Genomic DNA, 112,914 nt, shown 5'->3' with positions numbered 1-112,914 from the left:
CCAGTCAGTGTTCAGAATCCCACTGTGAGAGGGACGGTGAGATCCCATTTAGGGTACATATACCCCATAACAGGGGTTGGAGAGACCCCAGTCAGTGTAGATATCCCCGACAGAGGGACAGAAATACCACGGTCAGTGTACAGATATCTGATATGATGGACGGTGGGACCCCGGTCAGTATAGAGATATACCAAAAGAGGGGAATGGAGACAACCCAGTCAGTGCAGATATCCAGCTTAGAGGTGGACGGAGAGACCCCAGTCAGTTTTCAGATATCCCGAGAGAAGGATGGAGAGACATCCACAAGTGTACAGATATCCCACTGAGATAGGGATGGAGAGACCCCAGTCAGTGTACAAATATTGCCCTAAGGGGGGGAGAAATGCCATTCAGTGTGGAGATCTCCCACTGAGAGAGGTACAGATACCCCCACTCATAGAGGAAGGAAAGAGCCCGGTCAATGTACATTAATCCCCTTGAGTGTGGGGGATGGAGGGACACCAGTCAGTGTACAGAGATCCGATGAGAGGGACAGAAGGATCCCAGTCAGTGTACAGATATCTCGAGAGGGACGGAGATATCCCAGTCAGTGAACATGTATCTCCCTGAGAGAGGATGAAGAGCCATCCATTAGTGTACAGATATCCCCACGAGAGGGGGACGGAGTGACCCCAGACAGTGTAAAGATATCTCCCTAACAGATAGAGAGGGACGGACAGAGTACAGATATCCCATTAAGAGAGGGATTTAGAGACCCCTGTCAGTGTACAAATATCCCCGAGAAAGTGATGGAGAGACGCCAGTCAGTGTACAGATAACCCCCTAACAGAAAGATTGTGAAACCTGTCAGTGTACAGATATCCCACTGAGAGAGACAGGGATAGTGAGACCCCGGTCAGTGTACCGATATGCTCCTGTGAGAGAAGGATGAAGACACCTGTCAGTGTACAGATATCCCCATGAGAGGGATTGACTCTTGTCAGTGTAAAAATATCCCCCAGAGAAAAGGGCATAGAGATGCCAGTCAATGTACATTTATCCCCCCTGAGAGAGGGGGTTGGAGAGACACCAGTCGATGTAAAGAGATCCAATGAGAGGGACAGAGGGATCACGGTCAGTGTACAGATATCCCAAGAGAGGGGGATGGAGAGAACCCAGTCAGTATAGAGATCCCGAGAGAGAGGGACGGAGAGTCCCCAGTCACTGTATATTTATCCCCTGAGAAAGGTGGACGGAGGGTCACCAGTCAGTGTAGATATCCCCCTGAGGGATGGAGAAACCCCAGTCAGTGTAGATATCCCCCTGAGGGAGAGGGACGCAGAGACCCCAGTCAGGGTACATATATCCCCCTAAGAGAGGGATGGAAAGACCCCAGTCAGTGTAGAGATATCCTGAGAGAGATGAATGGACAGAACCCAGTCAGTGTACAGATATCTTGAGAGAGAGGGACAGTGAGATCCCAGTCACTGTATATTTATCCCCGAGAAAGCTGGACGGAGAGACACCAGTCAATGTACAGATATCCCGCTGTGAGATGGGGATGGAGATACCCCGGTCAGTGTACAGATAATCCCATGAGAGATAGGTATGTAGATCCCTGGTCAGTGTAGATATCCCCGAGAGAGGACAGACAGCGCGGTCAGTGTTCAGATATCCCTAGAGAGGGGGACGGAGAAAACCCGGTCAGTGTACAGATATCCGATGTGATGGCTGGTGGGACCCCAGTCAGTATATACCAAAAGAGGGGAATGGAGACAACCCGGTCAGTGCACAGATATTCCAAGATAGTTGGATGGAGGGACACCATTCACCGAAAAGATATCCACCTGAGGGAGGGAGAAACATCGGTCAGTGTAGTTATCCCATTGAGACGGATAGAGAGATCCTGGTCAGCATACATATATCTCCCTGAGAGAGGTGTTGAGAGATCCATGTCAATGTACAGATATCCCCCTGAGAGAGAAGGATGGAGAGACACCCGTCAGTCTACAGATATTCCCCCTGAAAATGGGATGGAGAGATCCCGGACAGTGTACAGATATCCCCATTGAGAGGATGAAGGAGGGAATCCAGTCAGTGCACAGATATTCCAATGAGAGAGAGAGGGATGGAAAGAACCCAGTCAGTTTTCAGATATCCCATTGGAAGAGAATGATGGAGACACACTCGTCAGTGTACTGATATCCCGCTGAGAGGTGGACGGACAGACCCCAGTCAGTTTTCTGATATCCCGAGAGAGAAGGATGAAGAGATACCCACCAGTGTACAGATATCCCTGAGATAGGGATGGAGAGACCCCAGTCAGTGTACAAATATTGCCGAGAAAGGGAGGGAGAAACGCAAGTCAGTGTGCAGAGAGGGACTAACAGACAGACCACTGTCAGTGTACAGATACTCCCCTCAGAGAAGACAGAGAGCCGGTGAAAGTACATTTATCCCCTTGAGAGAGTGTGATGGAGGGACACCAATCAGTGTACATATATCCGATGAGAGGGATGGAAGAATCCCGGTCAGTGTACAGATATCACGAGAGAGGGGGATGAGGTGAAACCAGTCAGTGTACAGATATCCCAAGAGGGACAGAGAGACCCCAGTCAGAGTACATATATTTCCCTGAGAGAGGGACAGACAGACCCCAGTCAGTGAACAGTTATCCCAAGAGAGGATTGAGACCCCTGTCAGTGTACAAATATCCCCGAGAAAGGGACGGAGAGACCCCGGTCAGTGTACAGATATCCCACTGAGAGAGAGGGACGAACAGACAGACCACTGTCAGTGTACAGATATCATACTGAGAGGACAGGAAGACCCTAATAAGGGTACAGATATCCCAAACAGAAAGACCCTGGTCAGAGTACAAATAATCCCCTGACTGAGAGAGACGGATGAAGAGACCGCAGTCAGTGTACAGATAACCCCCTGGAGAGGGATGGACCGACACAGGTCAGTGTACAGATATCCCTCTGAGAGATGAGGACGGAGGGACTCCAGTCAGTGTACAGAGATCTGATGAGAGGGGGATGGAGGGACACCAATACATATACAGATATCCCCCTGAGAGGGGGTCAGTGTTCAAATATTCCCATGAGAGAGAGGGTCAGAGAGACCCTGGTCAGTTAAAAATATTCACAATCAAATGACTTCACGCCAACAACATTCACTTGTTTAAGAAAACCTAGTTCAAACCTTTAACTTTAATTTGTGCTGTGAAAGATGTTGAGTGATTCAGCAAACAGGGAAGTAGGCGAGAACTTGGCTATGGAGCCTACAACCTCTACACAAGTGGCAGCACTGTTGCCAACGAAGCTCCCGGCCATAAATCTCTCGCTGTGCCAAAGCGAGTCAGGAGGTTGCTGCGATCCTCTCCCTGTGGCTGGAACCAAGTGGCCGGAGTTCTCGCCAACATGCCTACTGTTCAAAGAGTGGGGATGGAGGGAATTTTAAAAAACCAAAGGAGGGGGGGGCTGTGGGGGAATAATACATGGGAAACGCTTCACTGTCCCGGCTGGGGGTAGAGACGGAGGGATCCTCAGTGTCTGCATGTGACAACTCGGGATGGGCCAGACGTCTAAGGAGACCTGCAAGAGATGAGAGACAGATCAGAGGTGGACACTGGTACCACACAAAACCATGGGGGTGGGTGGTGGGTGGTGGGTGGGGTGTAGGGAAGGACCATGTGAGCAAGGGCAGAGTCAGAGGACATTGGTGGGTGGAGAGGAGTGGGAGGGGTGCGTGGACTGGGGAGGGAATGGGGTTCGTGGTAAGAAGGGGACAGTCCATTTGGGGAGGAGTCAGAGTCGGTGTCACTGATGGGGGAGGGGATCAGGTCCATGGTGGGGGGGGGGGAAATGGGGTCTGGGGTCTGTGTGTTGGGGAGGGTGAGGGAAGCGTGTGGAGAGCGTCGAGGGGTGAGGGGGTGCGGTGGATGGGGATCACGTCCTGACCTGCGGTAGCGACCCCGGTCGCGGGGACTGGGGGAGCGGCGACGTCTCCTTCGGGGCGGTGACCGACTGGGGGAACGCTGGCGCCGGCGGTCCCACTTCCTGCTGGGACGAAAAGGGGAACGTGTAGACCCAATCTCAGTCTCAACGTGACCCCTTATCCCCACTGCGTCGCTACACACCCACCGCATCCCCTCACCCTCACTGCGACCCCTCACGCCCACCGTGTCCCTTCACTGCAACTTCCCACTGTCCCCTCACCCCCACCGCGACCCCTCACGCTCACCGCATCCCTTCACTGCAACTGCCCACCGCGTCCCCTCACCCCCAATGTGACCCCTCACCACCTCCGCCTCCCCTCACCCTGACAGCCCAATACAACCCCTCACCCCCACCCTTCACCGTGACCCTTCACCTGGACCATGACCCCTCATGCCCACTGCAACTCCTCACCTCCACCATGACCCCTCATTCCACCGTGACCCCTCACTGCAACCCTTTACCCCCACCACGACCCCTCACCTCCACTGCATCCTTTCACTGCAACCACCCACCGCATCCCCTCACTGTGACTGCCCACTACAACCACTCACTCCCACTCTTCACCATGACCCCTCATGTGCTCCTTGACCCCTCACCTGCAGCACGATCCCTCACCCCCACTGCAACCTCTCTTCTCCACCGCGACCCTTCACCCCTACCGCCCACTGCAACCCCTTACCATGACCTTTGACCCCTCACCTGGACCATGACCCCTCACCCACTGCAACCTCTCATCTCTACTGTGACCCCTCACCCTCATCGCGTCCCATCACCTCCATCGCATCGCCTCTCCATGACCGCACACTGCAACCCCTCATCCTAATGAGACCCCTCACCCCCACTGCGACCCTTCACCACCCTGTCACTGGTCCCTCACCCCCCTCCATATTAACCCCCCATGCCTGGAGTGACTCCACACCTGCGCCCAATGTGCCCCTCCCCCCGCTATGACCCCTTGTCCCCTCTTTCATGCCGGGAGTGTTGTACCGCTGCCTGCCAGATTCCCAGGATCTGTGATGCCTCCGTCGCTCATCTGGAGAGTAGCTCAGGGATCGGGAGTCCCTGAGGGAGTCAGCCGGCTTCCGGGGGCTCCGGCTGCAGAAGAAGGTGGGGTTGGGGGAGGGGGGGGGGAAGAAATGGGTGTCACGTTGGGGCCAGGTATGACACCACCTGTTACTGTTCCTGCACATGCGCTGTCCAAGGGGTGTCCCCGGACTGAGAGCAACGCTTCTCTCCACTACTAAACATGTTAGATACAGGAACCAGGAAGGGCCCATGAGAAGTAGCCAGGAAGGAGCTTCAGAAAGGATTTTGGAGAGCTGGAGGGGGCCACGAGGGGGCCTTGGCATGTAGGGTGAAGGAGAACCCCAAGTCATTCGATGGGTATGTGCAGAACCGAAGAATAACGAGAATGAAGGTGGGGCCGCTAAAGGAGATCACATGTGCCTGGAGGTGAAGGGGTTGGGGAACTTCGAAACGAACAGTTTACGCCAATATTTACAAGGGAAAAGGACCTCGATCAGGTTGAGGCTGAATTTGAACAGGCCGGTGTCTGGACGTGAGGAGATGCAGGAGGATCTGCCTATAAACCTTGAGTTAATGAGTCCCTGAGGCCGGACAAAATTTTCCCCAGGCTTGGATGCCATCTACCTTGGGCTCGGGCGCCACCTACTCCAGGCTCGGGCACCACCTGCCCTGGGCTCGGGCGCCACCTACCCTAAACTGCTGTGGGAAGAGATCGCTGGGGCAGTGGTTACGATCTTTGAATCCTCTTTGGCTGCAGGGGAGGTGCCAGAGGGTTGGAGGACGGAAAATGTGGTCCCCTTGTCTGAAGCAAGTAATAGGAACCCTGGGAATTTTAGATTTTAGACAGTGAGTCAAACGTCAGTGGGGGGGGGGGGGGCAGGGAGAAACTATTGGAGAGGATTCAGAAGGACAGGATCGATGAGCATTTGGAGAAATCCCGACAACTCAAGGATAGTCAGCAAGGCTTTGTGAAGGGAAGTTTGGGCCTCACGAGTCTAATTGAGATTTTTGAGGAGGTAACAAAAAAAATTGATGAGGGTCGGGCGGTAGATGTGGTCGACGTGGATTTTAGCCAGGATTTGAAAAGGTCCCCATGAAAGACAATTACAGAAAGTCATGAGGCTTGGGATCAGTGGAACCTTGGCCGTGTGGATCAAATATTGGCTGGCAGGTAGAAAGCAGAGAGTCGCCGTGTGGGGCCGCAGGGATCTGTTCTGGGACCCCAGCACTTTGAGATTTTTATAAAGGACCTGGATGAAGAGGCGGAAGGATGGGTCAGTAAGTTTGCAGGTGACACGGTTGGAAGAGGTGTGGATGGAGCTGAAGGTTGGAGGAGGTGCGGATGCAGCTGAAGGCTGGAGGAGGTGCGGATGCAGCTGAAGGCTGGAGGAGGTGCGGATGCAGCTGAAGGCTGGAGGAGGTGCGGATGCAGCTGAAGGCTGGAGGAGGTGCGGATGCAGCTGAAGGCTGGAGGAGGTGTAGATGCAGCTGAAGGTTGGAGGAGATGCGGATGCAGCTGAAGGTTGGAGGAGGTTGGGATGGAGCTGAAGGTTGGAGAAGGTGGGGATGGAGCTGAAGGTTGGAAGAGGTGGGGATGGCGCTGAAAGTTGGAAGAGATGTTGATGGAGCTGAAGGTTGGAGGAGGTGTGGATGGAGCTGAAGGTTGGAGCAAGTGTGGATGAAGCTGAAGGTTGGAGGAAGTGGGGATGGAGCTGAAGGAGTTGTGGATGGAGCTGAAGGTTGTCGAAGGTGACAAGAGGATATCGACAGGATGCAGAGTTGGGCGGAAAAGTGGCCGATGGAGTTCAGTCCAGGTGTGAGGTGATGCATTTTGGAAGGACAAACCAGGAGGCTGAGTCCTGGGTTAAGAGTGTGGATGAACAGAGGGACTTTGGGGTCCAAATCCATACATCCCCCAAGGTCATTGCACGGACTGATAGGAGAGTTAAGAAGGCCTGTGGGACGCTGGGCTTCTTTAATCGGGGGACTGAGTTCAGGAGAGGAGAAGTCATGTTGCAACTCTACCAATCACTGGTGAGACCACACTTGGAATATTGTGTTCAGTTCTGGGCACCTCATTATAGAAAGGATGGGGAAGCTGTGGAGATTCACCAGGATGGTGCCTGGATTGGAAAACATGTCTAATGAGGCAAGGTTCGCAGAGCTGGGATTTTTTTCTTTGGAGCATAGAAGGATGAGAGGAGACTGATAAGCGTAGACGGGGTGGACGGTCAGTGCCTGTTTCCCAGGGCAGGATGAGCAAATACCAGAGGACATCTGTACAAAGTGAAGGGAGGGGAGTTCAGGGGATATGTCAGGGGAAGGTTTTTACACAGAGAGTGGTGGGGGCCTGGAACACCTGGCCAGACGTGGTAGTGGTGGGGGCCTGTATCATTGGGGGCATTTAAGGGACTCTTAGACAGACTCATGGATGGAAGGAAAACAGAGGGTTATGGGATAGGGAGGGGTGAGTACATTTTTTTAGGAATATATTGGCTGGCACAACATGGAGTGGCGAAGGGTCTGTACTGCTGTAGTTTCTATGAACGTGTGGGGCACACTGCTCGCCTTGTCCTGCGCTCCCTGGTCTGGAGAGGGGTCAGATTGACCTGCATGCCAGAAACAAGCCTGTGAGTGGGGAGACTGCATTGGGGAACTTCAGTCCTGCGCAGGGAGACTGCAACGAGGAACCCCAGTCACATGTAGAGACACGGTGTTATGGAACCCCAGTTCTGCGCAGGGAGACTGCGTTGGGGAATCCCAGTCCCATGTAGAGAGATGGCATTAAGGAACTCCAGTTCTGCGCTGGGAGACTGCGTTGGGGAACCTCAGTCCCATGTAGAGAGATAGCGTTAAGGAACCAAAGTCCTGCACAGGGAGACTGCATTGAGGAACCCCGGTTGCATGCAGCGAGATGCCATTGAGGAACCCCAGTCCTTGTGTTATGGAACCCCCAATCCCACGCAGGGAGTCCACGTAGAGGATCACCGGTCACGCGCAGAGAGACTGCGTTGGGAAACTCCAGTCCTGCACAGGTATATCGTGTTGAGTAACCACAGTACTCCCATGTCGGGGAGCGCAGACCTGCGCAAGGAGACCGCAAGGAGGAATCCTGGTCCACACAGGAAGAATGTGTTTGGGAATGCAGACCTGAGTAGGGAGAGCGCGTTGAGGAACCCTGTTCCCGCGCTGCCCCACTCACCGGTGACGAGGTGGGGAAGTGGTCCCTCTGGGACGGTCCCTCTGTCTGCGGCGAGGACGGGGCGAGGAGGAGGAGGAGGAGGAGGAGGAGGAGGTGGTGCCGGAGGAGGGTGAGGGGGATGCACTGCCCCTACCATGTCTCCCCTCCCGGCTTCGGGAATGCCGGCTCCGGGGGGGTGAGGCGCCCCTTCGCCCCATCCTGCTCCCCCTGTCCCATGTCCGGGTTGTACCTCTCCGCACCGGGGGGCTGGGGTCTCCACTGGAACACAGGGGGAGCAGGGGGTTAGTCTGTGGCTGAAAGATCCAGGTCCTCCCTTTGTCCCACTGTCCAGCCCCCTCCCTCCTGTCCTCCCCCAAACGGTGCACCCCCTTTGCCGTCCAAAACCCCTACCCTCCCATCCCCACCCCCACCCCCCTTGTCCTCCCACCCAAATGGTGCTCCCCCCTCCTTCTGCCCCAAACACCGGCACCTCGGGGTGGGGGGATGAATGCCAATGCCCTCCCTCCCCAGGTCTTGGTACTCACCGCCTCCGGCGATCACTGTCTCTGACGCCCGGTGTCCTGCTGCGCCTTGAGGCAGGCGAGCCAGTGGAGGTGGAGGAGGCAGAGGAAGAAGAGGAGGAGGGCGAGGTGGAGGGGGAGGAGGAGCCCACTCGCCTCCCTCTGGTTCCGGGCAGACGTCTGGGCGAGGCGTCCCCCCAAGCAGGTGTCCCGGGAATGGCAGGGGGAGGGGCTGAACACTTCTCTCTCGCCCGACCCACTCTCTTATCCCACCGGCTGGGCTGGGACTGGCTGTCCTCAGCCGTCTGCCGTCTGGGAGAGGGGCTCCGTCTGGGAGAGGGGCTACTCTCAGCTGTCTGTTGTCTGGGAGAGTGGGTGTGTCTGGGGGACAGGCTCCGTCTGGGAGAGGGTCTATCCTTGGTCGTCTGCCATCTGGGAGAGTGGGTCCACCTGGGAGATGGGCTGTGTCTGGGAGAGTGGGTCCGTCTGGGGGATGGGCTATCCTCAGCCATCTCTTTTCTGGGAGAGGGGCTCTGACTTGGGGAAGGGCTCCGTCTGGGAGAGGCCCTCTGGCGTCTGGGAGAGGCCCTCTGGCGTCTGGGAGAGGCCCTCTGGCGTCTGGGAGAGGCCCTCTGGCGTCTGGGAGAGGGGCTCTGGGGCCTGGGAGAGGGGCTCTGGGGCCTGGGAGAGGGGCTCTGGGGCCTGGGAGAGGGGCTCTGGGGCCTGGGAGAGGGGCTCTGGCGCCTGGGAGAGGGGCTCTGGCGCCTGGGAGAGGGGCTCTGGCGCCTGGGAGAGGGGCTCTGGCGCCTGGGAGAGGGGCTCTGGCGCCTGGGAGAGGGGCTCTGGCGCCTGGGAGAGGGGCTCTGGCGCCTGGGAGAGGGGCTCTGGCGCCTGGGAGAGGGGCTCTGGCGCATGGGAGAGGGGCTCTGGCGCCTGGGAGAGGGGCTCTGGCGCCTGGGAGAGGGGCTCTGGCGCCTGGGAGAGGGGCTCGGCCGTCTGGGAGAGGGGCTCGGCCGTCTGGGAGAGGGGCTCGGCCGTCTGGGAGAGGGGCTCTGGCGCCTGGGAGAGGGGCTCTGGCGCCTGGGAGAGGGGCTCTGGCGCCTGGGAGAGGGGCTCTGGCGCCTGGGAGAGGGGCTCTGGCGCCTGGGAGAGGGGCTCTGGCGCCTGGGAGAGGGGCTCTGGCGCCTGGGAGAGGGGCTCTGGCGCCTGGGAGAGGGGCTCTGGCGCCTGGGAGAGGGGCTCTGGCGCCTGGGAGAGGGGCTCTGGCGCCTGGGAGAGGGGCTCTGGCGCCTGGGAGAGGGGCTCTGGCGCCTGGGAGAGGGGCTCTGGCGCCTGGGAGAGGGGCTCTGGCGCCTGGGAGAGGGGCTCTGGCGCCTGGGAGAGGGGCTCTGGCGCCTGGGAGAGGGGCTCTGGCGCCTGGGAGAGGGGCTCTGGCGCCTGGGAGAGGGGCCCTGGCTTCTGGGAGAGGGGCCCTGGCGTCTGGGAGAGGGGCCCTGGCGTCTGGGAGAGGGGCCCTGGCGTCTGGGAGAGGGGCCCTGCCGTCTGGGAGAGGGGCCCTGCCGTCTGGGAGAGGGGCCCTGCCGTCTGGGAGAGGGGCCCTGCCGTCTGGGAGAGGGGCCCTGCCGTCTGGGAGAGGGGCTCTGCCGTCTGGGAGAGGGGCTCTGCCGTCTGGGAGAGGGGCTCGGCCGTCTGGGAGACGGACTCGGCCGACTGGGAGAGGGGGTCTGCCGTGTGGGAGAGGGGCTTTGCCGTATGGGAGAGGGGGTATGCCGTCTGGGAGAGGGACTTGGCCGCCTGGGAGAGGGGCTCCGTCTGGGGGAATTGCTCTGCCGTCTCGGCGAGGAATTCTGCTGTCTGGGGGACTGGCTGTGCTGCCTTATATCTGCCCTCCTGTTCTTTGGCGACAACCTTCCTCCTACGGGTGACGACCTCTCCAGCCTTGGTGACAACCTTCCTCCCCTTGACGATGAACTCTCCTGCCTTGATGATAACCTTTCACCCCTTGGCGATGACCTCTCCCGCCTAGGTGATGACCTTCCTCCCCTTGGCGATGACCTCTCCCGCCTTGGTGATGACTTCGCCCCCCTTGGCGATGACCTCTTCCATCTTGGTGATGATCTTCGTTCCCTTGGCAATGAATTTTCCTGCCGAGGTGATGACCTTCCTCCCTTTGGCGATGACCTCTCCTGTCTTGGTGATGACCTTCCACGCCTTGGTGACGACCTCTCCCGTCTCGGTGATGACCTTCCACCCCTTGGCGACAACCTTCCTCCCCTTGGCAATGACCTCTCCCGTTTTGGTGTTGACCTTCCTCCTCTTGGAGACGATCTCTCCCGTCTTGGTGATGATCTTCCTCCCCTTGGCGACGATCTCTCTTGTATTGGTGATGACCTTTCTTCTCTTGGCGATGATCTCTCTCGTCTTGGCGACACAGTTGCTTGTCTCGGCGACAATGTCTCTCGTGGCGACATGCTTGCTTGTCTCGACGATGACCTCTCACGCCTTGGTGATGATCTTCCACGCCTGGGCGATGATCTCCTGCGCCTCAGCCACATCTTATCCCGGCCTGGCGATGAACTTTCACACTTTGGAGACATCCTCTCTTGTCTTGACGACGACCTCCCACGTTTTGGCGACGAGCTCTTACCCCTTGGCGATGATCTCCCATGTAACGGTGACGCCCTCTGCCCTGGTGACCGGCTTGCCTGCCGCGAGCTGGAGCACTTGGTCCTTGGTGACGACCTCGCCCGACGAGGCGGCGTTTGGCTCCTCCGGTCAGAAGGCTGGGCCTGCGACCGCCCAGCCCTCTCACCTCTCTCCAGAGTCGATGGCACCGGCCTGGGTGGGCCACCAGGGGAGTCGGAGCTCAGGGATGGGGAGGGGTGCGAAGCTCTGGATGGGGAACGAGATTCAATGGGACCCTCTGCCCTCTTGCCCCGGGATAGGGGTGGGGATAGAGGGTGGGGACTGTGCTCAGGGGATTTCTTGGTGTGGGGGAGGGAAGGAGAAGAAGGTGGAACAGAGTGTGGCGGCGAGTGGAGGGAGTTAGAGGGAGAGGGGAGGGGAAAAGAGGAGAGAGGGGAGGGAAGGTGGAGAGAAAAAGAGGAAGAGTGCAGGAGAAACACCAGAAAAGTGAGTAATACGAGAACTTCAACTCCACTACACCCCTCCCTGCCTCTGTAACCACTCCCCCCCCCCCCCCACCACCCAGTCCCCTTTACCCCTCCTTGTGCCTGTAACCACCTGGAATCCCCTTCACCCCTCCCGGTATCTGTAACCCATTCCAGACTCCTACACCCCTCCCTGTATCTATAATTCCCTCAACCCCAACACTCCTCCCTTATCTACAACTCCCTCCAGTCCCCAACACCCCTCCCCGTCTCTGTAACCCCCTCCAGACCCCTTCACCTCTCCATGTATCTGTAATTCCCTGTCCTCTACAACCCTCCCTGTATCCATAACCCCCAATAATCCCATTCACCCCTCCCTGCATCTCTAACCCAACACAGCTCATTGAATCTGTAACCCCCTACAGTGTTCTTCACTCCTCCGTCTCTGTAACAAATACCAGTCCCTTACACCAGTCTCAGAAAACCCATCCGGTCCCTTCACCCGTTGGCGAAACCCACTCTGATCCCCTTCACCTGTCTGTGAAACACCCTCCCATCCATTCACCCGACTGCAAAAACCTCTCCGGTCCCCTTCACCCATCCGCAAAACCTCTTCTGGTCCCCTTCACCCGTCTGTGAAACCCCCTACGGTCCCCTACACCAGTCTGTGAAACACCCTCCCATCCCTTCACCTATCTGCGAAACCCCCTCTGGTCCCCTTCACTCATCTGCAAAACCCCATCAGGACCCCTGCAACCATCTGCAAAACCCCCTCCAGTCCCTTTCACCTATCTGCGAAAGCCCTTCCGGTCCCCTTCACCCGTCTGCAAAACCCCCTCTGGTCCCCTCCATCCATCTCCGAAACCCCCTCCGGTCCCTTCATTGTCTGCGTAAACCTCTCTGGTCACTCACCCGTCTGCTAAACCCCCACCGGTCCTCTTCACTCATCAGCGAAACCCGATTCGATCCCTTCACTTGTCTGTGAAACCCCCTACCGCTCCTCTTCACCTGTCCTCTTCACCTGGTCCCCTTCAACCATCTGCGAAACCCCTTCCAGCTCCCCTCACCCGTCTGCGAAACCCCTTCCAGGGTTCCCTTCACCCGTCTGCGAAACCCCCTACTGCTCCTATTCACCCGTCTGTGAAAACCCCTCCAGTCACCTTCACCCGTCTGCGAAACACCTTCAGGTCCCCTTCACCCATCTGTGAAAACCCCTCCCATCCCTTCATCTATCTGCGAAATCCCCTCCAATCCCTTCACCCATCTGCATCCCTTCACTCGTCTGTGAAACACGCTACCGCTATTCTTCACCTGACTGCGAAACCACTTCCGGTCCCCTTCACCCATTTGGGAAACCCCCTCCAGTACCCTTCACCCATCAGCGAAAAACTTTCTGGTCCCCTTCACCCGTCTAGGGAACCCCCTCCCATCCATTCACTGTCTGCAAAAACCCGTAAGGTCTCATCACCCATCTGCTAAACCCCCTTCGTCCCCATCACTTTTTAGTGAAACCCAATTCGGTCCCTTCACCCGTCTGCGAAACCCCATCTAGATCCCTTCACCTGTCTCTGAAATCCCCAACCACTCGTCTTGACCTGTCTGCAAAAACCCTTCCAGTCCCCTTCACCCGTCTGTGAAACACCCTCTGGTCACCTTCACCCATCTACATAGCCCACTTCCTTCCCTTTACTGTCTGTGAAAACCCCTATAGTCCTTTCACCCATCTGCTAAACCCCATCCAGTCCCTAATCCTGTCTGCGAAATACCATCAGGTCCCCTTCACCCGTCTGTGAAACCCCCTCCGGTCTCCGTCGCCCATCAGTGAAAACCCTCTGGTCCCTTCTCCCATCTGTGAATCCCCATCTGGATCCATTCACCTCTCTCTGAAACCCCCAAACGCTCGTCTTCACCCGTCTGCAAAAACCCTTCCAGTCCTCTTCACCCATCTGCGAAATCCCCTCAGGCCCCCTTCACGCATCTGCGAAACCCACTCCGGTCCCCTTCACCCATCAGCGAAACTCCTTCACCCATCTGTGAAAACCCCTCCGTTCCCCTTCACCCGTCTTTGAAACGCTCCCCCGGTCCCCTTCACGCGTCTGTGAAACCTACTCTGGTCCCCTTCACCCATCTGCGAAACCCCCTCTGGTCCCTTCACTCGTCTGTGAAACCCGATTCGGACCCTTCACCCATCTGCGAAACCCCATCTGAACCCCTTCACCTGTCTCTGAAACCCCCTACTGCTCCTCTTCACCCATCTGTGAAACCCCTTCCGGTCCCCTTCACCTGTCTGCTAAACCCCTTCCAGTCCCCTTCGCCCTTTCAAGGAATCCCCTCCCATCCCTTCACTGTCTGCAAAAACCCTTACGGCCCCATCACCCAGCTGCTAAACCCCCTTCGGTCCCCTTCACTTGTCAGCGAAACCCGATTCGGTCCCTTCACCCATCTCTGAAACCCCCAAATGCTCGTCTTCACCCGTCTGCAAAAACACTTCCAGTCCCCTCTACCCGTCTGCAAAAACCCCTACGGTCCTCTTCACCTGTCTGCGAAACACCCTCCGGTCCTCTTCACCCGTCTAGAAAGCCCACTTCTGTCCCTGTACTCTCTGTGAAAACCCCTATGGTCCTTTCACCCATCTGCTAAACCCCCTCCGTTCCCCTTCACCCATCTGCTAAACCCCATCTGGTCCCTGCTCCCGTCTGCGCAATACCATCAGGACCCCTTCACCCACCTGTGAAACCCACTCCGGTCTCCATCGCCTGTCAGTGAAAACCCTCTGGTCCCTTCTCCCATCTGCGAATCACCCTTCGGTCCCCACACGCATCTGCGAAACCCTCCACCGATCCCCTTCAACCGTCTGGTAAACCCCCTCCAATCCCCTTCACCTGTCTGAGAAACCCCCTCCGGTCCCCTTCACCTGTCAGTGAAACCCCTTCCGTTCCCCTTCACCTGTCTGGGAAATCCCCTCCGGTCCCCTTCACCAGTCTGTAAAACACCCTCCCGTCCCTTTGCCTATCTGTGAAACCCCCTACCGCTCCTCTTCACCCATCTGCGAAACCCCTTCTGGTCCCCTTCACCCGTATGTGAAACACCATGCAGTCCCCCTCACCCGTCTGCGAAAGCCCTTCCGCCTGTCTGTGAAACCCACTCCAGTCCCCTTCACAAGTCTGCGAAACCCCATCACCCGTCTGCTAAACCCTTCGGTCCCCTCCACTTGTCAGCGAAACCCGATTCTGTTCTTTCACCCAGCTGCGAAACCCCATGTGGATCCCTTCAGCTGCCTCTGAAACCCCCAACCACTCGTCTTCTCCTGTCTGCGAAAACCCTTCCAGTCCCCTATACCCATCTGCGAAAACCCTTCCGGACCCCTTCACCCGTCTGCAAAACACCTTCCGGTCCCCTTCACCCGTCTGCAAAACACCTTCCGTTCCACTTCATCCGTCTGCAAAACACCTTCCGGTCCACTTCATCCGTCTGCAAAACACCTTCCGGTCCACTTCATCCGTCTGCGAAACCCCTTCCGGTCCCCTTCACCCGTCTGCAAAACACCTTCCGGTCCCCTTCACCCGTCTGCAAAACACCTTCCGGTCCCCTTCACCCGTCTGCAAAACACCTTCCGGTCCCCTTCACCCATCTGCAAAACACCTTCCGGTCCCCTTCACCCATCTGCAAAACACCTTCCGGTCCCCTTCACCTGTCTGCGAAACCCCTTCCGGTCCCCTTCACCCGTCTGCAAAACACCTTCCGTTCCACTTCATCCGTCTGCAAAACACCTTCCGGTCCACTTCATCCGTCTGCAAAACACCTTCCGGTCCACTTCATCCGTCTGCGAAACCCCTTCCGGTCCCCTTCACCCGTCTGCAAAACACCTTCCGGTCCCCTTCACCCGTCTGCAAAACACCTTCCGGTCCCCTTCACCCATCTGCAAAACACCTTCCGGTCCCCTTCACCTGTCTGCGAAACCCCTTCCGGTCCCCTTCATCCGTCTGCGAAACCCCTTCCGGTCCCCTTCACCCGTCTGCAAAACACCTTCCGGTCCCCTTCACCTGTCTGCAAAACACCTTCCGGTCCCCTTCACCTGTGTGCTAAACACCTTCCGGTCCCCTTCATCCGTCTGCGAAACCCCTTCCGGTCCCCTTCACCCGTCTGCAAAACACCTTCCGGTCCCCTTCATCCGTCTGCGAAACCCCTTCCGGTCCCCTTCACCTGTCTGCAAAACCCCCTCCGGTCCCCTTCATCCGTCTGCGAAAACCCTTCCGGTCCCCTTCATCCGTCTGCGAAACCCCTTCCGGTCCCCTTCACCCGTCTGCAAAATACCTTCCGATCCCCTTCACCCGTCTGCAAAACCCCTTCCGGTCCCCTTCACCTGTCTGCGAAACACCTTCCGGTCCCCTTCAACCGTCTATGAAGCCCACTTCCATCCCTTTACTGTCTGTGAAAACCCCTATGGTCCCTTCACCCAGCTGCTAAATCCCCTCCATTCCCCTTCACACGACTGCTAAACCCCATCCGGTCCCTATACCTGTCTGCAAAATACTATCAGGACCCCTTCACCCATCTGTGAAATCCTCACCCGGTTCCCTTCACCTGTCTGCGAAACCCCCTCCCGTCCCTTCGCCCGTCTGTTAAATCCCCTCCAGTCCCCTTCACCCGTCTGCGAAACCCCATCTGCACCCCTTCACCCGTCTGTGAAACTCACTCCGGTCCCCTTCACCCATCTGTAAAACCCCTTCCGGTCCCCTTCATCTGTCTGTGAAAACCACTCACGTCCCTCACCTGTCTGCAAAAAGCCCTCCAGTTCCTTTACTCGTCTGCTAAACCCTCTCCGGTCCCCTTCACCCATCAGCGAGACCCCATCTAGTCCCTTCACCCATCTGCGAAACCCCATCTGGATCCCTTCACTCGTCTATGAAACCCCCTACCACTCCTCTTCACCCATCTGCAAAACCCCTTCCGGTCTCTGCGAAACCCCTTCCGATCCCCTTCACCAGTCTGCAAAACCCCTTCCGGTCCCCTTCACCCGTCTGCAAAACCCCTTCCAGTCCCCTTCATCCGTCTGTGAAAACCCCTCCCGTCCCTTCATCTGTCAGCTAAAACCCCTCCAGTATCTTCACCCCTCTGGAAACCCATCCAGTACCCTGCACCCCTCCCTTTCTCTGTAAGCCCCCTTTCCGATCACCTACACCCCTCTCTGCCGCTGTGCACTCCACATGGCTGGACGCTCCAGCTGTTTGGATGCTGCCCCACTCACTCTTTCCTCTGCTGCCACCCCCACACACTCACCTGCCCCCTGACCCTCACTGCTCCTTTTCCTGGGCTCCGGCTGCCAACACTGGTGGCGCTCCCTGCTCTCTCTGGGATCACCCGGCGTTCCAGGCAAGGAGATCTGGCCTCCCTGATCTCTGGCCCTTGTGTACTCCCCTTGGTGACCTGGGATTCTGTACAGGGGCTTCTGGACCTTTTGGGTAGTGTTGGGGGTAAAAACAGAATAGAAGCTAGTGAGATAAAGACAGGATGGAAGTGGTTCTAAACCCCCTTACTTTCCCCACCACTGTATGCCTCCACCACCCATCCCCCTCCACTCAAGATTTGGGAGCTGGTGCACAAGTAATTCAGATATATTTAAGGTCTTGGGAGTTTCAACATTGTGCAGGGTAGGTGGGGAACGTGACGAGAAGTAACATCTACGACCCTGAAACGTCAAAATTGTGCAGAGCGGGTTGGGAACATGATGGGAAGGAACATCCACGACCCTGACATGTCGACAGTGTGCAGAGCGGTCGGGGAACGTGAGGAGAAGGAACATCTACAACCCAGACAATTCGACAGTGTGCAGAGCTGGCGGGGAACGTGACGAGAAGGAATATCTACGAGCCTGACACATCGACAGTGTGCAGAGCAGGCAAGGAACGTGACGAGAAGAAATACCCACGACCCTGACACGTCGACAGTGTGTAGAGTGGTCGGGGAACATGACGAGAAGGAACATCTATGACCCTTATAGGTCGACAATGTGCAGAGCAGGCGCGGAACGTGATGAGAAGCAACGTTCACGACCCTGACACGTCGATAGAGTGCAGAGCGGGAGGGGAACATGATGAGAAGGAACATCCACGACAGTGACGTATCAACAGTGTGCAGAGCGGGCGGGAAACATGACAAGACATCCACGAACCTGACACCTTCGACAGTGTGCAGAGCAGGCGGGGATCAGGACAAGAAGGAACATCCACGACCCTGACACGTTGACAGTGAGCTGAGTGGGCGGGGAACGTGACGAGAAGGAACATCCACGACCCTGATACGTTGACAGTGCGCAGAGCGGGCGGGGAATGTGATGAGAAGGAACATCCACGACCCGGACATGTTGACAGTGTGCAGTGCGGGCGGGGAATGTAACGAGAAGGAACATCTACAACTGTGACACGGCAACAGTGTGCAGAGTAGGCAGGAAACGTGATGAGAAGGAGCGTCTACGATCCTGACACATCGACAGTGCGCAGAGAATCTGGTACCACTCACCGGCTCCGAGATGGGGAGGTAATTCGTGGTAAGGATGGACTTCGTAATTTACGCTGCTTCCGTGGTGGAGACCGGCTGCGGCTGCTGTGGAGGGTTGGGAGGGCTTAATATCACACATTGGGAGGGATGAACGTACCAAGAGGTTCGAGATGTTAACATCCCAGGAGGGGGAGGTGGAGGAGTTTATGTCCCAGTCAGGGAGGGGTTTATGTCCCAGTCAGGAGGGATAGCCTCACAGGAGGGGGAAGAGCTAACCTCCCAGCAGGGGGAGTGGACAGCCTCTCGGTAGCTGGATGTGATAACCTCCCCGCACGGGTAGGGTATATTCTTTCAGTAGGGGGAGTGGAGAACTCCTGGCAGGGAGAGGGGATAACCTCCGTGCAGAAGGAGGGGAAAGGCTCCAGGCAGGGGGAGGGGTCAGCCTTCTGGTAGGGGGAGGGGAGATGTTTAACGTCCAACAAGAGGCAGGTGTTTATCCCACAACGAAGGGGGGGGGGGGCGGCTTTAATGCCCTGGAATGGGGTGGAGTTACGGTGATGGGTTAGGATGACAGGGAGAGGAATGTGAGGACAGGGAGACGGGGGTAGGGGAGGGGGGAGTCAGGAGAAGGGGAGATGGAGAGGGGAAGACGGGGGAGGGTGGAGATGGGGGAGGGTGGAGACTGGGAGGGGAGATGGGGAGGGGAGACGGAGAGGGGGGTGGGTGAAGATGGGATTGGTAAATGGGGGAGATGGTAGGGGGAAATTGGGCGGAGGGGGAGATTGGGGGCTGGGTGAGGGGGAGACAGGGAAGACGGGGAAGGGGCAACGGGGGGAGACGGTGGAGGGTGGATATGGGGTGGGGAGACAGGGTGAGGGGGAGACGGCAAGACAGGGAGGGGAAATGGGAGGGGGCGACGGTGGGGAGGGGGAGATGGGGCTATTGGGGAGGATAGCTGAAAACCCCTCACCATTTCCTCTTCTCCGTCGCTTCCTTCCTATTCTTCGGGCTTCGCGACCTGGTTGGTTGGGAGGTGTATAGAGAACAATGAGTGCTGTGAGAGATAGCATCCTGGAAAAGGGCTGACTGGGCTTCCCCCTCCCAGCCCTGCCACACAGATGCTGCCCACTCTCAGAGGCTAAGAACCAAGGTTCGAACCTGAGTTAAAAGGGCCACTGTAACCTGCCTCCCCAAGCCCCCCTCTCTCCTACCCTCATGCCAACACGCCCCTCTCGACCACCATCACTCTCCACCCTCCCTAACCCCAGCAGACAAGACTCACCTATGTTTCTTCTTGCTTTTTGATTTGGACTGAGATCTATAGGATGGGGTGGTGGAAGAGAGAGAGAGGGAGAGAGGGAGAGAGAGAGAGAGAGAGAGAGAGAGAGAGAGAGTGGGGGGGGAGAGAGAGTGGGGGTGGAGGGAGAGAAGTGGAGAGAGAGAGGGGGGAGGGAGAGAGAGAGGGGAGAAAGAGAGGGGAGAGAGAGAGGGGGGAGAGAGGGGGAGGGGGAGAGAGGGGAGAGGGAGAGAGGGGGAGAGGGAGAGAGGGGGAGAGGGAGAGAGGGGGAGGGGGAGAGAGGGGGAGGGGGAGAGAGGGAGGGGGAGAGAGGGAGGGGGAGAGAGGGGGGGAGAGAGGGGGGTAGAGAGAGGGGGGAGGGGGAGAGAGGGGGAGGGGGAGAGGGGAGGGGGAGAGAGGGAGGGGGAGAGAGGGAGGGGGAGAGAGGGAGGGGGAGAGAGGGAGGGGGAGAGAGGGAGGGGGAGAGAGGGAGGGGGAGAGAGGGAGGGGGAGAGAGGGAGGGGGAGAGAGGGAGGGGGAGAGAGGGGGGAGAGGGGGGGAGAGAGAGGGGGAGAGAGAGGGGGGGGAGGGGGAGAGAGGGGGAGGGAGAGAGGGGGAGGGGGAGAGGGGGAGGGGGAGAGAGGGAGGGGGAGAGAGGGAGGGGAGAGAGGGAGGGGAGAGAGGGAGGGGGAGAGAGGGAGGGGGAGAGAGGGAGGGGGAGAGAGGGAGGGGGAGAGAGGGAGGGGGAGAGAGGGAGGGGGAGAGAGGAGGGGGAGAGAGGGAGGGGGAGAGAGGGAGGGGGAGAGAGGGAGGGGGAGAGAGAGGGGGAGAGAGAGGGGGAGAGCGGAAGGGAGAGGGGGGGGAGAGAGAGGAGGAGAGAGAGTGGAAGAAGGGGTGGGGGGGAGAAGGGGAGGGGGAGAAGGGGAGGGGGGAGAAGGGGAGGGGGAGAAGGGGAGGGGGGAGAAGGGGAGGGGGAGAAGGGGAGGGGGAGAAGGGGAGGGGGAGAAGGGGAGGGGAGAAGGGGAGGGGGAGAAGGGGAGGGGGGAGAAGGGGAGGGGGGAGAGGGGGAGGTGGAAGAGGGGGAGGGGGAAGAAGGGGAGGGGGAAGAAGGGGTGAAGAAGGGGAGGGGGAAGAAGGGGAGGGGGAAGAAGGGGAGGGGGAAGAAGGGGAGGGGGAAGAAGGGGAGGGGGAAGAAGGGGAGGGGGAAGTAGGGGATGGGAATGAGGGGAGGGGGAAGAAGGGAAGGGGGTAGAAGGGGAGGGGGAGAAGGGGAGGGGGAGAAGGGGAGGGGGAGAAGGGGAGGGGGAGAAGGGGAGGGGGAGAAGGGGAGGGGGAGAAGGGGAGGGGAGAAGGGGAGGGGGAGAAGGGGAGGGGGAGAAGGGGAGGGGGAGAAGGGGAGGGGGAGAAGGGGAGGGGGAGAAGGGGAGGGGGGAGGGGGGGGAGAAGGGGAGGGGGGAGAAGGGGAGGGGGAAGAAGGGGAGGAGGAAGGAGGGGGAGAAGGGGAGGGGGAGAAGGGGAGGGGGAGAAGGGAGGGGGAGAAGGGGAGGGGGGAGAAGGGGAGGGGGGAGAAGGGGAGGGGGGAGAAGGGGAGGGGGAAGAAGGGGAGGAGGAAGAAGGGGAGGGGGAAGAAGGGGAGGGGGGAGAAGGGGAGGGGGGAGAAGGGGAGGGGGGAGAAGGGGAGGGGGGAGAAGGGGAGGGGGGAGAAGGGAAGGGGAGAAGGGGAGGGGGGAGAAGGGGGGGAAGGGGAGGGGGGAGAAGGGGAGGGGGGAGAAGGGGAGGGGAGAAGGGGAGGGGGAGAAGGGGAGGGGGAGAAGGGGAGGGGGGAGAAGGGGAGTGGGGAGAAGGGGAGGGGGGAGAAGGGGAGGGGGAGAAGGGGAGGGGGGAGAAGGGGAGGGGGAGAAGGGGAGGGGGGAGAAGGGGAGGGGGGAGAAGGGGAGGGGGGAGTAGGGGGGAAGGGGAGGGGGTAGAAGGGGAGGGGGGAGAGGGGAGGGGGAGGAAGGGGAGGGGGAAGAAAGGGAGGGGGAGAAGGGGAGGGGGAAGAAGGGGAGGGGGAGAAGGGGAGGGGGGAGAAGGGGAGGGGGAGGAAGGGGAGGGGGAAGAAAGGGAGGGGGAGAAGGGGAGGGGGAAGAAGGGGAGGGGGAGAAGGGGAGGGGGAGAAGGGGAGGGGGGAGAAGGGGAGGGGGAGAAGGGGAGGGGGGAGAAGGGGAGGGGGAGGAAGGGGAGGGGGAAGAAAGGGAGGGAGAGAAGGGGAGGGGGAAGAAGGGGAGGGGGAGAAGGGGAGGGGGGAGAAGGGGAGGGGGGAGAAGGGGAGGGGGGAGAAGGGGAGGGGGAGAAGGGGAGGGGGAGAAGGGGAGGGGGAGAAGGGGAGGGGGGAGAAGGGGTGGGGGGAGAAGGGGTGGGGGGAGAAGGGGAGGGGGGAGAGGGGATGGGGAAGAAGGGGAGGGGGAAGAAGGGGAGGGGAAGAAGTGGGAGGGGGGAAGAAGGGGAGGGGGAAGAAGGGGAGGGGGAAGGGGGGAGGGGGAGGGGAAAGGGGGAGGGGGAAGGGGGAAGGAGGGGAGGGGGAAGGAGGGGAGGGGGAGGGGGAGGGAGAGGAGGGGAAAGGGGGAGGGAGAGGAGGGGAAAGGGGAGGGAGAGGAGATGGGGAGGGGAGGGAGAGGAGGTGATGGGAATAGGGGAGGAGGGGGTGAAGGGAGGAGGGGGTGAAGGGAATAGGGGGAGGTGGGGAATGGTTAGGGGAGGAGAGGGGGAGAGGGAAAGAGGATGGACTTTTAACTCTTTGGGGAATGGATGACGAAGGTAATGCTGGGGGTGGGTGGGGCGACATGCTGTGAAGGAACGCCATAGGAGAGATATGCCAATGGGGGGAGAGAGTAGGTGATGGGGGTGGGTAGGGTAACGAGCAGGGAAGGAGTGCTGAGGGAGAGGGGGGCTGAGTGGGAGGGGATGAACCAAGGGGGTGGACGGCAGCGAGGGGCACTGAGTGGGAGTGGGTCGGCGATGGGGATGGTCGGAGTAATAAGTGGAGTGCCGAGGGAAAGGAGGGCTGAGGGGGAGGGGGTGCACCGTGAGGGGTGTGGGAGGGGGCCAAGGGGTGGATGGCGCCAAGGGGAGAAGGGCCCTAGAGGGAGGGAGGGGTGCACTGAGGGGAAGGGAGGTGGTGCTGAGGAAAAGGGTGATGCCAAGGGGGAGCCGAGGCAGTTGGTGGGTGCTGTGGGGTCCATTGAGGGAAAAGGTGGGCTGAGGGGGAGGGGGTGCCAAGGCAGGTGGTGGGCGCCGAGGGGGATGGTGGGCGCCGAGGGGGATGGTGGACGCCGAGGGGGATGGTGGACGCCGAGGGGGATGGTGGACGCCGAGGGGGATGGTGGACGCCGAGGGGGATGGTGGACGCCGAGGGGGATGGTGGACGCCGAGGGGGATGGTGGACGCCGAGGGGGATGGTGGACGCCGAGGGGGATGGTGGACGCCGAGGGGGATGGTGGACGCCGAGGGGGATGGTGGACGCCGAGGGGGATGGTGGACGCCGAGGGGGATGGTGGACGCCGAGGGGGATGGTGGACGCCGAGGGGGATGGTGGACGCCGAGGGGGATGGTGGACGCCGAGGGGGATGGTGGACGCCGAGGGGGATGGTGGACGCCGAGGGGGATGGTGGACGCCGAGGGGGATGGTGGACGCCGAGGGGGATGGTGGACGCCGAGGGGGATGGTGGACGCCGAGGGGGATGGTGGACGCTGAGGGCGATGGAGAGCGGTGAGGGAGAGGGACAAGTGCTAAAGTGGGGGGGGGGGCACCGAGGCTGTTGGTGAGTGTTGAAGGGTCCACCGAGGGGGAGGGGACGACGCGTGAATTACCTGCTCTTCTTCTTGGAGCGTTTCTTCTTCCTGTCCTTGCTGCGCTGGGTAGGGCTGGCAGATCTGGGGAAGGGTAGAATGGTAGCAGGGGTTACACACAGCCTCTCAACTCACTATCACGGGGATGAGTACCCAACAATCCCTCTAAACCCGTCCTATCCATGGATCTGCCCCACCTGGCCCTATCACTCTAAATCCATCCTATCCATGGATCCGTACCACTCACACTGGTCCCACTTGCCCCTATCCCTCAAAACCCGTCCCACCCATGGATCTGTCCCACCTGCACTGGTCCCACCTACCCCATCCCTCTAAACCTGTCCTATCCGTGGATCTGTCCCACCCACACTGGTCCCACCTGCCCCTATCCCTCTAAACCCATCCTATCCATGGATCCATCCCACTCACACTGGTCCCACCTGCCCCTATCCCTCTAAACCCATCCCACCCATGGATCTGTCCCACCCGCATTGGTCCCACCTCCCTCTATCCCTCTGAACCCATCCAACCTATGGATCTGTCCCACCCACACTGGTTCCATCTGCCTTTATCCCTCTACAACCCTCCAATCCTTGGATTGGTCCCACCCACACAGTATCGGGGATTTGTTCTGGGTAGATGGGGCAGTGTAACTGCGGTAACGGGGATTTGATCTGGGTACACCGGGCGGTGTTATCAGGGTAACTGGGACTTCTTCTGGGTACACCAACAGTGATACTAGGGTTACCAGGCGGTGCAACTGGGATATCGGGGAATTATTCTGGGTACACCGGCAGCGTTACTGGGGTAACGGGGATTTGATCTAGGTACACCAGGCAGTGTTACCAAAGTAACAGAAAATTGTTCTGGGTACACCGGTCAGTGTTACAAGGATTTGTTTTGGGTACACCGGGCAGTGTTATCGGGGTAACAGAAATTTCTTCTGGGTACACCAGGGATTGTTAACGGGGTAACCGGGATTTGTTCTGGGTACATAGGGCAGTGTTACCGGGGTAATTTTGACTTGTTCTGGGTATACTGGGGCCGTGTTACTGGGGTATCAGAGATTTATTCTGGGAACATCGGGCAGTTTTATCAGGGTAACCGGGACTTGTTCTGGGTACACGAGCAGTGTTACCAGATAACGTAGATTTGTTCTGGGTTCATAGGGTAGTGCTACCGGGGTAACAGAAATTTCTTCTGGGCAGTGTTACTGAGGAAACAGATTCATTCTGGAAACACCAGGCAGTGTTACTGGAGAAGCGGTGATTTGTTCTGGGTACACCGGGCAGTGCTACTGGGGTAACAGAAATTTCATCTGGGTACACCGGGCATTGTTATCGGGGTAACTGGGACTTGTTCTGGGTACATCGGACAGTGTTACCAGGGTAACTTTGACTTGTTCTGGGTATACTGGGGCGGTGTTACTGGGGTAACAGAAATTTCATCTGGGTACACCGGGCATTGTTATCGGGGTAACTGGGACTTGTTCTGGGGACATCGGACAGTGTTATCGGGGTAACTTTGACTTGTTCTGGATATACTTGGGCGGTGTTACCGGGGTAACATTGATTTGTTCTGGGTACACGAGCAGTGTTACCAGGGTAACAGTGATTTGTTATGGGTACACCGAGCAGTGATACCAGGGTAACGTTGATTTGATCTGGGTACATAGAGCAGTGTTACCAGGGTAACAGAAATTTCTTATGGGCAGTTTTGCTGAGGTAACAGAATTGTTCTGGGAACACCGGGGCAGTGTTACCGGGGTAACAGGAATTTGTTCTGGGTACACCGTACAGTGTTATCAGAGTAACGGTGATTGTTCTGGGTGCTACGGCATTGTTACTGGGGTAATGGGGATTTGGTCTGGGTACACCAGGTAGTGTTACTGGGGTAACGGGGATTTGCTCTGGGTACGCCAGACAGTGTTACCAGGGTAACAGAGATTTATTCTGGGTGCACCATCAGTGTTGCTGGGGTAACGGGGATTTATTCTGGGTACACCGGACAGTATTATCAGGATAACTGTGACTTGTTCTGGGTGCACCAGCAGCGTTGCTGGTTTAACGGGGATTTGTTCTGGGTATACCGGCAGTGTTACCGGAGTAATGGGGATTTGTTCTGGGTAGGAATATAGGAAGTAGGAACAGGAGTAGGCCAAAAATGGCCCATCGAGCCTGCTCCGCCATTCAATAAGATCATGGCTGATCTAATTTATGACCTAACTCCACCTTCCTGCCTTCTCCCCATATCCCCCAATTCCTCTATCATGTAAAAATTTTTCTAACTGAATTTTAAATATGTTTAATGAAGCAGCCTCAACCACTTCCCTGGTTAGAGAATTCCAAACATTCACTACTCCCTGGGAAAAACTATTTTTCCTCATTTCTGTCCTAAATCTACTTCCCCGAATCTTGAGACTGTGTCCTCTTGTTTTAGTTTCCCCGGCCAGCTCAAAAAAACCTTCCTACATCTATCCTATCCATACCCTTCATAATCCTATATGTTTCTATAAGATCTCCTCTCATTCTTCTGAACTCGAGCGAATACAATCCTAGACGATTTAATCTTTCATCATAAGTCAACCCCTTCATCACAGGGATCAACCAAGTAAACCACCTCTGGACCATCTCCAAAGCCAGTATATCCTTCCTCAAATATGGAGACCAGAACTGGACACAGTACTCCAGGTGCGGTCTCACCAGTACCTTATACAGTTGCAACATTACCTCCCCACTCCTGAATTCAATTCCTCTAGCGATGAAGGCCAACATTCCATTTTCCTTCTTAATAACCTGCTGCACCTGCAACCTAACTTTCTGTGATTCATGGACAAGCACTCCCAAGTCCCTCTGCACAACAGCATGCTGTAATTTTTCACCCTTTAAATAATATTCAGCTCTTTTATTTTTCTTGCCAAAGTGGATAACCTCACACTTACTAACATTGTACTCCATCTGCCAGACCTTTGCCCACTCATCCAGCTTAACTATATCCCTCTGCAGACTCTCCACATCCTCATTACAATTTGCTCTTCCACTCAATTTTGTCCCCTCCTCCAAGTCATCAATGTAAATGATAAACAGTTGTGGGCCTAACACCAACCCCTGCGGCACCCCACTTATCACTCTCTGCCAACCTGAAAAACTCCCACTTATCCCGACTCTCTGCCTCCTGTCAGACAACCAATTTTGAATCCAGGCCAATATACTTTTCCAGACTCCACTTTCCTGTAACTTACTGATAAGTCTCTTGTGCGGCACCTTATCAAACGCTTTCTGGAAATCCAAATATACAACATCAACCTGTTCCCCTCTATCCACCGCACCCATTATATCCTCAAAGAATCCTAACAAGCTTGTCAAACAAGATCTTCCCTTTCTAAAACCAAGCCCACTCATCCAGCTTAACTGGATGAACCCTTACATTCCAAAAGTTTCACTATTTCATCTTTAATGATGGCTTCAAGCATTTTTCCAACTACAGACGTCAAGCTAATTGGCAGATAATTTCCAGTCTTCTGCCTACATCCCTTCTTAAAAAGTGGTATGACATTTGCTGTCTTCCAGTCTGCCGGGACCTGCCCAGAATCCAAGGAATTTTGGTATATGACCACCAATGCATCAATTACAACTTCTGCCATTTCCTTCAGAACCCTTGGATGCATATCATCAGGACCAGGTGATTTGTCTGGCTTTAGTCCCATTAGTTTCTCCATCACTACTTCCTTTGTAACAACAGACAGTGTTACAAGGATAACAGAAATTTCTTCTGGAACACAAGGCAGTGAAATTGAGGTAACTGGGACTTGTTATGAGAACACAGGGCAGTGTTACCAAGGTAACACTGTACACCGGGCATTTTTACCAGGGTAACGGGGATTTGTTCTGGGTACACTGTAGTGTTACCGGGTGGACAGGGATTTGTTATGTGTACATCGGGCAGTGTTATTGGAGTAACTGGTACTAGTTCTGGGTTCACAGGGCAATATTACCAGGATAACAGGGATTTGTTCTGGGTACACGGGGCAGTTATACCAGGGTGACAGGTATTTGTCTGGGTACACCAGGCATTGTTACCAGGGTAACACAGATTTCTTCTGGGTACAACAGGTCATGTTACCAGGGTAGCGGTGATTTGTTCTGGATACACCGGGCAGTGTTACCAGGTCAATGGCGATTTTTTCTGGGTACACGGGCAGTTACCAGGGTAATGGGGATTTGTTCTGGATACATTGGGCAGTGTTACCGGGGTAACGGGGATTTGATCTGGGTATACCAGGCAGTTTTACCGGGGTAGCGGGGATTTGATCTGGGTATACCAGGCAGTATAACAAGGATAATTTCCTTTATCAATAAGGATGTCCTGGTGTAGGCCAGAGAATTTGGGAGTCGGTGGAGGTCTGTGGACGGATTCCCAATTGGTTTCCTCCACTGGCTTCTTCTGGTGCCAGCAAGAAACTGCACTCACCGGCCTCGGCTCCGATCCTTCTTCCTCTTCTTCTTCTTGGGCGAGGGAGACCGGGACCGGCTGGCATCCCGAATCAGGCTTGGCGATAGAAGAGGAGGGAGGTGATTGTGAATCCAGGGCTTTGCAGGAAGATGGGGCAGACAGAGCATACAAAGGGACAGACACACACTGACATTCAGAGACCCGCCCCAGCACACACTGAACACAAACACGGCATGCAGACAGACATGTACACTGAGAGAAACACACACACACACACACACACACACACACACACACACACACACGTATACCTGTATATGTGCACCTAGATGGAGATTCAGACATAAATGTGCCAACCCTCAGTCGTACACACACAAGTGCAAATACAAGCACACCCGAGCATGCAGACAGGCACGTGCACACGTGTACACAGAAGCAAGTGCAAAGTTAGGCAGGCACACAGCACACCAGCTCGCACACATGCATGCAGTTACGAAGGCATACACAAACCCGCACAGACAGACCAGCTCAGTTTGGTATCGAACTGTGCTGCCCATTCCAATGCCAGGAGTGTGATTCGAGCCCACACCAGCAGACCGCTGCCACTGCTTCAGCCATTGGGGAGGGCCAGGAGGGAGCAGGAGAAGTCCAGGCTTCATCCTCGGCCTCAAAAAGGCAGAACGATGCAATGGGAGCAGAAGAAAACAGGCCCAAGGTAGGGGCGTTGGCCCAGGCTTCCCGGGACAGGCCCTCGGTCTGTGTTTGGGCCCTGAGCAGCCCAAGGAGGTACCAGCCGACGTTGGGGAAGGGCTGGTACACTTGGGGGCCCCAGGCTCTGTCCTTAGGCCCTGAGCCAAGGAGGAGCATCACACACAGGCCCCTGGGTCAGGGCTCAGGCAGAGCAGTGACCTGAGGTTGGGTGGAAGCAGGAGAGAGGGGAAGCAGGGTCCCAGCCCGAGGACAGCAGAATATTGGAAGTGGTGGGTGGGTCCCAAGAGGGAGGGGGAAGGGAGTGCCCGGTGAGGAGGGGAGGGGAAGCGAATGATCTGGTGGGGTGGAAGGGGACGAACAAGTGGGAGGGGGGGGAGGGAGAGACCCAGAGGGGTGGGGAGGGGGAAAGGGAGCGGCCCGGTGGGGAGGGGGAAAGGGAGCGGCCCGGTGGGGAGGGGGAAAGGGAGCGGCCCGGTGGGGAGGGGGAAAGGGAGCGGCCCGGTGGGGAGGGGGAAAGGGAGCAGCCCGTGGGGAGGGGGAAAGGGAGCGGCCCGGTGGGGAGGGGGAAAGGGAGCGGCCCGGTGGGGAGGGGGAAAGGGAGCGGCCCGGTGGGGAGGGGGAAAGGGAGCGGCCCGGTGGGGAGGGGAAAGGGAGCGGCCCGGTGGGAAGGGGGAAAGGGAGCGGCCCGGTGGGGAGGGGGAAAGGGAGCGGCCCGGTGGGGAGGGGGAAAGGGAGCGGCCCGGTGGGGAGGGGGAAAGGGAGCGGCCCGGTGTGGAGGGGGAAAGGGAGCGGCCCGGTGTGGAGGGGGAAAGGGAGCGGCCCGGTGGGGAGGGGGAAAGGGAGCGGCCCGGTGGGGAGGGGGAAAGGGAGCGGCCCGGTGGGGAGGGGGAAAGGGAGCGGCCCGGTGGGGAGGGGGAAAGGGAGCGGCCCGGTGGGGAGGGGGAAAGGGAGCGGCCCGGAGGGGAGGGGGAAAGGGAGCGGCCCGGTGGGGAGGGGAACGGCCCGGCGGGGAAGGGAACGGCCCGGCGGGGAAGGGAACGGCCCGGCGGGGAAGGGAACGGCCCGGCGGGGAAGGGAACGGCCCGGCGGGGAAGGGAACGGCCCGGCGGGGAAGGGAACGGCCCGGCGGGGAAGGGAACGGCCCGGCGGGGAAGGGAACGGCCCGGCGGGGAAGGGAACGGCCCGGCGGGGAAGGGAACGGCCCGGCGGGGAAGGGAACGGCCCGGCGGGGAAGGGAACGGCCCGGCGGGGAAGGGAACGGCCCGGCGGGGAAGGGAACGGCCCGGCGGGGAAGGGAACGGCCCGGCGGGGAAGGGAACGGCCCGGCGGGGAAGGGAACGGCCCGGCGGGGAAGGGAACGGCCCGGCGGGGAAGGGAACGGCCCGGCGGGGAAGGGAACGGCCCGGCGGGGAAGGGAACGGCCCGGCGGGGAAGGGAACGGCCCGGTGGGGAAGGGAACGGCCCGGTGGGGAGGGGGGAAGGCAGCAGCCCATTGAGGAGGGGGGAAGGGAGGGACTTGGAGGGAGTTGGGAAGGTCCTGCGGAAGGGGTAAAGGGTTCCGTGAGGAGGAGAAGGGAAGGGGTCCCATGGTGAGGGGGTAAGGGATGCTGTGGGTAAAGGGGCCCCGGAGGGAGGGGGAGGAGGGAAATGGCCCCATAGGGGAGGAGCAGGAGGGAAGGGGCCCCAGGGTGGAGGGTGAGGAGGAGGATGGAAGGAGGGAGGGGGCCTTGCAGGGAGGGGGAACATGAGAGGGAGAAGCGAAAGGGTCCCTGGAGGAGAAAGGGTGCAGTGTCCCGAAAGAGGTCCCACCCACTCACCCGTACGCCTTGGGTGCCTCGCCTGGTGCCCCTGCCTCTTGACCCCGCCGCTTCGGGTCAAAGGAGCTGCCATCCACGTAGCTGTCACTGATTCCGAACGCCTCCCGCAGACGCTCGTTCTTCCGCGCACTCGCCTCCGCCAGCTGGTGGCTTTCCGTGGGCCTGTGGAGGGAAGCGTGTCAATGGGGTGAGGGGGGCACTCGTATCCCAAGGTCTCTCTGTTCTACAAGAGACCCCACCGTTCACCGAGTCGGTCCCTGTACCCCAAAATCTCTGTCCTAAAATAATCCCCACTGTTCACCATGGCAGACCCTGGACCCCGAGGTCTCTCTGTTCTACAACACTCCCCACCGTTCACCGTGGGCAGTCCCTGTACCCCGAGGTCTCTCTGTTCGACAACACTCCCCACTATTCACCGTGTTGATCACAGTGGGGTTCCTCCGCGGTGTGGTGGAGTGTGGAGATGGGGAACAGGGAACACTCACACAGACCGCTGCTTGGGATCCTCTTTGCTCTGCGTCTCGTCCTTCTCTACCAACATCTGGCGGAAGGTAGCCACTTTCTTCTGAATCTCCTCGCCGGAGTACCTATAAGAACAGATAGAAGCCGGGGAGGTATCAGAGGGAGGTGTCAGGGAGAGAAGGGGGAGGTGTCATGGGGAACGGGAGAGTCGGGGGAGGGGAGAGTCGGGGGAGGGAAGAGACGTCGGGGGAGGGAAGAGACGTCGGGGGAGGGAAGAGACGTCGGGGGAGGGAAGAGACGTCGGGGAGGGAAGAGACGTCGGGGGAGGGAAGAGACGTCGGGGGAGGGAAGAGACGTCGGGGGAGGGAAGAGACGTCGGGGGAGGGAAGAGACGTCGGGGGAGGGAAGAGACGTCGGGGGAGGGAAGAGACGTCGGGGGAGGGAAGAGACGTCGGGGGAGGGAAGAGACGTCGGGGGAGGGAAGAGACGTCGGGGGAGGGAAGAGACGTCGGGGGAGGGAAGAGACGTCGGGGGAGGGAAGAGACGTCGGGGAGGGAAGAGACGTCGGGGGAGGGAAGAGACGTCGGGGGAGGGAAGAGACGTCGGGGGAGGGAAGAGACGTCGGGGGAGGGAAGAGACGTCGGGGAGGGAAGAGACGTCGGGGGAGGGAAGAGACGTCGGGGGAGGGAAGAGACGTCGGGGGAGGGAAGAGACGTCGGGGGAGGGAAGAGACGTCGGGGGAGGGAAGAGACGTCGGGGGAGGGAAGAGACGTCGGGGAGGGGGAAGGAGGAGGGGGAAGGAGGTGGGGAAGGAGGAGGGGGAAGGAGGAGGGGGAAGGAGGAGGGGGAAGGAGGAGGGGGAAGGAGGAGGGGGAAGGAGGAGGGGGAAGGAGGAGGGAGAAAGGGAGGAGGGAGAAAGGGAGGAGGGAGAAAGGGAGGAGGGAGAAAGGGAGGAGGGAGAAAGGGAGGAGGGAGAAAGGGAGGAGGGAGAAAGGGAGGAGGGAGAAAGGGAGGAGGGAGGAGGGAGAAAGGGAGGAGGGAGAAAGGGAGGAGGGAGAAAGGGAGGAGGGAGAAAGGGAGGAGGGAGAAAGGGAGGAGGGAGAAAGGGAGGAGGGAGAAAGGGAGGAGGGAGAAAGGGAGGAGGGAGAAAGGGAGGAGGGAGAAAGGGAGGAGGGAGAAAGGGAGGAGGGAGAAAGGGAGGAGGGAGAAAGGGAGGAGGGAGAAAGGGAGGAGGGAGAAAGGGAGGAGGGAGAAAGGGAGGAGGGAGAAAGGGAGGAGGGAGAAAGGGAGGAGGGAGAAAGGGAGGAGGGAGAAAGGGAGGAGGGAGAAAGGGAGGAGGGAGAAAGGGAGGAGGGAGAAAGGGAGGAGGGAGAAAGGGAGGAGGGAGAAAGGGAGGAGGGAGAAAGGGAGGAGGGAGAAAGGGAGGAGGGAGAAAGGGAGGAGGGAGAAAGGGAGGAGGGAGAAAGGGAGGAGGGAGAAAGGGAGGAGAGAGAAAGGGAGGAGGGAGAAAGGGAGGAGGGAGAAAGGGAGGAGGGAGAAAGGGAGGAGGGAGAAAGGGAGGAGGGAGAAAGGGAGGAGGGAGAAAGGGAGGAGGGAGAAAGGGAGGAGGGAGAAAGGGAGGAGGGAGAAAGGGAGGAGGGAGAAAGGGAGGAGGGAGAAAGGGAGGAGGGAGAAAGGGAGGAGGGAGAAAGGGAGGAGGGAGAAAGGGAGGAGGGAGAAAGGGAGGAGGGAGAAAGGGAGGAGGGAAAAGGGAGGAGGGAGAAAGGCAGGAGGGAGAAAGGGAGGAAGGGGAGAAAGGGAGGAAGGGGAGAAAGGGAGGAAGGGGAGAAAGGGAGGAGGAGGAGGACAGGGAGGAGGAGGAGGACAGGGAGGAGGAGGAGGAGGAGGAGGGAGAAGTTGGAGGGAGGAGGTAGGGGAGGATGAGGAGGGGGAGGATGAGGATGAGGGGCAAGAGGAGGATGAGGAGCAAGGAGTGGATGAGGAAGGGGAGGATGTGGAGGGGGAGGATGTGGAGGGGGAGGATGTGGAGGGGGAGGGAGGAGGAACGGGGTGGGGGTGGAGGAACAGGGAAGTGTGAGGAGGAGGATGGGGAGGGGGAGAAAGGGGAGGGGGAGGAAGTGGAGGGGAGGGGAAGAAGGGGAGGGGGAGGAAGGGGAGGAGGAGGGTCGGAGGAAGGGGAGGGGGGAGAAAGCGGAGGGGGAGGAAGCGGAGGGGGGAGAAAGCGGAGAAAGGAGGAAGCGGAGAGGAAGGGGAGGGGGTGGAAGGGGAGGGAGGGAGGGGTGAGGAAGGGGAGGGGGAGGGAGGGGAGGGGGAGGAAGGGGAGGGGGGAAGAAGAGCGGGGAGGGAGGAGGAAGAGCGGGGGGCAGGAGGAAGAGCGGGGGGCAGGGGGGAGAGCGGGGGGCGGGGGGAGACCGGGGGGCAGGGGGGAGAGCGGGGGCAGGGGGGAGAGCGGGGGGCAGGGGGGAGAGCGGGGGGCAGGGGGAGGAAGAGCGGGGGCAGGGGGAGGAAGAGCGGGGGCAGGGGGTAGGAAGAGCGGGGGCAGGGGGGAGGAAGAGCGGGGGCGGGGGGAGGAAGAGCGGGGGCAGGGGGGAGGAAGAGCGGGGGTAGGGGGAGGAAGAGCGGGGGGCAGGGGGGAGGAAGAGCAGGGGCAGGGGGAGGAAGAGCAGGTGCAGGGGGAGGAAGAGCGGGGGCAGGGGGGAGGAAGAGCGGGGGCAGGGGGGAGGAAGAGCGGGGGCAGGGGGGAGGAAGAGTGGGGGCAGGGGGAGGAAGAGCGGGGGCAGGGGGGAGGAAGAGCGGGGACAGGGGGAGGAAGAGCGGAGGGCAGGGGGAGGAAGATCGGGGGCAGGGGGGAGGAAGATCGGGGGCAGGGGGGAGGAAGATCGGGGGCAGGGGGGAGGAAGATCGGGGGCAGGGGGGAGGAAGATCGGGGGCAGGGGGGAGGAAGATCGGGGGCAGGGGGGAGGAAGATCGGGGGCAGGGGGGAGGAAGATCGGGGGCAGGGGGGAGGAAGATCGGGGGCAGGGGGGAGGAAGATCGGGGGGCAGGGGGGAGGAAGATCGGGGGCAGGGGGAGGAAGATCGGGGCAGGGGGGAGGAAGATCGGGGGGCAGGGGGGAGGAAGATCGGGGGGCAGGGGGGAGGAAGATCGGGGGGGAGGAAGATCGGGGGGCAGGGGGGAGGAAGATCGGGGGGGAGGAAGATCGGGGGGCGGGGGGGAGGAAGATCGGGGGGCAGGGGGGAGGAAGATCGGGGGGCAGGGGGGAGGAAGATCGGGGGGCAGGGGGGAGGAAGATCGGGGGGCAGGGGGGAGGAAGATCGGGGGGCAGGGGGGAGGAAGATCGGGGGGCAGGGGGGAGGAAGATCGGGGGCAGGGGGGAGGAAGATCGGGGGCAGGGGGGAGGAAGATCGGGGGGCAGGGGGGAGGAAGATCGGGGGCGGGGGGAGGAAGATCGGGGGCGGGGGGAGGAAGATCGGGGCGGGGGGAGGAAGATCGGGGGAGGAAGATCGGGGGCGGGGGGAGGAAGATCGGGGGCGGGGGGAGGAAGATCGGGGGCGGGGGGAGGAAGATCGGGGGCGGGGGGAGGAAGATCGGGGGCGGGGGGAGGAAGATCGGGGGCGGGGGGAGGAAGATCGGGGGCGGGGGGAGGAAGATCGGGGGCGGGGGGAGGAAGATCGGGGGGTGGGGAGGGGTCAGGGCGGGGTCCACCAGCTCAATGCACCGCAAATTACCTCCTCACCCCCAAAACCTCCCTTCCCTCTCCTGATACATAACCTCTCCAACCCCCTCCCCTCAGGCCCTCTTCTTCCCAGACCCTCCCCTCCCCTAGACGCATCCCTCACCTTCCCTACATCAAACCCTCCCCTCCCCACCATCCTCTCTTCCCCCGACCCACCCCTCCCCTCCTCTCGACACACCCCAACGCTCCTCTCCCCACACCATCCCCTCTCTTCCCCCCGACCCACCCCTCCCCTCTCCAGACCCACAATTCCCCAACCCACCCCTCCCCAAGATGCACACCTCCCCATCCCTTGGACCCATAGCTCCCCATCCCCTGGACCCATAGCTCCCCATCCCCTGGACCCATGCTTCCCCTCCAGCAGTCCCACCCCACCCCTCCCCTCGATCAACTCCTCCCCTTCCACAGATCCACCCCTCTCCTCAATACTCCCCTCCCCAAGACCCACACCTCCCCCAAACCCACCCCTGCTCCTCCATCATGTCTTCCAGCTCGATGCACCGCAGCTCCACCCGCCTCTTGCGCTCATGCTCCAGGATCTCGCGGTTGGGTTTCTTCACCAGCCCGGCCTCGAGTCGCCGCAGATCATCCTCACTCCGGTAGTCACCCCGGTCCTTGCGGTGTCGCACTGATGACAGGTTCCGCTGCACATAGCCGTTCGTGCCACTGCCCCGGGGGGTTGGGAGCCCAATCCCGTTGTACATGGTGGTTCTGGAGGGAAGTAAAAGGGGTGGTCAGGACCAAAGAGACACATCCAACCATTCACGCCACTCACCAGGATATTCCACCCCAGAATGGGGGAGAGTGGAGAAATGGAGGGAGAGAAAAAAGAGAAAGGGAAAGGGGGAGGGGAAGGGACAGAGAGGAGGAGGGAAGGGTTAGGGAGGAGGGAAGGGTTAGGGAGGAGAGATGGGGAAGGAGAGGAGGAGGGGAAAAGGAAGGAGTGAGGGAGAGGAGGAGAGTAGGTAAGAGAGAGAGGAAGAGGAAGGAAGAAAGAGAGGAAGGGGAAGGAAGAAAGAGAGGAAGGGGAGGGAAGAGAGGAAGGGGAGGGAAGAGAGGAAGGGGAGGGAAGAGAGGAAGGGGAGGGAAGAGAGAGAGGAAGAGGAAGGAAGAGAGAGAGGAAGGGGAGGGAAGAGAGGGAGGAAGGGGAGGGAAGAGAGGGAGGAAGGGGAGGGAAGAGAGGGAGGAAGGGGAGGGAAGAGAGGAAGGGGAGGGAAGAGAGGAAGGGGAGGGAAGAGAGGAAGGGGAGGGAAGAGAGGAAGGGGAGGGAAGAGAGGAAGGGGAGGGAAGAGAGGAAGGGGAGGGAAGAGAGGAAGGGGAGGGAAGAGAGGAAGGGGAGGGAAGAGAGGAAGGGGAGGGAAGAGAGGAAGGGGAGGGAAGAGAGGAAGGGGAGGGAAGAGAGGAAGGGAGGGAGAAGGGAGGAGGGGAGGGAGGAGGGAGGAGGGGAGGAGGGAGGAGGGGAGGGGGGAGGGAGGAGGGGAGGGGGGAGGGAGGAGGGGATGGGGGAGGGATGAGGGGATGGGGGAGGGATGAGGGGATGGGGGAGGGATGAGGGGATGGGGGAGGGATGAGGGGATGGGGGAGGGATGAGGGGATGGGGGAGGGATGAGGGGATGGGGGAGGGATGAGGGAGGGATGAGGGGATGGAGGAGGGATGAGGGGATGGAGGAGGGATGAGGGGATGGAGGAGGGATGAGGGGATGGAGGAGGGATGAGGGGATGGGGAGGGATGAGGGGATGGGGAGGGATGAGGGGATGGGGGAGGGATGAGGGGATGGGGGAGGGATGAGGGGATGGGGGAGGGATGAGGGAGGGATGAGGGGATGGAGGAGGGAGGAGGGATGAGGGGATGGAGGAGGGATGAGGGGATGGAGGAGGGATGAGGGGATGGGGAGGGATGAGGGGATGGGGGAGGGATGAGGGGATGGGGGAGGGATGAGGGGATGGGGAGGGATGAGGGGGGAGGGCTCAAGGGGGAGGGCTCAAGGGGGGAGGGCTCAAGGGGGGAGGGCTCAAGGGGGGAGGGCTCAAGGGGGGAGGGCTCAAGGGGGGAGGGCTCAGGGGGGAGGGCTCAAGGGGGGAGGGCTCGGGGGGAGGGCTCAAGGGGGGAGGGCTCAAGGGGGGAGGGCTCAAGGGGGGGAGGGCTCAAGGGGGGAGGGCTCAAGAGGGGAGGGCTCAAGGGGGAGGGCTCAAGGGGGAGGGCTCAAGGGGGAGGGCTCAAGGGGGAGGGCTCAAGGGGAGAGGGCTCAAGGGGTGAGGGCTCAAGGGGAGAGGGCTCAAGGGGAGAGGGCTCAAGGGGGGAGGGGTGAAGGGGGGAGGGGTGAAGGGGGGAGGGGTGAAGGGAGGAGGAGTGAAGGGGGGAGGGTGAAGGGGGGGAGGGGTGAAGGGGGGGAGGGGTGAAGGGGGGGAGGGGTGAAGGGGGGAGGGGTGAAGGGGGAGGGGTGAAGGGGGGAGGGGTGAAGGGGGAGGGGTGAAGGGGGAGGGGTGAAGGGGAGGGGTGAAGGGGGGAGGGGTGAAGGGGGAGGGGTGAAGGGGGAGGGGTGAAGGGGGGAGGGGTGAAGGGGGAGGGGTGAAGGGGGGAGGGGTGAAGGGGGGAGGGGTGGGGGGAGGGGTGAAGGGGGGAGGGGTGAAGGGTGAAGGGGGGAGGGGTGAAGGGGGGAGGGGTGAAGGGGGAGGGGTGAAGGGGGGAGGGGTGAAGGGGGGAGGGGTGAAGGGGGAGGGGTGAAGGGGGGAGGGGTGAAGGGGGGAGGGGTGAAGGGGGAGGGGTGAAGGGGGGAGGGGTGAAGGGGGGAGGGGTGAAGGGGGGAGGGGTGAAGGGGGAGGGGTGAAGGGGGGAGGGGTGAAGGGGGGGAGGGGTGAAGGGGGGGAGGGGTGAAGGGGGAGGGGTGAAGGGGGGAGGGGTGAAGGGGGGAGGGGTGAAGGGGGAGGGGTGAAGGGGGGAGGGGTGAAGGGGGAGGGGTGAAGGGGGAGGGGTGAAGGGGGGAGGGGTGAAGGGGGGAGGGGTGAAGGGGGAGGGGTGAAGGGGGGAGGGGTGAAGGGGGGAGGGGTGAAGGGGGGAGGGGTGAAGGGGGGAGGGGTGAAGGGGGGAGGGGTGAAGGGGGGAGGGGTGAAGGGGGGAGGGGTGAAGGGGGGAGGGGTGAAGGGGGGAGGGGTGAAGGGGGAGGGGGGGGAGGGGTGAAGGGGGAGGGGTGAAGGGGGGAGGGGTGAAGTGGGAGGGGTGAAGGGGGAGGGGTGAAGGGGGAGGGGTGAAGGGGGAGGGGTGAAGGGGGGAGGGGTGAAGGGGGGGAGGGGTGAAGGGGGAGGGGTGAAGGGGGAGGGGTGAAGGGGGAGGGGTGAAGGGGGGAGGGGTGAAGGGGGAGGGGTGAAGGGGGAGGGGTGAAGGGGGAGGGGTGAAGGGGGAGGGGGGAAGGGGTGAAGGGGGGAGGGGTGAAGGGGGGAGGGGTGAAGGGGGGAGGGGTGAAGGGGGGAGGGGTGAAGGGGGGAGGGGTGAAGGGGGGAGGGGTGAAGGGGGGAGGGGTGAAGGGGGAGGGGTGAAAGGGGGAGGGGTGAAGGGGGGAGGGGTGAAGGGGGGAGGGGTGAAGGGGGGAGGGGTGAAGGGGGAGGGGTGGAGGGGTGAAGGGGGAGGGGTGAAGGGGGAGGGGTGAAGGGGGAGGGGTGAAGGGGGAGGGGTGAAGGGGGAGGGGTGAAGGGGGGAGGGGTGAAGGGGGGAGGGGTGGGTGAAGGGGGGAGGGGTGGGTGAAGGGGGGAGGGGTGGGGGAGAGGTGAAGGGGGAGGGGTGAAGGGGGAGGGGTGAAGGGGGGAGGGGTGAAGGGGGGAGGGGTGAAGGGTGGAGGGGTGAAGGGGGGAGGGGTGAAGGGGGGAGGGGTGAAGGGGGGAGGGGTGAAGGGGGGAGGGGTGAAGGGGGGAGGGGTGAAGGGGGAGGGGTGAAGGGGGGAGGGGTGAAGGGGGGAGGGGGTGAAGGGGGGTGGGGTGAAGGGGGGAGGGGTGAAGGGGGAGGGGTGAAGGGGGAGGGGTGAAGGGGAGGGGTGAAGGGGGAGGGGTGAAGGGGGAGGGGTGAAGGGGAGGGGTGGAGGGGGAGGGGTGAAGGGGGAGGGGTGGAGGGGGAGGGGTGAAGGGGGAGGGGTGAATGGGGAGGGGTGAAGGGGGAGGGGTGAAGGGGGAGGGGTGAGGGGGAGGGGTGAAGGGGAGGGGGTGAAGGGGGAGGGGTGAAGGGGGAGGGTTGAAGGGGGGAGGGGTGAAGGGGGGAGGGGTGAAGGGGGAGGGGTGAAGGGGGAGGGGGTGAAGGGGGGAGGGGTGAAGGGGGAGTGGTGAAGGGGGAGTGGTGAAGGGGGAGGGGTGAAGGGGAGGGGGGTGAAGGGGGGAGGGGTGAAGGGGGGAGGGGTGAAGGGGGGAGGGAAAAGGGAGGAGGGAAAAAGGGAGGAGGGAAAAAGGGAGGAGGGAAAAAGGGAGGAGGGAAAAAGGGAGGAGGGAAAAAGGGAGGAGGAGGGATAAAGGGAGGAGGAGGGATAAAGGGAGGAGGAGGGATAAAGGGAGGGATAAAGGGAGGAGGAGGGATAAAGGCAGGAGGAGGGATAAAGGGAGGAGGAGGGATCAAGTGAGAAGGAGGGATTAAGGGAGGAGGAGGAGGAGGGATAATGGGAGGAGGAGGAGTAGGGATAATGGGAGGAGGAGTAGGGATAATGGGAGGAGGAGGAGGCATAAAGGGAGGAGGAGGGATAAAGGGAGGGTGAGGAGGAGGAGAAGGGATAAAGATAGGGGGGTGGAGGAGGAGAAGGAGGGATAAAGGGAGGGGTGGACGAGGAGGGGAGGAAGAGGGGATGAGGAAAGATGAAAGGAGGAGGATGAGGGATGAAGGGATAGGAGGGGAGGTGGAAGGACAAAGGGAAAGGGGTGTAGGAAGGATAAAGATGAGCAGGAGGAATGAGGGAATGTGGATGAAGGGATAGGAGGGATGAGGGGAGGAGGACAGATGAAGGGAGGAGGAGGAGGGATATGGGGAGGTGGAAGGATGAAGGGAGGAGGGATATGGGGAGGTGGAAGGATGAAGGGAGGAGGGATATGGGGAGGTGGAAGGATGAAGGGAGGAGGAGGAGGGATGAGGGGTGGAGGAAGGATGGAGGAGGAGGGATGAGGGGTGGAGGAAGGATGAGGGTTGGAGGAAGGATGAAGGGAGGAGATGGAGACGACATTATAACCCCGACTTCAGCCCGACAAAGGTATAAACCAGACTTTAGGCCAGTGACGTAATAAACCTGACTTTCGCCTGGCGATGGTATAAACCTGACTTTAACCTGCCGACATTATGAACCAAACTTTAACCCGGTGACGTTATGAACCTGACTTTAACCCGGCGACGTTATAAACCAGATTATACCCAGTGAGGGTATAAACCCAAATTTAACCGGCAACGTTATAAACCTGATTTTAGCCCTGCGAGGGTATAAACCCGACATTAACCCGGCGACTTTTATAAACACGACTTTAACCCACCGATGATGAAAACCAGTCTTTAACCCAGCGAGTTATAAACCCAAATTTAACCCGGCGACTTTATAAACCCGACTTTAACCAGGTGACGTTATAAACCCAACATTAACCTGTCGACGTTATAAACCCATCTTTAACCAGGCAATGTTATAACCCGCCATGAACCCGGTGAGGGAATAAACCCGACTTTAACCCGGTGATGTAATAAATACGACTTTCAACCAGCGACGTTATAAACCTGCCTTTAACCCTGCGAAGGCATAAAGCTGACTTTAACCAGGCGACTTTATAACCCCGACTTACACCCAGCGGCATTATAAATCCAACTTTAACCCAGTCCCGGAAAAGACCAAACTTTAACCTGGTGACGTTATTAATCCGACTTTGACCCGGCGACATTATGAACCTGACTTTGACCAGGAGACATTATGAATTCAATTTTAACCCGGCGACATTATAAAGCCAACAGTAACCCAGCGAGGTTAAAAACCCGACTTTAATCGGCAAAGTTATAAACCCAACGTTAACCCGTTGACATTATAAACCTGTCATTAACCAGACTACTTTTATAAACGCGACTTTAACCCACCAATAATATAAAACCAACTTTAACCCAGCGAGTTATAAACCTGACTTTAACCCAGCAAGGCTATAAAGCCAACTTTAACCGGCAAAGCAATAAAGTCAACTTTAACCGGCAAGGCAATAAAGTCAACTTTAACCGGCAAGGCTATTAAAGCCAACTTTAACCGGCGAGGCTATAAAACCAACTTTAACCCGGGAATGTAATAAACCCGACCTTAACCCAGCGACGTTATTAACCCGAATACAACCTGGCAATGTTATGAACCTGACATTAACCCAGCGATGTAATAAACACGACATTACACCAGCGAAATTATAAACCTACCTTTAACCCACCAATATTACAAACCAAACTTTAGCCCAGCGACGTTATAAACACGACAACGTTATAAACCTGACTTTTTTTATAACATCGCCTGTTTAAAGTGGGGTTTAAACCGACATTTAAACCCACCTTTAACCCAGTGAGGGCATAAACCCGACTTGAACCAGGCGACGCTTTAAACCCAATTTACACCCGGCGACGTTATAAACCCAACATTAACCCGGTGACGTTATAAGCACAAATTTAACCCGGCGGTGTTATAAATCTGACTTTAACCCTGCGACGTAATGAACCCAACTTTCACACGGCGACGTTATAAACCCGACAAAGTTTTGAACCCGGCGAAGTTATAAAGCCGACAGTAACCCAGCAAAGTTATAAACCTGACTTTAATCGGCGAAGATATAAACCCAACGTTAACCCAGCGACATTATAAACCTGACTTTAACACGGCAACGTTATAAACCCGACTTTAACCCGGCGGCATTATAAACCTGACTTTAACACAGCGAATATAAATCCAACATTCATCCAGGGTATAAACCCAACTTTAACCCAGCGAAGTGATAAACCCAATTTTAACCCGGTGAAGTTATAAACCAGACTGTAACCCGGGAACGTTATAAACCTGCCTTTAACCCTGCGAGGGCATAACCCGACTTTAACCAGGTGTCGTTATACACCCAACATTAACCTGTCAACGTTATAAACCCGACTTTAACCAAGCGATGTTATAAACCCGCCTTTAACCCGGTGAGGGAATAAATCCGACTTTAACCTGGCGACGTTATAAACCTGACTTTAACCCAACGACGTTTTGAACCCGACTTTCACCCGGCGAAGTTATAAACCCGGCAACATTATGAACCAGACTTTTAACCGGGCGACGTTATCAACCTAACTTTAACCCGGCAAGAGTGTAAACCCGACCTGAATCAGGCGACATTATAAACCAGACTTTAACCCAGCGATGTTCTAAATCAAATTTTAATCTGATGACGTTATAAACACAACATAAACCCAGCGACGCTATAAACCCGCTTTAACCCAGTGAGGGCATAAACCCGACTTTAACCAGGTGATGTTATAAACGCGTCTATAACTGGCAAGGCTATAAACCCTACTTTAGCCCGGCAATGAAATAAACCCGACTTTAAAAACACGACAGTAACCCAGCGAAGTTATAAACCCAACTTTAATCGGCAGAGATATAAACCCGATTTTTTATAATGTCGCCTGATTCAAATGGGGTTTAAACCAACAATTAAACCTGCCTTTAATTGGGCGACATTTTAAACCCGACTTACACCCGGCGACATTATAAATGCAACATAAACCCGGCAATGTTATAAACCCGACTTTAAACAGGCAGCGTTATAAACTAGACATTAATCGGGCGATGTTATAAACCCGACTAACCAGCAAGGCTATGAAGCCAACTTTAACCCGGTGATGTAATATACACGACTTTAACACTGCGACGTTATAAACCTGACTTTAACATGGCGGAGGTATAAACACGACTTGAACCCGCTGATGATATAAACCCGATTTTAACCCGGCAACGTTATAAACTCAACTTTCAACCGGCGACATTATAAACTCAACTTTCAACCGGCGATGCTATAAACCCGACGACATTATAAACCCAAATTTAACCCAGCGAGGGTATAAACCCAAATTTAAATGGGTTTAACCCAGCAACGTTATAAACTCAAATTTAAACCGGCTACATTATAAACCTGACTTTAACCCGGCGGCGTTGTAAACCCAACTTTAACCTGGCGGCGTGATAAACCCGACTTTAACCTAGCAGCGTTATAAACTCAACTTTAACCCGGTGAAGTTACAAACCCAACTTTAACATGGCGACATTATTAACCAGACTTTAACCTGGCGGCATTATATACCCAACTTTAACACGGCGGCGTTATAAACGCGACTTTAACACAGCGATGCTATAAACCCGACTTAACCCGGTAACATTATAAACACGACTTTAACTCAGTGACGTTATAAACCAGACGTTAACCTGGCGACGTTATAAACCCAACTTTGACACGCCAACATTATGAACCTGATTTTGACCCGGTGACATTATCAACCCGACTTTAACCCGGCGACGTTATCAACCCAACAAGGGAATAAACCCGACTTGAATCAGGCAACATTATAAACCAGACTTTAACCCAGCGATGTTGTAAACCAAATTTTAAGCCGGGACGTTATAAACACAACATAAACCCAGCGACGTTATAAACCTGCTTTAACCCAGTGAGGGCATAAACCCGACTTTAACCAGGTGACTTTATAAAGGCGACTATAACCAGTGAAGCTATAAACCCGACTTTAACCCTGCGATGCAATAAACCTGACTTTAACCCAGCGACATTAAAAATACGACAGTTACCCAGCGAAGTTATAGAACTGATTTTAACCAGGTGACGTTATAAACCCAACATTAACCTGTCGACGTTATAAACCAGATTTTAACCCACTGATGATATAAACCCGACTTCTTATAACGTCGCCTGATTCAAGTGGGGTTTAAAACGGCGTTTAAATCTGCCTTTAACCGGGCAACGTTTTAAACCCGACTTACACCTGGCGACATTATAAACACAACATAAACCCGGAGACGTTATAAACCAGACAATAACCCGGCGATGTTATAAACTCAACTTTCAACCGGCGACATTATAAACTAAACTTTCAACCCACGATGCTATAAACCCGGCGACATTATAAACCCAACTTTAACCTGGCGGCGAGATAAACCCGACTTTAACCAGGAGGCATTATAAACCCAACTTTAACAAGGCGAAGTTACAAACCCGACTTTAACACAGCGACATTATTAACCAGACTTCAACCAGGCGATGTTATAAACCCGCCATGAACCCGGCGAGGGAATAAACCCAACTTTAACATGGCAATGTCATAAAACTGACTTTAACCTGGCGAAGGTATAAACCTGATTTCAACCCGGCGACGTTATAAACATGACTTTAGCCGGGCGACACTACAAACCGGACTTTAACCTGGCGACGTTATAAATCCAACTTTAACCCAGCCACAGTATAGTCCAAACTTTAACCCAGCAATGTTATAAACCAAACTTTAACCCGGCATAAACACGACATAGACATAGCGACATTATAAAACTGACTTTTTATAACGTCGCCTGATTCAAGTGGGGTTTAAACCTACGTTTAAACCCTCCTTTAAGCGGGTGATGTTTTAAAGCCAACACACCCAGCGACATTATAAACTCAACATAAACCCGTTGACGTTATCAACCCGACTTTAATCCAACAAGGGTATAAACCCGACTTGAATCAGGCAACATTATACACCAGACTTTAACCCAGCGATGTTTTAAACCAAATTTTAACCCGACGACGTTATAAACACAACATAAACCCGGCAACGTTATAAACCCGTTTTAACCCAATGAGGGCATAAACCTGACTTTAACCAGGTGACGTTATAAAGGCGACTATAACCAGCAAAGCTATAAACCCGGCGATGCAATAAACCTGACTTTAACCCGGCGACGTTAAAAACACGACAGTAACCCAGCAAAGTTATAAACCCGACTTTAATCGGCAAAGATATAAACCCGACTTTTTATAACGTCGCCTGATTCAAGTGGGGTTTAAACCCACCTTTAACGGGGCGATGTTTTAAACCCGACTTACACCCGGCAACATTATAAATACAACATTAACACAGCGAGTTATAAACCCGACTTTACCCTGGCGACGTTATAAACCAGATGTTAACCCGCCAACGTTATAAACCAGACGTTAACCCGCCAACGTTATAAATCAGACGTTAACCCAGGATGTTATAAACACAACATAAATCTGGCGACGTTATAAACTCGCTTTAACCCATTGAGGGCAGAAACCCGATTTTAACCAGTTGATGTTATAAATGCGACTTTAACCGCCGAAGCTATAAACCAGACTTTAACATGGCGACGTTATAAAGCTGACTTTCATGCAGGGAATAAACCCAACTTTAGCCCGGCGGCGTTATAAATCCGACGACGTTATAAACCCGACTTTGACCCGGCGACGTTATGACCCCAACTTTACCTTGTGAGGGCATAAACCCGACTTTAACCTGGCGATGCAATAAATCCAACTTTAACCTGGCAACGTTATAAACCCGACTTTGACCCGGTGATGTTATGATCCCAACTTTACCATGTGAGGGCATAAACCCGACTTTAACCCGGCATTGCAATAAACCCGACTTTGACCCGGCAACGTTATAAACCCGACTTTGACCCGGCAACGTTATAAACCCGACTTTGACCCGGCAACGTTATGATTCCAACTTTACCTTGTGAGGGCATAAACCTGACTTTAACCCAGCGATGCAATAAACCCGACTTTAACCAGGCAATGCAATAAATCTGATTTTAACACGGCGATGCAATAAACCCGACTTTAACCCGGCGATGCAATTAACCCGACTTTAACCCGGCAATGCAATTAACCCGACTTTAACCCGGCGATTCAATAAACCCGACTTTAACCCGGCGATGCAATAAACCCGACTTTAACCCGGCGATGCAATAAACCCGACTTTAACCCGGCGATGCAATAAACCCGACTTTAAACCGGCAATGTTATGATTCCAACTTTACCTTGTGAGGGCATAAACCCGACTTTAAACCAGCGATGCAATATACCCGACTTTAACCCGGCGATGCAATAAACCCGACTTTAAACCGGCGATGCAATAAACCCGACTTTAACCCGGCGATGCAATAAACCCGACTTTAACCCGGCGATGCAATAAACCCTACTTTAACCCAGCGATGCAATAAACACTACTTTAACCCGGCGATACAATGAAACAGACTTTAAACTGGCGATGCAATAAACCCGACGATGCAATGAACCCGACTTTAACCCGGCGATTCAATAAACCCGACTTTAACCCGGCGATTCAATGAACCCGACTTTAACCCGGCGATTCAATGAACCCGACTTTAACCCGGCGAAGCAATGAACCCGACTTTAACCCGGCGATGCAATGAACCCGACTTTAACCCGGCGATGCAATGAACCCGACTTTAACCCGGCGATGCAATGAACCCGACTTTAACCCGGCGATGCAATGAACCCGACTTTAACCCGGCGATGCAATGAACCCGACTTTAACCCGGCGATGCAATAAGCCCAGTGATGCAATGAACCCGACTTTAACCCGGCGACGCAATGAACCCGACTTTAACCCGGCGACGCAATGAACCCGACTTTAACCCGGCGACGCAATGAACCCGAATTTAACCCGGCGACGCAATGAACCCGACTTTAACCCGGCGACGCAATGAACCCGACTTGAACCCGGCGACGCAATGAACCCGACTTTAACCCGGCGACGCAATGAACCCGACTTTAACCCGGCGACGCAATGAACCCGACTTGAACCCGGCGACGCAATGAACCCGACTTGAACCCGGCGACGCAATGAACCCGACGTTAACCCGGCGACGCAATGAACCCGACGTTAACCCGGCGACGCAATGAACCCGACTTTAACCCGGCGACGCAATGAACCCGACTTTAACCCGGCGACGCAATGAACCCGACTTTAACCCGGCGACGCAATGAACCCGACTTTAACCCGGCGACGCAATGAACCCGACTTTAACCCGGCGACGCAATGAACCCGACTTTAACCCGGCGACGCAATGAACCCGACTTTAACCCGGCGACGCAATGAACCCAACTTTAACCCGGCGACGCAATGAACCCGACTTACACCTGGCGACATTATAAACACAACATAAACCCGGAGACATTATAAACCAGACAATAACCCGGCGATGTTATAAACTCAACTCTCAACCGGCGACATTATAAACTCAACTTTCAACCCACGATGCTATAAACCCGGCGACATTATAAACCCAACTTTAAACCAGTGGCGTTATAAACCCAACTTTAACCTGGCGGCGAGATAAACCCGACTTTAACCAGGAGGCATTATAAACCCAACTTTAACAAGGCGAAGTTACAAACCCGACTTTAACACAGCGACATTATTAACCAGACTTCAACCAGGCGATGTTATAAACCCGCCATGAACCCGGCGAGGGAATAAACCCAACTTTAACATGGCAATGTCATAAAACTGACTTTAACCTGGCGAAGGTATAAACCTGATTTCAACCCGGCGACGTTATAAACATGACTTTAGCCGGGCGACACTACAAACCGGACTTTAACCTGGCGACGTTATAAATCCAACTTTAACCCAGCCACAGTATAGTCCAAACTTTAACCCAGCAATGTTATAAACCAAACTTTAACCCGGCATAAACACGACATAGACATAGCGACATTATAAAACTGACTTTTTATAACGTCGCCTGATTCAAGTGGGGTTTAAACCTACGTTTAAACCCTCCTTTAAGCGGGCGATGTTTTAAAGCCAACACACCCAGCGACATTATAAACTCAACATAAACCCGTTGACGTTATCAACCCGACTTTAATCCAACAAGGGTATAAACCCGACTTGAATCAGGCAACATTATACACCAGACTTTAACCCAGCGATGTTTTAAACCAAATTTTAACCCGACGACGTTATAAACACAACATAAACCCGGCAACGTTATAAACCCGTTTTAACCCAATGAGGGCATAAACCTGACTTTAACCAGGTGACGTTATAAAGGCGACTATAACCAGCAAAGCTATAAACCCGGCGATGCAATAAACCTGACTTTAACCCGGCGACGTTAAAAACACGACAGTAACCCAGCAAAGTTATAAACCCGACTTTAATCGGCAAAGATATAAACCCGACTTTTTATAACGTCGCCTGATTCAAGTGGGGTTTAAACCCACCTTTAACGGGGCGATGTTTTAAACCCGACTTACACCCGGCAACATTATAAATACAACATTAACACAGCGAGTTATAAACCCGACTTTACCCTGGCGACGTTATAAACCAGATGTTAACCCGCCAACGTTATAAACCAGACGTTAACCCGCCAACGTTATAAATCAGACGTTAACCCGGGATGTTATAAACACAACATAAATCCGGCGACGTTATAAACTCGCTTTAACCCATTGAGGGCAGAAACCCGATTTTAACCAGTTGATGTTATAAATGCGACTTTAACCGCAGAAGCTATAAACCAGACTTTAACATGGCGACGTTATAAAGCTGACTTTCATGCAGGGAATAAACCCAACTTTAGCCCGGCGGCGTTATAAATCCGACGACGTTATAAACCCGACTTTGACCCGGCGACGTTATGACCCCAACTTTACCTTGTGAGGGCATAAACCCGACTTTAACCTGGCGATGCAATAAATCCAACTTTAACCTGGCAACGTTATAAACCCGACTTTGACCCGGTGATGTTATGATCCCAACTTTACCATGTGAGGGCATAAACCCGACTTTAACCCAGCATTGCAATAAACCCGACTTTGACCCGGCAACGTTATAAACCCGACTTTGACCCGGCAACGTTATAAACCCGACTTTGACCCGGCAACGTTATGATTCCAACTTTACCTTGTGAGGGCATAAACCTGACTTTAACCCAGCGATGCAATAAACCCGACTTTAACCAGGCAATGCAATAAATCTGATTTTAACACGGCGATGCAATAAACCCGACTTTAACCCGGCGATGCAATTAACCCGACTTTAACCCGGCAATGCAATTAACCCGACTTTAACCCGGCGATTCAATAAACCCGACTTTAACCCGGCGATGCAATAAACCCGACTTTAACCCGGCGATGCAATAAAACCGACTTTAACCCGGCGATGCAATAAACCCGACTTTAAACCGGCAATGTTATGATTCCAACTTTACCTTGTGAGGGCATAAACCCGACTTTAAACCAGCGATGCAATATACCCGACTTTAACCCGGCGATGCAATAAACCCGACTTTAAACCGGCGATGCAATAAACCCGACTTTAACCCGGCGATGCAATAAACCCGACTTTAACCCGGCGATGCAATAAACCCTACTTTAACCCAGCGATGCAATAAACACTACTTTAACCCGGCGATACAATGAAACAGACTTTAAACTGGCGATGCAATAAACCCGACGATGCAATGAACCCGACTTTAACCCGGCGATTCAATAAACCCGACTTTAACCCGGCGATTCAATGAACCCGACTTTAACCCGGCGATTCAATGAACCCGACTTTAACCCGGCGAAGCAATGAACCCGACTTTAACCCGGCGATGCAATAAACCCGACTTTAACCCGGCGATGCAATAAACCCTACTTTAACCCAGCGATGCAATAAACACTACTTTAACCCGGCGATACAATGAAACAGACTTTAAACTGGCGATGCAATAAACCCGACGATGCAATGAACCAGACTTTAACCCGGCGATTCAATGAACCCGACTTTAACCCGGCGATGCAATGAACCCGACTTTAACCCGGCGAAGCAATGAACCCGACTTTAACCCGGCGATGCAATGAACCCGACTTTAACCCGGCGATGCAATGAACCCGACTTTAACCCGGCGATGCAATGAACCCGACTTTAACCCGGCGATGCAATGAACCCGACTTTAACCCGGCGATGCAATGAACCCGACTTTAACCCGGCGATGCAATGAACCCGACTTTAACCCGGCGATGCAATGAACCCGACTTTAACCCGGCGATGCAATAAGCCCAGTGATGCAATGAACCCGACTTTAACCCGGCGACGCAATGAACCCGACTTTAACCCGGCGACGCAATGAACCCGACTTTAACACGGCGACGCAAAGAACCCGACTTTAACCCGGCGACGCAATGAACCCGAATTTAACCCGGCGACGCAATGAACCCGACTTTAACCCGGCGACGCAATGAACCCGACTTTAACCCGGCGACGCAATGAACCCGACTTTAACCCGGCGACGCAATGAACCCGACTTTAACCCGGCGACGCAATGAACCCGACTTTAACCCGGCGACGCAATGAACCCGACGTTAACCCGGCGACGCAATGAACCCGACGTTAACCCGGCGACGCAATGAACCCGACTTTAACCCGGCGACGCAATGAACCCGACTTTAACCCGGCGACGCAATGAACCCGACTTTAACCCGGCGACGCAATGAACCCGACTTTAACCCGGCGACGCAATGAACCCGACTTTAACCCGGCGACGCAATGAACCCGACTTTAACCCGGCGACGCAATGAACCCGACTTTAACCCGGCGACGCAATGAACCCGACTTTAACCCGGCGACGCAATGAACCAGACTTTAACCCGGCGACGCAATGAACCCGACTTTAACCCGGCGACGCAATGAAACCGACTTTAACCCGGCGATGCAATGAACCCGGCGATACAATGAACCCGACTTTAACCCGGCGTTGCAATGAAACCGACTTTAACCCGGCGATGCAATGAACCCGACTTTAACCCGGCGATGCAATGAACCCGACTTTAACCCGGCGATGCAATGAACCCGACTTTAACCCGGCGATGCAATGAACCCGACTATGCAATGAACCCGACTTTAACCCGGCGATGCAATGAACCCGACTATGCAATGAACCCGACTTTAACCCGGCGATGCAATGAACCCGACTTTAACCCGGCGATGCAATGAACCCGACTTTAACCCGGCGATGCAATGAACCCGACTTTAACCCGGCGATGCAATGAACCCGACTTTAACCCGGCGATGCAATGAACCCGACTTTAACCCGGCGATGCAATGAACCCGACTTTAACCCGGCGATGCAATGAACCCGACTTTAACCCGGCGATGCAATGAACCCGACTTTAACCCGGCGATGCAATAAGCCCAGTGATGCAATGAACCCGACTTTAACCCGGCGACGCAATGAACCCGACTTTAACCCGGCGACGCAATGAACCCGACTTTAACCCGGCGACGCAAAGAACCCGACTTTAACCCGGCGACGCAATGAACCCGAATTTAACCCGGCAACGCAATGAACCCGACTTTAACCCGGCGACGCAATGAACCCGACTTTAACCCGGCGACGCAATGAACCCGACTTTAACCCGGCGACGCAATGAACCCGACTTTAACCCGGCGACGCAATGAACCCGACTTTAACCCGGCGACGCAATGAACCCGACGTTAACCCGGCGACGCAATGAACCCGACGTTAACCCGGCGACGCAATGAACCCGACTTTAACCCGGCGACGCAATGAACCCGACTTTAACCCGGCGACGCAATCAACCCGACTTTAACCCGGCGACGCAATGAACCCGACTTTAACCCGGCGACGCAATGAACCCGACTTTAACCCGGCGACGCAATGAACCCGACTTTAACCCGGCGACGCAATGAACCCGACTTTAACCCGGCGACGCAATGAACCCGACTTTAACCCGGCGACGCAATGAACCAGACTTTAACCCGGCGACGCAATGAACCCGACTTTAACCCGGCGACGCAATGAAACCGACTTTAACCCGGCGATGCAATGAACCCGGCGATACAATGAACCCGACTTTAACCCGGCGTTGCAATGAAACCGACTTTAACCCGGCGATGCAATGAACCCGACTTTAACCCGGCGATGCAATGAACCCGACTTTAACCCGGCGATGCAATGAACCCGACTTTAACCCGGCGATGCAATGAACCCGACTATGCAATGAACCCGACTTTAACCCGGCGATGCAATGAACCCGACTATGCAATGAACCCGACTTTAACCCGGCGATGCAATGAACCCGACTTTAACCCGGCGATGCAATGAACCCGACTTTAACCCGGCGATGCAATGAACCCGACTTTAACCCGGCGATGCAATGAACCCGACTTTAACCCGGCGATGCAATGAACCCGACTTTAACCCGGCGATGCAATGAACCCGACTTTAACCCGACGATGCAATGAACCCGACTTTAACCCGGCGATGCAATGAACCCGACTTTAACCCGGCGATGCAATGAACCCGACTTTAACCCGGCGATGCAATGAACCCGACTTTAACCCGGCGATGCAATGAACCCGACTTTAACCCGGCGATGCAATGAACCCGACTTTAACCCGGCGATGCAATGAACCCGACTTTAACCCGGCGATGCAATGAACCCGACTTTAACCCGGCGATGCAATGAACCCGACTTTAACCCGGCGATGCAATGAACCCGACTTTAACCCGGCGATGCAATGAACCCGACTTTAACCCGGCGATGCAATGAACCCGACTTTAACCCGGCGATGCAATGAACCCGACTTTAACCCGGCGATGCAATGAACCCGACTTTAACCCGGCGATGCAATGAACCCGACTTTAACCCGGCGATGCAATGAACCCGACATTAACCCGGCGATGCAATGAACCCGAAATTAACCCGGCGATGCAATGAACCCGACTTTAACCCGGCGATGCAATGAACCCGACTTTAACCCGGCGATGCAATGAACCCGACTTTAACCCGGCGATGCAATGAACCCGACTTTTACCCGGCGATGCAATGAACCCGACTTTTACCCGGCGATGCAATGAACCCGACTTTTGCCCGGCGATGCAATTAACCCGACTTTTACCCGGCGATGCAATGAACCCGACTTTAACCCGGCGATGCAATGAACCCGACTTTTACCCGGCGATGCAATGAACCCGACTTTAACCCGGCGATGCAATGAACCCGACTTTAACCCGGCGATGCAATGAACCCGACTTTAACCCGGCGATGCAATGAACCCGACTTTTACCCGGCGATGCAATGAACCCGACTTTAACCCGGCGATGCAATGAACCCGACTTTAACCCGGCGATGCAATGAACCCGACTTTAACCCGGCGATGCAATGAACCCGACTTTAACCCGGCGATGCAATGAACCCGACTTTAACCCGGCGATGCAATGAACCCGACTTTAACCCGGCGATGCAATGAACCCGACTTTAACCCGGCGATGCAATGAACCCGACTTTAACCCGGCGATGCAATGAACCCGACTTTAACCCGGCGATGCAATGAACCCGGCAATACAATAAACCCGACTTTAACAGGGCAATGCAATGAATACAACTTTAACCCGGCGATGCAATGAACCCGACTTTAACCCGGCGATGCAATGAACCCGACTTTAACCCGGCGATGCAATGAACCCGACTTTAACCCAACGATGCAATGAACCCGACTTTAACCCGGCGATGCAATAAACCCGACTTTAACCCGGCGATGCAATGAACCCGACTTTAACCCGGCGATGCAATGAGCCCGACTTTAACCCGGCGATGCAATGAACCCGACTTTAACCCGGCGATGCAATGAACCCAACTTTAACCCAGCGATGCAATGAACATGACTTTAACCCGGCGATGCAATGAACCCGACTTTAACCCGGCGATGCAATGAACCCGACTTTAACCCGGCGATGCAATGAACACGACTTTAACGCGGCGATGCAATGAACCCGGCGATACAATAAACCCGACTTTAACCCGGCGATGCAATGAACCCGACTTTAACCCGGCGATGCAATGAACCCGACTTAACCCGGCGATGCAATGAACCCGACTTAACCCGGCGATGCAATGAACCCGACTTAACCCGGCGATGCAATGAACCCGACTTAACCCGGCGATGCAATGAACCCGACTTAACCCGGCGATGCAATGAACCCGACTTAACCCGGAGATGCAATGAACCCGACTTAACCCGGCGATGCAATGAACCCGACTTTAACCCGGCGATGCAATGAACCCGACTTTAACCCGGCGATTCAATGAACCCGACATTTACCCGGCGATGCAATGAAACCGACTTTAACCCGGCGATGCAATGAACCCGACTTTAACCCGGCGATGCAATGAACCCGACTTTAACCCGGCGATGCAATGAACCCGACTTTAACCCGGCGATGCAATGAACCCGACTTTAACCCGGCGATGCAATGAACCCGGCTTTAACCCGGCGATGCAATGAACCCGACTTTAACCCGGCGATGCAATGAACCCAACTTTAACCCAGCGATGCAATGAACCCAACTTTAACCCAGCGATGCAATGAACCCGGCGATTCAATGAACCCGACATTTACCCGGCGATGCAATGAAACCGACTTTGACCCGGCGATGCAATGAACCCGACTTTAACCCGGCGATGCAATGAACCCGACTTTAACCCGGCGATGCAATGAACCCGACTTTAACCCGGCGATGCAATGAACCCGACTTTAACCCGGCGATGCAATGAACCCGACTTTAACCCGGCGATGCAATGAACCCGACTTTAACCCGGCGATGCAATGAACCCGACTTTAACCCGGCGATGCAATAAACCCGACTTTAACCCGGCGATGCAATTAACCCGACTTTAACCCGGCGATGAAATGAACCCGACTTTAACCCGGCGATGCAATGAACCCGACTTTAACCCGGCGATGCAATGAACCCGACTTTAACCCGGCGATGCAATGAACCCAACTTTAACCCAGCGATGCAATGAACCCGGCGATTCAATGAACCCGACTTTTACCCGGCGATGCAATGAACCCGACTTTAACCCGGCGATGCAATGAACCCGACTTTAACCCGGCGATGCAATGAACCCGACTTTAACCCGGCGATGCAATGAAACCGACTTTAACCCGGCGATGCAATGAACCCGACTTTAACCCGGCGATGCAATGAACCCGACTTTAACCCGGCGATGCAATGAACCCGACTTTAACCCGGCGATGCAATGAACCCGACTTTAACCCGGCGATGCAATGAACCCGACTTTAACCCGGCGATGCAATGAACCCGACTTTAACCCGGCGATGCAATGAACCCGACTTTAACCCGGCGTTGCAATGAACCCGACTTTAACCCGGCGATGCAATGAACCCGACTTTAACCCGGCGATGCAATGAACCCGACTTTAACCCGGCGATGCAATGAACCCGACTTTAACCCGGCGATGCAATGATCCCGACTTTAACCCGGCGATGCAATGAACCCGACTTTAACCCGGCGATGCAATAAAACCGACTTTAACCCGGCGATGCAATAAACCCGACTTTAAACCGGCAATGTTATGATTCCAACTTTACCTTGTGAGGGCATAAACCCGACTTTAAACCAGCGATGCAATATACCCGACTTTAACCCGGCGATGCAATAAACCCGACTTTAAACCGGCGATGCAATAAACCCGACTTTAACCCGGCGATGCAATAAACCCGACTTTAACCCGGCGATGCAATAAACCCTACTTTAACCCAGCGATGCAATAAACACTACTTTAACCCGGCGATACAATGAAACAGACTTTAAACTGGCGATGCAATAAACCCGACGATGCAATGAACCCGACTTTAACCCGGCGATTCAATAAACCCGACTTTAACCCGGCGATTCAATGAACCCGACTTTAACCCGGCGATTCAATGAACCCGACTTTAACCCGGCGAAGCAATGAACCCGACTTTAACCCGGCGATGCAATAAACCCGACTTTAACCCGGCGATGCAATAAACCCTACTTTAACCCAGCGATGCAATAAACACTACTTTAACCCGGCGATACAATGAAACAGACTTTAAACTGGCGATGCAATAAACCCGACGATGCAATGAACCAGACTTTAACCCGGCGATTCAATGAACCCGACTTTAACCCGGCGATGCAATGAACCCGACTTTAACCCGGCGAAGCAATGAACCCGACTTTAACCCGGCGATGCAATGAACCCGACTTTAACCCGGCGATGCAATGAACCCAACTTTAACCCGGCGATGCAATGAACCCGACTTTAACCCGGCGATGCAATGAACCCGACTTTAACCCGGCGATGCAATGAACCCGACTTTAACCCGGCGATGCAATGAACCCGACTTTAACCCGGCGATGCAATGAACCCGACTTTAACCCGGCGATGCAATAAGCCCAGTGATGCAATGAACCCGACTTTAACCCGGCGACGCAATGAACCCGACTTTAACCCGGCGACGCAATGAACCCGACTTTAACCCGGCGACGCAAAGAACCCGACTTTAACCCGGCGACGCAATGAACCCGAATTTAACCCGGCGACGCAATGAACCCGACTTTAACCCGGCGACGCAATGAACCCGACTTTAACCCGGCGACGCAATGAACCCGACTTTAACCCGGCGACGCAATGAACCCGACTTTAACCCGGCGACGCAATGAACCCGACTTTAACCCGGCGACGCAATGAACCCGACGTTAACCCGGCGACGCAATGAACCCGACGTTAACCCGGCGACGCAATGAACCCGACTTTAACCCGGCGACGCAATGAACCCGACTTTAACCCGGCGACGCAATGAACCCGACTTTAACCCGGCGACGCAATGAACCCGACTTTAACCCGGCGACGCAATGAACCCGACTTTAACCCGGCGACGCAATGAACCCGACTTTAACCCGGCGACGCAATGAACCCGACTTTAACCCGGCGACGCAATGAACCCGACTTTAACCCGGCGACGCAATGAACCAGACTTTAACCCGGCGACGCAATGAACCCGACTTTAACCCGGCGACGCAATGAAACCGACTTTAACCCGGCGATGCAATGAACCCGGCGATACAATGAACCCGACTTTAACCCGGCGTTGCAATGAAACCGACTTTAACCCGGCGATGCAATGAACCCGACTTTAACCCGGCGATGCAATGAACCCGACTTTAACCCGGCGATGCAATGAACCCGACTTTAACCCGGCGATGCAATGAACCCGACTATGCAATGAACCCGACTTTAATCCGGCGATGCAATGAACCCGACTATGCAATGAACCCGACTTTAACCCGGCGATGCAATGAACCCGACTTTAACCCGGCGATGCAATGAACCCGACTTTAACCCGGCGATGCAATGAACCCGACTTTAACCCGGCGATGCAATGAACCCGACTTTAACCCGGCGATGCAATGAACCCGACTTTAACCCGGCGATGCAATGAACCCGACTTTAACCCGGCGATGCAATGAACCCGACTTTAACCCGGCGATGCAATGAACCCGACTTTAACCCGGCGATGCAATAAGCCCAGTGATGCAATGAACCCGACTTTAACCCGGCGACGCAATGAACCCGACTTTAACCCGGCGACGCAATGAACCCGACTTTAACCCGGCGACGCAAAGAACCCGACTTTAACCCGGCGACGCAATGAACCCGAATTTAACCCGGCAACGCAATGAACCCGACTTTAACCCGGCGACGCAATGAACCCGACTTTAACCCGGCGACGCAATGAACCCGACTTTAACCCGGCGACGCAATGAACCCGACTTTAACCCGGCGACGCAATGAACCCGACTTTAACCCGGCGACGCAATGAACCCGACGTTAACCCGGCGACGCAATGAACCCGACGTTAACCCGGCGACGCAATAAACCCGACTTTAACCCGGCGACGCAATGAACCCGACTTTAACCCGGCGACGCAATCAACCCGACTTTAACCCGGCGACGCAATGAACCCGACTTTAACCCGGCGACGCAATGAACCCGACTTTAACCCGGCGACGCAATGAACCCGACTTTAACCCGGCGACGCAATGAACCCGACTTTAACCCGGCGACGCAATGAACCCGACTTTAACCCGGCGACGCAATGAACCAGACTTTAACCCGGCGACGCAATGAACCCGACTTTAACCCGGCGACGCAATGAAACCGACTTTAACCCGGCGATGCAATGAACCCGACTTTAACCCGGCGATGCAATGAACCCGACTTTAACCCGGCGATGCAATGAACCCGACTTTAACCCGGCGATGCAATGAACCCGACTATGCAATGAACCCGACTTTAACCCGGCGATGCAATGAACCCGACTATGCAATGAACCCGACTTTAACCCGGCGATGCAATGAACCCGACTTTAACCCGGCGATGCAATGAACCCGACTTTAACCCGGCGATGCAATGAACCCGACTTTAACCCGGCGATGCAATGAACCCGACTTTAACCCGGCGATGCAATGAACCCGACTTTAACCTGGCGATGCAATGAACCCGACTTTAACCCGGCGATGCAATGAACCCGACTTTAACCCGGCGATGCAATGAACCCGACTTTAACCCGGCGATGCAATGAACCCGACTTTAACCCGGCGATGCAATGAACCCGACTTTAACCCGGCGATGCAATGAACCCGACTTTAACCCGGCGATGCAATGAACCCGACTTTAACCCGGCGATGCAATGAACCCGACTTTAACCCGGCGATGCAATGAACCCGACTTTAACCCGGCGATGCAATGAACCCGACTTTAACCCGGCGATGCAATGAACCCGACTTTAATCCGGCGATGCAATGAACCCGACTTTAACCCGGCGATGCAATGAACCCGACTTTAACCCGGCGATGCAATGAACCCGACTTTAACCCGGCGATGCAATGAACCCGACTTTAACCCGGCGATGCAATGAACCCGACTTTAACCCGGCGATGCAATGAACCCGACATTAACCCGGCGATGCAATGAACCCGAAATTAACCCGGCGATGCAATGAACCCGACTTTAACCCGGCGATGCAATGAACCCGACTTTAACCCGGCGATGCAATGAACCCGACTTTAACCCGGCGATGCAATGAACCCGACTTTTACCCGGCGATGCAATGAACCCGACTTTTACCCGGCGATGCAATGAACCCGACTTTTGCCCGGCGATGCAATTAACCCGACTTTTACCCGGCGATGCAATGAACCCGACTTTAACCCGGCGATGCAATGAACCCGACTTTTACCCGGCGATGCAATGAACCCGACTTTAACCCGGCGATGCAATGAACCCGACTTTAACCCGGCGATGCAATGAACCCGACTTTAACCCGGCGATGCAATGAACCCGACTTTTACCCGGCGATGCAATGAACCCGACTTTAACCCGGCGATGCAATGAACCCGACTTTAACCCGGCGATGCAATGAACCCGACTTTAACCCGGCGATGCAATGAACCCGACTTTAACCCGGCGATGCAATGAACCCGACTTTAACCCGGCGATGCAATGAACCCGACTTTAACCCGGCGATGCAATGAACCCGACTTTAACCCGGCGATGCAATGAACCCGACTTTAACCCGGCGATGCAATGAACCCGACTTTAACCCGGCGATGCAATGAACCCGGCAATACAATAAACCCGACTTTAACAGGGCAATGCAATGAATACAACTTTAACCCGGCGATGCAATGAACCCGACTTTAACCCGGCGATGCAATGAACCCGACTTTAACCCGGCGATGCAATGAACCCGACTTTAACCCGACGATGCAATGAACCCGACTTTAACCCGGCGATGCAATAAACCCGACTTTAACCCGGCGATGCAATGAACCCGACTTTAACCCGGCGATGCAATGAGCCCGACTTTAACCCGGCGATGCAATGAACCCGACTTTAACCCGGCGATGCAATGAACCCAACTTTAACCCAGCGATGCAATGAACATGACTTTAACCCGGCGATGCAATGAACCCGACTTTAACCCGGCGATGCAATGAACCCGACTTTAACCCGGCGATGCAATGAACACGACTTTAACGCGGCGATGCAATGAACCCGGCGATACAATAAACCCGACTTTAACCCGGCGATGCAATGAACCCGACTTTAACCCGGCGATGCAATGAACCCGACTTAACCCGGCGATGCAATGAACCCGACTTAACCCGGCGATGCAATGAACCCGACTTAACCCGGCGATGCAATGAACCCGACTTAACCCGGCGATGCAATGAACCCGACTTAACCCGGCGATGCAATGAACCCGACTTAACCCGGAGATGCAATGAACCCGACTTAACCCGGCGATGCAATGAACCCGACTTTAACCCGGCGATGCAATGAACCCGACTTTAACCCGGCGATTCAATGAACCCGACATTTACCCGGCGATGCAATGAAACCGACTTTAACCCGGCGATGCAATGAACCCGACTTTAACCCGGCGATGCAATGAACCCGACTTTAACCCGGCGATGCAATGAACCCGACTTTAACCCGGCGATGCAATGAACCCGACTTTAACCCGGCGATGCAATGAACCCGGCTTTAACCCGGCGATGCAATGAACCCGACTTTAACCCGGCGATGCAATGAACCCAACTTTAACCCAGCGATGCAATGAACCCAACTTTAACCCAGCGATGCAATGAACCCGGCGATTCAATGAACCCGACATTTACCCGGCGATGCAATGAAACCGACTTTGACCCGGCGATGCAATGAACCCGACTTTAACCCGGCGATGCAATGAACCCGACTTTAACCCGGCGATGCAATGAACCCGACTTTAACCCGGCGATGCAATGAACCCGACTTTAACCCGGCGATGCAATGAACCCGACTTTAACCCGGCGATGCAATGAACCCGACTTTAACCCGGCGATGCAATGAACCCGACTTTAACCCGGCGATGCAATAAACCCGACTTTAACCCGGCGATGCAATGAACCCGACTTTAACCCGGCGATGAAATGAACCCGACTTTAACCCGGCGATGCAATGAACCCGACTTTAACCCGGCGATGCAATGAACCCGACTTTAACCCGGCGATGCAATGAACCCAACTTTAACCCAGCGATGCAATGAACCCGGCGATTCAATGAACCCGACTTTTACCCGGCGATGCAATGAACCCGACTTTAACCCGGCGATGCAATGAACCCGACTTTAACCCGGCGATGCAATGAACCCGACTTTAACCCGGCGATGCAATGAAACCGACTTTAACCCGGCGATGCAATGAACCCGACTTTAACCCGGCGATGCAATGAACCCGACTTTAACCCGGCGATGCAATGAACCCGACTTTAACCCGGCGATGCAATGAACCCGACTTTAACCCGGCGATGCAATGAACCCGACTTTAACCCGGCGATGCAATGAACCCGACTTTAACCCGGCGATGCAATGAACCCGACTTTAACCCGGCGTTGCAATGAACCCGACTTTAACCCGGCGATGCAATGAACCCGACTTTAACCCGGCGATGCAATGAACCCGACTTTAACCCGGCGATGCAATGAACCCGACTTTAACCCGGCGATGCAATGAACCCGACTTTAACCCGGCGATGCAATGATCCCGACTTTAACCCGGCGATGCAATGAACCCGACTTTAACCCGGCGATGCAATGAACCCGACTTTAACCCGGCGATGCAATGAACCCGACTTTAACCCGGCGATGCAATGAACCCGACTTTAACCCGGCGATGCAATGAACCCGACTTTAACCCGGCGATGCATGAACCCGACTTTAACCCGGCGATGCAATGAACCCGACTTTAACCCGGCGATGCAATGAACCCGACTTTAACCCGGCGATGCAATGAACCCGACTTTAGCCCGGCGATGCAATGAACCCGACTTTAACCCGGCGATGCAATGAACCCGACTTTAACCCGGCGATGCAATGAACCCGACTTTAACCCGGCGATGCAATGAACCCGACTTTAACCCGGCGATGCAATGAACCCGACTTTAACCCGGCGATGCAATGAACCCGACTTTAACCCGGCGATGCAATGAACCCGACTTTAACCCGGCGATGCAATGAACCCGACTTTAACCCGGCGATGCAATGAACCCGACTTTAAACAGGCGATGCAATGAACCCGACTTTAACCCCGCGATGCAATGAACCCGACTTTAACCCGGCGATGCAATGAACCCGACTTTAACCCGGCGATGCAATGAACCCGACTTTAACCCGGCGATGCAATGAACCCGACTTTAACCCGGCGATGCAATGAACCCGACTTTAACCCGGCGATGCAATGAACCCGACTTTAACCCGGCGATGCAATGAACCCGACTTTAACCCGGCGATGCAATGAACCCGACTTTAACCCGGCGATGCAATGAACCCGACTTTAACCCGGCGATGCAATGAACCCGACTTTAACCCGGCGATGCAATGAACCCGACTTTAACCCGGCGATGCAATGAACCCGACTTTAACCCGGCGATGCAATGAACCCGACTTTAACCCGGCGATGCAATGAACCCGACTTTAACCCGGCGATGCAATGAACCCGACTTTAACCCGGCGATGCAATGAACCCGACTTTAACCCGGCGATGCAATGAACCAGACTTTAACCCGGCGATGCAATGAACACGACTTTAACGCGGCGATGCAATGAACCCGGCGATACAATAAACCCGACTTTAACCCGGCAATGCAATGAACCCGACTTTAAACCGGCGATGCAATGAACCCGACTTTAACCCGGCGATGCAATGAACCCGACTTTAACCCGGCGATGCAATGAACCCGACTTTAACCCGGCGATGCAATAAACCCGACTTTAACCCGGCTATGCAATAAACCCGACTTTAACCCGGCGATGCAATGAACCCGACTTAACCCGGCGATGCAATGAACCCGACTTTAACCCGGCGATGCAATGAACCCGACTTTAACGCGGCGATGCAATGAACCCAACATTAACCCGGCGATGCAATGAACCCGACTTTAACCCGGCGATGCAATGAACCCGACTTTAACCCGGCGATGCAATGAACTCGACTTTAACCCGGCGATGCAATGAACCCAACTTTAACCCAGCGATGCAATGAACCCAACTTTAACCCAGCGATGCAATGAACCCGGCGATTCAATGAACCCGACATTTACCCGGCGATGCAATGAAACCGACTTTAACCCGGCGATGCAATGAACCCGACTTTAACCCGGCGATGCAATGAACCCGACTTTAACCCGGCGATGCAATGAACCCGACTTTAACCCGGCGATGCAATGAACCCGACTTTAACCCGGCGATGCAATGAACCCGACTTTAACCCGGCGATGCAATGAACCCGACTTTAACCCGGCGATGCAATGAACCCGACTTTAACCCGGCGATGCAATGAACCCGACTTTAACCCGGCGATGCAATGAACCCGACTTTAACCCGGCGATGAAATGAACCCGACTTTAACCCGGCGATGCAATGAACCCGACTTTAACCCGGCGATGCAATGAACCCGACTTTAACCCGGCGATGCAATGAACCCAACTTTAACCCAGCGATGCAATGAACCCGGCGATTCAATGAACCCGACTTTTACCCGGCGATGCAATGAACCCGACTTTAACCCGGCGATGCAATGAACCCGACTTTAACCCGGCGATGCAATGAACCCGACTTTAACCCGGCGATGCAATGAACCCGACTTTAACCCGGCGATGCAATGAACCCGACTTTAACCCGGCGATGCAATGAACCCGACTTTAACCCGGCGATGCAATGAACCCGACTTTAACCCGGCGATGCAATGAACCCGACTTTAACCCGGCGATGCAATTAACCCGACTTTAACCCGGCGATGCAATGAACCCGACTTTAACCCGGCGATGCAATGAACCCGACTTTAACCCGGCGTTGCAATGAACCCGACTTTAACCCGGCGATGCAATGAACCCGACTTTAACCCGGCGATGCAATGAACCCGACTTTAACCCGGCGATGCAATGAACCCGACTTTAACCCGGCGATGCAATGAACCCGACTTTAACCCGGCGATGCAATGAACCCGACTTTAACCCGGCGATGCAATGAACCCGACTTTAACCCGGCGATGCAATGAACCCGACTTTAACCCGGCGATGCAATGAACCCGACTTTAACCCGGCGATGCAATGAACCCGACTTTAACCCGGCGATGCAATGAACCCGACTTTAACCCGGCGATGCAATGAACCCGACTTTAACCCGGCGATGCAATGAACCCGACTTTAACCCGGCGATGCAATGAACCCGACTTTAACCCGGCGATGCAATGAACCCGACTTTAACCCGGCGATGCAATGAACCCGACTTTAACCCGGCGATGCAATGAACCCGACTTTAACCCGGCGATGCAATGAACCCGACTTTAACCCGGCGATGCAATGAACCCGACTTTAACCCGGCGATGCAATGAACCCGACTTTAACCCGGCGATGCAATGAACCCGACTTTAACCCGGCGATGCAATGAACCCGACTTTAAACAGGCGATGCAATGAACCCGACTTTAACCCGGCGATGCAATGAACCCGACTTTAACCCGGCGATGCAATGAACCCGACTTTAACCCGGCGATGCAATGAACCCGACTTTAACCCGGCGATGCAATGAACCCGACTTTAACCCGGCGATGCAATGAACCCGACTTTAACCCGGCGATGCAATGAACCCGACTTTAACCCGGCGATGCAATGAACCCGACTTTAACCCGGCGATGCAATGAACCCGACTTTAACCCGGCGATGCAATGAACCCGACTTTAACCCGGCGATGCAATGAACCCGACTTTAACCCGGCGATGCAATGAACCCGACTTTAACCCGGCAATGCAATGAACCCGACTTTAACCCGGCGATGCAATGAACCCGACTTTAACCCGGCGATGCAATGAACCCGACTTTAACCCGGCGATGCAATGAACCCGACTTTAACCCGGCGATGCAATGAACCCGACTTTAACCCGGCGATGCAATGAACCCGACTTTAACCCGGCGATGCAATGAACCCGACTTTAACCCGGCGATGCAATGAACCCGACTTTAACCCGGCGATGCAATGAACCAGACTTTAACCCGGCGATGCAATGAACACGACTTTAACGCGGCGATGCAATGAACCCGGCGATACAATAAACCCGACTTTAACCCGGCAATGCAATGAACCCGACTTTAACCCGGCGATGCAATGAACCCGACTTTAACCCGGCGATGCAATGAACCCGACTTTAACCCGGCGATGCAATGAACCCGACTTTAACCCGGCGATGCAATAAACCCGACTTTAACCCGGCTATGCAATAAACCCGACTTTAACCCGGCGATGCAATGAACCCGACTTAACCCGGCGATGCAATGAACCCGACTTTAACCCGGCGATGCAATGAGCCCGACTTTAACGCGGCGATGCAATGAACCCAACATTAACCCGGCGATGCAATGAACCCAACTTTAACCCGGCGATGCAATGAACCCGACTTTAACCCGGCGATGCAATGAACCCGACTTTAACCCGGCGATGCAATGAACCCGACTTTAACCCGGCGATGCAATGAACCCGACTTTAACCCGGCGATGCAATGAACACGACTTTAACGCGGCGATGCAATGAACCCGGCGATACAATAAACCCGACTTTAACCCGGCAATGCAATGAACCCGACTTTAACCCGGCGATGCAATGAACCTGACTTTAACCCGGCGATGCAATGAACCTGACTTTAACCCGGCGATGCAATGAACCTGACTTTAACCCGGCGATGCAATGAACCCGACTTAACCCGGCGATGCAATGAACCCAACTTTAACCCGGCGATGCAATGAACCCGACTTTTACCCGGCGATGCAATGAACCCGACTTTTACCCGGCGATGCAATTAACCCGACTTTTACCCGGCGATGCAATGAACCCGACTTTAACCCGGCGATGCAATGAACCCGACTTTTACCCGGCGATGTAATGAACCCGACTTTAACCCGGCGATGCAATGAACCCGACTTTAACCCGGCGATGCAATGAACCCGACTTTAACCCGGCGATGCTATGAACCCGACTTTTACCCGGCGATGCAATGAACCCGACTTTAACCCGGCGATGCAATGAACCCGACTTTAACCCGGCGATGCAATGAACCCGACTTTAACCCGGCGATGCAATGAACTCGACTTTAACCCGGCGATGCAATGAACCCGACTTTAACCCGGCGATGCAATGAACCCGACTTTAACCCGGCGATGCAATGAACCCGACTTTAACCCGGCGATGCAATGAACCCGACTTTAACCCGGCGATGCAATGAACCCGACTTTAACCCGGCGATGCAATGAACCCGGCAATACAATAAACCCGACTTTAACAGGGCAATGAAATGAATCCAACTTTAACCCGGCGATGCAATGAACCCGACTTTAACCCGGCGATGCAATGAATCCGACTTTAACCCGGCGATGCAATGAACCCGACTTTAACCCGACGATGCAATGAACCCGACTTTAACCCGGGATGCAATGAACCCGACTTTAACCCGGCGATGCAATGAACCCGACTTTAACCCGGCGATGCAATGAGCCCGACTTTAACCCGGCGATGCAATGAACCCGACTTTAACCCGGCGATGCAATGAACCCGACTTTAACCCGGCGATGCAATGAACACGACTTTAACCCGGCGATGCAATGAACCCGACTTTAACCCGGCGATGCAATGAACCCGACTTTAACCCGGCGATGCAATGAACACGACTTTAACCCGGCGATGCAATGAACCCGGCGATACAAGGAACCCGACTTTAACCCGGCGATGCAATGAACCCGACTTTAACCCGGCGATGCAATGAACCCGACTTAACCCGGCGATGCAATGAACCCGACTTAACCCGGCGATGCAATGAACCCGACTTAACCCGGCGATGCAATGAACCCGACTTAACCCGGCGATGCAATGAACCCGACTTAACCCGGCGATGCAATGAACCCGACTTTAACCCGGCGATGCAATGAACCCGACTTTAACCCGGCGATGCAATGAACCCGACTTTAACCCGGCGATGCAATGAACCCGACTTTAACCCGGCGATGCAATGAACCCGACTTTAACCCGGCGATGCAATGAACCCGACTTTAAACCGGCGATGCAATGAACCCGACTTAACCCGGCGATGCAATGAACCCGACTTTAACCCGGCGATGCAATGAACCCGACTTTAACCCGGCGATGCAATGAACCCGACTTTAACCCGGCGATGCAATGAACCCGGCGATTCAATGAACCCGACATTTACCCGGCGATGCAATGAACCCGAGTTTAACCCGGCGATGCAATGAACCCGACTTTAACCCGGCGATGCAATGAACCCGGCGATTCAATGAACCCGACTTTTACCCGGCGATGCAATGAACCCGACTTTTACCCGGCGATGCAATGAACCCGACTTTAACCCGGCGATGCAATGAACCCGACTTTAACCCGGCGATGCAATGAACCCGACTTTAACCCGGCGATGCAATGAACCCGACTTTAACCCGGCGATGCAATGAGCCCGACTTTAACCCGGCGATGCAATGAGCCCGACTTTAACCCGGCGATGCAATGAGCCCGACTTTAACCCGGCGATGCAATGAACCCGACTTTAACCCGGCGATGCAATGAACCCGACTTTAACCCGGCGATGCAATGAACCCGACTTTAACCCGGCGATGCAATGAACCCGACTTTAACCCGGCGATGCAATGAACCCGACTTTAACCCGGCGATGCAATGAACCCGACTTTAACCCGGCGATGCAATGAACCCGACTTTAACCCGGCGATGCAATGAACCCGACTTTAACCCGGCGATGCAATGAACCCGACTTTAACCCGGCGATGCAATGAACCCGACTTTAACCCGGCGATGCAATGAACCCGACTTTAACCCGGCGATGCAATGAACCCGACTTTAACCCGGCGATGCAATGAACCCGACTTTAACCCGGCGATGCAATGAACCCGACTTTAACCCGGCGATGCAATGAACCCGACTTTAACCCGGCGATGCAATGAACCCGACTTTAACCCGGCGATGCAATGAACCCGACTTTAACCCGGCGATGCAATGAACCCGACTTTAACCCGGCGATGCAATGAACCCGACTTTAACCCGGCGATGCAATGAACCCGACTTTAACCCGGCGATGCAATGAACCCGACTTTAACCCGGCGATGCAATGAACCCGACTTTAACCCGGCGATGCAATGAACCCGACTTTAACCCGGCGATGCAATGAACCCGAATTTAACCCGGCGATGCAATGAACCCGACTTTAACCCGGCGATGCAATGAACCCGACTTTAACCCGGCGATGCAATGAACCCGACTTTAACCCGGCGATGCAATGAACCCGACTTTAACCCGGCGATGCAATGAACCCGACATTAACCCGGCGATGCAATGAACCCGACTTTAACCCGGCGATGCAATGAACCCGACTTTAACCCGGCGATGCAATGAACCCGACTTTAACCCGGCGATGAAATGAACCCGACTTTTACCCGGCGATGCAATGAACCCGACTTTTACCCGGCGATGCAATTAACCCGACTTTTACCCGGCGATGCAATGAACCCGACTTTAACCCGGCGATGCAATGAACCCGACTTTTACCCGGCGATGCAATGAACCCGACTTTAACCCGGCGATGCAATGAACCCGACTTTAACCCGGCGATGCAATGAACCCGACTTTAACCCGGCGATGCAATGAACCCGACTTTTACCCGGCGATGCAATGAACCCGACTTTAACCCGGCGATGCAATGAACCCGACTTTAACCCGGCGATGCAATGAACCCGACTTTAACCCGGCGATGCAATGAACCCGACTTTAACCCGGCGATGCAATGAACCCGACTTTAACCCGGCGATGCAATGAACCCGACTTTAACCCGGCGATGCAATGAACCCGACTTTAACCCGGCGATGCAATGAACCCGACTTTAACCCGGCGATGCAATGAACCCGACTTTAACCCGGCGATGCAATGAACCCGACTTTAACCCGGCGATGCAATGAACCCGGCAATACAATAAACCCGACTTTAACAGGGCAATGAAATGAATCCAACTTTAACCCGGCGATGCAATGAACCCGACTTTAACCCGGCGATGCAATGAATCCGACTTTAACCCGGCGATGCAATGAACCCGACTTTAACCCGACGATGCAATGAACCCGACTTTAACCCGGGATGCAATGAACCCGACTTTAACCCGGCGATGCAATGAACCCGACTTTAACCCGGCGATGCAATGAGCCCGACTTTAACCCGGCGATGCAATGAACCCGACTTTAACCCGGCGATGCAATGAACCCGACTTTAACCCGGCGATGCAATGAACACGACTTTAACCCGGCGATGCAATGAACCCGACTTTAACCCCGTGATGCAATGAACCCGACTTTAACCCGGCGATGCAATGAACACGACTTTAACCCGGCGATGCAATGAACCCGGCGATACAAGGAACCCGACTTTAACCCGGCGATGCAATGAACCCGACTTTAACCCGGCGATGCAATGAACCCGACTTAACCCGGCGATGCAATGAACCCGACTTAACCCGGCGATGCAATGAACCCGACTTAACCCGGCAATGCAATGAACCCGACTTAACCCGGCGATGCAATGAACCCGACTTAACCCGGCGATGCAATGAACCCGACTTTAACCCGGCGATGCAATGAACCCGACTTTAACCCGGCGATGCAATGAACCCGACTTTAACCCGGCGATGCAATGAACCCGACTTTAACCCGGCGATGCAATGAACCCGACTTTAACCCGGCGATGCAATGAACCCGACTTTAAACCGGCGATGCAATGAACGCGACTTAACCCGGCGATGCAATGAACCCGACTTTAACCCGGCGATGCAATGAACCCGACTTTAACCCGGCGATGCAATGAACCCGACTTTAACCCGGCGATGCAATGAACCCGGCGATTCAATGAACCCGACATTTACCCGGCGATGCAATGAACCCGAGTTTAACCCGGCGATGCAATGAACCCGACTTTAACCCGGCGATGCAATGAACCCGGCGATTCAATGAACCCGACTTTTACCCGGCGATGCAATGAACCCGACTTTTACCCGGCGATGCAATGAACCCGACTTTAACCCGGCGATGCAATGAACCCGACTTTAACCCGGCGATGCAATGAACCCGACTTTAACCCGGCGATGCAATGAACCCGACTTTAACCCGGCGATGCAATGAGCCCGACTTTAACCCGGCGATGCAATGAGCCCGACTTTAACCCGGCGATGCAATGAACCCGACTTTAACCCGGCGATGCAATGAACCCGACTTTAACCCGGCGATGCAATGAACCCGACTTTAACCCGGCGATGCAATGAACCCGACTTTAACCCGGCGATGCAATGAACCCGACTTTAACCCAGCGATGCAATGAACCCGACTTTAACCCGGCGATGCAATGAACCCGACTTTAACCCGGCGATGCAATGAACCCGACTTTAACCCGGCGATGCAATGAACCCGACTTTAACCCGGCGATGCAATGAACCCGACTTTAACCCGGCGATGCAATGAACCCGACTTTAACCCGGCGATGCAATGAACCCGACTTTAACCCGGCGATGCAATGAACCCGACTTTAACCCGGCGATGCAATGAACCCGACTTTAACCCGGCGATGCAATGAACCCGACTTTAACCCGGCGATGCAATGAACCCGACTTTAACCCGGCGATGCAATGAACCCGACTTTAACCCGGCGATGCAATGAACCCGACTTTAACCCGGCGATGCAATGAACCCGACTTTAACCCGGCGATGCAATGAACCCGACTTTAACCCGGCGATGCAATGAACCCGACTTTAACCCGGCGATGCAATGAACCCGACTTTAACCCGGCGATGCAATGAACCCGACTTTAACCCGGCGATGCAATGAACCCGACTTTAACCAGGCGATGCAATGAACCCGACTTTAACCCGGCGATGCAATGAACCCGACTTTAACCCGGCGATGCAATGAACCCGACTTTAACCCGGCGATGCAATGAACCCGACTTTAACCCGGCGATGCAATGAACCCGACTTTAACCCGGCGATGCAATGAACCCGACTTTAACCCGGCGATGCAATGAACCCGACTTTAACCCGGCGATGCAATGAACCCGACTTTAACCCGGCGATGCAATGAACACGACTTTAACCCGGCGATGCAATGAACCCGACTTTAACCCGGCGATGCAATGAACCCGACTTTAACCCGGCGATGCAATGAACACGACTTTAACCCGGCGATGCAATGAACCCGGCGATACAATAAACCCGACTTTAACCCGGCGATGCAATGAACCCGACTTTAACCCGGCGATGCAATGAACCCGACTTTAACCCGGCGATGCAATGAACCCGACTTAACCCGGCGATGCAATGAACCCGACTTAACCCGGCGATGCAATGAACCCGACTTAACCCGGCGATGCAATGAACCCGACTTAACCCGGCGATGCAATGAACCCGACTTTAACCCGGCGATGCAATGAACCCGACTTTAACCCGGCGATGCAATGAACCCGACTTTAACCCGGCGATGCAATGAACCCGACTTTAACCCGGCGATGCAATGAACCCGACTTTAACCCGGCGATGCAATGAACCCGACTTTAACCCGGCGATGCAATGAACCCGACTTTAACCCGGCGATGCAATGAACCCGACTTTAACCCGGCGATGCAATGAACCCGACTTTAACCCGGCGATGCAATGAACCCGACTTTAACCCGGCGATGCAATGAACCCGACTTTAACCCGGCGATGCAATGAACCCGACTTTAACCCGGCGATGCAATGAACCCGACTTTAACCCGGCGATGCAATGAACCCGACTTTAACCCGGCGATGCAATGAACCCGACTTTAACCCGGCGATGCAATGAACCCGACTTTAACCCGGCGATGCAATGAACCCGACTTTAACCCGGCGATGCAATGAACCCGACTTTAACCCGGCGATGCAATGAACCAGACTTTAACCCGGCGATGCAATGAACACGACTTTAACGCGGCGATGCAATGAACCCGGCGATACAATAAACCCGACTTTAACCCGGCAATGCAATGAACCCGACTTTAACCCGGCGATGCAATGAACCCGACTTTAACCCGGCGATGCAATGAACCTGACTTTAACCCGGCGATGCAATGAACCTGACTTTAACCCGGCGATGCAATGAACCCGACTTAACCCGGCGATGCAATGAACCCGACTTTAACCCGGCGATGCAATGAACCCGACTTAACCCGGCGATGCAATGAACCCGACTTTAACCCGGCGATGCAATGAACCCGACTTTAACCCGGCGATGCAATGAACCCGACTTTAACCCGGCGATGCAATGAACCCGACTTTAACCCGGCGATGCAATGAACCCGACTTTAACCCGGCGATGCAATGAACCCGACTTTAACCCGGCGATGCAATGAACCCGACTTTAACCCGGCGATGCAATGAACCCGACTTAACCCGGCGATGCAATGAACCCGACTTTAACCCGGCGATGCAATGAACCCGACTTAACCCGGCGATGCAATGAACCCGACTTAACCCGGCGATGCAATGAACCCGACTTTAACCCGGCGATGCAATGAACCCGACTTTAACCCGGCGATGCAATGAACACGACTTTAACCCGGCGATGCAATGAACACGACTTTAACCCGGCGATGCAATGAACACGACTTTAACGCGGCGATGCAATGAACCCGGCGATACAATAAACCCGACTTTAACCCGGCGATGCAATGAACCCGACTTTAACCCGGCGATGCAATGAACCCGACTTTAACCCGGCGATGCAATGAACCCGACTTTAACCCGGCGATGCAATGAACCCGACTTTAACCCGGCGATGCAATGAACCCGACTTTAACCCGGCGATGCAATGAACCCGACTTTAACCCGGCGATGCAATGAACCCGACTTTAACCCGGAGATGCAATGAACCCGACTTTAACCCGGAGATGCAATGAACCCGACTTTAACCCGGCGATGCAATGAACCCGACATTAACCCGGCGATGCAATGAACCCGACATTAACCCGGCGATGCAATGAACCCGACATTAACCCGGCGATGCAATGAACCCGACTTTAACCCGGCGATGCAATGAACCCAACTTTAACCCAGCGATGCAATGAACCCAACTTTAACCCAGCGATGCAATGAACCCGGCGATTCAATGAACCCGACTTTTACCCGGCGATGCAATGAACCCGACTTTAACCCGGCGATGCAATGAACCCGACTTTAACCCGGCGATGCAATGAACCCGACTTTAACCCGGCGATGCAATGAACCCGACTTTAACCCGGCGATGCAATGAACCCGACTTTAACCCGGCGATGCAATGAACCCGACTTTAACCCGGCGATGCAATGAACCCGACTTTAACCCGGCGATGCAATGAACCCGACTTTAACCCGGCGATGCAATGAACCCGACTTTAACCAGGCGATGCAATGAACCCGACTTTAACCCGGCGATGCAATGAACCCGACTTTAACCCGGCGATGCAATGAACCCGACTTTAACCCGGCGATGCAATGAACCCGACTTTAACCCGGCGATGCAATGAACCCGACTTTAACCCGGCGATGCAATGAACCCGACTTTAACCCGGCGATGCAATGAACCTGACTTTAACCCGGCGATGCAATGAACCCGACTTTAACCCGGCGATGCAATGAACCCGACTTTAACCCGGCGATGCAATGAACCCGACTTTAACCCGGCGATGCAATGAACCCGACTTTAACCCGGCGATGCAATGAACCCGACTTTAACCCGGCGATGCAATGAACCCGACTTTAACCCGGCGATGCAATGAACCCGACTTTAACCCGGCGATGCAATGAACACGACTTTAACCCGGCGATGCAATGAACCCGACTTTAACCCGGCGATGCAATGAACCCGACTTTAACCCGGCGATGCAATGAACACGACTTTAACGAGGCGATGCAATGAACCCGGCGATACAATAAACCCGACTTTAACCCGGCGATGCAATGAACCCGACTTTAACCCGGCGATGCAATGAACCCGACTTAACCCGGCGATGCAACGAACCCGACTTAACCCGGCGATGCAATGAACCCGACTTAACCCCGCGATGCAATGAACCCGACTTAACCCGGCGAATCAATGAACCCGACTTTAACCCGGCGATGCAATGAACCCGACTTTAACCCGGCGATGCAATGAACCCGACTTTAATCCGGCGATGCAATGAACCCGACTTTAACCCGGCGATGCAATGAACCCGACTTTAACCCGGCGATGCAATGAACCCGACTTAACCCGGCGATGCAATGAACCCGACTTTAACCCGGCGATGCAATGAACCCGACTTTAACCCGGCGAGGCAATGAACCCGACTTTAACCCGGCGATGCAATGAACCCGACTTTAACCCGGCGATGCAATGAACCCGGCGATTCAATGAACCCGACTTTTACCCGGCGATGCAATGAAACCGACTTTAACCCGGCGATGCAATGAACCCGACTTTAACCCGGCGATGCAATGAACCCGACTTTAACCCGGCGATGCAATGAACCCGACTTTAACCCGGCGATGCAATGAACCCGACTTTAACCCGGCGATGCAATGAACCCGACTTTAACCCGGCGATGCAATGAACCCGACTTTAACCCGGCGATGCAATGAACCCGACTTTAACCCGGCGATGCAATGAACCCGACTTTAACCCGGCGATGCAATGAACCCGACTTTAACCCGGCGATGCAATGAACCCGACTTTACCCCGGCGATGCAATGAACCCGACTTTAACCCGGCGATGCAATGAACCCGACTTTAACCCGGCGATGCAATGAACCCGACTTTAACCCGGCGATGCAATGAACCCGACTTTAACCCGGCGATGCAATGAACCCGACTTTAACCCGGCGATGCAATGAACCCGACTTTAACCCGGCGATGCAATGAACCCGACTTTAACCCGGCGATGCAATGAACCCGACTTTAACCCTGCGATGCAATGAACCCGACTTTAACCCGGCGATGCAATGAACCCGACTTTAACCCGGCGATGCAATGAACCCGACTTTAACCCGGCGATGCAATGAACCCGACTTTAACCCGGCGATGCAATGAACCCGACTTTAACCCGGCGATGCAATGAACCCGACTTTAACCCGGCGATGCAATGAACCCGACTTTAACCCGGCGATGCAATGAACCCGACTTTAACCCGGCGATGCAATGAACCCGACTTTAACCCGGCGATGCAATGAACCCGACTTTAACCCGGCGATGCAATGAACCCGACTTTAACCCGGCGATGCAATGAACCCGACTTTAACCCGGCGATGCAATGAACCCGACTTTAACCCGGCGATGCAATGAACCCGACTTTAACCCGGCGATGCAATGAACCCGACTTTAACCCGGCGATGCAATGAACCCGACTTTAACCCGGCGATGCAATGAACCCGACTTTAACCCGGCGATGCAATGAACCCGACTTTAACCCGGCGATGCAATGAACCCGACTTTAACCCGGCGATGCAATGAACCCGACTTTAACCCGGCGATGCAATGAACCCGACTTTAACCCGGCGATGCAATGAACCAGACTTTAACCCGGCGATGCAATGAACACGACTTTAACGCGGCGATGCAATGAACCCGGCGATGCAATGAACACGACTTTAACGCGGCGATGCAATGAACCCGGCGATACAATAAACACGACTTTAACGCGGCGATGCAATGAACCCGGCGATACAATAAACCCGACTTTAACCCGGCAATGCAATGAACCCGACTTTAACCCGGCGATGCAATGAACCCGGCGATTCAATGAACCCGACTTTTACCCGGCGATGCAATGAAACCGACTTTAACCCGGCGATGCAATGAACCCGACTTTAACCCGGCGATGCAATGAACCCGACTTTAACCCGGCGATGCAATGAACCCGACTTTAACCCGGCGATGCAATGAACCCGACTTTAACCCGGCGATGCAATGAACCCGACTTTAACCCGGCGATGCAATGAACCCGACTTTAACCCGGCGATGCAATGAACCCGACTTTAACCCGGCGATGCAATGAACCCGACTTTAACCCGGCGATGCAATGAACCCGACTTTAACCCGGCGATGCAATGAACCCGACTTTAACCCGGCGATGCAATGAACCCGACTTTAACCCGGCGATGCAATGAACCCGACTTTAACCCGGCGATGCAATGAACCCGACTTTAACCCGGCGATGCAATGAACCCGACTTTAACCCGGCGATGCAATGAACCCGACTTTAACCCGGCGATGCAATGAACCCGACTTTAACCCGGCGATGCAATGAACCCGACTTTAACCCGGCGATGCAATGAACCCGACTTTAACCCGGCGATGCAATGAACCCGACTTTAACCCGGCGATGCAATGAACCCGACTTTAACCCGGCGATGCAATGAACCCGACTTTAACCCGGCGATGCAATGAACCCGACTTTAACCCGGCGATGCAATGAACCCGACTTTAACCCGGCGATGCAATGAACCCGACTTTAACCCGGCGATGCAATGAACCCGACTTTAAACCGGCGATGCAATGAACCCGACTTTAACCCGGCGATGCAATGAACCCGACTTTAACCCGGCGATGCAATGAACCCGACTTTAACCCGGCGATGCAATGAACCCGACTTTAACCCGGCGATGCAATGAACCCGACTTTAACCCGGCGATGCAATGAACCCGACTTTAACCCGGCGATGCAATGAACCCGACTTTAACCCGGCGATGCAATGAACCCGACTTTAACCCGATGATGCAATGAACCCGACTTTTACCCGGCGATGCAATGAACCCGACTTTAACCCGGCGATGCAATGAACCCGACTTTAACCCGGCGATGCAATGAACCCGACTTTAACCCGGCGATGCAATGAACCCGACTTTAACCCGGCGATGCAATGAACCCGACTTTAACCCGGCGATGCAATGAACCCGACTTTAACCCGGCGATGCAATGAACCCGACTTTAACCCGGCGATGCAATGAACCCGACTTTAACCCGGCGATGCAATGAACCCGACTTTAACCCGGCGATGCAATGAACCCGACTTTAACCCGGCGATGCAATGAACCCGACTTTAACCCGGCGATGCAATGAACCCGACTTTAACCCGGCGATGCAATGAACACGACTTTAACGCGGCGATGCAATGAACCCGGCGATACAATAAACCCGACTTTAACCCGGCAATGCAATGAACCCGACTTTAACCCGGCGATGCAATGAACCCGACTTTAACCCGGCGATGCAATGAACCCGACTTTAACCCGGCGATGCAATGAACCCGACTTTAACCCGGCGATGCAATGAACCCGACTTTAACCCGGCGATGCAATGAACCCGACTTTAACCCGGCGATGCAATGAACCCGACTTTAACCCGGCGATGCAATGAACCCGACTTTAACCCGGCGATGCAATGAACCCGACTTTAACCCGGCGATGCAATGAACCCGGCAATACAATAAACCCGACTTTAACAGGGCAATGAAATGAATCCAACTTTAACCCGGCGATGCAATGAACCCGACTTTAACCCGGCGATGCAATGAATCCGACTTTAACCCGGCGATGCAATGAACCCGACTTTAACCCGACGATGCAATGAACCCGACTTTAACCCGGGATGCAATGAACCCGACTTTAACCCGGCGATGCAATGAACCCGACTTTAACCCGGTGATGCAATGAGCCCGACTTTAACCCGGCGATGCAATGAACCCGACTTTAACCCGGCGATGCAATGAACCCGACTTAACCCGGCGATGCAATGAACCCGACTTAACCCGGCGATGCAATGAACCCGACTTTAACCCGGCGATGCAATGAACCCGACTTTAACCCGGCGATGCAATGAACCCGACTTTAACCCGGCGATGCAATGAACCCGACTTTAACCCGGCGATGCAATGAACCCGACTTTAACCCGGCGATGCAATGAACCCGACTTTAAACCGGCGATGCAATGAACCCGACTTAACCCGGCGATGCAATGAACCCGACTTTAACCCGGCGATGCAATGAACCCGACTTTAACCCGGCGATGCAATGAACCCGACTTTAACCCGGCGATGCAATGAACTCGACTTTAACCCGGCGATGCAATGAACCCGGCGATTCAATGAACCCGACATTTACCCGGCGATGCAATGAAACCGACTTTAACCCGGCGATGCAATGAACCCGACTTTAACCCGGCGATGCAATGAACCCGACTTTAACCCGGCGATGCAATGAACCCGACTTTAACCCGGCGATGCAATGAACCCGACTTTAACCCGGCGATGCAATGAACCCGACTTTAACCCGGCGATGCAATGAACCCGACTTTAACCCGGCGATGCAATGAACCCGACTGTAACCCGGCGATGCAATGAACCCGACTTTAACCCGGCGATGCAATGAACCCGACTTTAACCCGGCGATGCAATGAACCCGGCGATTCAATGAACCCGACTTTTACCCGGCGATGCAATGAACCCGACTTTTACCCGGCGATGCAATGAACCCGACTTTAACCCGGCGATGCAATGAACCCGACTTTAACCCGGCGATGCAATGAACCCGACTTTAACCCGGCGATGCAATGAACCCGACTTTAACCCGGCGATGCAATGAGCCCGACTTTAACCCGGCGATGCAATGAGCCCGACTTTAACCCGGCGATGCAATGAACCCGACTTTAACCCGGCGATGCAATGAACCCGACTTTAACCCGGCGATGCAATGAACCCGACTTTAACCCGGCGATGCAATGAACCCGACTTTAACCCGGCGATGCAATGAACCCGACTTTAACCCGGCGATGCAATGAACCCGACTTTAACCCGGCGATGCAATGAACCCGACTTTAACCTGGCGATGCAATGAACCCGACTTTAACCCGGCGATGCAATGAACCCGACTTTAACCCGGCGATGCAATGAACCCGACTTTAACCCGGCGATGCAATGAACCCGACTTTAACCCGGCGATGCAATGAACCCGACTTTAACCCGGCGATGCAATGAACCCGACTTTAACCCGGCGATGCAATGAACCCGACTTTAACCCGGCGATGCAATGAACCCGACTTTAACCCGGCGATGCAATGAACCCGACTTTAACCCGGCGATGCAATGAACCCGACTTTAACCCGGCGATGCAATGAACCCGACTTTAACCCGGCGATGCAATGAACCCGACTTTAACCCGGCGATGCAATGAACCCGACTTTAACCCGGCGATGCAATGAACCCGACTTTAACCCGGCGATGCAATGAACCCGACTTTAACCCGGCGATGCAATGAACCCGACTTTAACCCGGCGATGCAATGAACCCGACTTTAACCCGGCGATGCAATGAACCCGACTTTAACCCGGCGATGCAATGAACCCGACTTTAACCCGGCGATGCAATGAACCCGACTTTAACCCGGCGATGCAATGAACCCGACTTTAACCCGGCGATGCAATGAACCCGACTTTAACCCGGCGATGCAATGAACCCGACTTTAACCCGGCGATGCAATGAACCCGACATTAACCCGGCGATGCAATGAACCCGACTTTAACCCGGCGATGCAATGAACCCGACTTTAACCCGGCGATGCAATGAACCCGACTTTAACCCGGCGATGAAATGAACCCGACTTTTACCCGGCGATGAAATGAACCCGACTTTTACCCGGCGATGCAATGAACCCGACTTTTACCCGGCGATGCAATTAACCCGACTTTTACCCGGCGATGCAATTAACCCGACTTTTACCCGGCGATGCAATGAACCCGACTTTAACCCGGCGATGCAATGAACCCGACTTTTACCCGGCGATGCAATGAACCCGACTTTAACCCGGCGATGCAATGAACCCGACTTTAACCCGGCGATGCAATGAACCCGACTTTAACCCGGCGATGCAATGAACCCGACTTTTACCCGGCGATGCAATGAACCCGACTTTAACCCGGCGATGCAATGAACCCGACTTTAACCCGGCGATGCAATGAACCCGACTTTAACCCGGCGATGCAATGAACCCGACTTTAACCCGGCGATGCAATGAACTCGACTTTAACCCGGCGATGCAATGAACCCGACTTTAACCCGGCGATGCAATGAACCCGACTTTAACCCGGCGATGCAATGAACCCGACTTTAACCCGGCGATGCAATGAACCCGACTTTAACCCGGCGATGCAATGAACCCGACTTTAACCCGGCGATGCAATGAACCCGGCAATACAATAAACCCGACTTTAACAGGGCAATGCAATGAACCCGACGTTAACCCGGCGATGCAATGAACCCGACTTTAACCCGGCGATGCAATGAACCCGACTTTAACCCGGCGATGCAATGAACCCGACTTTAACCCGACGATGCAATGAACCCGACTTTAACCCGGCGATGCAATGAACCCGACTTTAACCCGGCGATGCAATGAACCCGACTTTAACCCGGCGATGCAATGATCCCGACTTTAACCCGGCGATGCAATGAACCCGACTTTAACCCGGCGATGCAATGAACCCGACTTTAACCCGGCGATGCAATGAACACGACTTTAACCCGGCGATGCAATGAACTCGACTTTAACCCGGCGATGCAATGAACCCGACTTTAACCCGGCGATGCAATGAACACGACTTTAACCCGGCGATGCAATGAACCCGGCGATACAATAAACCCGACTTTAACCCGGCGATGCAATGAACCCGACTTTAACCCGGCGATGCAATGAACCCGACTTTAACCCGGCGATGCAATGAACCCGACTTAACCCGGCGATGCAATGAACCCGACTTAACCCGGCGATGCAATGAACCCGACTTAACCCGGCGATGCAATGAACCCGACTTAACCCGGCGATGCAATGAACCCGACTTAACCCGGCGATGCAATGAACCCGACTTTAACCCGGCGATGCAATGAACCCGACTTTAACCCGGCGATGCAATGAACCCGACTTTAACCCGGCGATGCAATGAACCCGACTTTAACCCGGCGATGCAATGAACCCGACTTTAACCCGGCGATGCAATGAACCCGACTTTAACCCGGCGATGCAATGAACCCGACTTTAACCCGGCGATGCAATGAACCCGACTTTAACCCGGCGATGCAATGAACCCGACTTTAACCCGGCGATGCAATGAACCCGACTTTAACCCGGCGATGCAATGAACCCGACTTTAACCCGGCGATGCAATGAACCCGACTTTAACCCGGCGATGCAATGAACCCGACTTTAACCCGGCGATGCAATGAACCCGACTTTAACCCGGCGATGCAATGAACCCGACTTTAACCCGGCGATGCAATGAACCCGACTTTAACCCGGCGATGCAATGAACCCGACTTTAACCCGGCGATGCAATGAACCCGACTTTAACCCGGCGATGCAATGAACCCGACTTTAACCCGGCGATGCAATGAACCCGACTTTAACCCGGCGATGCAATGAACCCGACTTTAACCCGGCGATGCAATGAACCCGACTTTAACCCGGCGATGCAATGAACCCGACTTTAACCCGGCGATGCAATAAACCCGACTTTAACCCGGCGATGCAATGAACCCGACTTTAACCCGGCGATGCAATGAACCCGACTTTAACCCGGCGATGCAATGAACCCGACTTTAACCCGGCGATGCAATGAACCCGACTTTAACCCGGCGATGCAATGAACCCGACTTTAACCCGGCGATGCAATGAACCCGACTTTAACCCGGCGATGCAATGAACCCGACTTTAACCCGGCGATGCAATGAACCCGACTTTAACCCGGCGATGCAATGAACCCGACTTTAACCCGGCGATGCAATGAACCCGACTTTAACCCGGCGATGCAATGAACCCGACTTTAACCCGGCGATGCAATGAACCCGACTTTAACCCGGCGATGCAATGAACCCGACTTTAACCCGGCGATGCAATGAACCAGACTTTAACCCGGCGATGCAATGAACACGACTTTAACGCGGCGATGCAATGAACCCGGCGATACAATAAACCCGACTTTAACCCGGCAATGCAATGAACCCGACTTTAACCCGGCGATGCAATGAACCCGACTTTAACCCGGCGATGCAATGAACCTGACTTTAACCCGGCGATGCAATGAACCTGACTTTAACCCGGCGATGCAATGAACCCGACTTAACCCGGCGATGCAATGAACCCGACTTTAACCCGGCGATGCAATGAACCCGACTTAACCCGGCGATGCAATGAACCCGACTTTAACCCGGCGATGCAATGAACCCGACTTTAACCCGGCGATGCAATGAACCCGACTTTAACCCGTCGATGCAATGAACCCGACTTTAACCCGGCGATGCAATGAACCCGACTTTAACCCGGCGATGCAATGAACCCGACTTTAACCCGGCGATGCAATGAACCCGACTTTAACCCGGCGATGCAATGAACCCGACTTAACCCGGCGATGCAATGAACCCGACTTTAACCCGGCGATGCAATGAACCCGACTTAACCCGGCGATGCAATGAACCCGACTTAACCCGGCGATGCAATGAACCCGACTTTAACCCGGCGATGCAATGAACCCGACTTTAACCCGGCGATGCAATGAACACGACTTTAACCCGGCGATGCAATGAACACGACTTTAACCCGGCGATGCAATGAACACGACTTTAACGCGGCGATGCAATGAACCCGGCGATACAATAAACCCGACTTTAACCCGGCGATGCAATGAACCCGACTTTAACCCGGCGATGCAATGAACCCGACTTTAACCCGGCGATGCAATGAACCCGACTTTAACCCGGCGATGCAATGAACCCGACTTTAACCCGGCGATGCAATGAACCCGACTTTAACCCGGCGATGCAATGAACCCGACTTTAACCCGGCGATGCAATGAACCCGACTTTAACCCGGAGATGCAATGAACCCGACTTTAACCCGGAGATGCAATGAACCCGACTTTAACCCGGCGATGCAATGAACCCGACATTAACCCGGCGATGCAATGAACCCGACATTAACCCGGCGATGCAATGAACCCGACATTAACCCGGCGATGCAATGAACCCGACTTTAACCCGGCGATGCAATGAACCCGACTTTAACCCGGCGATGCAATGAACCCAACTTTAACCCAGCGATGCAATGAACCCGGCGATGCAATGAACCCGACTTTTACCCGGCGATGCAATGAACCCGACTTTAACCCGGCGATGCAATGAACCCGACTTTAACCCGGCGATGCAATGAACCCGACTTTAACCCGGCGATGCAATGAACCCGACTTTAACCCGGCGATGCAATGAACCCGACTTTAACCCGGCGATGCAATGAACCCGACTTTAACCCGGCGATGCAATGAACCCGACTTTAACCCGGCGAAGCAATGAACCCGACTTTAACCCGGCGATGCAATGAACCCGACTTTAACCCGGCGATGCAATGAACCCGACTTTAACCCGGCGATGCAATGAACCCGACTTTAACCCGGCGATGCAATGAACCCGACTTTAACCCGGCGATGCAATGAACCCGACTTTAACCCGGCGATGCAATGAACACGACTTTAACCCGGCGATGCAATGAACCCGACTTTAACCCGGCGATGCAATGAACCCGACTTTAACCCGGCGATGCAATGAACACGACTTTAACGAGGCGATGCAATGAACCCGGCGATACAATAAACCCGACTTTAACCCGGCGATGCAATGAACCCGACTTTAACCCGGCGATGCAATGAACCCGACTTAACCCGGCGATGCAATGAACCCGACTTAACCCGGCGATGCAATGAACCCGACTTAACCCCGCGATGCAATGAACCCGACTTAACCCGGCGATGCAATGAACCCGACTTTAACCCGGCGATGCAATGAACCCGACTTTAACCCGGCGATGCAATGAACCCGACTTTAATCCGGCGATGCAATGAACCCGACTTTAACCCGGCGATGCAATGAACCCGACTTTAACCCGGCGATGCAATGAACCCGACTTAACCCGGCGATGCAATGAACCCGACTTTCACCCGGCGATGCAATGAACCCGACTTTAACCCGGCGAGGCAATGAACCCGACTTTAACCCGGCGATGCAATGAACCCGACTTTAACCCGGCGATGCAATGAACCCGGCGATTCAATGAACCCGACTTTTACCCGGCGATGCAATGAAACCGACTTTAACCCGGCGATGCAATGAACCCGACTTTAACCCGGCGATGCAATGAACCCGACTTTAACCCGGCGATGCAATGAACCCGACTTTAACCCGGCGATGCAATGAACCCGACTTTAACCCGGCGATGCAATGAACCCGACTTTAACCCGGCGATGCAATGAACCCGACTTTAACCCGGCGATGCAATGAACCCGACTTTAACCCGGCGATGCAATGAACCCGACTTTAACCCGGCGATGCAATGAACCCGACTTTAACCCGGCGATGCAATGAACCCGACTTTAACCCGGCGATGCAATGAACCCGACTTTAACCCGGCGATGCAATGAACCCGACTTTAACCCGGCGATGCAATGAACCCGACTTTAACCCGGCGATGCAATGAACCCGACTATAACCCGGCGATGCAATGAACCCGACTTTTACCCGGCGATGCAATGAACCCGACTTTAACCCGGCGATGCAATGAACCCGACTTTAACCCGGCGATGCAATGAACCCGACTTTAACCCGGCGATGCAATGAACCCGACTTTAACCCGGCGATGCAATGAACCCGACTTTAACCCGGCGATGCAATGAACCCGACTTTAACCCGGCGATGCAATGAACCCGACTTTAACCCGGCGATGCAATGAACCCGACTTTAACCCGGCGATGCAATGAACCCGACTTTAACCCGGCGATGCAATGAACCCGACTTTAACCCGGCGATGCAATGAACCCGACTTTAACCCGGCGATGCAATGAACCCGACTTTAACCCGGCGATGCAATGAACCCGACTTTAACCCGGCGATGCAATGAACCCGACTTTAACCCGGCGATGCAATGAACCCGACTTTAACCCGGCGATGCAATGAACCCGACTTTAACCCGGCGATGCAATGAACCCGACTTTAACCCGGCGATGCAATGAACCCGACTTTAACCCGGCGATGCAATGAACCCGACTTTAACCCGGCGATGCAATGAACCCGACTTTAACCCGGCGATGCAATGAACCCGACTTTAACCCGGCGATGCAATGAACCCGACTTTAACCCGGCGATGCAATGAACCCGACTTTAACCCGGCGATGCAATGAACCCGACTTTAACCCGGCGATGCAATGAACCCGACTTTAACCCGGCGATGCAATGAACCCGACTTTAACCCGGCGATGCAATGAACCCGACTTTAACCCGGCGATGCAATGAACCCGACTTTAACCCGGCGATGCAATGAACCCGACTTTAACCCGGCGATGCAATGAACCCGACTTTAACCCGGCGATGCAATGAACCCGACTTTAACCCGGCGATGCAATGAACCCGACTTTAACCCGGCGATGCAATGAACCCGACTTTAACCCGGCGATGCAATGAACCCGACTTTAACCCGGCGATGCAATGAACCCGACTTTAACCCGGCGATGCAATGAACCCGACTTTAACCCGGCGATGCAATGAACCCGACTTTAACCCGGCGATGCAATGAACCCGACTTTAACCCGGCGATGCAATGAACCAGACTTTAACCCGGCGATGCAATGAACACGACTTTAACGCGGCGATGCAATGAACACGACTTTAACGCGGCGATGCAATGAACCCGGCGATGCAATGAACACGACTTTAACGCGGCGATGCAATGAACACGGCGATACAATAAACCCGACTTTAACCCGGCAATGCAATGAACCCGACTTTAACCCGGCGATGCAATGAACCCGGCGATTCAATGAACCCGACTTTTACCCGGCGATGCAATGAAACCGACTTTAACCCGGCGATGCAATGAACCCGACTTTAACCCGGCGATGCAATGAACCCGACTTTAACCCGGCGATGCAATGAACCCGACTTTAACCCGGCGATGCAATGAACCCGACTTTAACCCGGCGATGCAATGAACCCGACTTTAACCCGGCGATGCAATGAACCCGACTTTAACCCGGCGATGCAATGAACCCGACTTTAACCCGGCGATGCAATGAACCCGACTTTAACCCGGCGATGCAATGAACCCGACTTTAACCCGGCGATGCAATGAACCCGACTTTAACCCGGCGATGCAATGAACCCGACTTTAACCCGGCGATGCAATGAACCCGACTTTAACCCGGCGATGCAATGAACCCGACTTTAACCCGGCGATGCAATGAACCCGACTTTAACCCGGCGATGCAATGAACCCGACTTTAACCCGGCGATGCAATGAACCCGACTTTTACCCGGCGATGCAATGAACCCGACTTTTACCCGGCGATGCAATGAACCCGACTTTAACCCGGCGATGCAATGAACCCGACTTTAACCCGGCGATGCAATGAACCCGACTTTAACCCGGCGATGCAATGAACCCGACTTTAACCCGGCGATGCAATGAACCCGACTTTAACCCGGCGATGCAATGAACCCGACTTTAACCCGGCGATGCAATGAACCCGACTTTAACCCGGCGATGCAATGAACCCGACTTTAACCCGGCGATGCAATGAACCCGACTTTAACCCGGCTATGCAATAAACCCGACTTTAACCCGGCGATGCAATGAACCCGACTTAACCCGGCGATGCAATGAACCCGACTTTAACCCGGCGATGCAATGAACCCGACTTTAACGCGGCGATGCAATGAACCCAACATTAACCCGGCGATGCAATGAACCCGACTTTAACCCGGCGATGCAATGAACCCGACTTTAACCCGGCGATGCAATGAACCCGACTTTAACCCGGCGATGCAATGAACCCGACTTTAACCCGGCGATGCAATGAACCCGACTTTAACCCGGCGATGCAATGAACACGACTTTAACGCGGCGATGCAATGAACCCGGCGATACAATAAACCCGACTTTAACCCGGCAATGCAATGAACCCGACTTTAACCCGGCGATGCAATGAACCCGACTTTAACCCGGCGATGCAATGAACCCGACTTTAACCCGGCGATGCAATGAACACGACTTTAACCCGGCGATGCAATGAACCCGACTTTAACCCGGCGATGCAATGAACCCGACTTTAACCCGGCGATGCAATGAACCCGACTTTAACCCGGCGATGCAATGAACCCGACTTTAACCCGGCGATGCAATGAACCCGACTTTAACCCGGCGATGCAATGAACCCGACTTTAACCCGGCGATGCAATGAACCCGACTTTAACCCGGCGATGCAATGAACCCGACTTTAACCCGGCGATGCAATGAACCCGACTTTAACCCGGCGATGCAATGAACCCGACTTTAACCCGGCGATGCAATGAACCCGACTTTAACCCGGCGATGCAATGAACCCGACTTTAACCCGGCGATGCAATGAACCCGACTTTAACCCGGCGATGCAATGAACACGACTTTAACGCGGCGATGCAATGAACCCGGCGATACAATAAACCCGACTTTAACCCGGCAATGCAATGAACCCGACTTTAACCCGGCGATGCAATGAACACGACTTTAACGCGGCGATGCAATGAACCCGGCGATACAATAAACCCGACTTTAACCCGGCAATGCAATGAACCCGACTTTAACCCGGCGATGCAATGAACCCGACTTTAACCCGGCGATGCAATGAACCCGACTTTAACCCGGCGATGCAATGAACCCGACTTTAACCCGGCGATGCAATGAACCCGACTTAACCCGGCGATGCAATGAACCCGACTTTAACCCGGCGATGCAATGAACCCGACTTAACCCGGCGATGCAATGAACCCGACTTTAACCCGGCGATGCAATGAACCCGACTTTAACCCGGCGATGCAATGAACCCGACTTTAACCCGGTGATGCAATGAACCCGACTTTAACCCGTCGATGCAATGAACCCGACTTTAACCCGGCGATGCAATGAACCCGACTTTAACCCAGCGATGCAATGAACCCGACTTTAACCCGGCGATGCAATGAACACGACTTTAACCCGGCGATGCAATGAACCTGACTTTAACCCGGCGATGCAATGATCCTGACTTTAACCCGGCGATGCAATGAACCTGACTTTAACCCGGCGATGCAATGAACCCGACTTAACCCGGCGATGCAATGAACCCGACTTAACCCGGCGATGCAATGAACCCGACTTAACCCGGCGATGCAATGAACCCGACTTTAACCCGGCGATGCAATGAACCCGACTTTAACCCGGCGATGCAATGAACACGACTTTAACCCGGCGATGCAATGAACACTACTTTAACGCGGCGATGCAATGAACCCGGCGATACAATAAACCCGACTTTAACCCGGCGATGCAATGAACCCGACTTTAACCCGGCGATGCAATGAACCCGACTTTAACCCGGCGATGCAACGAACCCGACTTTAACCCGGCGATGCAACGAACCCGACTTTAACCCGGCGATGCAACGAACCCGACTTTAACCCGGCGATGCAACGAACCCGACTTTAACCCGGCGATGCAACGAACCCGACTTTAACCCGGCGATGCAACGAACCCGACATTAACCCGGCGATGCAACGAACCCGACATTAACCCGGCGATGCAACGAACCCGACTTTAACCCGGCGATGCAACGAACCCGACTTGAACCCGGCGATGCAACGAACCCAACTTGAACCCAGCGATGCAATGAACCCGGCGATTCAATGAACCCGACTTTTACCCGGCGATGCAATGAACCCGACTTTAACCCGGCGATGCAATGAACCCGACTTTAACCCGGCGATGCAATGAACCCGACTTTAACCCGGCGATGCAATGAACCCGACTTTAACCCGGCGATGCAATGAACCCGACTTTAACCCGGCGATGCAATGAACCCGACTTTAACCCGGCGATGCAATGAACCCGACTTTAACCCGGCGATGCAATGAACCCGACTTTAACCCGGCGATGCAATGAACCCGACTTTAACCCGGCGATGCAATGAACCCGACTATGCAATGAACCCGACTTTAACCCGGCGATGCAATGAACCCGACTTTAACCCGGCGATGCAATGAACCCGACTTTAACCCGGCGATGCAATGAACCCGACTTTAACCCGGCGATGCAATGAACCCGACTTTAACCCGGCGATGCAATGAACCCGACTTTAACCCGGCGATGCAATGAACCCGACTATGCAATGAACCCGACTTTAACCCGGCGATGCAATGAACCCGACTTTAACCCGGCGATGCAATGAACCCGACTTTAACCCGGCGATGCAATGAACCCGACTTTAACCCGGCGATGCAATGAACCCGACTTTAACCCGGCGATGCAATGAACCCGACTTTAACCCGGCGATGCAATGAACCCGACTTTAACCCGGCGATGCAATGAACCCGACTTTAACCCGGCGATGCAATGAACCCGACTTTAACCCGGCGATGCAATGAACCCGACTTTAACCCGGCGATGCAATGAACCCGACTTTAACCCGGCGATGCAATGAACCCGACTTTAACCCGGCGATGCAATGAACCCGACTTTAACCCGGCGATGCAATGAACCCGACTTTAACCCGGCGATGCAATGAACCCGACTTTAACCCGGCGATGCAATGAACCCGACTTTAACCCGGCGATGCAATGAACCCGACTTTAACCCGGCGATGCAATGAACCCGACTTTAACCCGGCGATGCAATGAACCCGACTTTAACCCGGCGATGCAATGAACCCGACTTTAACCCGGCGATTCAATAAATCCGACTTTAACCCGACGATGCATTGAACCCGACTTTAACCCGGCGAAGTTATAAAGCCGACTTTAGCCAGGTGACATTATAAATCCAACATTAACCCGGCAACGTTATGAACCCGACTTTAACCCTGCGACGTGAAGGGGGGAGGGAGTGGAAGAACGGGGGCAGTGGAGAGGGGAGGGAGTGGAAAGGTCGGGGGGGGGGAATGGCGGTGACGGGGGAAGTGGAGGGGGAAGTGGCGAGGCGGAGGGGGAAATTGAGGGGAGGGAGGGAGTGGCGGGGTGGGAGTCAACTCCCCCCTCCCTCCAGCAGGGCTCGGCCACGGTCCCTTCACTGGCTTGGCTGTCACCCTGGGCCTCCCTCCCTCCCTCCCTCAGCCCCGTCCCGAATGGAGACCGAGGCATGGCCCTCCCGCTCGCCACTGACCCGCTCGCCCAGCTCGTCAACGGGGACAGGGCAACGGCGCTCGGCCCTTGGTCTGTCCCGTTCTCTCGCTGCCGCTCTTCACTGCGACACTAACATGGAGGACGCCTCTCTCCGTCTCCTCTCAGCGGGCTGCCCGTCGGGAGTTGTAGTTCTGGCACCAACCCTGACTCAGGTACAGCGCGTCCCTTCAGACTACGTATCCCGCCAGCCCCCTGCGCTGGCCTGCGCCAGCGCGTTCTGGAGCACGCCGGGAAATAGCGTAGCATCGGACAGCGGACCTGGACACTATGGTTCCCATGAAGCCCCGCGACGGCGCCTGCTCCCCAGTGCAGTGGGGAGAGGCTGCAGTCCACTGCCCCAACCCAGCTGCGCCTGCGCACATCTGCAGTGGCGGGCTTGAGATGCCGGTGGGTTGCAACGACCAGCAGAGCCCCCACCGGCCGCGCTTCCACACGGACGATTTTTTTTCCTGCCGGCGCATGCGCTCTCAGCATGACGGGAGATTATAGGTCGGCGCTCTCCCAGCCAAGCAGCAGGATGCGAAGGTTGAGGCATATCGACCTACAACTCCCGGAACGCACCGGGGCCAGCTCAAAGGCTCGCGGAAAAAGTAGTTCCACTCGTGTCTCCAAACACAGAGGTTGTGCCTGGGCTGACTCATCGGCCCCTTTAGTCTGCGCTGCCCTATTGACCACAGGCCTGCACAGCCCTCTGTCCACCTCTCCCATCCAGAGACTTCCCACCTGTTTGGCAGGTCAGCACTGGAGGGGCAGAAGCTCTGTGATGGTGGAGTTCCGTGCCTTGCCTCTTTGAGCTGGTTCTCAGCACCGTTTCTGAGGGCACCCCTCCATTGCAACCGATCTTGAGCCAGGTCCTCCCATGACCCTTCAGGCCCCTGTACAGGGAGGGCATCCTTTGCACCACTGTTGCCTGCCTCCTCGTTTTCGGATATCACTGGACAGTTGGCCGTACACGATGTCCCCGGGCAGGCTTCCATCAGGCCTTCTGGCAGCACGAATTGCCCGGCACACCTGGACAGTTGGCCATACACGATGACCCTGGGCAGGTTTCCGTCAAGCCTTCTGACAACACAAACTGCCCGGCGCAGTTGAGCTGGCATCACCAAGGTTTAAACTGCTGGCATTTGAGTTTGAGAAAGGACCTCAGTATTGGAGACCTTGTCTGGCCAGGTGATCTTCATCAGAGAACATAAGAGACTCTGATACAGACATCACATTGTGAGAGATGAGTAAAACTAATATGAAAGATGAGGAAACTAGTATGGATATATGTGTAATGAATAAAGCCAGTATGAATAGGATGCGGATAGACTTTAGAATGTGGGAAGTAGAGTTAGTCTGAATAAGATAAGGGTCTTCTAACCTTTTAGACAGAATCAGCAAGTTCCGCATATAAGAAGTTACTAAGCCCTGAGAGTCGGGAAGGTGTGAATAAGGACAATGACATGATGGGACACCGACAGGATACCCCCTGGTCCTCCAAGTTCACAGAAACAGCACGTAGGCAGACAGGATTGCCTAATGCCAAACTCATCCAGGAGGCAGAAGAAGGTAAGGGGGAGGGTACTTCTATACTGAAATAAACTGTATAAAAGTTGGGTGAGTCCCAGTGTATGTGTGCATTCCCAGGGTAAGGGGAAGCACCCAACTTTGCATTGTTGTGTAATAAATGTTCTTTGTTTTCAATTTTTGTGTCGAGCAAATTCTGTGAAGGTACTTCTGTTTCTCACAAATGGGGGCTCGTCCGGGATCCCACTCCCTCCACTGACAGAGTGCCCGACGACGGGGGTAGGTGCACCCCGGCTGATTCAGCTGGACTCACGGACGGCGGGTGACTGGTCAGTGGATGAAGCGAGTGATATCCAAGAAGAGGCATTGAGAACAAACGATGGGAGGATGTTAAGGAAGCGCGCTAGGAATAGCTACTGGATCCCGGTAAGAGGAATTTTACTTACCTGTTAGTATGGGAGGTGTGAGTAGCAAGGGAAATAGTCCTAAGAAAGGACGGGACAATCAGATAACTAAGCAAAGTCCATTAGGATTAATGGTATCTGATTGGGGAGTGGGGAGAACCCGTGGGAAAGACAGACAGACCATGGTCAGGTATTGCTGTCTGGAATGGGTTAAAAAAAACCCGATTAAAGGGAATTCGGTATATTGGCCAAAGTTCGGATCCGATGAGGACTGGATGTGTCAGGCATTGAACATCTGGCTCTATCAAAATCAAAGAGATAATCTTGAGAGCAGGGAATATGCAGCCTAGCCTGCTGGCTCAGTGGATCGGTTCATCAACTGGTTTTGAATGAAAAGGAATGCAAGGACAAGAAGGATGAGGAACCTTTTGTCCCTGAAACACAAGGATGGGATGTGTTACATTCCCTTCCTTCATCTTATACTCCTCCTATGCCGGCTCCTATCTTTCCCCTCTCTCCTATGCTACCCTTCTTCACCTTCCCCTCCTCCCCCACAGCTAAAGAAAGGAGAAGAAAGTAGGGGTGGTATGATGACCTGTTCACAAAGGACTAGATTACCACCTCAATTGACAAGAGAGGGAGGAGACTTTGATTCAAAACAGTGTGAGGCCCTGCGGGAGGGAAGGGCAGAACCCTTTGATTCATTTCCCGGAGAGCAGGAATCTAGAGATTATAAAGGAGAGGATAAGCCAGAAATTATCTGGATGAGACCTTTATGGGAAGTTCCCATGGGAGAAAGGAAAGGCTAAGATTTTGATGCAGGCAGTCAAAGAAGTCGTGGAGGGACAACAAGGAAAGGGTAGGGGCTGTGTGCCAGCTCCTGGACATTGGGAGGAGCTCCGGGAGTGGGAGAGTAGAGACCAGAGCAGGGGCAAGGGTAGAGGGGAATTCCGGGGACGACGACCGTTCCCGGGACCTCGTGGTAATCCCGGTAGGAATTGGGAAACAGGAGCATTAGTTTGCTACCATTGTAAAAATGAGGGACATTTTAAGAGAGAATGCCCAATGCGAGCCAGTAGGAATGTTAAGGCAAAAAAGGAGGTGTTGATTAGCACAGGAGAGGATGGCCAGACAAGAACAAAGAGAATCCTGACAGAGACTGTCAGAAACAAAGAGAATGGAATCAGTAAGAAGCTAAGACAGAAGTAGGTGTTGAGTAGAACAGAAGAATATGGCCAGATGAGAACAAAGAAATAATTAGAAATATCTGGGGTATGAATTGATTTCTGATTATAACAACAGGATATTCTGACCTTGAGGATTAAGATGGGAGCTCTACACCCCAGATAACTGCAGAGCAGGAAATTACTTGTGATAAATCTTATGGAAGAAATCTAGCAAAGAAAGCCAACTTTTGTTCTGTATAATAATGAAATCTAGCAAAGGAAGCCAACTTTTGTTCTGTATGATAAGATTGAGCTATATAAACTGTAGAGACTGAACAGTAGAGGTCAATCTTGGGGAATAGCTCACTGTGCAGGTGACCTATGAACTAACGACTGAACCAGATCTCTGTTAAGCTTTATTCTTGTGCAGTGTAATAAACTGATTGTTGAACCGAATACCTTCTCCTATCACTTCATTTAACGAACACGCTGGACTCAGACGACACATAGACTAAATTAAGAGTAGGGTAAAGCCAGAGTCCGACAGATGGAAGCAGATTATGAATAGGGGAGGGTCACGGTTCTCAGTCAATACACACCGTGGGGCTGCACAGAGAACCATTGGTAAATTTAAGCAAAGAACCCCACAGTGACAAGATGACCTTTTTAGTAGATTCTGGGGCAGCCCGGTCTAGTATTTTACAACCACCCGAGGGTGTTAAGATAGAGGGGACAGTGATGATTTCGGTAGTAGGAGGAAGAGATTTTACGGTCCCTGTATCAAGGGATGTAAGAAATCAAATGGGAGAGAAGATAGTAACGGAGGACATTTTACTAGTTCCCCAAGCTGGAGTTTGTTTGTTAGGACGAGATTTACAGGACCAATTGGCTATTGTCGGACTCTGGCTTTACCTTACTCTTAACTTAGTCTATGTGTGGTCTGAGTCCAGCGTGTTCTTTGAATGAAGTGATAGGAGAAGGTATTCGGTTCAACAGTCAATTTATTACACAGCACAACAATAAAACTTAACAGAGCTCTGGGTCAATCGTTAGTTCATAGGTCACCTGCACAGTGAGCTACTCCCCAAGACTGACCCCTATTGTCCAGTTGGCTCAGTTTATATAGATCAACCTTATCATACAGAACAAAAGTTGGCTTCCTTTGCTAGATTTCATTATCATACAGAACAAAAGTTGTCTTCCTTTGCTAGATCTTTTTGCATAAGGGTTATCACAAGTCATCTCCTGTTTTGCAGATATCTGGGGTGTAGCACTCCCATCTTAATCCTCCAGGCCTGACTATCCTGTTGTGTTGATCAGAAATTAATTCATCCCCAGATATTTCTAATCACCATTCTGTTCCTGTCTGGCCAATTTCTGCTGTTCTCTTTAACACCTCCTCATGCCTTAATCTTCCTCCTAGACTGGTTGTCCATTCCCTTTGTTTCTTGCAGGCCATTCTTTGTTCTGGTCTGGCCTGTGTCTCCTGTGCTACTCACCACCTCCTCAGTTTGAGCATTCCTCCTAAATCATTTTATGCATTTCCTCTCCCTGTAGTTTGGGAGCAGACAATTTTGCTCAGCCAACTTTGCTCCATGCTGTGATTGCCACTTAATCACATTCCTCTTTTCCCCTGAACCATGCAGTAAATATACACTTATTAATTAATCATTTATTTCATAATGTTTTAACCCCTAGATTCCAACACTATCGGCACCAGACGACAGGAATCAGGTATCGGGGTTCAATTGTATGTATTAACTGAGGAGGATCGGGAACTAATAAATCCTGGAGTATGGGCAAAAAGAAGCAATAGAGGAGTGTTAGATATTCCTCCCCTGCAAGTTACTTTAAAAGATCCTGAGCAAGTAATTAGACGAAAGCAGTATCCAATTCCGATGGCTGGCCGAAAGGGGCTGCACCCAGTAATTGACCAGTTGGTGAAAGATGATATACTCAAACCTTGTATACCATCAAACCCCTATCCCTGAGGCGAACGACCAGTACATATCCAAATATTTAAAGGGACTTTCTGCCTCTCTATACGAATTAAAACGGAAGGGTTTATTAGCTCAAAACCCACCCCTGGAGCATCCTATTCATTTTATTAAATCTGGTGATTGGGTATATGTAAAAGCATGGCAAGATCACCAACTAAAACCTGTCTGGGACGGCCCCTATTGTGTTCTTTTGATTACAGACACTGCAGTGCGAACGAAAGAAAAGGGGTGGACTCACATAGAATGAATTAAACAAGCTGCTGATCCACGGATTAAAGACATTGATAATCTACCCTCCACCTGGCGTGCAGTCCTTCATCCTTCTGATCTGAAAGTTACACTACGCCGGGAAAAAGTGCTGTAATGTTGTTTTTATCATTTGCTGTTTTGTGTACTTGTTGGTTCCCAATTTTGGGGAAATCACCAAATTGCTCACAATGTTTTAAGTCCTCCTGGAATAGGGGCAGCAGAGGTGACAATTATTTACCTTTAGAATGCTAATGTAGAATCCCAACATGGACCAGGGAAACACAACGACCCTAGGGGAGTAGATTTGATTTGTATTTCGGCCTCTACAGGTATTAAAAAAAGGAGTTTTAAAGAGATAGCACAAAGAAGATGGTGGGACAATGACAGACAGAATGTTAGTCAGGATTGTACAGAGATAGAGTGAATACATATGCTAATGTTCACAGACAGGCTGCAACTCACAGGTTAAGTGACAAGAAACACCCCTCCCCAACTTGGTCTCCTGTAAATCATCCTTTGGGTCACACAGACATTCAGAATGTTAATAACTACCACTGTAAGGGGAGTTCCAGCTGTAAACGATGTAAGCTGCTCCAGAACACCACAGTTGCTTGGCATTTAAATCGTTTAATCAGACTCCAGCCTTGGAGATCATCACCCCGAACAGTGATGGCCCTGAATTTATGGGCTGAAGAAAGACGACAGATACGAGCCACAGTTCAACAAAACCGCCTGGCTCTCGATTACCCGTTGGCTGCTGAAGGCAGCGTTTGTGAAAGACTGGTTAATGACAATGCTCACAACAGTCAGACGGTTAAAGACGCTTCTTTTTTTTATTTTTTTATTTTTCACACTATAAACCATATTGATCAAGATACATATGTGAGAGATGAGAAAAACTGATATTGCAATATGAACATGAAGAAATGAAGAAAATAAAATTGATACATAAGTATATGAATGAAGCCAGTACAAACAACATGAGACATGGATATTAGAAGGCACGAAGCTGACACTGTCTGAATAAGATAAGAATCTCCTAGAGAATCAGCAAGTTCACTAACTGAAGGAGATAAGGACAGACAATTGATGATAGAAGTAGAGTTAGTCTGAACGAGATAAGGGTCTCCAAGCCCCAGATAGAATGAGCAAGGCTTGCATAAATAATTAGAAAACAGACAGTATTAGCTAGTTCTACATATATAATTAGTAAGCCTTACACAGATTTATCAAGTTATGTATATTAAACTAGTAAACCCTAGACAGGATTAGCGAACTCTGCATATGAAGAGACTGTAGCTCTGAGAGGTGTGAATGGGGACAAGGGCAAGGTTGTGAATAAGGACAATGAGGATAATGACATGAAAAGACACCGACAGGATACCCCCTGGTCCTCCAAGTGCACAGAAACAGCACGTAGGCAGACAGGATTGCCTAATGCCAAACCTCTCCAGCAGGAGGCAGAAGAATGTAAGGGGGGGGGGGGGGGTTATTCCTATACTGAGATAAACTGTATAAAAGTTGGGTGAGCCCCAGTGTATGTGTGTATTCCCAGGGTAAGGGGAAGCACCCAACTTTGCATTGTTGTATAATAAATATTCTTTGTTCTCAATTTTTGTCTTGAGGAATTTCTTTAAAGGTAATTCTGTTTCTAACACATACATTTTCCTTCTTAAATATATAAAGTGTTGTTTCCTCCTCCCCTCCCTCCCTCCCTCATCTCCCCTCCCATTTATTTAAAGTTCAGAATATAAGATACATTAAACCCGTCAAACAATGTCACTCAATAAAAATAAACAAGAAATTCCACAGAGTCAGTTCTTTTCATTTTCTTCTCCTTCTGTCATTTTAGGTGGTAGATGTCCACGGTAGGTTTTCTCTATTGTGTTTCATGTACGGCTCCCATATTTGTTCAAATATTGTAATGTTATTTCTTAAATTATATGTTATTTTTTCTAATGGAATACATTTATTCATTTCTATATACCACTGTTGTATTCTCAAGTTATCTTCTAATTTCCAGTTGACATAATACATTTTTTTGCTACAGCTAGGGCTATCATAACAAATCTTTTTTGTGCTCCATTCAAATCGAGTCCAAATTCTTTGTTTTTTATATTACTTAGGAGGAAGATCTCTGGGTTTTTTGGTATATTGCTTTTTGTGATTTTATTTAGTATCTCATTTAGATCTTCCCAAAATTTTTCCACTTTCTCACATGTCCAAATTGCATGAACTGTTGTTCCCATTTCCTTTTTACAGCGAGAACATCTGTCAGATACTGTTGGGTTCCATTTATTTAACTTTTGAGGTGTAATGTATAGCCTGTGTATTCAGTTATATTGTATCATACGTAACCTCGTATTTATTGTATTTCCCATAGTTCCTGAGCATAACTTCTCACATGTTTCATTCTTTATGTTTAGATCTTGTTCCCATTTTTGTTTAGTTTTACTATTTGTTTCCTCGTTCACCTTTTCTTGAAGTTTAATATACATGTTTGTTATAAATTTTTTGATTATCATTGTGTCTGTAATCACATATTCAAAATTACTTCCTTCTGGTAACCTCAGACTGTTTCCCAATTTATCCTTCAAGTAGGATTTCAGTTGGTAGTATGCCAACATTGTATCATAAGTTATATTATATTTATCCTTCAATTGTTCAAAGGATAATAGTTTATTTCCCGAAAAAAAATTTCTATTCTTTTGATCCCTTTTTTCTCCCATTCTCTAAAGGAAAGGTTATCTATTGTAAAAGGGATTAGCTAATTTTGCGTCAGTATTAGTTTTGGTAGTTGGTAATTTGTTTTATTCCTTTCTACATGAATCTTCTTCCACATGTTGAGCAGATGATGCAATACCGGAGAATTCCTACGTTGTACCAATTTTTCATCCCATTTATATAATATATGTTCGGGTATCTTCTCCCCTATTTTATCTAGTTCTAATCTAGTCCAATCTGGCTTTTCCCTTGTTTGATAAAAATCTGATAGGTATCTTAATTGTGCGGCTCTATAATAATTTTTAAAGTTTGGTAGTTGTAAGCCTCCTTGTTTATACCATTCTGTTAATTTATCTAGTGCTATCCTCGGTTTCCCCCCTTTCCATAAAAATTTCCTTATTATTTTCTTTAACTCCTTGAAAAATTTCTCTGTTAAGCGTATTGGTAATGTATGAAATAGGTATTGTATCCTTGGGAAAATGTTCATTTTAATACAGTTTATCCTTCCTATCTGTATTAGTGGTAAATCTTTCCAATGGTCTAAGTTGTCTTGTAATTTTTTCATTAGTGGATAATAATTGAGTTTATATAGATGGCCGAGGTTTTTATTTATTTGTATACCTAGATATCCCATTGCTTGTGTTTGCCATCTGAATGGTGATTCTTTCTTAAATTTTGAGAAATCCGCATTATTCATTTTGCATTGCTTCACTTTTATTTGTATTAATCTTGTACCCCAACACTTCTCCATATTCCTTCAATTTCCTATGTAATTCTTTTATTGATAATTCTGGTTCTGCTAAGTTTATAACGTCATCTGCAAACAGACTGATTTTATATTCCTTGTCTTTTATTTTTATCCCTTTTATTTTATTTTCTGTTCTTATCAGTTCTGCTAATGGTTCTATGGCTAATGCGAACAATAAAGGAGATAGTGGGCATCCCTGCCTTGTTGATCTGCTTAAGTTAAATTGTTTTGATATATATCCATTTACTGTCACTTTTGCCAATGGCCCCTTATATAATGCTTTAATCCAATTAATGTATTTCTCTGGTAAGCTGAATTTTTGTAGTACTTTGAATAAATAATTCCATTCTACTCTGTCAAAGGTCTTCTCTGCGTCTAAAGCAACCGCTACTGTTGGAGTTTTATTTCCTTCTACTGCATGAATTAAGTTAATAAATTTACAGATATTGTCTGTTGTTCGTCTTTTTTTAATAAATCCAGTTTGGTCTAGATTTACTATTTTTGGTACATAGTCGGCCAATCTGTTTGCTAATAGTTTAGCTATTATCTTATAATCTGTGTTAAGTAAAGATATTGGTCTATATGATGCTGGTGTAAGTGGATCTTTCCCTGTCTTTGGTATTACTGTAATTATTGCTCTTTTGCATGAATCTGGTAAGCTTTGTGTTTTATCAATCTGGTTGATTACTTCCAGAAGGGGAGGAATTAATAAATCTTTAAATGTTTTAAAGAATTCTATTGGGAATCCATCCTCTCCTGGTGTTTTATTGTTCGGTAGTTTTTTTATTATCTCCTATATTTCTTCTATTTCAAATGGTTTTGTCAATTTATTTTGTTCCTCTGTAATTTTGGTAGTTCAATTTTAGTTAAAAATTCATCTGTTTTATCTTCTTTCCCTTCGTTTTCAGTTTGATATAGTTGTTCGTAGAATTCTCTGAAGTTTTCGTTGGGTTATATGTGATTTGCTTGTCTTTTTTCCTTGATGCCAATACCATTCTCTTAGTTTGTTCTGTCTTAAGCTGCCACGCTAGAATTTGTGCGTTTTTTCTCCTAGTTCATAATATTTCTGTTTTGTCTTCATTATGTTCTTCTCCACCTTATATGTTTGTAGTGTTTCATATTTGATTTTTTTATCTGCCAATTCTCTTCTTTTAGTTGTGTCTTCCTTCATTGCTAATTCTTTTTCTATATTTGCTATTTCCCTTTCCAACTGTTCTGTTTCCTGGTTGTAGTCCTTCTTCATCTTAGTTACATAACTTATTATTTGCCCTCTGATGAATGCTTTCATTGCATCCCATAGTATAAACTTATCTTTCACTGATTCCGTATTTATTTCAAAGTACATTTTAATTTGTCGTTCAATTAATTCTCTAAAATCCTGCCTTTTAAGTTGCATGGAGTTTAATCTCCATCTATACATTCATGGTGGGATGTCCTCTAACTATTGTCAATAACAGGGGTGATTGGTCCGATAATAGTCTAGCTTTATATTCCGTTTTCCTAACTCTCTCTTGCAATGTGAGCTGATAACAGGAATAGGTCTATTCCTGAGTATGTTTTATGTCTGCCCGAATAATATGAATATTCCTTTTCCTTTGGGTGTTGTTTCCTCCATATATCCAAAAGTTGCATTTCTTGCATCGATTTAATTATAAATTTGGTTACTTTGTTCTTTCTATTAATTTTTTTTTCAGTTTTATCCATGTTTGAATCCAAATTAAGATTGAAATCCCCTCCTATTAGTGTGTTCCCTTGCGTGTCTGCTATCTTCAAAAAGAAATCTTGCATAAATTTTTGATCTTCTTCATTAGGTGAATATACATTGAGTAAATTCCAAAACTCTGAATATATCTGACATTTTATCATTACATATCTCCCTGCTGGATCTATTATTTCCTCTTCTATTTTGATTGGTATATTATTATATAGCTACTCCTCTAGCTTTTGAATTATATGATGCTGCTGTTACATGTCCTATCCAATCTCTCTTTAATTTCTTGTGTTCAGTTAAGTGTGTCACTTGTATGAATGCTATATCAATTTTTTCTTTTTTCAGTAAATTTAATAGTTTCTTCCTTTTGATTTGGTTATGTATTCCATTAATATTTAAAGTCATATAGTTCAACATAGCCATTTCATACTTTGTTTATCTTTCCTTTCCGTTTTCTCATCATCACCTTTCCTTCTTATCCATTTCTGCTTTCTTTTTTTGAACACATTATAAGACAACATTTCTAAAACATAAAATATTTCCATTATTCTCCTATCTAAAATTCCTTTAACCCCACTATCCCCTCCCCTTCCTGAGTTGCCCTTTGTCCCTTGTCGGGCAACCACATCTCCCCTCTCCATTTGGATTTGCGAAATCACTCACAAGCGTCAACTAATTTCGCAGTGACCGTAATTCTTCCCCACCCAGCCCCCCCAGAAGATTTTAATCTTCATATATAACAAAGGTCACTCTCTTAATTCCCTCCTTACTTCCTTTCTTCCCTTACTTTCCCTTCTTAGTTCTTATCTATACTCTATTTTTTTAAAATATACATAAACACATATATATATATATATATACATACCCATATACACACATACATATAGTTTGTGGTCATTTTTGTTCTCGTTACATGTCTTCATTTCTCTGTCTGTTTTGTAGTTGTTCTACAAATCTTCATGCTTCCTCCGGATCCAAGAATACTCTGTTTTGCTGCCCTGGAATAACTATTTTAAGTACCGCTGGATACTTTAGCATAAATTTATATCCTTTTTTCCATAGGATCGTTTTTGCTGCATTAAACTCCTTCCTCTTTTCAGGAGTTCAAAACTTATGTCTGGATAGAAAAAAATTTTTTGACCTTTGTATTCCAGTGGTTTTTTGTCTTCTCTTATTTTCCTCATTGCTTTCTCAAATATATTTTCTCTTGTTGTATATCTGAGGAATTTTACTAGAATGGATCTTGGTTTTTGTTGTGGTTTTGGTTTAGGGGCTAATGTTCTGTGTGCCCTTTCTATTTCCATTTCTTCCTGTAATTCTGGTCTTCCTAGGACCCTGGGGATCCATTCTTTTATAAATTCTCTCATATTCTTCATCTTCCTTAAGGCCCACTATCTTTATATTGTTTCTTCTATTATAATTTTCCATTATATCTATCTTCTGAGCTAACAGCTCTTGTGTCTCTTTGACTTTTTTTATTAGATTCTTCTAATTTCTTTTTTAAGTCATCTACTTCCATTTCTATGGCTGTTTCTCGTTCTTCCACCTTGTCCACTCTTTTTCCTATATCTGACATAATCATCTCTAATCTATTCATTTTTTCTTTTGTACTTTTTACTCTTCTTTTTATTTCACTGAATTCTTGTGATTGCCATTCTTTTATTGATTCCATGTATTCTTTAAAAAAAATATATCCATGTTCTTGCCCTTCCCTTCTTCCATTTCTCTGTGTTCTTCCTCTTCTTCTTCTGAGTCCACTCCAGGATCTGTGTCCTTTACCTCTGTCTCTTCTGGTTTTCTTGTTGGGTTGTTTGTTTTATCTTGTTGAGTATTTTTGGTCTTATTTTTACTAGAAGTGTCTTGCTGCTGGTCTTCTTCCTCTGGGTTGGTCATCTGTTGTTTCTTTGATTTCTTTTTACTCTCTTCTTTCTTGTTCTCGTTATTTTCTGTGTTCTCCTCTTGCTGCTTTGTTGTGGTTGTCAATTTCAGCTGTGGAGATCGACTCCTCAGCTGGTCCCCCCTTCAGTCAGTGTTTTTTTTGTCTTGCGTGGTTGTGCACTTTTGTTTGGCTCCGTGAGCCATTTTTGTAGTCCCGAGTTCGGGGCTTCAACTGACCTCAGGGAGCGGGCTTCTCTCTCCACGGCGGGCCTCCTCAGACAGGTAAGACCTTCACCTTCTTCTTCCGACGTCTTTTCTTCTTCTCTTCTTCCCGTTGCTTTTGGTTTTTCTTTCTTCGCTGCCATTTTCTCCACACCTTTATTTTCACTTTATTTTAGTTTTTGTGTTTGTGCCTTTGTTTTTTCTGTTTTTTTAAAAACTTTTCTGGAGAGGGCTGGAGTTCCCCGACTGGCCACTACTCCATCACGTGACTCCTCTCCCTTAAAGACACTTCTTCAGGAGTTCGAAAATCTTCCCATGCCCAGGTTCAGACTTGGCAACCTTGGTCAAGTGTGGGATGGACTAGACTTTTTATTGGTAACTGGAGTCTGATACCCACAGCCCTTATAGCAGCTGGACTCGCTATTCTGGCCATTATGGTGCTCCCCTGCCTAAAGACTTATGTGCAGTATTTAATTCAACGGTCCCCTCATCAGATCACTATAACCCAAAGGATGTATGTTTCCCAAATTCTGTCTGATGATGCTGAGACTGCAGTTTGGTTACTGACTCGCTGGTAAAAAGACCAAGTTTACAAGTAATACATTCCAGTTGAGAATTCATGAAGCGTAGCTAAAAGAAAAGTGAGGATTGTGAGAGATGAGTAAAATATGAAAATATGAAAGTTGAGGAAACTAGTATGGATATATGTGTCATGAATAAAGCCAGTATGAATAGGATAAGGATAGTTATTAGAATGTGGGAAGTAGAGTTAGTCTGAATAAGGGTCTTCTAGCCTTAGAGAGAGTCAGCAAGTTCCACATATGTAATTAATAAGCCTTAGACAGAATTAGCAAGTTCTGCATATAAGAAGTTAGTAGCCCTGAGAGTCGGGAAGGTGTGAATAAGGACAATGACGATGGGACACCGACAGGATACCCCCTGGTCCTCCAAGTTCACAGAAACAGCACGTAGGCAGACAGGATTGCCTAATGCCAAACTCATCCAGGAGGCAGAAGAAGGTAAGGGGGAGGGTACTTCTATACTGAAATAAACTGTATAAAAGTTGGGTGAGCCCCAGGGTAAGGGGAAGCACCCAACTTTGCACTGTTATATAATAAATGTTCTTTCTTCTCAATTTTTGTCTCGAGCAAATTCTGTGAAGGTACTTCTGTTTCTCACAACATCTCACAAACATATTAGCAAGGCTGGTATGACAATGGCCCTGTACACCTCCAAGGTACACCACATTTCAAACAGATTATATATTATTTTATTTCATTATATTTTTTTAAAATCCTGTCGGTGCTGAGCAAAAGGAAGTGTAAAATGCTCATTCCGTCCGATAGGCTACAACTCATCCTTGGGCAAGGTAGAGGACCTTATTAGCCTTGCAATCAGGTCATGTGAAGTCATGGGCTGCAGATGGTGGATGGTTTTTACAAGCAGATTCTGCAGATTGGAATTTATGGTTTGTGGTGGAAGACTGTATTGCAGTCATTGTACTGGTCAGCCCAACTCCAACACTGTTATTCCTCCTCTTCCAGAATTCCTAATAAAGGTGGTATCACCCAACCCCCTCCCTCAGTCCTGCCTTGGAATCAGGCCAACAGCATGCAAGATATGACTAAGCTTATAGTGATTAAAGCCTGTTAATCTGGCCTGTCGGCTCTAATTGATAGCGCTACATGGTTATAAAAGTGAAAATGCTGGGCAGATGACTCTGAGGATGAAGGGCAGTGGGAAACCACCAGTATTTCAGTCCCCTTGTACCATTATGAACTCAATATTGACCTTGGTCTCAGCTCAAAGAGGGAGCTTTCACTGAAGGAGAGCAGGGGAGGCAGCAGGTAAAATTCGGAGGGTCAGAGATTGTGGTGGATGGAGAGATTTGATTGCACGCACCAAACGGCAAAGCATCTGAAGCTGTTTGGCCAAAAAAACACAAAGACAGAATTCTTATCAGATGATCTCATGAGTCGACACTTCAACCTTTATAACAAATCAATGCTTATAAAAGTAACTCAGGAAGAGTGCACACAGTATTTGAAAATTTACTTTCAAATCAGAAATTGAGAATCGAATCTTTTCTAAGTTTAAACATGGCATCACGTAGACACTGAGCGTGATAAGATGGCGTAACATCCCTCCATCTGAGCAATAACACCCACCGAGCCGTAATAGAAATGCATGTAAATCAGATGCCATTAAACCACTCTCTCCAACGATACCAAACAAGGGAGTTAGAGGATTAGACTTAAAATGTACTTTAAAAAGTGTAGAGTAAGTTTAAAATACTTCAATCCACGACATCTCAAGAGTCGGACATGTTCAAAACATATGAATTAGTTAAATATTGTAGCAGCTGCTACACCCACAGAAACACACAACACAGTGGGGTTTCCAGAAGAACTGCTTATTTGAATTTTGTGCATGCCCCTTTAAGGCCAATGAGAGTTCCGCCCTGCACGGCGGTGAAATCACCACATGGCCTGTGGCGCGAGGGATGGCCTAATCCACGAGGCAATCAGCGGCACCAACTTCTGCAGCTGCCCCACCAGCGCGGCAGTACAAACAGGGCCGGTTCGCTCACAGATGTGCGCCACCACACAATCCCCCACAGAACCGGCTTACGCATCTCACCGCTTGGGCGGCCAAGCCCTTCTTTTAGGTTGTGCCATCCTCATGGGTTGGGCTAAGTCCACGTGTGCCGGCTTCAGTTGGTTGACCATGAATAACTCCTCCCTGCCCCCAATGTCCAGGGTAAAAGTCTTTCCCGATTGCTGGAGGATCTTGTATGGGCCTTCGTACAGACACTGCAGGGGGGTCAGATGCAGGTCACGCCGGACGAGCATGAACTCCACTGAGGCCAGCTTCTTGGGGACGTTCGCCGGGTGTCTGCTGTGGTGGGTTGGTGGTAGGGGTGCCAGCGAGGTACCGGTGGAAATGTTCTATGATTCTGTTCGCCTGGGGATGACAAGCCGTGCTGTGGTGGAGTTTGATCCCCAAGCAGTTTGCCAGTTGTGCCCAGAAGGTGGAGGTGAACTGGGCTCCCCTGTCGCTGGTCATGTAGATTGGAACGCTGAAACAGGCGACCCAGTTAGCGAGCAGGGGTCTGGTGCAGGACTCGAAGGAAGTATCCCTGATGGGAATGACTTCTGGCCATCTCGTCGTCCGGTTGTCCACAATCAGGAGGTAGCGGGTGTCAATGTGGATATGGTCAAACCTCCTGGCCGGTGGGTCGAATTGCTGTATTGGGGCTCTGACATGGTGCTGAACTTTGGATGCTTGACAATACATGCAGATCCCCGCCATCTGGGCCACTTGTTTCTTTAACCTGTGCCAGACGAAACGTTCCGCCACCATGCGCACTGTCGTCTTGACTGAGGGATGAGCCAAATTGTGAACCATCCGGAACGCTTCCTGCCTCCACTGTGGGGGGACTACCGGTCGTGGCGAGACGACTGAGACATCGCACAGGACCGTGTCATGGCTGCCCAGAAGCTTTCGGTCCTCAAGGCGGTGATGGCGGTTCAGAGGGCCTGTATCTCTTCGTCATCCCTCTGGGCCTGAGCTAATTGGGCGTAGTTGAGGACAGGGGTCAAGTTGTGGATGGCTGATCTGGAAAGCGTGTCGTCAATGACATTATCCTTACTTGCCTGGTGTCAGATGTCAGTGGTGAACTCCGAAATGTAGGAAATGTGTCATTCCTGGCATGCCGACCAGGTGTCTTTAGCCATGGCGAGGGCCTGAGTGAGGGACTTGTAGTCTGTGAAAGTGGTGAACAGCCTGCCCTCCAGGAAGTAGCAGAAGTGCCTGTTCAAGAGGTACAAGGCCAGGAGTTCCCTGTCGAACGCACTGTACTTCAGCTCGGGTGGTCAGAGGTGCCAGCTGAAGAACATCAGCGGGCGCCACTGCCCGTCGACTTCTTGCTCAAGGACGCCCCCGATGGCCATGGTGATGCATCCACCGAGAGTGCTGTGTGGATGTCAGGTCAGGGATGTTCCAGTAGGGTGGCGCCTGCGCCAAGGCTGTCTCTGCCTCTTTTGACCAGTCGAGCATCGTTAGTAGAGATCAGGGCTAACAGTGGGCACATTACGCGTGCGGCCCCTAGGATGAAACGGTGGTAGAAGCTAACCATCCCGGTGAACTCCTGCAGGCCTTTGAGGGTGTCTGGCCTGGGGAACTGTTGTATGGCCTTGTCCTTGTCTTGCGACGGTGCTACTCCATCCACAGTGTAAGTATGGCCCAGGAACTGTAGCAATTCCTTCCCAAACTGACATTTGGCCGCCGTTTTTGCTGATTGAGTCAGCCATATGAATAACAACAGCGGGCGGGAATGTCCTTGCATATGAATGCCCTTCTTTCCCAGTCTGTTTCTGCTGAGTTAGCTGGACAGCTTGACCAACACCATTTTAGGGCTGTTGGTCTGATGCTGACCCAGCTTCTATCCCTGCCGGTTTGTTGTCCTGGGAGTCGCTTTAGCGATCTCTGTCCACGTCTGCTGCCGTGCCATGTGCCAGTCCGATCAGCGCAATTGTGGGCCCCCACTTGATACCCCCCTCCCCAACCACAGAACCGGCGTTAGTCTATAGTGTTTATAGGTATAGTCCCCAAAGTATTTTGTGGTCTGGCTCTGCGTCAAGGTGTTGATGTCTCCACAGGTTCTGCTGGGTCTGTGTGGGCAGGCTTGAGTCTATCTGTAGTGTATACCTTTGGTTTACCACCGAAGTCCAGCTTGAAGGTGTCTCCGTTGTTCCAGACGACTTGAAAGGGACCTTTGTACGGCTTCTGCAGTGGTGAACGGTGGGGTCCTATGCATACAAACACGTACTCACAGTCCTTGAGTTCTTTGGAGATGTTGGACTTGGCTTGTCCGTGTCTGGAGGGTGGGATCGGAGCCAGGTTACCGACCTTTTCGCACAGCCTGTTAAGGAAGGTGATCGTCTCCTCCTGCTGTTCTCTAGCCTGTAGAATGAAATCCACCGGAACTGTGAATGGGGCTCCGTAGATAAGTTCAGCAGAGGATGCGTGGAGGTCTTTCGGCACTGTTCGGATGCCCAGTAGTGCCCATGGTAGCTCGTCCACCCAGTTGGAGCCTTTGAGTCTGGTCTTAAGGAAGGTCTTGAGGTGCCTGTGGAAACGGTCCACCATGCTTGCAGGTGGTATACCATCGTTTGGTGTAGGTTATGGAAATGGTGGAAGACTTGCCTGCGCCACTGCTGGGGAACCACTGGTCACGGGGTGCCCATGGAGACATCACACAGGATGGTGCCCTCACCATGAGGAGTCGGGAGGTCCTGGAACCGCAGGCCCATGATAGCAGTCCTGAAGGCCCATCTCTCCTCATCGGACGTCTGGTCCTGGGCAAGCTGGTTGAAGTCTAGGCCGGGCGTCAGCACGCAAATGGCCAGTCATGAGAGTGCGTTGGCGACCACATTGTTTTTCCCCACCTTGTGCCGAATGTCGGTGGTGAACTCAGACACGAAGGAGAGGTGACGCTGTTGGCAGGCCGACCAGGGATCTCTTGCCATAGTAAGCACCTGAATGAGGGGTTTGTGGTCAGTAAAAATAGTGAAAGGCCTCCCCTCCAAGAAATAGTGGAAATGACCACCAAGTACATGCCCAGCAACTCATGATTGAAAGCACTGTACTTGCGCTCTGACTGGTGAAGAAGTCGGCTAAAGAATACTAGTGGTTTCCACTGTGTGTTCACCTGCTGCTCCAGGACGGCGCTGATGGCCGTGGCAGAGGCATCGACGGAGAGCGCCATATGCAGGTCGGTGCGTGGATGGACGAGCAGGGTAGCCTTCACGTGGGCGTCTATCATGGCTTCGAATGTCCTGCTGGCCTCTGGAGTCCAGGTGAGTGTCTTGTCTTTGGCCACAATGAGGACAAAGATTGGTTGCATGTTGCGCACAGCGCCTGGAATGAAGCGTTTATAGAAATTGACCATACCCGCAAACTCCTGTAGCCCCACGAGACTGTCCGGGTGTGGGAACTCCCTGATTTCACTGACCTTCATAGCGGCAGGTGTGGCTCCTTCGGCCATGATGGTATGGCCCAGGAACTGCATGGATCCTTTCCCGAATTGGCACTTGGCCGGATTGATCGTTAGAGCCAAGTTGGCCAGTCAGGAGAAGAGGGTGCGCAGGTGAGACTTGTGTTGTGCCCGGTCTCTGCTGGCGACAAGGATGTTGTCCAGGTAAATGAATACGAAATTCAAATCCCTGCCCACTGTGTCCATAAGGTGCTGGAAGGTCTAGGCGGCGTTCTTGAGCCAGAACGCCATGTGTAGGAACTTGAACAAGCTGAAGGGTGTGATGATGGCTGTTTTGGGTATGTCCTTGGGGTGCACCTGGATTTGGTGATACCCGCGCACCAGACTGACCTTGGAGAATACCCTTGCGCCATGCAGGTTGGCTGTAAAGTCCAGGATGTGAGGGATCGGGTAACGGTCAGGTATCGTCGCGTCATTAAGCCGTCTATAATCTCCACCGGAGGCTTTCGGGACCAGTTGGAGTGGTGAGGCCCAAGGACTGTTGGAGCTTCGAATGATCCCAAGCTCCTGCAGATGCGAGAACTCTTCCTTCACTCTCTGGAGCAACCAGACGGGTTGAGTTCAGTGAGCAAAAACTGATTTATTGCAGGGTGCCTGGCTGGTCTTACACTCCCAGCCCGGACCTGGCTGAGAACCGCACTGGGGGCCCCAATATCACCGGGGCATCACGTGGGTCCCCAAGCGCGGGCTTTTGAACTCAGTGCCGAGGTCGGAAGGAAACCCCTGACAGCGCCATTTTGACCGGCTGCCCCGCCGCATGTGTAACAAGCAGGGCCGGATCGCCTGCTTAATGGTATACCGCCACATCCTGAACTATTTAACCTTTCCCTGTAACTCAGTTCCTCAAGTCCAGGCAAATCCCAGTAAATCTTCTCTGCGCTCTTTCTATCTTATTGATATTTTTCCTGTAGTCCGGAGACCAAATTTGGCCTCACCAACATCTTATACAACTTTTCCACTCCTGTACTCAATACTACAAAGGCCAATATGCCAAAAGCTCTTACAACCATCTCTACCTGACAGTACATAAAGGAAGGGAAACAAACAGAAGGGTCATGGAACATATGGAGATTAAGGAGGAGGAGGTGCTTGCAGCCTTACAGTGAATAAAAGTGGATAAATCACCTAGGCCGGATATGGTCTTCCCTCAGATCTTGAGAGAGACGATTGGGGGGAGATAAATAAGAGAGGTCATAGTTTTAAGCTGAAAAATTTAAGGGGAACATTAGGGGAAAGTACTTCACTCAGAGAGGGGTGGGAGTGTGGAATGAGTTGCCATCTGATGAGGTGGGTGCAGGCTCGATCATGTGTTTCAACAATAAATTGGATAGATACATGGATGGGAGAAGCCTGGAGGGTTATGGAATGGGAGTAGGTCAGTGGGACTAAGGAGATGATGGTTCAGCACAGATTAGAGAGGCCAAACAGCCTGTTTTCTCCACTGAAATTGTCTATGGTTCTACCTCACCTTCACAAACACCTTCACCTCTCATGCCGCCTGCAAACCAAAACTCCCCTGCACACACACGGTCAGATGGCAAGATGGCAGCTCTGGTCCCTGTTGGAAACTGGACGCAGACTTCCTGGTCAATGCTGATGAGCTTCCGTCAGCGCCTCCCCTTCTCCCCGGCCAACTCCGAGGACCTGGCCAACTGGGGTGGGTGGCGCAGTTCCTGGTCGAAGGGAGCGGACGTCCATAGGGCCCTCTTCTTGCAGAACTTTGATCAAACAGGTGAGGGGCATCCAAAAGGAGGAATTGCTGATGCTGGTCAGTGCAGTCCACCATTCATATTCCCACAGCATCCAGACTGGTGTGACCATCGAAGGGACTGGTGGAAGTCCTGTTCAGTAAAGTCTTTGCTATGAAGTGCACAAAGATGTTGACTACTGCAAATGAACTGATGCATAAGGATTTCATCCACTGGGGCCTTGGCTTCTAAATTATATTCAAGTTTTGTTTTGGAAGTGAAACACAAAAGTCCGCATTTGTCATCCGATTTTACAAGTGCGGCCCTGTAATGGAAGATTCTAACCTGTTTTTTTTTAATTTGCTGCTCTTGGTTTTGCAAGGCTGAGAACCTGCTTGTGTTTTAGAATCAGCAGACATAAGCTAAATTCCACCGAGGGGCCAGAGATGCTGTTATCTGAAGAAAGGACATCTGTGTACCAAGAACATTTAATCTTCCTGCTTGTTTTGATCACAGACTGTCAGAGGCCTAGCCTTGATGCAAAATAAATCATTGTATTCAAAGTGATAAGCTGAAAATTATGTTATTCGTTAATAGCCTAGCATGCTAGCTTGCTTGTGCTGGGAATAGGTGCTTGGGTAAGCAGTTTTTTGGGTAATATAAGCCATGGTCCCGCTGCTGAAGAGAGAGACTCTCCGAGGGGTGGGAACACCCCTTGTCAAGAAGAAAGAACAGGAGGAGTCACGTGATCGAGTAGTGGCCGGTCGGGGAACTCCAGCACTCTCCGGAAAAGTTTTAAGAAAACACAGAAAACACAAAGGCACAAACACAAAAATTTAAATAAAGTGAAAGTAAAGGTGGGAAGAAAATGGCAGCGAACAAAGAAAAGTCGAAAGCAACGGGAAGAAGAGAAGAAGTAAAGACATCAGAAGAAGAAGGTGAAGGCATTACCTGTCTGAGGAGGACCGCTGTGGAGAGAGAAGCCCGCTCCCTCAGGTCAGTCGAAGTCCCGAGCTCGGGACTACAAAAATGGCTCACGGAGCCAAGCAAAAGTGCGCAACCGCGCATGCGCAAGACAAAAAAAAACTGACGGGAGGGGGGACCAGCTGAGGAGTCGATCTCCACAGCTGAGAATGACAGCCACAGCACAGCAGCAAGAAGAGAACATAGAAAACAACGAGAAAAAGAAAGAAGAGAGTAAAAAGAAATCAAGGAAACAACAGATGACCAACCCAGAGGAAGAAGAAGAAGAACACAGAAAAATGGAAGAAGAAGGGAAAGGCAAGACAATGGATATATTTTTTTTTAAAGAATATATGGAATCAGTAAAAGAATGGCAATCACAGGAATTTAGTGAAATAAAAAGAAGAATTAAAAGTACAGATGAAAAAATGAATAGATTACAGATGGTCATGTCAGATATAGGAAAAAGAGTGGACAAGGTGGAAGAATGAGAAACAGCTGTAGAAATGGAAGTAGATGACTTAAAAGAGAAATTAGAAGAATCTAATAAAAAAGTTAAAGAGACACAAGAGCTGTTAGCTCAGAAGATAGATATAATGGAAAATTATAATAGAAGAAATAATATAAAGATAGTAGGCCTTAAGAAAGATGAAGAAGGCAAGAATATGAGAGAATTTATAAAAGACTGGATCTCCAGGGTCCTAGGAAAACCAGAATTACAGGAAGAAATGGAAATAGAAAGGGCACATAGAACATTAGCCCCTAAACCACAGCCACAACAAATACCAAGATCCATTTTAGTAAAATTCCTAAGATATACAACGAGAGAAAATATATTGGAGAAAGCAATGAAGAAAATAAGAGAAGAAAGCAATGAAGAAAATAAGCCACTGGAATACAAAGGTCAAAAAAATTTTTTCTATCCAGACATAAGTTTTGAACTCCTGAAGAAGAGAAAGGAGTTTAATACAGCAAAAGCGATCCTATGGAAAAAAGGATATAAATTTATGCTAAAGTACCCAGCGGTACTTAAAATAGTTATTCCAGGGCAGCAAAACAGACTATTCTCGGATCCGGAGGAAGCACGAAAATTTGCAGAACAACTACAAGACAGACAGAGAGATGAAGACATGTAACGAGAGCAAAAATGACCACGAACTATATGTATGTGTGTATATGGGTATATATATATACCCATATATGTGTGTACATTAGTGTATGCGTATTTTTTTTTATATATATTTTATTTTTCACACCATAAATCACGTTAGCCATGATATACACTTTTTCTTTTTCACACATATACAGTGTCTTTTTCTCCCCCCCCCTCCCTCCTCCCAAGCCACCCCCCCCCCCACCCCCCCTCTCATCCATTTTAGGTATACAATCTAGGTTGCATTAAGCCAGTCAGACAATGTTGTCATTCAACAAAAATACACCAGAAATTCAACTGAGTCCATTCTTTTCTTTTCTTCTCCTTCCATCAACTTAGGTAATGTTTGTTCCCGGTAGGTTTTCGCTATTGTATTTAATGTAAGGCTCCCATACTTGTTCGAATATTTCAATGTTATTTCTTAAACTATATGTTATTTTTTCTAATGGAATACATTTATTCATTTCTATATACCATTGTTGTATTTTCAAATTATCTTCCAATTTCCAGGTTGACATAATACATTTTTTTGCTACGGCTAGGGCTATCTTAAC

At 52.9% G+C, this 112,914-nt stretch overlaps 1 protein-coding gene across 7 annotated transcripts; it reads right to left on the bottom strand.

Annotated features, from left to right (window-relative positions):
* Positions 1-3,161: 3,161 nt before the first annotated feature.
* Positions 3,162-90,011, bottom strand: srrm2 (serine/arginine repetitive matrix 2). Of its 7 annotated transcripts, none has more exons than XM_069927105.1 (15): positions 89,868-90,011; positions 35,067-35,312; positions 30,889-30,990; positions 30,404-30,565; positions 27,894-27,971; positions 23,445-23,507; positions 19,602-19,637; positions 19,290-19,337; positions 18,341-18,424; positions 17,102-17,276; positions 8,736-11,695; positions 8,212-8,469; positions 4,971-5,078; positions 3,945-4,046; positions 3,162-3,578 (listed from the first exon to the last, which is right to left on the bottom strand). In XM_069927105.1, the coding sequence occupies exons 2-15, from the start codon at positions 35,303-35,305 to the stop codon at positions 3,569-3,571; spliced, it is 4,425 nt and encodes a 1,474-aa protein (XP_069783206.1). In that variant the 5' UTR covers positions 35,306-35,312; positions 89,868-90,011; the 3' UTR covers positions 3,162-3,568. The 7 variants fall into 7 exon arrangements, 5 of the variants coding, with proteins under 5 accessions (XP_069783206.1, XP_069783207.1, XP_069783208.1 ...); XM_069927106.1 differs by having other exon boundaries at positions 3,945-4,043; XM_069927107.1 differs by having other exon boundaries at positions 18,341-18,421.
* Positions 90,012-112,914: the final 22,903 nt, after the last annotated feature.

This window comes from Narcine bancroftii, chromosome 3, assembly GCF_036971445.1.
Source record: "Narcine bancroftii isolate sNarBan1 chromosome 3, sNarBan1.hap1, whole genome shotgun sequence".
Taxonomy (NCBI): Eukaryota; Metazoa; Chordata; class Chondrichthyes; order Torpediniformes; family Narcinidae; genus Narcine; species Narcine bancroftii.
Note: the sequence above shows the minus strand (reverse complement) of the source record. Positions and strands in the feature narration are given on the sequence as shown.

Excerpts from the sequence above, each read along its gene's own strand:
- srrm2 (XM_069927105.1), bottom strand. The coding sequence starts at position 35,305 with ATGTACAACGGGATTGGGCTCCCAACCCCCCGGGGCAGTGGCACGAAC. Across the intron at positions 27,972-30,403 it reads GAGGCACCCAAGGCGTACGG|CCTGATTCGGGATGCCAGCC; the intron begins GTGAGTGGGTGG and ends TCTATCGCCAAG. Across the intron at positions 4,047-4,970 it reads TGGGAATCTGGCAGGCAGCG|CAGGAAGTGGGACCGCCGGC; the intron begins GTACAACACTCC and ends TTTTCGTCCCAG.